This window comes from Balaenoptera acutorostrata, chromosome 3, assembly GCF_949987535.1.
Source record: "Balaenoptera acutorostrata chromosome 3, mBalAcu1.1, whole genome shotgun sequence".
NCBI lineage: Eukaryota > Metazoa > Chordata > Mammalia > Artiodactyla > Balaenopteridae > Balaenoptera > Balaenoptera acutorostrata.
This window is the reverse complement of record NC_080066.1, coordinates 126,471,311-126,615,489: the sequence shown is the minus strand read 5'-3', so window position 1 is coordinate 126,615,489 and position 144,179 is coordinate 126,471,311. Positions and strand designations below refer to the sequence as shown.

Sequence of the window (144,179 nt, the reverse complement as noted above, 5' to 3'; positions counted from 1 at the left end):
ATTATATATTACAATGTAATAATAATAGAAATAAAGTACACAATAAATGTAATGCGCTTGAATCATCCTGAAACCATGCCCGCACCCCGTCCGTGGAAAAAGTGTCTTCCACCAAACCAGTCTCTGATACCAAAAAGGTTGGGGACCGCTGCTCTAGTATGTATGCTTCATGAAAGCAGAGATCTTTGTTTTATTCACTGATGTGTTCCAAGCAGCTAGAACAGTGAGTGGTACATGGTAGGTGCTCTGTACATCTGTTCCATTTTTTCTGTTTCCCTGCTATTTCTTCTTAATTCTCAGCTTACACGTGGCCAAATATGGCTACTTCAGCTCCCAACTTAAGCTTTCAGTGACTAAAGCGGTTTATTAGTTCACAATTACACATTTTTTTTAAGAAGAAATCTGATTGCTACTACTCATCTCATCGCTTTAAGTCACAAGTTATGGAACCCTAGATTAACCCCTCAGTTGTGGAGGGGAAGGGGCGGGTGCAATGTCTTGTATTCCACTACCCATTCAGAAATTTCTAAGGAGGTATGGTTAGGTCAGGAAGTGTCCTGCATCTCTAATACAAAACTAATTATATATGATAACATTCTTTTCAGTAATTATTCAGTAGCATTATTTTTGGTGGAAAAAAAGAAACTAAATATCCATTAATTTATATTCATATATTAAAAGTGATGAGACAGTCTATATTTATTCACATGAAAATACATTTATCACATACAGATTTTTGAAGGATATCATAAAGTAGAACCAAGAGTAAGATTTTATTTCTATATATTATGCACAGAAAATTCTGGAAGGGTATTGACCAAAATGTTACAGTGGTTAGTTTTGGGTGGTGGGATTATAAATTAGTTTCATTTTCTCTTTTAATGCTTTTGTGTATTTATGGGTTTTTTTTATAATAAACGTTTTTCTTTTATTACAACAATAGAATAAAGCCACTTACATTATGTAGAAGGAGATAGAAGAATAAACTCTATTGAAAAAAGACTCAGTTACCAAAGAAGCCATCCCTAGATAGAAAATAATGACTATCTAGTAGTAACATAAGAATTAAATAAGTTAATCATATAATATATGAGCTTTAACAATGGTAAAATTGCAATGGCTTGAAATCTATCAGTATGTTCAAATTCATGAGTTCAATAAAATTTGAAAAATTGGTCACCTTCAGATAATGATAGGAACCTAACTCATTATCTTGAAAACTAGTAGGTAAAGACACAGCAGCAAACATTATCTAGCTTTTGCTATATGAACTGCACCACTAGGTAATCAAATGGGAGATGAGGCGAAATGTCTCTTTATGAAAGTATTCCAATTAATAATGAAAAAGCAATGATAAAATTAGAAAATACCATTTATAACTACCAATGAATGACTGATATAGGCATTAAATATCAATGGTTGCTCAAAATTACAAAAAGAGAGAAAATTAGACATGCACCTCCTATAATTATTCCAAATACTATGTATAGTCTTGACAAAGGAATCAAGCCTCCATCAGATTCACCCTCTGGATTTAGCAGCCAATGTGTTAGAAATATCCATAACTAAGACACATGTTGAACTGTACCAAAAGGATAGGATCATTAAAATCCATAAAATTTTAATATGGCAAATTCCATGTATCAAATTTTCCAAGTTTTTTAACAGATACATCATAAGGAAATGAAAGGGATGGAAGAGGAACATAGAGATTTTAAAAAGAAAATCATGTCAAATTTTTTAAAATGTAAACTAATCTAGAGTGTCTAGGGATACATATTTGAGTGGCTAAAACTATCAAAAGAAAAATGCAAGGAAGTCATTACTATAAAAGTCAGGATAACAGCAGGAGGGAGAGGGTTATAATAGAACAATATTATTTGTCCTAATAGGACAAATAGAAGGGACTTCTCAGGTCACTGGGAAGGTTCTATTTCTTGACCTGTGTGATGCTTACCTTATAATTCATTATGCCATACATTTGATTTGGGTAATTTTCTGTATCTGTGTTTTATTTTGCAATAAACATGGTTTAAAGAGTAAAAAGAGTTGACATAAATAGGATTCAATAAAGTTCAACGTCCCTTTTTTAGGAGAAGAAGCTCCAGTTGGGTAAAAGTGAAAGGCAGGAAACTCTGAGACAACAAGATGTTACAAGGAGGGTGGAAAATAAATATTGATAAAATGCCATATGGGGAAGTTAAATGTGGTTCGAAAAACTTCCCCAATCTCACAATTTTGTTTTGCCCAACTCATACCTCTTTTCAGAATCTATTGGGCTATCCACGGTCACATGGGGGCCTAAGAGTGAAATGATCCTTCCCAGCCTGACTCTACAAGATAGTTTCTCAGACTATTATATTTTCTAGATTCCAGATGTAATTATGCTTTAGTAAAAATTAAAATGCCAATAATATTGGAGATACATGTTAACTGGATCATCACTCATTGGTTTCCAAAGCAGCAACGTTATCCATAATTTCTAACAAAGGAAATCAGCACATCTCATATTCTAAGCTAGATAAAACCATCTTGAGAATCTTAAGACAATAAAATTGTCCCTTGATACCCAAAGGAGATTGGTTCCAGGACCCCCACAGATACCAAAATCCATGGATGCTCAAGTCCCTTATATAAAATGGTGTAATATTTGTTTGTAACCTACGCATATCCTCCTGTATACTTTAAATCACCTCTAGATTACTTAAAATACTTAATACAATGCAAATGCTACATAAATAGTTGCCACTGTGTAGATCAAGTTCAAGTTTTGCATTTTGGAAATTTCTGGAGTTTTTTCAAATATTTTCAATTAGTGGTTGGTTGAATCCACAGATGTGGAACTCGCAGATACAAAGGGCCAACTGTATTTCCAAGTTGCACACAAACCAACTAAACTGTAAATCATATGTCCTGAGTTTCCAAGACCCCAAATTGATCTCTTTTGTTTCATCTCCTCTTTTCCGATCTCAACTTTTTTTCTTCTTTTTACACTCTTTTCTATCCTCCCTTGACCACCACCCCAAACCTGGATGCCAACCAAAAAAGATACTGAAATGGAGGTGCGGGTGCAGAGCAGGAACACATGGCAGGTTGATGAGCAGAAGTGTGGCACAAATAAAAGTATATTTTAGAAATATTATCTTTCTAAATTTGTGAAGGGTGTATTGAGGAAGGAAGGAGGCAAGGAGGCAGATGCATGGGGAGACCAATGCAGAGGATAGTCCAAACTGAGCCAAAGACTTGGTTTCCTAAAACTAGACATGATCAGGATGGACTCAGCTACTATACAGACCCATATTTCTAAAATATTATGACACAGATGAAGCCATTAGAGAGAAAGAAGGTCCCTTTCAATCCAACATATGCTAACATAATGGATGTTTGACCTGCTCTGCCCAGCTTTCCCAGGCAGGAGAGACATCTCTGTGAACGACACATTGTACCCTGAAAGGATATATAATGTTAAACATTTAACACTAAAACTAATATTTCTTAAATGATTCAGAATCTCTTCAATATGTAGCAATAACTAAAACTCATTACTATAAAAATCAATTATCACTACTTGTGTGACTTACAGAAATGCTATTTGAGACTCTAGTAAAGAGAATTCTGAATAAACAACTGTACACTAAAAATGCTTTAGTGGGTTTCCTTTTTTCATCTTTCCTCCTTTTTCTCCAGTCAAAATTAAAACACTTATTGAGAATATAAGTCTTCCAAAGCAAGTAAAATGACACTAAAAAAGCCTAACAACATTTTCAAAATCTAGGACACATGCTGTTTTTTAAATATATTAGACCATATATAAATATATTGAGCACACTAATAAATGCCCCTTTCAAAAGCTCTTAACTCACAAGGACTTTAAATCACTGTTCAGAAAATAAAGGACTATTGAGAATTTGAAAATAAGCATAATTCAGCCCTCTCCAAGTTATTCTGCATTTTTTCAAGGTTAGTTGTTCTTATGAAACATATATAAATATGCATATCTTGTCTCTGAGTCAGACTCATTTCAATGTCCTGAAGCAAAAGGAAATAGGAAAGTCATAAGAGACTTTCAGATACCAGAGCCTGAATGAAACTTGAATACCTTCCATAAGCTTGTGTCATTAAGTGTTTTAATAGTTTTTCAATGCATGGGCTGCATTTATATCTGGCTGCAAGGCATTTATATTGGCTCAAGGCTTGGCAACGGCTGAGCAAGCTGTTTTCAGTGGGCATTACGGTTAATCCACATCTATGCAAAAGCTGAATCCCACTGGCTTACAGAAACAAAGTGGTTTTATATGGAAGACCAAACAAGTATAATCCTGTTTTTCCTGCTATACTGATAGGACAGAATTCAACTGGCTGACTATTATTTGGGACAAATTTTTCTTTACAAATCTACTTTTGAGTTCATGACAATATTCAGTCACCCCAACAAAAGTATAGCATGGAAATAAAGGACCAAAAAGTTACTTTTCAGACCTAAGGAAACTTTACACAACTAATTACCATTTAGAGGGTCATCCTATTCAGGAAAGACGTGGGCTTATTAATTCAAATTTCTCCTCTAATTCCAGTGTTTTTTTATTATTGAGTTAGCAGTCACTGAGATTAAAATTAAGAAGTTCCTTTTCCCCATATTTTAATAAGCTAAATGATTTTTAAATTTATTGTTTTGAAGCCAGATTTCCTAAACTACTAAGAAAAACAAAAAGGCAGAGCGAGAGAAGAAAGTATTATGAAAACGCTTCTAACAGTGACGTGGAAGATATGCCAAATTCAAAAGCCTTATCAAATAAGATAAAGCAAAGACATTGTTTGCCCATTGAGAATTTTAAGTATGCAGACACTAGGTCCTATCTTTGTTTAAAGTACTGCTGTTTAGTCTTCTCACATTCCATGTTGAAAATTGCTATAATATCTAAGAGATCTATGCTACACACAGATTAGTAAAGAGGATACCAACAGGATAATTATGTATTATGTACTTACTGCATGTAAGTCATTTCAGCTGCAATTTCCAAGTCAAGGAATGCAATAAAAATATGCTTCTGATGATTTGATATGTTATCAGACTACCCTCAGGACTTGCCCTTATACTAATGTGGCAGAAACACTAGTGCAGCCCAGAACATTATATGTCCAAAGCACACATTGCTTCCTTTTTTGTGTAGAATACTAGTATTTGGCATCTAATACTCTGATATTATAACCAACATGTAATACAGGATGGAATATCTTCAACTGCTAACTGCAAATAAGAGACTGAATGGCAGTCTTGGAAATTCTGCTGGAATAGTCAAGTTTGATGATTTAAGTTGAGCCCATTGTTCCCCTCTCAGTGTTTCTGTTCTCAAAAAGTATAACAGAAGTTTTAGCTGAACATGAGTCTTTCACACTAACTGAATTCAACAATATTTATACTATACACAATGCCCTGTGCTAGGCACTATGAAATATTTAAAATAAAACATATTCTTTAAAAGCTAGAATGGGAGCCCTGAATGTACTCAACCAGAAGGCAAATAAAAGATTTAGCTTAAGTTCTTTTCAGTGAACTGTGATATAGCAAATTAAAGAATTCATAATCTGATGAGTCTAAAATCTCATCACTTCTTTACATTTTCCATTTATAAATAAAAAAGTAATCGCCAAATAAAAAGTGGAGAGAAGTAGCTACTGTATGTGCTAAATTGGATAAATTCTTCAAACCACCATTATTCAGCTATGCAAGGGGGTGGAGTCAAGATGGTGGTGTGGGGAGATGCCAAGTTAGCATCTCCCCACAGCTAGGGCGCCTGTCGGCCGCTGGTGGAGGACCCTGACACCCAAGGAGATGTGAGGAACCCCCAAGTGAACTGGTAGGACATGGGGGGACTGAAGGAAGAGGAGAAGTGGAGGCCAGACAGGATCGGTGCACCGAGGCCAGGGAGATCAGGAGAGGCAGGCAGCGGAGGGGCCCTCCGGGAGGAGTGGGAGAGGAGCTTGGAGGGCAATTGCCCCACCCACTCGAGCCCGGGGAGCCTGCTAAATAAGCTCCCAGGCCAGTCCCCTGCCCTCCAAGGCCCTCCCCTCCCCCAGCCACATTGGTCCTGAGGGCATAGGAAGGAGGCTGAGGGGAGAAAGGGAGAGGCAGGCAGGATGGGCCCTCCAGGACCAGAGGAGCAGGAGAGGAGAGGAGGGAATTTGCCCTGCCCATTCGAGCCCAGGAAGCCTGCTGGGCTCCCAGGTGAGATCCCCTCCCACCCCGAGACCTGGGGTGGGGGGCTTGCTTGACCGCATCTGTTCCTTTGAGCCTAAGTTCCATCCCCCACAGCTCCCAGGGCCTTTTCCAGCCCTGTGGGTCCTAAGCATAGGCCCTGCCCACCACCCAAACCTCACCCTTGCTTAGGACCCGCCCTCCACAGCCAAGGCCTTTCTGTCTTTTTTTTTTCTTTTTCCCCTTCTCCTCTTTTTTACTATTTGGGTACTACAGTACCTTCCAGTTGTTGATTCATCCATATTTTTATTATTTATTCTTTCTAACATATCTGTTAGTTTCCTCATCTAACTTTATTTTTTACTTTGTTATTGTTCTCTCTTTTTTTTCTTTTTTTTTTTTTGCCACCCCACATGGCTTCTGGGATCTTGGTTCGTAAGCCAGGGATCAGGCTGAAGCTCCTGTGGTGGGAGCTCCTAGTCCAAACCACTGGACTAACAATGAACCTCAGACCCCAGGGAATATTCATTGGAGTGAGGTTTCCCAGAGGTCCTCATTTCAGCACCAAGACCCAGTTCTACACAACAGCCTACAAACTCCAGTGTTGGAAGCCTCAGGCCAAACAACCAGTAAGACAGGAACACAATCCCACTCATTAAAAAAAAAAAAAAAAAAAAAAGAGACAGCAAAAAAATATGTCACAGGTGAAGGAGCAAGGTAAAAAGCTACAAGACCAATTAAATGAAGAGGAAAAAGGCAATCTAACTGAAAAAGAATTCAGAGTAATGATAGTAAAGATGATCCAGAATCTCGGAAATAGAATGGAAGCATGGATTGAGAAAATATAAGAAATGTTTAACAAAGATCTAGAAGAACTAAAGAACAATCAAACAGAGATGAACAACACAATAACTAAAATGAAAAATACACTAGAAGGAATCAATAACAGAATAACTGAGGCAGAAGAACGAATAAGTGAGCTGGAAGAAAAAATAGTGGAAATAACTACCAAGGAGCAGAATAAACAATAAATAATGAAAAGATAGAAGACAATCTCAGAGACCTCTGGGACAACACTAAACACACCAACATTCGAATTATAGGGATCCTAGAAGAAAAAGAGAAAAAAGAAAGGGTCTGAGAAAATATTTCAAGAGATTATAGTCAGAAACTTCCCTAACATGGGAAAGGAAATAGTCACCCAAGTCCAGGAAGCACAGAGAATCCCATACAGGATAAACCCTAGGAAAAACACACCAAGACACATATTAATCAAACTAACAAAAATTAAATTCAAAGAAAAAATAAAAGCAGCAAGGGAAAAACAAAAAGTAACATACAAAGAAATCCCCCTAACGTTATCAGCTGATTTTTCAGTAGAAACTCTGCAGGCCAGAAGGGAGTGGCAGGATATACTTAAAGTGATGAAAGAGAAAAACCTACAACCAAGATTACTCTACCCAGCAAGGATCTCATTCAGATTTGACAGAGAAATCTAAAGCTTTTCAGACAAGCAAAAGCTAAGAGAATTCAGCACCACCAAACCACCTTTACAACAAATGCTAAAGAAACTTCTCTAGAGGGGAAACACAAGAGAAGAAAAAGACCCACAACACATTCCCAAAACAATTAAGAAAATGGTAATACGAACATACATATCGATAATAACCTTGAATGTAAATGGATTACATGCCCCAACCAAAAGAAACACACTGGCTGAATGGATACAAAAACAAGACCCATATATATGCTGTCTACAAGAGACCCACTTAAGACCTAGGGACACATACAGACTGACAGTGAAGGGATGGAAAAAGATATTCTATGCAAATGGAAATCAAAAGAAAGCTGGAGTAGAAATACTCGTATCAGATAAAATAGACTTATAAAGACTGTTATAAGAGATAAGAGAGACTCTACATAATGATCAAAAGATCAATCCAAGAAGAAGATATAACAATTATAAGTGTTTATGCACCCAACATAGGAGTACCTTAATACATAAGGCAAATGCTAAAAACCATGAAAGGGGAACTTGACAATTACACAATAATAGTAGGGGACTTTAACATGCCACTTACACCAATGGACAGATCATCCAAACAGAAAATAAATAAGGAAACACAAGCTTTAAATGACACAATAGAGAAGATAGATTTAATTGATATTTATAGAACATTCCACTCAAAAGTGGAAGAACACACTTTCTACTCAAGTGCAAAAGGAACATTCTCCAGGATAGATCACATCTTGGGTCACAAATCAAGCCTTGGAAAAAAAAATTTTTTAACATCTTTATTGGAGTATAATTGCTTTACAATGTGTGTTAGTTTCTGCTTTATAACAAATATACATATATCTCCATATCTCTTCCCTCTTGCATCTCCCTCCCTTTCCCACCCCTCTAGGTGGTCACAAAGCACCGAGTTGATCTCCCTGTGCTATGTGGCTGCTTCCCACTAGCTATCTATTTTACATTTGGTAGTGTATATATGTCCATGTCACTCTCTCACTTGGTCCCAGCTTACCCTTCCCCCTCCCCATGTCCTCAAGTCCATTCTCTAGTAGGTTTGCGTCTTTATTCCCGTCTTGCCCCTAGGTTATTCATGACCTATTTTTTTTTTTTTAGATTCTATATATGTGTGCTAGCATATGGTATTTGTTTTTCTCTTTCTGACTTACTTCACTCTGTATGACAGACTCTAGGTCCATCCACCTCACTACAAATAACTCAATTTCATTTCTTTTTATGGCTGAGTAATATTCCATTGTATATATGTGCCACATCTTCTTTATCCATTCATCTGTTGATGGACACTTAGGTTGCTTCCATGTCCTGGCTATTGTAAATAGAGCTGCAATGAACATTGTGGTACATGACTCTTTTTGAATTATGGTTTTCTCAGGGTATATGCACAGTAGTGGGATTGCTGGGTCGTATGGTAATTCTATTTGTAGTTTTTTAAGGAACCTCCATACTGTTCTCCATAGTAAGCCTCGGAAAATTTACGAAAATTGAAATCATATCAAGCACTTTTTCTGACCATATCACTATGAGATTGGAAATCAATTACAGGAAAAAAACTGTAAAAAACACAAATGCATGGAGGCTAAACATGGCGCTACTAAATAACCAAGAGATCACTGAAGAAGTCAAAGAGGAAATCAAAAAATACCTAGAAACAAATGACAATGAAAACACAACAATGCAAAACCTATCAGACACAGCAAAAGCAGTTCTAAGACGGAGTTTATAGTAATTCAATCTCACCTGAAGACACAAGAAAAATCTCAAATAAACAATCTAACCCTACACCTAAAGCAACTAGAGAAAGAAGAACAAAGAAAACCCAAAGTCAGTAGAAGGAAAGAAATCATAAAAATCAGAGCAGAAATAAATGAAATGGAAATGAAGAAAACAATAGCAAAGATCAGTAAAACTAAAAGCTGGTTTTTTGAGAAGATAAACAAAATTGACAAACCCTTAGCCAGACTCATCAAGAAAAAAAGGTAGAGGATGCAAATCAATAGTTAGAAATGAAAAAGGAGAAATCACAACTGACACCTCAGAAATACAAAGGATTATAAGAGACTACTACAAACAACTATATGCCAATAAAATGGACAACCATGAAGAAATGGACAAATTCTTGGAAAGGTACAATTTTCCAAGACTGAACAAGGAAGAATTAGGAAATATAAACAGATCTATCACAACTAATAATATTGAAACTGTAATTAAAAATCTTCCAGCAGGGCTTCACTGGTGGCGCAGTGGTTGAGAGTCTGCCTGCTAATGCAGGGGATGTGGGTTCTAGCCCTGGTCTGGGAAGATCCCATATGCCGCAGAGCAACTAGGCCCGTGAGCCACAACTACTGAGCCTGTGCGTCTGGAGCCTGTGCTCCACGACAAGAGAGGCTGCGATAGTGAGAGGCCCATGCACCGCGATGAAGAGTGGCCCCCGCTTGCCACAACTAGAGAAAGCCCTTGCACAGAAATGAAGACCCAACACAGCCAAAAATAAATAAATTAATTAATTAAAATGAATAATGCTTTAAAAAAAAAAATCTTCCAGCAAACAAAAGTCCATGACCAGATGGCTTCACAGATGAATTCTATCAAACATTTAGAGAAGAACTAACACCGATCCTTCTCAAACTTTTCCAAAAAATTGCAGAGGGAGAATTCCCAAATTCATTCTATGAAGCCACCATCACCCTAATACCAAAACCAGAAAAAGATATCTCAGGAAAAGAAAATTATAGACCAGTATCACTGATGAACATAGATGCAAAAATTCTAACAAAATACTAGCAAACAGAATCCAACAACACATTAAAAGGATCATACACCATGATCAAGTGGGATTTATCTGAGGGATGCAAGGATCCTTCAATATACGCAAATCAATCAATGTGATACACCATATTAACAAACTGAAGAATAAAAACCATATGATCATCTCAATAGATGCAGAAAAAGTTTCGACAAAATTCAACACCCATTTATGATAAAAAGTCTCCAGAAAGTGCGCATAGAGGGAACATACCTCAATATAATAAAGGCCATATATGACAAACCCACAGCCAACATCGTTCTCAATGGTGAAATACTGAAAGCATTTCCACTAAGATCAGGAACAAGACAAGGATGTCCACTCTTGCCGCTCTTATTCAACATAATTTTGGAAGTCCTAGCCACAGCAATCAGAGAAGAAAAAGAAATAAAAGGAATCCAAATTGGAAAAGAAGAAGTAAAACTGTCACTGTTTGCAGATGATATGACACTATACATAGAAAATCCTAAAGATGCTACCAGTAAACTACTAGAGCTAAACAATGAATTTGGTAACGTTGCAGGATGCATAATTAATGCACAGAAATCTCTGGCATTCCTATACACCAACAATGAAAAATCAGAAAGAGAAGTTAAGGAAACACTCCCATTCACCACTGTAACAAAAAGAATAAAATACCTAGGAATAAACCTGTCTAAGAAGGGAAAAGACTTGTACTCAGAAAACTATAAAACACTGATGAAAGAAATCAAAGAAGACATAAACAGAGAAATATATCATGTTCTTGGATTGGAAGAATCAATATTGTGAAAATGACTATACTACCCAAAGCAATCTTCAGATTCAATGCAATCCCTATCAAGCTACGAATGTCATTCTTCACAGAATTATAGCAAAAATTTTTTTACAATTTGTATGGAAACACAAAAGACCCTGAATAGCCAAAGCAATCTTAAGAAAGAAAAATGGAGTTGGAGGAATCAGGCTGCCTGACTTCAAACTAAACCACAAAGCTACAGTAATCAAGACAGTATGGTACTGGCACAAAAACAGAAATATAGATCAATGGAACAGGATAGAAAGCCCAGAGATAAACCCACACACGTATGGTCACCTAATTTACGACAAAAGAGGCAAGAACATACAATGGAGAAAAGACAGCCTCTTCAATAAGTGGTGCTGGGAAAAGTGGACAGCCACAGGTAAAGGAATGAAATTAGAACACTACCTAACGCCATACACAAAAATAAACTCAAGATGGATTACAGACCTAAATGTAAGACCAGACACTATAAAACTCTTAGAGGAAAAACATTCTTTGAAATAAATGACAGCAAGATCTTTTTTGACCCACCTACTACAGTAATGGAAATAAAAACAAAAACGAACAAATAGGACTTAATTAAACTTAAAAGCTTTTGCACAGCAAAGGAAACCATAAACAAGACAAAAGACAACCCTCAGAATGGGAGAAAATATTCGCAAATGAAACAACAGACAAAGGATTAATCTCCAAAATATACAAACAGATCATGGAGCTCAATATCAAAAAAACAAACAATCCAATTAAAAAATGGGCAGAAGACCTAAATAGACATTTCACCAAGGAAGACATACAGGTGGCCAAGAGGCACATGAAAAGATGCTCAACATCATTAATTATTAGAGAAATGCAAATCCAAACTACAATGAGGTATCACCTCATACCAGTCAGAATGGCCATTACTAAAAAATCCAGAAACAATAAATGCTGGAGAGGGTGTAGTGAAAAGGGAACCCTCCTACACTGTTGGTGGGAATGTAAATTGATACAGTCACTATGGAAAACAGTATGTAGGTTCCTTAGAAAACTAAAAATAGAACTACCATATGGCCCAGCAATCCCACTACTGGACATATTCCCTGAGAAAACCATAATTCAAAAAGAGTCATGTACCGCAATGTTCATTGCATCACTATTTATGATAGCCAGGACATGGAAGCAACCTGTGTCCATCGAAAGATGAATGGATAAAGAAGATGTGGCACATATATACAATGGAATATTACTCAGCCATAAAAAGAAATGAAATTGAGTTATTTGTAGTGAGGTTGACGTACCTAGAGTCTGTCATACAGAGTGAAGTAAGTCAGAAAGAGAAAAACAAATACCGTATACTAATGCTTATATATGGAATCTAAAAAAAAAAAAAAGGTACTGATGAACCTAGTTGCAGGTCAGGAGCAAAGATGCAGACATAGAGAATGGATTTGAAGACACAAAGTGGGAGGGGGAAGCTGGGGCAAAGTGAGAGTAGCATCGACATATATACACTACCGGATGTAAAATAGTTAGCTAGTGGGAAGCAGCAGCATAGCACCAGGAGAACAACTCGGTGCTTTTCAACAATCTAAAGGGGTGGGATAAGGAGGATGGGAGGAGGCTCAAGAGGGAGGGGATATGGGGACATATGTATACATATGGTTGATTCACTTTTGTGTACAACAGAAACTAACACAGTATTGTGAAGCAATTATACTCCAGTAAAGATCTATTAAAATATATATATATATATTGTACAGCACAGAGAAATACAGCCATTATTTTGTAATAACTTCAAATGGAGTGTAATTGAGTATAATGTATAAAAACATTGAATCACTATGTTGTACACCTGAAACTAATATAATATTGAAAACAAACTATACTTCAATTAAAAAAAATAAAATTAAAGGTTAAAAAAAAATAGCTATGCAAACATATACTCTTAGCTCTGCTAATAATTTCCGAGGCATGGAACATTGAATTTTTATGCAATAAATGTCTGATGCATGAAAAAAAAAACCCACCATTATTTAGAAGTATAAAGAAGACTCACTTCATGAAATGTCTAAACCTGTTGGTAAGTCACTGGGTCCATTTGATATTTTTAAGTCTAAACAAAATGTTTTTTGAATCTTTGTCTTAAGTCTCAACAATAGATGTGAACCATAGTACATGTATGGTAGATTCTTTTAATTAGAAATTATTGTCATAGTTAAAAGCATCTATATCAAATGGAAATATTAGTGTGACTCTATCCCACAGGCCCTGTAAATTATTAGGAATAAGAATTTGGCAAAAGCCAAAGGATACAAATTAGAGGCAAAGATCTGTTCAACTCATGATTTTCTCAACCGAGCAAGGAATGTTAGACATGCAGGTCTTGTGCACTTCCACTGAACAATCTTTGTATTCAGTGGGATGCTGACACAGACAACAGAGCTATACCTTTGAATTTAAATCAATCAGAAGAAAATATTACACCCTCAAAGTTGATTTTTCCCATTGTGTTCTGTCAAAAATACTCAGCTGTATTCAGCTATATTTAGCTATATCCTATACCAGTAATGCTATATACTAATGACTGCTATTCCTTGAAAATCATAAAATATTTGTCTACCAGAGCTTAGCCATATAGAACAAGACTGTTTCTTCTGTGTAATTTTCCATCAATACCAGTTGCACTGTATGATTGAAATTCTACGAATTTCAGTCTTTCCACAAGTGCATCATTAAGACAACCTCTAGGGACTTAAATAGCTCAAGATTGTTAATGGAATAAGAAAATTCTTATAACAAAAATAACCAAAAAATGTTATTCCATATCTATGGACTGGGTATCTGCCTAGATCTCTAACCATCTCTTTGCATACTTAATTTTAAAATTTAAGTCATTCCTATAAATTTTAAGCACTCCAGTTTCAGCATAGGAACACAAAAACAGAGGTTACCAATAGCTTTGAGTACATGGTTTAGCAACTACATTAAACGTGAGCACTTCTCCATCCTTAGAAACAAACCTAAAGTCTGGCAAGAGAAAGAAATCTAGAAACCCAACCATGATGAATTGCTTCCACTCTTTAGGCAAGAGTATTAATTGTGGAACATTGGATTGACTCATCGTCTTGCCGAGGAGATTTCATTTTACTTTTGTCAAAGGGAGGAGATCATTTCATCTACAGGGACAAAACAGTTAATTTTTTAGACTTTTATTAAAGAGACATCCAACTGACCTCCCCCAAGGTGGATACAGTAGACTGGTGAGACTATTTCTTGGTGTAGACAAGTACATTAGCCATTAAATTATTTTTCATATAAATTGAAGGCATATGTACTCTTTTTCAGTCCTCTCATGGAGACAGTCTGAATGTACTTTATGCTATTTACATCAGGAATAGTCATTTGGGCAGAAGCATCTTTTTGCAAAGACACTATCAGGTTCAAAAATTACAACGAAAAATTCATGAAAATTTTCCTGTTTCAAGATGATGCTGAAGTGGCATCTCAATAATTAAAGAATTTCTTCACTGATCCAAAAAAAGGAAACAAGGTTCTTATTTCAAGTTTAAACCAAATATTGTAAAAACCTAACCTAACTAGTAAATAGAGTAACAAAAAGAGAAACACCTTTTGAGTAGCCTAGGAAGGGCTAAAAGAAATGACTAAATGAAAATTTAATAAATTTATCAATATTATAAAAGCAAACTCTCATTTTAGTAATGAAAGCCATAAAATAAGTATATTAAAATAATACAAAATTTAATTGCTTTTTTGAGTTTGGAAGAACTTTAAATTTAAGAGCATACTGACACACAAATAGCATCTTTTTTCAGCTATGTATAGAACAAATAAAACAATTTCTGGAATGTTATTTTACAATCGTTAATATAAATGAACAGAACACAATTAAGGTGGATGATTGATTTTGGAATCTGACACACTGACAATTTCTTTTCATGCAAAAAAAAATTGTTTAAAAAAACAGATTCCATCATAAAGAAAATTCATCTAATCTAGAATTTTCATAATCATTTTAAAATTAAGAAATTAAACTCATATATAAAGTAAATACAATATGGACTTGAAAACAAGTTTACTATTAACCACAAAAGTAATAACCAATCTTTGACAATTCCAATCACTTGTGGCTTCTTATAATTCTAACTAGCAAGCACTTGAACATAAGTAATCTATGATAGAACAATAACAATTATGTTACCCAAGAGCTTACTTTTAAAAATTAACAAAAAGCACCAGTATTATCTTATTAAAGGTGATCAGAAACAAGCTTTTATACCTCTAACTTTGTGAATGCAACATGGTTTGGAATTACTCTGATAAAAATCAAATTTGCCCAAAGGCATGCTTAATCTAAACATGAAATGTCTCAAAGCTGAACAACTGTAAGGTGAGCCAAAAATAAAGTAACTCAGGATAGAGAGTAGCCTACTTCTCTCCTTAAAGTAAAGAGACTGGGGAAAATCTAATTACTGATCTGTTTCAACTCTGAGATTTTATCTTTAATCCACTAGAAGTTAAAAGACAATGCATCAAAACTGTATGCCTGTAGGGGAAAATGTTGCTATGGAAAACCACCTGGTTTCACATCCATATATTTAAAAGTTCACTTTTATTCTTTTTTCTCTTTTTTGATCCTCTGAGACTTGCTACACTAGAGACTTATGAGTACTATTTCATTACAGTGACTTTTAAAAATCACATATAATAGACACTTGGATAAAATACATTTAATGACTTTACAATTAAGCAAGATGATTGTTTGGAGGACAGATTTTTCTCTGTAAGTACAAGAAAGAAAGAGGATAGGCAGGAGGAAATATTCAGATAAAAATAATAGCTAAAAATAAGAGAAAAAAAAGGCATAAATAAGATATATCTGTAGGCTTTTCCCTCACTATTTCTCTAGCTTTATCAGCCATTTCTGCCCAAAGTATGTCCTGCATTCCCTGACACAGGATTATTGGCCATTTCCTCAACTGTGCTTTCCTACCTCTGCACCTCTGCCCATCTCTAGAGATTTAAATGTCATCCGTGCTCAGAACAGCAGAAATTCCATTTCACTAATCTCAACAGTGCCCTTAAGCCCCAAACACACACTCAACCAAATGTTCTCTCTTTTCCTGAACCTTTTAGCCTTTTATTTCTTCCTTTGTCATAAAACCTTTAACCTATTATGGTGTGTACTATAGTTATGTATATATTTGTCATACTCCTGCACCCAGGGACTGCAGTCTCCTAGAAAGCAGGGATCAATGGTCATGGTCATTTTTGTATCTCCTACAGTGCCCAGCACAGTGCCTTTCCCATAGTGGTTAGTGAATAAATATTTATTAATTAATATACTCAGTTTTGTTTTCAATGACCCTTTACTATTATTTTTACAATCAACAAAAATTGGGGCTTCCCTGTTGGCACAGTGGTTAAGAATCCACTTGCCAATGCAGGGGACACGGGTTTGATCCCTGGTCCGGGAAGATCTCACATGCCACGGAGCAGCTAAACCCGCGAGCCACAACTACTGAGCTCACATGCCACAACTACTGAAGCCCATGCACCTAGAGCCCGTGCTCCGCAACAGGAGAAGCCACCTCAATGAGAAGCCCCCGCAGCAAAACAAAGAGTAGCCCCTGCTCACCACAACTAGAGAAAGTCCCCATGCAGCAATGAAGACCCAATGCAGCCAAAAATAAATAAAATAAAATAAAAAATAATTATAAAAAAGAATAGAGTATAAGATATTTACCCAATGTAATCTCCTTTCAAAAAAAATCAACAAAAATTGTTCATTGTATGCATTTTGTGCTTTCTTTATATCTTCTGTTTAGACCCACTGCATAAAAGGACTTGTGAACTCTTAGTCACTTTCTTTTTTTTTTTTTAATTAATTTATTAATTTATTTATTTTTGGCTGTGTTGGGTCTTCGTTTCTGTGCGAGGGCTTTCTCTAGTTGCGGCAAGCGGGGGCCACTCTTCATCGCGGTGCGCTGGCCTCTCACTATCGCGGCCTCTCTTGTTGCAGAGCACAGGCTCCAGACGCGCAGGCTCAGTAATTGTGGCTCACGGGCCCAGGTGCTCCGCGGCATGTGGGATCCTCCCAGACCAGGGCTCGAACCCGTGTCCCCTGCATTGACAGGCGGATTCTCAACCACTGCGCCACCAGGGAAGCCCCTCTTAGTCACTTTCTCTAAAAAAATAAAACCCTTTTCCCTTCTCCATCTTCAGGGATCATCAGCACCTTGTCAATAGTCCACCAGTGATGTAAATATAATTCTACCTTTTAGAGATTAAAGGCTGTGAAAGCTATTTTGCAGACATTTTCTCCATAACTTAATAGTAATTTTCTTGTTGGTCAGGGGGAGTGAGAAGAATGCCTAGCCTACAACCAACCATTCCCACCACTGCTCTTACTGAACTGTGAAACCTGCTCTGACATTAAAGTAAATGGTGTAGATGAATAGTCAGGAATTGGGGATGGTATGTGAACTAAAAGAATTCTTGTCAAAATCTACTTTCCTCCAATAAAAGCACACTAGAAATTTTAGAATTGTTGTTGATGGAACTTTACTATGGCTACATTTGGACATTACTACATTGTACTAACATTGTGCATCGTCTAACAAAGTACTCTTGAGCAGATATGTAAGCTGCATGGGGAAAGCCAAGAACTGGGAAGTCCCCAGTACTACATAATTAGCCCTTTTTTTTGTACATAAAAATCTCAATGGAAGAAAATCATTGTTTACCTAAACCACAAAGTCCTTGAGAACCAGGACAATGTCTTTAATCTGTTTGTCTCTTCCAGGACCCAGCAGAATATCTGGTACTTCCAAGGACCAGTGAATAATCACTGAATGAATGACTGAGTGAATGATTAGTGCTATTTTACTACACGCCCTGGATATTTTATGATTCCTAATCCCTTAGGACTATTAACAAATACTTATGTTCAGATTTTTAATTTGTCTGGTTTCTTAGTTCGTTCAGGCTGCTATAACAACATACCACAGTCTGGGTGGCTTATAAACAACAAATATTTATTTCTCACAGTTCTAGAGGCTGGAAAGTCCAAGATCAAAGTGCCAGAATGGTCACTTTTTGGTGAGGGACCTCTTTCTGGCTTATCTGGCAACTACTTGCAGTGTCCTCACATGGCGGACACTCTAAGGATCTCTCGGGAGACTCTTTCATAAGGCACTAATTTCATTTATGAGGGCTCTGCCCTCATGACCTAAGCAGTTCCCAAAGGCTCCACCTCCTAATATCATCATCTTTGGGGGTTAGGATTTCCATATATGAATTTTGGGGGGAAACTTAACATTCAGACCATAGCACCTGGGATTCCCTCAAGAGCTGAGTTTTCTCAGGGTTACAGGGTTTTAGCCAATAGATGGAAGTGGAAAAGTTGATACTTACTGATCACTTTTAGACTAAATTATAACATTCTAGTAAGTCATTATCTCCACCTACAGGTTCTCCGGCTTCCAGGTAAAGTGGCACCAGAGTAGATCTAATAGGGAAACTAAATTGTAGTCAAGTTCCCACCTTCCCAACTTGTGGACTGGTCTACAAAGCTTATAAGTCCCTAGAATTAGCCTAGACGTAAAAGATTCAGACTGAGGTCAATTCTTCATTCACTCCTACCCCCACTGTGATCCTAATAAGCATCACCTAGCATTACACCTGGCTTCATATCTCTCCCTGTGCAATGCTGGACCATCTGGCATTCCTTTCAGGATGCCTATTTTAGTTTCCCTTCAGAAATCTACATTACTGCAGTAGCAAGATTTTTAAACAGAATGATGTTTCTACAGAATGAGTCTCTCAGAGTAAGAAAGTGAATATATAAGTTATGTAATTTAATAGCTCCCTTCCAAGGAAGGTAAAAGTATATTAATCATCGTTGGATTCACCAGATTCATAAGGCATCAGCAAAATTAAAATTTTATAAAGAAAATGTGAAAATATGGTGCTCATTACCTGAGAAAAGGTTTCTACAATCTGTAAAACTTTTAGATAGCAATCTTTTTAATTAACTTATTTCTGAATGGACTACTCCATAATGCTTATGGCAAATACTTCAAAGGCATCCCAGTAGTTACTAAGTTAATTTATTTTTGTTTTTTCTATTCTTACTAATTATCTCTATGACTAGCTTCACCTAATTTAAAGTTGTCACTAGAAAATCACATGGTTATCATTAGTAGTAGACATAAAGTCTATAGTCCAAGAACAAAATAAAAGTGATCTCCTGTTTTTCTCGTATGGACACCAAGGGGGGAAAGTGGCGGGGGGAGTGGTGGTGGTGGTGGGATGAACTGGGAGATTGGGATTGACATATATACACTAATATGTATAAAATAGATAACTAATAAGAACCTGCTGTATAAAAAAATAAGTAAAATAAAGTTCAAAATTTCAAAAAGAAAAAAGAAGTGATCTCCTGTTTTTCTGTATATATATTTGAAAGTCAAATGTTGGAAAGTTGAATCTACATGGTTCCAAGGTGGTTTCATTCCCAAAGAATAAAAAACAATATAATGTCTTAACAGTATAAGAAGATGTAAGAATATTATTATATATCATATAATTATAATAATAGGGCAGTACTACTTTTCCCAGGTCCAAAGAACATGGTGACAAGAACCTTTGCAGGCCTGTGAGGTTGTCAGAAATTGGTGACAGGTGAAAGGAATGCCAGGAGTCCCACTGAGCTACAGAAGTCTGATCCAGGCTTTTCCACTTCCCATGGACCTAGTATGATTTTACATGGGTATTAAAGCTGTCCCTGGTCCTTAAACCCCTGCCAGCAGGTATCAGTATGTACTGGAAGCAAGATAAAAGGAGTCTGTCTCCACTACCACAGTACAGTAGATTTGCTCCATCACTCTCCACCAGCAGCTTGGGGCCTCCACAATCCTGAGCCTGCAATTAGGAGTGAGTGGAGGAGGAAGTGGGATGCAGAGAGCAGTACATGGAAAGTAAGTTAGGCTGGGTAAAAAAATCACAATGTGAGTATACAGGATCCAAGCCACTGGTGCCCCAAGAGGCCCTACAGTTCATAGAGTAAGAAAGATTTGGGTACAACTGAGGAAGATTTGGAAATGGCTAAAAAAATCTTGTATTTACTACCGCACTGAAATCAGGCCCCTTTCCCTAGGGCCAGGATCAGACTATATCACAGATGGTATCTTGAAATTACACTTCATCAAAACTATAAGTAAGATACAACCCAGTGAATGAAAAACTATCTACATGTGGACTGTATATTGTATGAATGTGTGGGTTGTGTAAAAAATGAACGTTGAAGACACATAATATAAACCATGCACTTCCTCAACCATCATTCCTTCATTCATTGTTTTTATGAGTTTCTAACATGGGCAAGGCATTTTTTGAAGAACTGAAGATTGAGCAGTGAATAAAACAGATGATGAAAATGCCTATATGGTTGCCATTAAAGAGTATCTTTTAATGCTTACTTTTAAAATCGGAAAGAATGTAAACAGTAATAGAACTCACTCTTTTCCCTCTTCTCTAAGAACTATCTTTCTTTCTCCATTTCATCCATGAATCCTTCCTGACTATATTTAGCCAGAAATCTCTAACTTTTCTGGGATCTAATAAACTTGTACTTTGTATCTCTTATTCCACTCTTAGGATACGCTTCTTCATTTTTGTTTTTCACTTTCTTTTACATGGGTCTAATAAACACTGTAACACCAAGACTTATAATTTATTCCATAACCTAAACCCCAAGTATAGATTGGCACAAAGTAGGAGAGCCATAAACCTTGACTAGTGATAACAAAGTATAAAGCAAATTAAAAGTAAAACAATGATATTTTCAAAAGATAAATGTCCTGTGATTCAGGATACACTGGCACAAATTTCTTGGTCTTCAACTAGGTCTTATCATATATGAGATAATTAAGGGTCATTACATGTGATCCTAATACAAGTCTATCAGATCACTGACAGAAGAAAATATTCAGTATGTAAATAGGACTGGAAAATATGGCCCCTTTCCAAAAAAGAAGATAATAAAGAGCACTTCAAACAGAATGATGTTAATTTATTAAAAGGTTTTGTCTTCAGTGACAGTGCTATGTACAGTTTAGTAAACCAGGAATTAAGAGAGCTAGTTCTAGTCTTAATTCTGCTACCAACTGATGGAAGCAGCAATCCACCTTGATGCCTTGAGCATCTCTCCACATTCTTGCCAGGTGTGCCAAAATTGAAAGGCCCTAATGGCCCAGTTTTATCAGGATCACGTTTGAGCAAGCAGCCTTGAAACATGAGGTAATACCTTTCTCCAGACAAAAAGTATGCTTGTTTCTTCTTACTATAAAAGCAGTGACTTCTTCCCCAAGCCCCAAGCTCAGTGTTCCTCTCCAATAATGCAGCCGACTGCATGTGCCGGCATCCACCTAGACCTACTTGCACGGGTCTTAGGGGACACAGGGAACCAACTCAAGTGAATATGAAACTCTGGCCATGTGAGTAATAAAGTCCTTTGTCTCTGATGCAGGAGTATTGTGTATTCTACCAACATCTCTGAAGCAGTAGAACACAAGCTTGTTAGCTTGCAAGTAGGGTAAAATTTTAGACTTTTCACAGTTCCTGATAGTAACTAGTTGGGTAACTTTTGATAAGTCACTTAGTCACTCTAAGACTCTCCCTCCCCACCTTTTAAATAAGGAATTTGAATTAGATTATCTCTCATGTTGCTTCCAAAAGTAAATGTTTATGATTCCCCTGGCCCCTGAGGAGGAAGTAGCTTAGAAGAAGATGTAGTCTTCTCTCTACTTTTCTCTACCACCTCCATCTTTAAAGATAAAAACAAAATATTTTATAAAATGCTGTTTATAAGTATTTCATCTCAGGGAGATTAGGCAAAAAGAAGAGCAAGTATCATACTCCATATGGAGAACTTTTTCTTTAATACTGATATAATAAAGATATACTCTTAGGAAAGGAGAAATATGTTTTGATCTTTAAGATATTATGATTGGGATCATAAAATCAGTGATAATATAGTATTTTTCAGTAATATTTTTAATTCCTAAATATCCTTTATTTCTCTATGTTGGGCTAATATTAAGTAAGAACCTCTCTGAATTTACTCCGCAGAAATATTTACTACTAAGCAAATACCTCTCTGCTTCTTCTTCCCACCTCCCTTACATTTATGAGCCAACAGATAGCTTCCTCTTTCCCTTCTGAACAAACCATGAGGTTATATACTGAAACAGTGACATTATAAAATGAAGGAGACTTGTTCAGCCTGGGTCTGTTAGAAACTACATTGTACAGGGCCTTCTGTTTTGTTGGACATCTAATATGAACAAGAAATAAACCAGTGTTATGTTAAGCCACTTATAGTTCAGAGTAAATTTATTAACATAGCATAGTCTAGCCTATCTAATGATTGCAGAATTCATGCCAGGAGTGGGGTGCTGCCATAACAAAAACCTAACACAAGTCACTGGTTTAGTGGTCACATAGCAGGAGGCAAGGAAACTGATATCAGAGGCTGAAAAGATGGTCATCCTTGTTATGCAATGTCAAATTATTTGGTAAATAGTTACATGGCATAACCTAGAAAGCAGACACCTGAATATTGAACTGACAGCTCAAAGGGAAGAGGTTGGAAAAAAAGAAACAGTGTGTATGTTGGTAATTTTTGGTTGAGTCTGGTATATAAATACCAGAAAAAGATATGAATCTCAGAAAAGAATTTACTGATTGTAAACAGAAATGAAAAAGAAAAGAGTATGTCAAAAAATTCATGGTCCAGTAAGTTGTACAACCCAATTGTTTTTAAAACCTAAGCTATAAATGATGAGATTAAAAATTGAGCAGATAATGCCCAATAAAAAAAGTGTCAATGGATTAAAATGCTTCAGGGGAAATATCCAATTAAGGGTGTGCCTTATCTATTATTCTAGATGGATTCAATGTATCCATTATTAAGTAAGAAAGAGAAAGAAAGTATGAATGAGATGAGTGTGTGAGAGAAGAAACACAAAGAGATATAGCAGATCTGAGAACTGTCTCAAATATAACTGTTGGTTTAGTTACTAGATTATATAACTGACCTGATTCAAACAAAAGCCTATTAAGTTTTCGAGAGAATTGACTACCAAGGAAAACTGCAAGCTTGTGACTATTTGAGAAACAAAATGACTCAGGCTCCCAAACTTCAAGGAACAGGAATTAGGTTTCAAAAGCTCTACACCCTCCAAAAAGGTAATATTATTCAATGCCTGCTTCAGAAGTGACCAAAGAAGATAAAGAAGAACCTCACAAGGGGCATAGTCAGGGCCAGTGAGAACATGGACAAAGAAGTTCTTCCAGGAGAGCCAAGTCTAGTCAGGGAACATTCTTCCACCCCAGGGTAGGGTTAGAGGCCCCCCTCCCCCAGTGTCCACCACTGGGATTTCAGAATTGCTACAGACCGGTGACTGCCATGCCTTCCATTTTTCCTATTTCTAAATGGAGGTGCTGATTGTAGTTATCCTGTCCATGTTCTACTACTTCAGCTCAGGTTTCTGGGAGGAAGATAACTTGTCTTTAATTCATAGGACCTACACTAAGAGCAGCACATTCAGACCTGTCATAGAGACTGATGTGTATCATTCTAATTTTTGAGCTTAATGCAATAAATTGATGGAACTTCATCTTTTTAAGGAGAAATTCTATGTATAAAAAGAACAGAGAAGAGAATATTAATGACCAAAAGGGAATATTCTGTCAGAGATGTTTGTTGCTCACCAAGTATCCATGTGTCTCTCAGGTAACAGCCCCATTATAGTTACTTAGGAAGAGACTAGTTCTGACCAACGAACTGTGGGCAGAAGGATGTGTGTCACTTCTAAGTCAAAGCTTTTAAAAGCCAACGCACAATCCTCCAGCTTGCTCCTTCCCTGCTGGAATAATTATGCAACCAACCACAATTTGAAATGGGAGTATCACAAGTGATGGTAGCTCAGCCAGGGTGAATCCCTGAGCAACTATATGGAGAGAACCCCACACCATCACCACTGACCTTCACTGGACATGAAATGTGAGCAAGAAAAAAGGTCTTTGTTTTATTAAACCACTGATATTTGGGGCTTAATTCATTACTTCAGTTTACCCTAATATGTCCTAACTTATATCCTTCCATGGGGTAGAAGGATCAGTGAGAAGAAAGAGTGGTAACAGACAAGGTCTATGGTAATCAGCTTATTTCTAACACCATGTGAGGAAGAGATTCCGGAGAACTAAACCTGTCACCTTGGTCTCAGTAGCACAGGAAGCAGCGTAATGGACCAAGGGAAGCCATTAACACTGCATCCATCATCAGACACATAATCTCACCCAAAAGAGAAAACACTGAGAAGTGAGAGAATGTCACCTCACAGAACCAATGGTAGAGGAAAAGGATGGGAACATTAATGCCTTCTTTACTGACCCAGCAAACAACACTAATTGGTTTTCTTTTGTTGTTGTTGTTTTGTTTGTTTGTTTTTAGTATCTGTTATTTAGAATGTCTAATTCCATCAGCTATGAGGATAGACCAGATAGGATTTGACAAAGCTAGTCCAGAAGCTTGTCTACAGCAAAGTCCCAAAGGGACACTTTGAAGCTCATCTTTTAACAGGTCATTAAAAATGTGTTCTAGCAAAGAAGGAAAGTTAATAGGCAAGAATGAATTCTCAAAATAGTATTTATGATTTTGGTATCTAAATACTTCCTATGGTAGAGATAGGGAAATGTCATTAGAGAAAATAATTTAAAAATTATTAGAAAAGGTGTTTGTTTATAGCTAAACTAAACTAAAATAATTTGTTTAAAACAAAGTTGGGAAAATGTAAATGTCTTTTTGTTATTATTTAAATAGAAAAGTTTCCATTTGTTATTCCTTTGGTGAATTGATCCTATTTTTCCCAGGTTTGGCCTTTTTATAACACATTGGAGAAAATTATATGTTGTGGATCAATTATCAGTGAAGGCTGAACAGAGACTGCTAAAATTCAATCTTTCTTATTTTCTCTAAATATTATCCTAGAAGGCTGTAAAATCAGTTACTAATGCATTCTCTTCTTCACAGAAAAAAAAGAAGAGAAAATAATTCTGAATTTTGGTATATATTTTTTTAATCTGACAAGATGTCAATTTTTGAAAGAACTTTGGTAGATAACAAAATTTTGCCAAAAGATAGACTTTTCTAATTCCTTTATGTCTCCCTTTTGTTGAAGGCTTTTTTTTGTTTGGCATTAAGGAACATGGCCAGAGTCCACAGCAGCAAATTTATTAGCATCACTGATTAAACTAAAAGGATTGTGCACTTCCCAGACAGCAGAGAGTATTTGATAAAACATTTCAATCTAGTAAATAATCAGTCATAATAGCTGCCCTTAAATTAGTCCTTGAAACTTTAGCTATAATTTTGAAATTGTAGTAGACAATATTTTTGGGGAGTTTAAGTTTTTGTGTTCAGATTTACATGTTTCCCAAGCAACAACTTCCAAATAGAAGGGAAATATGATAAACTTTGCAGACCCTGAGTGACATAATTTAGTGCTTGTTTTTTGACCAAGCTTAAAATAGGAGATGGAAAGTCCAAATAGAACAATCCTCCAGCTTGCTCCTTCCCTGCTGGAATAATCATGCAACCAACCACAATTTGAAATGGAAGTATCACAAGTGATTGTATCTCAGGCAGGGTGAATCCCTGAGCAACGATATGGAGAGAACCCCACACCTTCACCACTGACCTTCTTCTGTTCATTGCTAGCTAACCTTTCTTCCCCATAAAATTATCTCAGATAATCTTCCTCCCAAAATTCTGACCACTTTGACCATTCAACTTTTGTTGGGCTGTTATCAAGTACCTCTATCTACAGGGCTTTACTCATCACATTGGCGAACACAAGAAGGAAGGAAGGAAGGGAGGGAAGAAGGAAGGAGGGGAAAAGGAAGGAAGAAAGAAAGGGGAAAAGGTGTCCAATCCTTCAGCTGATTAAGGCTTCACTGTCTGACAAAAATTTAATTTGAGCCATTAACATGAGGCACATGTGTAATTTAAGCTTTCTAATAGCTACATTTAAAAAGTAAAAAAAGGTGAAGTTAATTTTAATATCATATTTTATTTTATTTAGACTGTTACCAAAAATATTATATCTTAACATGTAATCAATATAAAAATTACTGCAATTTTTTTTCATTTTCATACTAAAATTATTGAATTTCTGTGTGTATTTTATGCTTAGAGCACACCTCAGTTTGGACAACCCACATTTCAAGTGGTCAATAGCCACTGTGACTATCAGCCAACATATTGAACAACATACACCTAAAAGAAGAGTGGGTGGGGGGAAAAAAAGAAAGGAAGAAAGATTAAAATGCACACATATGATATAAAACATTCTCACACAGATACATTAAATATTTGCGAAAAGTGAACATGATCAGTCAAGAAATACATGTAGGCATTAAGTGGTACCTCAAGCATAGTCTATTTCTTCAATTTAAATATTGCTCTTCCTCAGAGTATTGCCATTACGCACTTAAAAATATACACTGGTATCCCTTACACTAAGTTCCTGAATGCTGAGATTAATAAATAGGAAGCTAACTTAATTTTCAATTCTGAAGTATCAAATGTAAAGTTTTGAAATGGATCGTGTTGGTTATCCTCATCTCCTGTTGAGTTATTACTCCACTCTCATAAAATTATCGATACAGTATTTAAAAAAATACATTTTACAAAAGAAAAACTAAGGCAATATTCTAGGAATTCTAAGTATAAATTCAGGGCACACACAGGGCAAGGAGGGCTAAGAAGACAGTGCAGAACAGTCAGAAAGGAGAAATATTCCAGAGCACAGATGATAAACGTTTTCAGAAAAAGTAAACTTCTAAGCAAAAACAGTAATTCTTAACAGTCAAGTGAATCAGAGTTTGCTAAACTATTGGTGGGTGCCTAGAACTATATAATAATATTGTTGCATAGATATCATAAAAGACATTTGTCCCTGCCTTTGAAGGTACTGCAAAATATCGGGTTGGCCAAAAGGTTTGTTCGGTTTCTTCCATAAGATGGCTCTAGTAGCACTTAGCTGTCTTTAACTTCATTTGGAACAATTTTGTTAGATTGTATTGTGACAGCTGTCATATCAGTGTGCATTTTTTAAAAAAGTTACCAAATTGGTGAATTTTTATGTAGCCATTTTAATATTGAAGAAAATACCCAACATTTTCGGCATATTATGCTTTATTATTTGAAGAAAGGTAAAAATGCAACGGAAACAAACACAAAAAAAGATTTGTGCAGTGTATGGAGAAGGTGCTGTGACTGATCGAGCATGTCAAAAGTGGTTTGCAAAGTTTCGTGCTGGAGATTTCTCACTGGACGATGCTCCACAGTCAGGTAGACCAGTTGAAGTTGATAACGATCAAATCGAGACATTAATTTAGAACAATCAACCTTATACCACGTGGGAGATAGCCAACATACTCAAAATATCCAAATCAAGCATTAAAAATCATTTGCACCATCTTGGTTATATTAATTGCTTTGACTGGGTTCTACGTAAGTTAAGCGAAAAAAAACCTTGACTGTATTTCTGCATGCGATTCTCTACCTAAATGTAATGAAAACGGTCCGTTTTTAAAACAAATTGTGAGGGGCATGAAAAGTGGATACTGTACAATAATGTGGAACGGAAGAGACTGTGGGGCAAGCAAAATGAACCACCACCAACCACACCAAAGGCCAGTCTTCATCCAAAGGTGATGTTGTGTATATGGTGGGATTGGAAGGGAGCCCTCTACTATGAGCTCCTTCTGGAAAACCAAATGATTAATTCCAAAAAGTACTACTCCCAATTAGACCAACTGAAAGCAGCATTTGATGAAAAGCATTAGGAATTAGCCAACAGAAAATGTATAATCTTCCATCAGGATAACACAAAACCATGTTTCTTTGATGACCAGGCAAAAACTGTTACAGCTTGGCTGGGAAGTTCTGATTCATCTGCAGTGTTCACCAGACATTGCGCATTTGGACTTCCATTTATTTTGGTCTTTACAAAAACCTCTTAATGGAAAACAATTTCAACTCCCTGGAGGACTGTAAAAGGCATCTGAAACAGTTCTTTGCTCAAAAAGATAAAAACTTTTGGGAAGATAGAATTATGAAATTACCTAAAAAATGGCAGAAGGTAGTGGTGAATACGTTGTTCAATAAAGTTCTTGGTGAAAATGAAAAATGTGTCTTTTATTTTTACTTAAAAACCGAAGGGGGACTTCCCTGGTGGTGCAGTGGTTAAGGATCTGCCTCTCAATGCAGGGGACACGGGTTCAAGCCCTGGTCCGGGAAGATCCCACATGCCGAGAAGCACCACAACTACTGAAGTCCACTCGCCTAGAGACTGTGCTCTGCAACGAGAAGCCACCGCAATGAAAAGTCCATGCACCACAACGAAGAGTAGCCCCCCTTCGCTGCAACTAGAGAAAGCCCGCACGCAGCAACAAAAACCCAACACAGCCAAAAAATAAATAAAAATTTTAAAAAAGAATTAAAAACCCACGTGCTGGGACTCAAACCCAGACTAAATCCAGATTGGGACTTGAACCTACGTGGTCAGGACTTGAACCCAGCCAGAACCCTGATTGGGACTTGAACTCACGCAGCCAGGCCTCGAACCCAGACAAAACTCACAGTGTTCCAACTGAGATCACACACCTGGTTTCAGGACTTAATGAAGCTCAGGTTCTTGATGTCTCATTGCAGAAAGAATTCAGTGAGAGACAAAGTGATAGGTAAGAAATGGATTTATTTAGAGAGAAACACACTCTACAGACAGAGTATGGGCCATCTCAAAAGGTGAGAAAGGCACCCGGGTATGGGGTTGTCAGTTTTTATAGGGGTGGGTAATTTCATAGGCTAATGAATGGGAGGAGTATTCCAGCTATTTCAGGAAGGGGTGGGGATTTCCAGGAATTGGGCCACCACCCACTTTTTGATCCTTATGGTCGGGCTTAGAACTGTCATGGCGCCTGTGGGTGTGTCATTTAGCTTGCTGATGTGTTACAGTGAGTGTATACTGAGGCTCAAGGTCTAGTGGAAGTTAACTTGTCTGCCATCTTGGACCCATTTGGTTCTAATCAGTTTATGTCATGTCAGGTGGGCTATGTCATCCTTTCAAAGGTTGTGCCCTGCCCCCTTCCCTCCTGTTTCATTCCCCCCTCAGAGATTTTACTCGCATATTCTAATGGGAAGCAGAAGGGCGAAAGTCCATCTTCTGTAACTGCTTCAAGGCTGAATAGGGGTGTCAACCTTGCCTGTCAGGGAGTAAAAATCTCTGGATGCCTGATCTAGGGGCCCCAGGGTCAGGACAGTTCCTTGTTTTAAGTCAGTATGACTGGAATCCTCGCATAGCCATCATCTTGGTGTGGAACTGTTGTAACTGCTTCCATAGCCTTTCTATGAATCTCCTTGATGATGAAGCACTTTTTGTAACAGCATAAGAGTACAAAAATATCTATAAATGACAAAAGACTTAAAAGGCATGGTTAAACATCTGATTACAGTGTAATCAATAAAGAAACTTGGTGGGAAGGGGGCAGGGGCACAACCTTTGAAAGAATGATATAGCCTGAGGATATGACATAAACTGGTAAGAACCAAATGGGTCCAAGATGGTAGACAAGTTGACTTCCACTAGACCTTGAGCCTCAGTATACGCTCACTGTAACACATCAGCAAGCTAAATGACACACCCACAGGCGCCATGACAGTTCTAAGCCCGACCATAAGGATCAAAAAGTGGGCGGTGGCCCAATTCCTGGAAATCCCCACCCCTTCCTGAAATAGCTGGAATACTCCTCCCATTCATTAGCCTATGAAATTACCCACCCCTATAAAAACTGACAACCCCATACCCGGGTGCCTTTCTCACCTTCTGAGATGGCCCATACTCTGTCTGTAGAGTGTGTTTCTCTCTAAATAAATCCATTTCTTACCTATCACTTTGTCTCTCACTGAATCCTTTCTGCAATGAGACATCAAGAACCTGAGCTTCATTAAGTCCTGAAACCAGGTGTGTGATCTCAGTTGGAACACTGTGGATTTTGGCCATGTTCGAGTCCCAGCCGTGTGGGTTCAAGTCCTAGTCAGGGTTTTGGCCGGGTTTGAGTCCCAGCTGTGTGGGTTCAAGTCCCAATCAGGGTTCTGGCTGGGTTCAAGTCCTGTCCGCGTGGGCTCAAGTCCCAGTCAGGGTTTTGGCGGGGTTCGAGTCCCGGTCACGTGGGTTCAAGTCCCAATCTGAGGTGCACGGTTTCATAAGAGATAGAGGGCATTTAAAGACGTGAATTCAGAAGGAAGACACTCCAGGAAGGGGAGCTTATATACCAAGACAAGCCCTCAAATACTAGTAATTATTTCATGTAGGTCAGTTTTGGTCTTCCTACTTAAATTATAATTTTGCTCAGTGCTATCTGGTAAACTTAACATGATTCCCAACGATTCTAGCAAGAATTGTTACAGGCATAATTATTTACCGAGATCTTGGGAGGCAATTTGTGAACACTTAGAAAAGGAGATGGTAATCACTGGAACCCAGCATGTGACACAAAGAAAAAGATAAGTCAAGTAACCTCATCCTATGTAAGTAAGTCTAGGAGTCTAATAAAAGGAAGACTATAAGCAAGTGCATATTAGTCTCCATAAGACATTTAATAAAATTCTCTTTTGTGATATTTTTCTGAAGAAGACAGGGAAATATGCTCTAGATGACCTGTATATTATACTCTTCTCTTAAGCTGGAGAAGAGAAAAATGACCCTAAAAACATCTATGAAAGAGCAGAGGAATAGGGATATACACAGAAAACACAAAGATTAATTTTTGAGATGTCTCTCTTACCTTCATTATATAATTGATTCATTACAGAAAAATTAGATAATCATAATGATATTACTCATTTAAAAATCCCACAAAAATAATCATAATCTTATCACCCACAAAAATCACTTTTAACATTTGTGCATATATCTTTAAAGAATTTTATCTGTGTGTGTGTGTGTATCAATAACATTAGAAAATATGAATCAAGCTATTTATAAGCTGCTTCTTTTACTTGATATTTGTGGTAGATCATGAACATGGCCATAAATTATTTGTAGCTCTATCCATCAAGAGGTAGAGTCTATTTCCTCATATCATGGATCTGGTCTGGTCTTGTGACCTGCTTTTACCCATAAAATGTTACAGAAGTGACACTGTGTAAGTTCAGGAGCATCAGAGAACTGAGGCACCGCGGTCGATTACATGAACTACCATTCAAGTGACTGAGGCCATCTTGGGCTCTCCAGGACCAGTTAAGCCATCAAACAAACACAGCTGTATAAGTGATCTGAAATAAGACAAGCAGAACCACCCAGATTGCTAAGTCACAGTACCAGGAGAAATAAACTGTTTTTGTTTTAAGCCACTAAGTTTTGGGGAGATTTATTATGCAGCAAGAGAAAATTGAAACAACCTTATAAAAGGAACATTATCCCCTATCAGTAGATATACTTATGGAGTAATTTAATGGCATTATAATATCCCATCACATGAGCATTTCAAAACTTACTTAGCCAATTCATTATGGACATTTAAGCCATTATAACTTCCAGATTTTATAAGCTACTCTCCTTTTTCCACACAAAATGTCTTAAGCCTTATAGTTTCATATAATTATTTCCCTAGGATAAATTTGTAGAAGTGTGATTATTTAGGCAAAACATTAGCAGGGTTTTGATGTGTACTGCTAAATAGTGTGGAGCGATTTTAAAGTGTCATTCACAAATGATGTGGTTGGCAGGAAAAAAAAAAGATAAATAACCTTAAGAGATGACTTCAAAGGACTTGACAACAGTATTCACATACTGAAGAACTATATCTTATAAGAACATTTGATTACATAGAGTCTCTATAAATCTAAGAGGTAATAATTTGGTTCAATATATGAAAATAATGTAACCAATATAGCTGTTAAAGAAAATGAACTTATTTGAAACATGAAGCCCTTATTACTACAAGCATTTAGGTAGAAATTAGTACTTGCCTTCAGAGGTATCATAATGATATTATGTACCAGATCCCTCCCTGCCCCCCAGGTATCCAATGCCAGGGTCAGACAGTGATGAACCTCATCTAAACATAAGTCATGCTTTCAGATTGACAGACTAAAATCCCATTCAATTTAATACTCAGTCATCCTAAGACCACCTGCATCTTTGCAGGATTCCTCTAGAATCAATGCCAGAATTTGACACAAGCTTCAATGAGGCCTTTTCAAGAAGAGCATCTCACCTAGACGAGAAGTATAAGGAAATTAACACTTATGAAGGGCCGTATATATACAGTTTCATGTTAAGACAGGATAAGATATGAAGTTTATACATTTTTTCTTCTTGGCATCCCTTTTTCATTTTCTTTTAGTAATATCTCTCTCCCTCTCTCTCTCTGTCTCTCTCTCTCTCATAAATGCATGTATTCACACATACACACACACTGACACACACACCCCTACTGATACTACCCACTCCCTTTAAGATCGCTCCTCCCAGACTTCCCTGGTGGCGCAGTGGTTAAGATCTGCCTGCCAATGCAGGGGACATGGGTTCGAGCCCTGGTCCAGGAAGATCCCACATGTCACGGAGCAACTAAGCCCGTGCGCCACAACTACTGAGCCTGCCCTCCAGAGCCCACGAGCCACAACTACTGAGCCCGTGTGCCGCAACTACTGAGCCTGTGTGCTCTAGAGCCTGTACTCCACAACAAGAGAAGCTACCGCAGTGAGAAACCCACACACTGCAGAGTAACCCCCGCTCTCCACAACTAGAGAAAGTCCGCATGCAGCAACAAAGACCCAACACAGCCAAAAATAAAATAAATATCTTTATAAAAAGAAAAAAAAGATCACTCCTCCCTGGTGTCACGTGGATTTGATGGAATTGCTGATCATAATGCCCTGTCCCCATGTCACAGAAATGAAATGAGGCCCAGCCTGGCCAATCATAGGAGCCCATCTCCTTGGACACCGTGACTGGTCGCAGGTAAGTAGGTGACCCATCTCACATCAGCCAGAGTTCTTTCCTAAAATTTCTTTAAATTTAAGTGGGAAATGATGAATTTTCCCAAGTCCTCTGTGTTAATAGGCTAGGATATGCCAGGCTTGGAGCCATACTGTCACCTATTAATAAAGTTCATTTATTGAAAAGGAGAGTAAGGTCAAAATTGAAGAAAAGCAGAGAAGATAGATGAAAAGAGAGAATCCTAGTAGCAATCAAATCTCCAGTTGTAGCCTACCAGAACTTTCCCAATTCATACCCCTTTTCCCTCAACTCTGCGATCTACCCCAGTATTTTTCAAATAAATCCCCTGGTTGAAATAAAGTTGCTTTGAATTTTTTGCTTTCCACCAAGTATCTTAATTAATCCAATCCTTTGCTGATTTAATTAATTATAACTACTGGGTAAACACCAGATGGAATATTTGCTGTTAATAATCAACAATCTTTGACACATTAGGGATACTTGCTTGATCTAAGGTATGGAATTCAAACATAACCCACTGGCACTTGGAAAACTTCTTTTAGCATTGTAGTGATAGTGTCTACCTTCTGGTAAATATTTGTTAGTCTCATGATTACTACAATCTTGGCAAAATTCCCAAAGATACAGACTCAGACTCAGCAAGATCCAGCTGGAAATGGGTTTGGCCCATAACTGCCCTGCACATTCTATTCTGGCAGTTCCCAGATGCTGGTGAAGCGAACTTTTGCCACCTTAAACCACGTTCTTCCTCTTTCCCCTTATATTTTATAGCTATTGCTCCTCCATTGCTCCTGTCTCCCTGTTCTGTTTTCAGATCAGGGGTTGTCAGCTAGTGAATTTTAGGCTTTAGTTATGGGTATGGGTGGGAGGTGGTGGGGAAGGGAAAGCTGGGCCATTTTGCTGTATCTCACAGTTTTAAAAGGCAGCATTATGCTTGGTCATAGAACAATCAGCATGTTTCACAGTAGGTGTTAGTAACTACATATTCCCTAAAATTTACAACCCTTGGTTAATGAGACTGACAGCCCACAGTACAGTTTAAATAGAGAAATAATATTCTAGACAATGAGTCTTTCTTGGTACTCAGGATTTACAGCCCCCAAAGGCAGTGAAGTTGAGATCTAGTTTAGATCTCCTAAAACAGACCTACCCAGTCTAGTCATAGTCAACTACAAACTGCTAAGGTTCTGAAAAAATAATCAGGGATCAGAAAACGAAACAGTGAGAGTGATCTTTATTTTATTCCTGTTCCCTCAGAAGCCAAAACTGTGTCCTAAAGTAGCAGCTGAGTTAAATCAGCAGGGAAGATTGAGTAGAGGTCACATTAGAAACAAACAAGGTGATATGAAGTGAAGTATATGTGTGTGACCTTCCTTTGCAATCAAATATCTGAGAAGTAAATTTATTTGCAAATGGAAAAGTTTATTTCCTTTTGAAGGACATGAACCATTTAGATCTTTACTCCACTTACTGGCAAGCTCTAAGGAACAAAATAGATAGCTCACTAAGATACTACCTGATACATAACACTATGGGGAGTCATGACTCCTCATCCAATTCTCAGACCTAAGATAATTTACATACCTACAGCCCCTTGAATTGTAGGGGAGGCGATAACTTGAGGAAGGTCCCTCATATTGCCACTGTGGTCCAGTTGTCAGAATGGGAACTTACAGGAATAGAGGGACAAAAAGAAGTTTGACTTAAGTCCACCTCATTATTGGCCAGTGACACTCTAAGCCTACCATGCTATTAGCCATTAGCTACCTGACCCTTGGAAAACTACTACCACCACCACCACTACTACTACTAATATTAATAATAATCACTAACACTTGAGTACTTGTGATGTGTCAGACATTGTTATAAATACTCTACATGAATTTACTTATTTAATACAGCAAACTTGTACCATCATTATCCCCATTTTACAGATAAAGAAACTATGACACAAATCAGTTAAGTAACTTGCCCAGGGTCACAAAGCTAGTAAGTATCAAATCCTAGATTCACAGCTGGAGATTCTGGTTTGAATCCATACTCTTGTTACACTGCTGTGCTTCTTCTACAGGTTATTACCATAGAACCAAGGGGAAGCCCCTGGAGCTTCTTCTTCCTACCAAGATGTAAGTCAGAGCCATAGAACTTCTAAAGGAATCATGGGGGACTTTAGGAGTAGTGGAGGAAGCAATCACAAAAGCATCTGTAACTTCATGACTAGTTACAGACATGAAGTTGAAATGTGTTTTTTCCTTCAATAATATAGCTCATGTATTTATGTATGTATGTAAATACATATGCACACATATGCAAAAGTTAATAAATATAAAATAGTCAATAAATGCTAATTTATTAATAGTTTATTAAATAATAATCAATAAATATAAAGTTATACAAGTAATTTTATATGTATAATTTCTCTTTTTTTTCTTTCCCCTGTTACTTTATGTAGAGTTATTTGGGGTATGTAACTTTACAGCTTAGTCGATAGATTGCAGAACATCAAGAAAGAATCACAACAGAACTAAAGGGAAGTTGATTATAAGCCACACCCTGAAGCTGCATGTGGATGGAATTGTGAAGCACTGAGTAGGAAGTAAACTTGTATTTAGGTGTATGAAGAAAAGTTATTTTATGTTATTTGTTTTATGTTCCTTTTTTTAGATATGTAAATAAGTCTCTTTCAATGAAATCCTAGCTTTCCATGATTCCATTGATTTGATGAGCTTCTGGAGACTCAAAATTAAATATCTTTATGTTTAACCAGAATTGGTTTCCATTTCTTGCAACTGAAAAACTTAAGTGCACACATTTATTCTGTGTCTGTGTGTTTAATGAAGGGGATGTAAGCCCATTTATGAGTCTTGGAAAAGTTGCCAGGAGAAAGAGAATTGTTATAAAAATAGAGAAGAGAAAGAACAAAAATTAATGAAGTGATAATAGAGAAGATTAAGAGAGAAAGAGAAAAATAAGAGAATCTTAGTGGATTTATTAAGTCAAAAATCTCTGTTGGACACCAACTATATATCACAGGGGGTCGGGGTGGGGCGGTGGTTAAAAGGCCATTCCTTCAAATACTTTAGTTTGGAAGGGTGAAGACTCACTTATGAAGATATAAGAACAATTGTTGGAGGCAAAAATAGGTTATGTGAAGTGTGATGGAAGCCAAGGAAAGAGAAATATGCAAGAAAAAAATAGAGGAAGAGAAGAAAGGGGCATCTCCTTTGATACCCAATATATCCAGGTATTTTTAAGGCATAACAGTATAGAATGTGGCAGACAGTTGAGAAGAATCAGGATTGAGTAAAGAACATTGTTGAGTAATTAGGGAATAAAAAGGCCATGGGAACATTAACACTAATAAGAGAAATAAAATGAGAATAAAATTAGAAAATTAAAAGAATTCACACTTCTCAGTAAATACAAACCAAATCAACTACTAAAAGTTATAGTTAAGAGCTGAAGCAGAATTCAAATCAATTGGAACTGCCACTTCCAGAAATAAAATAAAAGTCAAAAAGAGATGAAACAAAGGATCCCAGCACCAGTGAACATACAGCATGAAATTATAGTGGATCCAGCAATAGTCAGAAGCTCTGAGAACAGAAACAGAAAATGAGGCTCACTCAGGTGTGGGAGTTGGCAAAACAGGAGCAACGGAAGGCCGAGAGGGCAAAGGATTTGAAGGTGGATGCGATGCTCCATTGGTATGTATTTGTGGAAAAGTGTTTGCTGTAAGAAGCACAATTTTACCTTACTTAATAGTACAAGCATGAAAATAAGCACAGCCCCTTACTTAAAGAAAGAAAGAAAGGAAGAAAGAAAGAAAGAAAGGAAGGAAGGAAGGAAGGAAGGAAGGAAGGAAGAAAGAAAGAAAGAAAGAAAAAAAGAAAGAAAAATCCAGGCAAATTTATTAAAATATTTACTATTCTTATAAAGTATTAAGAATCTGTACAGGGCAATGTGATAGTCACTGTATAAAGTGAGTTTTGCCAACTAGAATCAAAATCATCATATGATTTTGTATCTGTACAGTAATTTACAGATACTGTAAATTACTGTTAATTCTTGTTCTGGATGCTCATTCCAGATGTTTACTTTGTGGAAATTTCATCAACAAATTGTATATTTATGATTGGAGAAATCTTTTGCATATATTTGTATTCTCCAATTAAACAAAAATTATTTTTTTTAAATCTCCACAGAAAATACAACTGCTTGAAACTTTAACTATAGTTGATGGGTTTTTTCCTGATTTACATAGTCATCACCAGAAATCTTTCATACATTAGTCTGAAATTGGACCAAGACAGTTTCTACCCAACAGAATTTCCTAACGACTAGAATTCTCAAGCAGAGCAATTGGCCTGGAAGAATAAAGATGATTAAAGTAAAAAGTGTCATTAAAATTAGGTTGGAATTAGACACAAAGACTTGTACATTTTTAATCTTTAATGAATAGCTATTTGGTGCAAGTAATAGACAGTATAGGAGGTTACAGAGATGAAGAAAGCACAGCATTTGCTCTAGTGTCCTCACATTCTAGCAGAGGAACAAAAGAAATAATTACAAATGTATTTGATTTTCATAAAATTACTGTTCATCCCCAATGATAGACCATGAACTCCCTTAGAGCAGGGATTGTGCGTTTTCCTAAATGCCTGATATAGGTTCAGCAATGTGGTAGAAAATAGTTATGGACTAAATGAATAAGAAAATAGATGAATAAATGGATGGATGAAAGATAGATGGTTGAGATTCACAATGCTTTGAGAGTTCAATATAGAAAATACATTCAGTTATCTGGGATGGGTGGTGGTAGATGATCATGGAATTTTTTTCTTTTTTAAGTCTTAAGAATACAGATATTATTTAATTTAGAATAACACAAAAGCATTGTAAGCCATATAATAATAAAGAAAAATGATCTTAACAGCTATACAAGAGGTTATGGTTTAACAAAAAGAATACAAATGAAATCACTTATTTTTTTGAGCAATAATATTATTTTGAGAAGAAACAATTAGATGTGAAAGATACCAAAAATCAACTGTGTCATGAATAGCAATTGGGAAAATTTTATTTATAAATGGATAAAGTGGAATGAAGTTTTATTACTTGCATATATAAGTATCATACAGAACAAATAGTCATAGAAAAAATGTCATTTTTAAAAGATCATGCTGGAGAGGGTGTGGAGAAAAGGGAACACTCTTGCACTGTTGGTGGGAATGTAAATTGATACAGCCACTATGGAGAACAGTATGGAGCTTCCTTAAAAAACTAAAAATAGAACTACCATATGACCCAGCAATCCCACTCCTGGACATATATCCTGAGAAAACCATAATTCACAAAGGGTCATGTACCACAGTGTTCATTGCAGCTCTATTTACAATAGCCAGGACATGGAAGCAACCTAAGTGTCCATCAACAGATGAATGGATAAACAAGATGTGGCACATATATACAATGGAATATTACTCAGCCATAAAAAGAAACGAAATTGAGTTATTTGTAGTGAGGTGGATGGACCTAGAGTCTGTCATACAGAGTGAAGTAAGTCAGAAAGAGAAAAACAAATACCGTATGCTAACGCATATATATGGAATCTAAAAAGAAAAAAAAAGAAAAAAATGGTTCTGAAGAACCTGGGGCCGGACAGGAATAAAGACGCAGACGTAGAGAATGGACTTGAGGACACTGTGAGGGGGAAGGGTAAGTTGAGTCCCTGGTGATGCAGTGGTTAAGAATCCGCCTGCCAAGGCAGGGGACACAGGGTCGAGCCCTGGTCCGGGAAGATCCCACATGCCACAGAGCAATGAAGCCCGTGCACCACAACTACTGAGCCTGCGCTCTAGAGCCTGTGCTCCACAACAAGAGAAGCCACTGCAATGAGAAGCCCGCACACCATAACAAAGAGCAGCCCCCACTCACCACAACTAGAGGAAGCCCAAGTGCAGCAACAAAGACCCAACGCAGACAAAAATTAATTAATTAATTAATTTAAAAAAAATGTGAACAACACAGAAAAGTTGAAAGTGAAATTCCTCTACAGTAACACTATCACTGAAGTTTATTTAGTATTAGTTATTTGATGTATGTTTTTCTGGATTTTTCCTATGGGCATACATAAACCCACATACAATTATGTACATATATTTCTTAATAAAAATTAGATTTTATTATAAAAAATAAAAAATAAAAGATCATGGAAGTTTTAAGTAAAGAATGCCATTTTAGACATATTGTAGAGAAGTTTGGTTTTGTCTGTTTTTGTTTCCTTTTGTTTTTGTCAATGACAGTGTGTTTTGTTAGCGTCTCAGGTTTCCCCAACCAAGCAGGCTGACTAAGAAAAGTTTGTACAGTCAACAACCCAACAATCGTTGACCCCAGAAGACAGACTAATCGAAGTGATCTTTTTTTCACAATTTTTTTTTCTTGTGATGAGAACTTTTAAGATCTACTCTCTCAGCAATTTTCAAATATACAATACAGTGTTGTTAACTATAGTCACTATGCTGAACATTACATCCTTAGAACTTATTTATCTTGTAACGGGAAGTTTGTACCTTTTGACCACCTTCACACATTTCTCCTACCTGCCCCCGCCAACCCCTGCCTCTGGCAACCACCAATCTGTTCTCTCTTTCTATGAGTTCAGGTGTTTTTAGATTCCATATGTAAGTGAGATCATACAGTATTTGTCTTTTTTGTCTGGCTTATTTCATTTAGCATAATGTTCTCAAGGTCCACCCATATTGTCACAAATAGCAGCATTTCCTTCTCTTTTATGGCTGAATAGTATTCCATTTATATATAGAGAGAGAGATAGATATATAGACATATAGATATATCACATTTTCTTTATCTCTTCATCTGTTAATGGACATGGGTCATTTTCACGTCTTGGCTATTGCAAATATATGTTCACCCTGCAATGAACATCAGGGTGCAGACATCTCTTCAAGATAGTGATTTCATTTCCTTTAGATAAAAACCAAGCAGTGGAATTGCTGAATCATATGGTAGTTCTATTTTTAATTTTTTGAGGAATCTCCATACTGTTTTCCACAGTGGCTATACCAATTTACATTCCCACCAGTATACAAGGGTTCCCTTTTCTAGAGAAATTTGACAGGTTAAGTTTCATTTTTTCATTTGAGGACTATAAACAATAGTTGAGAAGCAAGAAAATGCTTTTTAATTAAGCAGTACAAGTAGAATGCATGTGTGCTTATTATATGCATGTGGGGCTTATTTACTGCCTTCTAGTTTTTTATTTTTATGGATACATATATAATAAATACATATGATGTATGTATGCATATATGTATGTGTGTGCACGCATGTGTGTATCTGTGTATTTGAGATAGTTCATCTGTATCTTTTCTGTAGTTGCAAGTTGATGAACTATACACATCCACAATATTATCAAACTATTATAAGACATCATTCAAAAAGCATTTTTTTAGAGTGCTTGGCTCTTTATGAAGCTTAAACCCTGACTTTTTGAGCTATGAAGAGTGGATTTTAGTGGACTGATGGAAAAGTGCTGAAATGGATATATTGAAGGTCATTTTTACAGTGAACTTTTGGGGAAATGGAAACCCCAGGGAAAGCGAAGCAAAGACATATTGAAGGAAAGACGGCAGAGAAGACAGAAGCTGTGCATGTTCCAGCCGATGAATCTGAGCAGATCAATAGGCTTCTTGAAAATCTTTTAAAGCAGTTTCATGGATCTGGCAACTTCCGCAAGATGGCAGTCCTCTGAGAAAACTCCTGTTTGGGTTAGGCTATTGAATTTGTGAGAGCAACAAAGGAGAACTTACCCATGAGAGAATCAGGCTGCATTAGTGAGTGTATGACGGTTGTTAACTATATTACATATGGGCTAAAACATTCTCATTCTCATTGTAAAGTGGAAAGGCTCATATGATATTGTGTTCATTCAAAGGCATTGAGCTTTTTAGCCTTTTTCAGTGTCAGTCTTAGAGTCTATAACTACTATGTGCCTACAGAGTTGAAAAGACTTCCTGAGTGATTTCTGATTGGGTGACCTCTGAAGTTCTTGGTGGACAGGAGCGTAAGTGGTGACTTCCTAACTCTATTCATACTTCCCTATGCAGCACAATTGTCCTTTATGTTCACTTTACATTCAGAAAAGTAGCATTCTTCTGAGGAAGTAGAAGAGCTTTGGTGTTTACTGTTCTGTTTTAATTACTTTCAAGTGGCCTGAATCTCATCAGATTCTTTGTTGAAACAGGCAACGTTTGACCAGTTTGATGCATTTGGACAATACCCCTTGAAAGCAGCTTTTGATTCTGATACAGATGCTTGTAGAATCTAATATAAAATTCAGCATAAAGATTAGTTCTGTTTCCACCAAAACATATATGCTGCTAGAAATCGGGGATAATGTTTATCTTTTTCTCATTATTATTTTTATCCACTTGAATCTCTATAAAGGGACTTAACACTACTTTGTCAGTATTTTTCCCCTACTATTCTGAGTAAGTTAGTATTATCCACATTTAAACAGACAAAATGATCAATGGAAATCTTTTTTTTTTTTTCAAATTAGGTACCATAGTAATGTGTCCTTGTAAACATGTTGAAAAAAAATTCACCATTCAACGCAACTCTATTAAAGAGTCATATCCCTTCCAGTAACCATCTACTGTAGTAAAATAAAATCATCAGGCTCTTATTAGTATGAGAATAACTTTCCCTAGGTAGGAAAAGAAACAGTTATTTCCAAGGCTTTGGGGACTGGCATTTTCAGAGTTCGTAGTGTGAATCTGGAGAGATAATACTATGATCTTCAGAGAGTATGTAAGTTCTGTAAAATGTGTTCAATGCCATGGTCTATTTTTTTTTTAAATGGCGTAAGTTTTTTTTTTAATATTTTATTTATTATTATTTATTTTTGGCTGTGTTGGGTCTTCGTTTCCGTGCGAGGGCTTTCTCTAGTTGCGGCAAGCGGGGGCCACTCTTCATCGCGATGTGCGGGCCTCTCACTATCGCGGCCTCCCTTGTTGAGGAGCACAGGCTCCAGACGCGCAGGCTCAGTAGTTGTGGCTCACGGGCCTAGTTGCTCCGCGGCATGTGGGATCTTCCCAGACCAGGGCTCGAACCCGTGTACCCTGCATTGGCAGGCAGACTCTCAACCACTGCGCCACCAGGGAAGCCCGCCATGGTCTATTTGATGAGAGTGATTTAAATAGTTGTCTTTCTCAATGCTTTTATTTTGTTACAGATCAGAACTTGGTCAAGGTCTTGGGTTCAAGGCTTTCACAAGCCTGTTAGCTTTGCTTTTCTTCTATGTCAAAGGTTGCCCTAGAAAACCAGTTAACTGTTGTCAACGCTTGCTTTTGGCCTTAAAAGTGATGAGAAAGGAGTGTGTGTGGCTCAGTGCAAATAACTCATTGATCCTTGAAAATCAATCTAAATAGCATATTTTACTGATAATAACAGTATTCAAACATGGAGCATGTTTAAATATTTTATAAATTATAAAAAGTAAACTTTTGCTTATTTGCCTATTTTTTGTTAAGATTTTCAGTATTTGACAATAGAGTTTGGTTCCACCCTGCTCCCACACCTAACAGAGATAAGCAAAATTTTCAGTTAAGAGTCCTGGATCAGAACTGAGAGAAGTGAATTTCTCCTTTATTTGTAAAACTCGGTAAGATATTAGGGGAATCCTCTCTTTGTGACATTAGTCTTTCCAGCACTATCTAAGGTGTTTGCCAGAGCTTATTTTGTAGTGAGAGTATATAAACCTGAGGTACAGCAAAATCCAATTATATTTTTGTCATCTCTTCGGTATGCCCAAACATTTTCCATTTTATTGCCTTCCTCTTTTCTTCCCTTTTGGCACCTTACACCTCATGTGTGAACTATCCTCCACCCCAAAGCCAGATTGCCTGAGATCCTCCATTGTGGTCTTGGATAGACACCAACTCTCATCAGATAAACTCCACATCCTGTAACTAACTGTTTTCTAGAATCCTCCTTCCTGATTAAAATTATCTGTCATGGATCCCATCCCTTAAATATCCTACTAAAGGTAAATGGATGTTAATACATGCTCCTCCTACATTATATATTTGTATTTTTGTAAGTCTACCACTCAAAAACTATAAGTGTGAGTGCTTCATATTTTGGTAGGCTATGATGGAAGGTGTTTGGATCAAACTCACCCTTCGATTCTGTCAAAGAAAAATTGCACCTATTGCAGTTAAATAGGCAAGGAAGACTTTATTCAAGATTATTGCAATAGGGGAGAGAGATTATTTCAATAGGAGAGAAACACTGAACTCAACTCTGAATACAACGGGGCAGCTGGGGATTTATAGCCAAAGGGCAGGGTGAGGGAGTCTTTGGATAGAAAATTACTAAGAGGAACTTGATTAGATATCAAGGGTGTGGGGAGAAGAACTTGATTAAATATCAAAGGTGGAGGGATATCAAGGGTGGAAGGATTCTCACTAAACTGGATTAGCAGGATCCCTGGTGAAACTGGATTCAACCAGATTCTTTGCTAAAACTGGGCTCAGGCAGCCAAGGACAGGATCCAGTCAAAAAGAGGGCTCAAAGGAGCCTGAATAAAGTTTGGTCAAGGGGGGAATCCTTGTCAGTTCATAAGTATTAAATAGCCCTCTCAAATACTTGAGGGCACATCTTATCAGACAGGTATGTGAAAGTCCCATTACATCAAAGCTCAAGGTCTCACAGCATGCCTAGAGTAAAGCCTGGCTTATACACCTGCTCTTCTCATTCCCTAGCCTGAGTTTCAGTCATCTAATGCCAACTGTCCAGATATATCATTGCAATCAGCAATGGCAACAGTAGATGAACCTCCTCTAGTATCTCTCTCTCAAACTATAAGTCAGCCCTATTGCCAATCTCCATTTCCAACTTGTATTCTAACTGTATCAAGAAAGTAACTTGTAAACTTGGGTTTGCTAAAATAAAAGTAACAATCATTGTATCTAACATTTTTGAATGTCTGGGGACTTCCCTGGGGGTCCAGTCGTTAAGACTCCGCGCTCCCAGTGTAGGGGGCCTGGGTTCAATCTCTGGTCAGGGAACTAGATCCCGCATGCTGCAACTAAATAGAACCCGCATGCCCCAACGAAGATCTCGCACGCAGCAACGAAGATCCCGCAAGCTGCAACTAAGACCCAGTGCAGTCAAATAAATAATGTAAATAAATATTTTTTAAAAAAATAGTCTGTCTTATGATTAGTGAACAGTAATTACTCATTGAATTAATTGTTTTTTCCTTTTTCCTTTTCAAAGTTCTCAGTGTTTCAGAGAGATTTTTTTAGTCTATCTGAATAGTGATTATTATGCATTATCTAGGCATTAATGAAAACCTGAAATTCATTATGCATACTCAGTTTTTAGAGGAGGGTGCAAGGTATGAAAAGACGTAAAACACATGCAAAAGGGACTGGTAGGAATAAAGAATAAGAAAATAAAAGTGTTTCTCTGAGATTTGGGAATAAGAATGGTGATGTGAAAGATGGAAGAATAAAGGAAACCCAGAGATAGTAAAGACATTAGTCCTCAAAAGTGCTTTCACCTTAAGATACAGCTTACCTCTTCTGAAGATTAGGTTTAAGGAAAATTCTTGTTATTTTTGATTCCCTCAATTTTAAAATTATAGGGTCTTGAGAACAAAACAAACTTACTTTCATGTATTTCTCAGTTCAAGGAAAGAGTCTGATATATGTGTTCGTGAAGTACTCTGTGTTTTCCATGGAAAGTGCTTTATCTTTCAACTATATTATGTCATACTACATGGAATGAATACCAACAGCATGAATATGTTTTCATCAGGCAGGTGACACACTCTCATATTTAAAAGAAGAATCATAAAACATGGGGTTTTTTTAAAAGTAAAAGGATATATTACACTACTATGGAAAATAGTATGGAGATTCCTCAAAAAATTAAGACTAGAGCTACCACATGACCCAGCTAGTCTACTTCTAGGTATTTATCCAAAGGACAAGAAAACATGAATGAGGAAATATATGAAGACATATATGTTCATTGCAGCATTATTTACAGTAGCCAAGATACGGAAACAACTGAAGTGTCCATCAATGGATGAATGGATAAAGTAGAGGTGGTATATATATATATAATATATAATTTATATATATATATGTACATACCTATATATGTATATATGTACCATATATTATATTATATAAAATATAGTGCTATAATTAAAATATATTATATATAATGGAATACTATAATATATATAGATAATGGAATACTACCGTGCCATAAAAAAGAATGAAATCCTGGGCTTCCCTGGTGGCGCAGTGGTTGAGAATCTGCCTGCTAATGCAGGAGACACGGGTTCGAGCCCTGGTCTGGGAAGATCCCACATGCCACGGAGCAGCTGGGCCCGTGAGCCACAGCTGCTGAGCCTGCGCGTCTGGAGCCTGTGCCCCGCAACGGGAGGGGCCGCGATAGTGAAAGGCCCGCGCACCGCGATGAAGAGCGGTCCCCGCACCGCGATGAAGAGTGGCCCCCACTTGCCGCAACTAGAGAAAGCCCTCGCACGAACCGAAGACCCAGCACAGCCAAAAATAAATAAATAAATAAATAAATAAATAAATAAATAAATAAATAAATAAAATTAAAAAAAAAAAAAAAAAAAGAATGAAATCCTGCTATTTACAACATGGATGGACCTTGAGTGAAAATAAGTGAAATAAATCAGTCAGAGGAAGACCAATACCATATCATTTTACTCATATGTGGAATCTAAAAACAAAACTAAAACAACCGATAAACAAAATAAAACAAAAACAAACTCATAGATACAGAAAAGAGATTAGTGGTTATCAGAGGGAAAGGGGTAGAGAGTGGGGGAAATGGGTGAAGGAGTTCAACTGTATGGCAACAGATGGTAACTAGACGTGTGGCGGTGATCACTGTAGTATATACAGAGGTTGACTGCAATGCTGTACACTTGAAACTTGTGTAATAAAAAAAGAACATAGTACATCAAGTTCTAGGTTTGCAGGATATCACAAGTGAAAAGCCAAAAAGTATTCATCATCAGAGGAATTCCAAAAATCTATGAAAGTTTGCATAATCAGAATGTATTTTAATAAGTACTACATCATTTTAATATAGTGTCATTCATTTCAAATTACTTAATTATACCCCAAAATATTTAGCTGCACTACTTCTTCCCAGTCAGCTACAGGGAGGATGGGGGAAGTTGGCCAGAAATTGCAAAGTGGAACTAAAAAACAACATGTGTCAAAGAGAGGCTATTTAGAATTCAAACTGTTGGTGAAATTGGAGTTGGCAGTTATAATTATGGGTGGAATTTCTGTGAAAAGAATGTAATTATCCAAACTGGATTTTAACCAGCACACCTGAGCACTTCAAAATAAATATATTTTTCATACCATCAATAAATACCTCCTTTGTCCCATTTCTCAGTGGAAAGATACCTGTTCCTGGGGCAGGTTGAGTTCCCCGGGGTTTTGCTTCAGTTCTGGCTCAGTGGAAAAAGTGCCACCTACTGAACTGCCAATCTCCTTCCTGTGGAGATCTTTGATCAAGCAAAGAAAACCATTATTAGGTATTTGATGGTTCTTATTTGCATTTGATATCTTAGAAGTCTCTGTTCAAATACTTTTCATTAGGTAAGTCAAAAGTTTAAGTTCAAAACTGCATCAAGGACACAACTAAGAAGCACTGATGTCAGTTGGCCTGGGTTGGAGGTAGTCTGGGAATCAGTTTGCCTCTTGTATCTCAATCAAGAAAATATTCCTCCAATTATAAGAAACAGGTTAGAATTCCCTTCCACCATGGCAACTGGGGCAGAATACTCAAAGGTAGAATGTTGAGGAACACTGAAACCTGAGGTTAGACAGCAAAGAGACAGTGCCAAGCAGAAGACAGTCATTCCTCACAATAGTACATGAAGCAGACAGGTAGCATCCTTTTGAGCATTTTGGAGGAAACAAAGCTTTCCTTTGGACATAACTTTTATTAAAACCTGTGGATTGAGCACTTTCATATAAAACAAAACCAAAAAAAAATGCAGTAATTTAGTAATATGGACTCCAATACCCTAAAGCCACATCTTTATGGAGAAGCCTAATATATAGTAATTAAGTTCATAGTCCCTGCTCTCCCCCTTGTATGGTATGAGACTAATTTTCCTCTTTTGTTAAACAGAAATATTAATAACTGGAGCCATTCAATAGGGTTGTGAGCATTAAATGAGTTAACACCTGTAAAACACTTGAAACAATGCTAGTCTCATGGTGAACACTGTTTATTACCTAAAAAGGAATAATCTTTTCCAAGAAGCTCAATGTACAGTCAAAAAAGGGTTACCAGAAATTGTAGTCCATAAGAAGAGAAATTCAGACCTGAGAGAACAGAAATAATTGCCTTGGTCAACCCTATATAAAACTTTATCAGTTCTCTAATGATATGGAAGTCAATATAAAAATCCCTCTGTTACATAAAATTACACTTTAGTTATGTATAGTAGAAGTATATATATATTTTTCAGTTTTATTGAGATGTAATAACATATAACATATTAGTTTAAGGTGTACAGCATAATGATTATAATCATTATGTTGTGTGTGTGTACATATATATATACATACATATATATACACACATACACAAATGATCCAAATGATCACCACAATAAGTTTAGTTAACATACATCACCTCACATGGTTACACATCTTTTTTTCATGTAATGAGAACTTTTAAGATCTACTCTCTTAGCAACTCTCAAATATACAATACAGTATTAACTACAGTCACTATGCTGTACATTAACATCCCCAGAACTTATCTCATAATTGGAAGTTTATGACTTTTGACCACCTTCACCCATTTTCCCTACCCACAAACTTCCTCCACTGTCAATCTGTTCTATGTTACTATGAGTTTGGTTTTTTTTTAGATGCCACATGTAAGTGAAATCGTACAAAATTTGTCTTTCTCTAACTTATTTACTGAGCATAATGCCCTCAAGGTCTATCCCTGTTATTACAAATAGCAGAATTTCCTTATTTTTAATGGCTAAATAATATTCCATTTATATATACACCATATTTTATTTATCTATTCATCTGTCAATGGTTACTTAGGTTGTTCCCATGTCTTTGCTATTTTAGATAAGACAATGAAAATGGGGGTGCAAATATCTCTTCGAGATAGTAATTTTGTTTCCTTCAGATAAATACCCAGCAGTGGAATTGCTGGATCATACGGTAGTTCTATTTTTAATTTTTTGAGGAACCTCCATACTGTTTTCCATAGTGGCTGCATCAATTCACATTCCCACCAACAGTGCACAGGGGTTTCCTTTCCTCCACATCTTTGCAAACACTTGTTATCTCTTATCTATTTGATTGCAGCCATTCTAACAGGTGTGAGGTAATATCTTATTGTGGTTTTGATTTGCATTTCCCTAAGGGTTAGTGATATTGAGTACCTTTTCCTATACCTGTTGGCCTTTTGAACGTCTTCTTTGGAAAATGTCTATTCAGTTCCTCTGTTCATGTTTTAATTAGATTGTTTGTATTTTTGCTATTGAGTTGTATGAGTTCTTTGTATATATGGATATTAACCCCTTATCAGATATACAATTTACAAATATTTTCTCTCATTCAGTAGCTTGCCTTTTCATTTTGTTGGTTTCTTTTGCTGTGCAGAGGTTTTATAGTTTGATGTAGTCCCATTTGTTTACTTTTGCTTTTGTTCCTTTGCATTTGGTGTCAAATCCAAAAAGTCAGTGTCAAGACCAATGTCATGTAGCTTCTGCCTTATGTTTTCTTATAGGAGATTTACAGTTTCAAATCTTATGTTTAAGTATTTAATCCATTTTGAGTTGATTTTTGCATACGATTTAAGATAAGGGACCAATTTCATTCTTTTGTATGTAGAGATCCAATTTTCCTAGCACCGTCTGTTGAAGAGACTATTCTTTCTCCACTGTGTATTCTTGACACCCTTGTCAAAGATAGGTTGACAATATGCATGAGTTAATTTCTGAACTCACTATTCTGTTCTATGGTTCTAGATGTCTGTCTCAATAGCAGTACCATACCTTTTTGATTATTTTAACTTTGTAATATATCTTGAAATCAGGATATGTGATGCCTGGTTCTTCTTTCTTGAGATTGTTTTGGCTATTCAGGATCCTTTGCGGTTTCATATGAATTTTAGGACTTTTTATATTTCTATTTTTTTAAATGCCATTGGGAAGTTGATATGGATTTCATTGAATCTGTAGATCACTATGGGTAGTAAGGACTTTTGTACAATATTGTCTTTAATTCATGAATATGGATATCTTTCTATTTATTTGTGTCTTCTTTAATTTCTTCCATCAATATTTTGTAGTTTTCAGTGTACAAGTTGTTCACATCCTTGGTTAAGTTTATTCTTAAGTATTCTTGAGAGACTCTCAAACTTTCATACTAGTTCAAACCACTGTCTTAGTTCTTAGTGGCACACAGTTGTCTACAGTACGCTGGGTCCCATCAGCACTCTAAGACAGGCATGGCAAAAGTCAGTCCCTCAGGCAGCCTCCAGAAAACCTGGAACTTTAGACATGAAGTCCGATGCTCTCCCTCCCCAGAGAGAAGCTGGAATTGGGGTTTTCTAACTCACTCATTCTGCACAGAGTCAGGAGGAAAGACTATGGTGATTTCTCATGTGCTAGTTCAAACTATCCTCTCTGTTCTCACTGGCCAACAGGCATCTAAAATATGCCAGGTCCTGCCAGTGCTCTGAGACAGGTGAGACATATGCCAATACCGTGGGCCATCCCTGGAAAAACTGGGACACTGGAAACATGATCTAACTCTCCATTCCCAGGGAAAAGCTGGGAGGTGAGGATTTCCTTCTGATCATGTGGTGCTGTGCTAGAGGCAGAGAGTATGGTGAGAAGGTGTCTTGCGTTTTCCTATTGGCTTCTATGTTATTGGTTTCACACTCACCTGGGATGCAGGAGTCTCTCAACTAGTTTCTGAATATCTCACATAGGGTATTAGTCCATACATTATTAATGAATTGGTGTGTCCATGGGGAGGAGAGTCCAGAGCTTTCTATTCTGTCACCTTCTGACATCATCTCTCTTGAAACATTATTATTAACTATCCTTATATTATTCTGATTTCTTTGGATTTTACCTAATGTTCTCTTTCTGTTCTAGGATCCCATTCAGGATACCCACATTACATCTAGTTGTCATGTCTCCTTAGGCTGCTCTTGGCTGTGACAGTTTTTCAGATTTTCCTGGTTTTTGATAACCTTGACAGTTTTGAGGAGTGCTGGTCAGGCATTTTATAAACATCCCTCAACTGAGATTTGTCTGATATTTTTCTCATGATTAAACTGGGGTTATGAGTTTTGTGAAGAAGAAAACAGAGGTAAAGTTCCATTGTCATCAAATCATATCAAAAGTACATACAATTAACATGACATCATTGCTGATGTTAACATTGATCATTTTGCTGAGGTAATAGTTGTCAGGTTTCTCCACTATGAAGTTAATCTTTCTTCTCCTTTCCATAGTGTATTCTTTGGAAGGAAGTCACTTTCCATAGCCCATATTTAAAGAATGGGGACTTATGCTCCATACCCTTGAGGGCATAACACCCAAATTATGTGTAATTCTTTTGCATGGGAGATTTGACTATTCTCCACTTATTTGGTTATTCTATTTATATCAGTATAAACTCATGAATATTTATTTTATACTTTAGATCATAATCCAATATTACTTTATTTTGTTACTTTAATTGTTCCAGGTTTGACAATTGGGAGCTCTTTCAGTTGACTCCCTTCTCCTTTTAACATACCTTATCACTGTGGGGTTGTTTTTCATTTGGGGGGAAATTTTTTTAGCATTTCCTTACTTTTTGGCACTATAAGATCCAGGTTCATCTTGTATATTTCCTGTCCCAGTAAAAAAGTCAGCCATTTCTCTAAGTCGCTTGGGGTGTTTGTTTTTTTTTTTTAATCGTACAATGGTATTAGAAACCAAGATCTCGGTGCTAGGTATGCTCATTGCTACTGTGTCTCATTGTTTCTAGGCTCTCTCAGCTGAAGGAACAAGAAATATATGCGTGTATGCTAACTTTGGATCCATAAATCAAGTTGGGAGGAACTGACATCTTAACAATATTGAGTCTCCCAATCCATGATTTTGGAATAGACTATTTCTCCATTTATTTGAATTTTCTTTTATTTCTTTCATCAGTTTTATAGTTTTCTGTATACACATCCTGTACATATCATTAGATATAGACCTACATATATTTTGGGTGCTATTATAAATGATATTTTCTATATTTCAAATTCTGATTGTTCATTGTTGGTATGTAAGAAAGAAATTGGCCTTTGTATATTAACCTTGTATACTGCCCCCACACTTTTATGCATTCTATCTCCAGGAACACCACCAGTTTCTCACAGTGAGGAGCCAAGAATGTGTCTTTGGCAGGAGGAGGGGAAAAGCATCCATTTCTAAATATAGCAAAGGCCTGTTCTCTAGTGAAAAAGTCATTACTAGAGTCTTATCTCACATAGGCAAAAGGGCAATACCCAACTCCAGCCCCTTCTAGCCTTCCTGTCCCACCTAAGTTGGGGAGAAAATGAACGATAAAACACTTGTGAAGGTCTCCCCAGAGATACAGGTCCACTAAAAGACTAAGATTTGATCATAAGATTGTAGAATGATTTCCCTCCACCACTCCTAACCAGCACATCAACAGTATAATAACAGAGGATTAGAGCTGAAAGAACTGCAAGGTTCATACTCTAAGAAATAAAGAAAGACAACAGAGCAGACAAAAGCAAGGATACTGGAGGAAATTGAAGCCTCTGACACCTACAGCTACAGCAGGCATTGAACACAGTTCAACTGCTAGCCAGATTAAGACAAAACCTCACACTAATGGCCAATTCACCTCGGTTCCTATTACCCAATATGCCATGTCCGGATTTCAATAAAAATTACAAGGCATCCTAAATGGCAGGAAAAAGAACAATTTGACCCAATTCAAAAGTGAGGGAGAAATAAAGATTTTCTCAAACAAAAACTGAGGGAATTCATAACAAGCAGATCTGCTCTGAAAGAAATGATGAAAGTTCTTCAGAAAGAAGGAAAATGCATAAGTCGGAAACTCAATCTGCATTTTTTAAAAAAGGAAAAGTATCAGAGAAAGAATAAATGAAGGTAAAATATTTTTTATTTTTATTACTCTTAATTGATCTAATAGATAAATATTTTTTCAAAGTAATACTAGTAACCTTGTACACAGCTATCTTCCTACACTTGCTTATTGGTTCCGGTTTTTTGATAGTTTGGAATTTTCTACATTTATTTGTTTTTTAAATTTTTTGGCGGCATTGGGTCTTCGTTGCTGCATGTGGGCTTTCCCTAGTTGCAGCGAGTGGTGGCTACTCTTCATTGCAGTGCATGGCCTTCTCATGGCAGTGGCTTTTCTAATTGCAGAGCACGGGCTCTAGGCATGTGGGCTTTAGTAGTTGCAGCACACGGGCTCTGTAGTTGTGGCACATGGGCCCTAGAGCACTTGGGCTTCAGTAGTTGCAGCACGTGGGCTCAGTAGTTGCAGTGCGTGGGCTCAGTAGTTGTGGCGTGTGGGCTCTAGGGCACACGGGCTTCAGTAGTTGTGGTGCACGGGCTTAGTAGTTGTGGCACATGGGCTTGGTTGCTCCACGGCACGTGAGATATTTCCAGACCAGGGATCAAACCCATGTCCCCTGCATTGGCAGGTGGATTCTTAACCACTGTGCCACCAGGGAAGTCTGGAATTTTCCACATTAAATAATCATATCATCTATGAATAACGATGGTTATATTCTTTTCTAATCTGTATACCTTTTATTTCTTTTTCTTATCTTATTGCAATAAGTAGGACTTCCAGTAAGACATTGAATAGGAGTGGTGAGCAAAGATGTCCTTGCCTTGTTCCTGATCTTAAAGAGAAAGCATCCACTCTCTCCAACAAGTATGATTTTTTTTTAAAGATTTATTTATTGACTGATTGATTGATTGCTATGTTGGGTCTTCATTTCTGTGCGAGGGCTTTCTCTAGTTGTGGCAAGCGGGGGCCACTCTTCATCGCGGTGCGCGGGCCTCTCACTGTCGCGGCCTCTCTTGTTGCGGAGCACAGGCTCCAGACACGCAGGCTCAGTAGTTGTGGCGCACGGGCCCAGTTGCTCCGCGGCATGTGGGATCCTCCCAGACCAGGGCTTGAACCCGTGTCCCCTGCATTGTCAGGCGGACTCTCAACCACTGCGCCACCAGGGAAGCCCAACAAGTATGATTTTTATGTAGATCTTCCAAAAACGTGTTTTATGAATTGGGAAGAATTGGGAAATTTCTTCTGAATTCTTAGTTTACTGAGGGTTTTTTTTTTCCTGAGGGTTTTTATCATGATCGGGTGTTGGATTTTGTCAACTGCTTTTGTTATGTCAATTTATATGATGGTTTATATTGACTAATTTTCAAGTGTTGAACCAGCTTGGCACATCTAGAATAAATGTCGCCTGGTCATGATAAATAATTTTTTTGTACATTGTTGAATTTGATTTACTAATATTTTGTTGAGGATTTTTTGTCTACATTCATAACAGATATTGATCTGTAGTTACAGTATTTTTAAAATAAACTTTAAGACATTTCTTTCAAGTACATTCTACATTCTAGAGCTAATCACTTCATACAAAGCTTAAGCTACAATCTTTCAACAGAGAATCCAATGAGCTATGGTATAGAGTGGAAGGCAAAGTGATCTAATTAGTATTACTTAGGGGATAGTCAAGCCCATATATTTACTCTTTAAATTAGCACTATGACAAAAAACCAAAGTTATTGCTGAGAAGATCTTCCATATAGAAGTCTACTGTTATTTCAGTATAATTCTCTAAAGAATAAAAAATAAAATTCATAGATCCAAAAGTAAAGACATTTTTAAAGCTCTTTTTTTAAATAAAAATATGTTTAGCTCTTTGAGATTCTTTTTTTTTGCAAGAGAACAATGATAACTAAAGTATACATTCCTTTTGAGACGATCTTTGGATAAGGGAAGGAGGTACAACAATCAAATAGAATCTTCAAACTGACGTTTGGAGAGGCACTTAATTTTTGTACTAAATCTTCATTGCCTGAATATATGTACATGCATATGTGTGTGTAACATATATATATCAGTAATAATAATATAATATATATAATATTATGTAATATTATATAAATATTTCAAGGTTTACTTATATGTGGTTTTCTGAAGATAAGTATATTCTAAATCAATCATGACAAGTTTTGTTAAATTTTTGTATGAATTGGTTAAATGTACTAAAATTTGATGCATTTTTATTTTGGTTCATAAACTGATGAGCTTATCATTAATTTTCCTAGAAAGCAATATTTGAGAGACGATGGCTACTTTAAGTAAAGTTCATCACATTTAGAAAAATCATATTTTTTAAACAAGGGCTGTAGTAAAATTAAAAGCATTGGTTGAAAAAATTAGCCATTCATTTTCAGAAACTGTCATTATTGTCACAGGTAAAACTAATCAAAATTCTTGAGAGGTAGCCAAGATAGAAGAGTAGGAAGACCCTGAACAGGAAGACCCTGAGCTCACCTCCTCCCACAGGCACACCAAAATTAAAACTATTTACATAGCAACTATTGAGGAGAAAGACCGGAATCTACCAGAAAAGATCTTCTACAACTAAGATATAAATAAGGAACCACAATGAGATGGGTAGGAGGGCCTGAGATGTATAGTATAGTATAGCATAGTATAGTATAATTAGTATAGTATAGTATAGTATATTATAGTATAGTATAGTATAGTGAAGACCCATACCCCTGGCTGGACAGCCTACAAATGGGAGAATAATTACAATTGCAGAGGTTTTCCCCAAGGGGTGAGGGGTCTGAGCCCCACATTGGGCTCCCCAGCCTAGGGCCCTGCACTGAGAAGACAAACCCCCAGAATGTCTGGCTTTGAAGGTCACCAGGGTTTACTTTTGGTAGAGCCAGAGGGCTATGGAAAATATAGATTCCACTCTTAAAGGGAGCACACAAAATCTCACACACTCTGAGACCCAGGGCAGAAGCAGTAATTTGAAAGGAGCCTGGGTCAGACTCATCTGTTGAGAGTCTCCTGGAGAAGCAGGAGGAAATTGGAGCTGACCCTGGGGACATAGACACTGATGGCAGCCATTTTGGGGCGCTCTTTCTACCACATGGACACTGGTACTGGCAAGCCCCATTTTGGAATCCTTCTTCTAGCTTATTAGTAATGATACCTGACCCCACCAATCAGGCTGTCAGCACCAGTACTGGGACACCTCGGGCCAAACAACTAGCTGGGCAGGGACACAGCCACACCCACTAGTACATGGGCTGTCTTAAGACCCCTTGAACCCACAGCCACCCCAGGACACAGCCCTGTCCACCAGAGGGCCCAGGACATCTCCCCACACATCAGTGCGCTGGTATAGCCCTGGGACCCCCAGGGCTCTGCAGCCAGAAACCCTGGGATCCAGCTCTGCCCACTAGTGCACCAGTACACCAATGCTGGGACCACCACAGCCACACAGACTGTTGTGTCAGGACCCAGCCCACCCACCAGTAGGCTGGCACCAGCTCCAGGACTCCCTGGGCCCCAGCCCTGCCAACCAGCAGGCTAACACTTACTCTGAGACATCTTGGGCCCCTGAGCCAGCCACCCCAGGATGCAGCCCACCTACCAGTGGGACCCCGTGGGCCTTGGCCCCACCCACCAGAGTGTGGACACCAGCTCTGGGAACCTGGGCCCTGCAGCCAGAGACCTCAGGACCTGGCTCTGCCCACTAGTGGGTCAGCACTAGGCCCAGGACCTGGCTGCACATACCAGTCATCAGGCACCAGCCCTAGGATCCTCTGGGCCCTGAACTGCCCACCAGCAGACAAACACCAGACCTAGGACCACTACAACCCTGCAATTTGTCATGTCAGGAACTAGCCAAACCACCAGCAGGCCTGCACCAGCCCCAGGACCCCCTGTGCCTGGGCCCTGCTCACCTCCAGGCCAACATCAGCTCTGGGACACCTTGAACCCCTAAGCCAGTAGCCCCAGGATCCAGCCCCACTCACCAGTGAGCCAGCACCAGCTTTGGGACACTCCAGAACTCACAGCCACCCATGTCAGGATTCAGCCCCACCCACCAGCAGGCCATCACAAGTCCCAAGACCCCCCAGGGCTCCAAAGCCATCTGCCTCAAGACACAAGCCCACCAACCAGCAGCTGGCAGTCTCCACACAAGGCAGGCACTGGCAACCAACCAGACTAGGGCCAGCCACGCCTAATAGACCACCCACAGTAGTCAGCCAACCACAACAGAAGAACCCATGAAGCCCACATAGGGGGCACTGCTAGAGCATATAGCTCTGGTGACCAGAGGGGAGTGTGTTGCTGGGATGCATAGTACATCTCTTACAAAATGTCACTTCTCCAAGATTGGAAACATAACAAATGTGCAAAATACATAGAAATGAAAACAGAAAAACAGGGAAAATGAGGTGACAAAGGAACATGTTCCAAACAAAGGAACAAGATAAAACTCCAAAAGAAGAAATAAGTAAAGTGGAAATAGGCAATCTAACCAATAAAGAGTAACAGGGTAATGACTGCAAAGATGTTCAAAAAACTTGGGAGAAGACTGAATGAACAGAATGAGAAGTTAGAAATTTTTAACACAGAGTTAGAAAATATAAAGAACAACCAAATAGAGATGAAAAATCCAATAACTTAAAAATTTATATGAAACCACAAAAGACCCTGAATTGCCAAAGCAATCCTGAGGAAAAATGAACAAAGCTGGAGGCATAACTCTCCCAGCAAACTATCAGAAAGAGAAATTAAGAAAATAATCCCATTTACAATCACATCAAAAAGAATAAAATACCTAGGAATAAATCTAACTAAGGAGGTAATAAACCTGTACTCAGAAAACTATAAGACACTAATGAAAGAAATCAAAGGTGACACAAACAGATGGAAAGATATACCAAGTTCATGGATTGGAAGAATTAGCATTGTTAAAATGTCCACACTACACAAAGCAATCTACAGATGTAATGCAATCCCTAACAAAATACCCATGACATTTTTCACAACTAGGACAAATAATCCTAAAATTTATATGGAACCACAAAATATCCTGATAGTCAAAACAATCTTGAGGAAAAAGAACAAAGCTGGAGGTATCACACTCCCTGACCTAAGACTATACCACAAAGCTACAGTCATCAAAACAACATTGTACTGGCACAAAAACAGACACGTAGATCAATGGAACAAAATAGAGAGCACAGAAATAAACCCATGCACTTATGGTCAGTTAATCCACAACAAAGGAGGCAAGAATATACAATGAAGAAAAGACAGTCTCTTCAATAAGTGGTGCTGGGAAAACTCAAAAGCTACATGTGAAAGAATACATTTAGAACATTTTCTCAAAATGTATAGAAAAATAAATTCAGAATTGATTAAAAACCTAAATGTAAGACCAAAACCCAAAAAACTCCTCGAAGAAAACATAGGCAGAACACTCTTTGACATAAATCTTGGCAATATTTTCATGGATCTGTCTCCTAAGGCAAAGGAATCAAAAGCAAAAATAAACAAATGGAACCTAATTAAACTTAAAAGCTTTTGCACAGCAAAGGAAACCATTGACAAAACAAAAAGACAACCTATAGAATGGGAGAAAATATTTGCAAATGAAATAACTGGCAAGGGGCTAAAATCCAAAATATATAAACAGCTTATATAGCTCAATATCAAAAAACAAAGAATCCAATCAAAAAATGGGCAGAAGACCTGAACAGACATTTTTCCAAAGAAGACATATGATGGCCAATAGGCACATGAAAAAATGCTCAACATTGTTAATCATCAAAGAATTACAGATCAAAACCACAGTGAGATATCACCTCACACCTGTCTGAATTGCTATCATCAAAAGGACCACAAATAATAAATGTTGGCGAGGAAGTGGAAAAAAGGGGACCCTTGTACACTGTTAGTGGGAATGTAAATTGGTGCAGCCACTGTGGAAAACAGTATGGAGGCTCCTTAAAAAACTAAAAATAGAACTACCATATGATCCTGCAATTCCACTCCTGCATATATATCTGAAAAAAAGTGAAAACACTAATTTGAAAAAAATACATGCACCCTAATATTCACAGCAGCATTGTTTACAATAGTCAAGATATAGAAGCAACCTAAGTGTCCATTGAGACATGAATGAATAAAGATACTATTGTGTATATATACAATGGAATATTATTCAGCAATAAAAAAGAATGAAATTTTGTCATTTGCAAAAACATGAATGAACCTAGAGGGTATTATTCTTAGTGAAATAAGTAAGACAGAGAAAGACAAATACTTTATGTTATCACTGATATACAAAATTTTTTAAATGACACAAATGAATGAATGTAACAAAAGAGGACCAGATTTACAGACTAGTGATTACTGGTGGGGAAAGGGATGGGGGTAGGGGCAAGATAAAGGTATGGAATTAAGAGGTGCAAACTACTATGTATAAAATAAATAAGCTATGAGGATATATGGTACACCACAGGGAATATAGCCTATATTTTATAATAATTTTAAGTGGAGTATAACTTATAAACATATTGAATCACTGTGTTGTATGCCTGAAACTAATATAGTCAAAAACTCTCAATTTTATTTATGATTTATATTGCCATTTTAGAGACTTGAACTGAACTTGGAAAGAAATATTTGGGGGATAGCTAGTTCCATATTTTATTTATTTATTTATTTATTTTGCAATTTATTTTATTTTTTTACACAGCAAATCCTTATTAGTCATCCATTTAATACACATCAGTGTACACATGTCAAAACCAATCACCCAATTCATCACACCATCACCCTCACCCTCCTGCCGCTTTCGCCCCTTGGTGACCATACATTTGTTCCCTACATCTGTGTCTCAATTTCTGCCCTGCAAACCAGTCCATCTGTACCATTTTTCTAGGTTCCACATATATGCGTTAATATATGATATTTGTTTTGCTCTTTCAAACTTACTTCACTCTGTATGACAGTCTCTAGATCCACCACGTCTATACATATGACCCAATTTCGTTCCTCTTTATGGCTGAGTAATATTCCATTGTATATATGTGCCACATCTTCTTTATCCATTCATCTGTTGATGGGCATTTAGTCTGCTTCCATAACCTGGCTATTCTAAATAGTGCTGCAATGAACATTGGGGTGCATGTGTCTTTTTGAATTATGGTTTCCTCTGGATATAGGCCCAGTAGTGGGATTGCTGGGTCGAATGGTAATTCTATTTTTAGTTTTTTAAGGAACCTCCATACTGTTCTCCATAATGGCTGTATCAATTTACATTCCCACCAACAGTGCAAGAGGGTTCCCTTTTCTCCACACCCTCTCCAGCATTTGCTGTTTGTAGATTTTCTGATGATGCCCATTCTAACTGGTGTGAGGTGATACCTCATTGTAGTTTTGATTTGCATTTCTCTAATAATTAGTGATGTTGAGAAGCTTTTCATGTGCTTCTTGGCCATCTGTATGTCTTTTTTTGGAGAAATGTCTGTTTAGGTCTTCTGCCCATTTTTGGATTGAGTTGTTTGTTTTTTTAATATTGAACTGCATGAGCTGTTTATATATTTTGGAGATTAATCCTTTGTCCATTGATTCATTTGCAAATATTTTCTCCCATTCTGAGGGTTGTCTTTTCGTCTTGTTTATGGTTTCCTTTGCTGTGCAAAAGCTTTGAAGTTTCATTAGGTCCCATTTGTTTATTTTTGTTTTTATTTCCATTACTCTCGGAGGTGGATCAAAAAAGATCTTGCTGTGATTTATGTCAAAGAGTGTTCTTCCTATGTTTTCTTCTAAGAGTTTTATAGTGTCCGGTCATACATTTAGGTCTCAAATCCATTTTGAGTTTATTTTGGTGTATGGTGTTAGGGAGTGTTCTAATTTCATTCTTTTACATGTAGCTGTCCAGTTTTCCCAGCACCACTTATTGAAGTGACGGTCTTTTCTCCATTGTATATCTTTGCCTCCTTTGTCATAGATTAGTTGACCATAGGTGTGTGGGTTTATCTCTGGGCTTTCTATCTTGTTCCATTCATCTATGTTTCTGTTTTTGTGCCAGTACCATATTGTCTTGATTACTGTAGCTTTGTAGTATAGTCTGAAGTCAGGGAGTCTGATTCTTCCAGCTCCATTTTTTTCCCTCAAGACTGCTTTGGCTATTCGGGGTCTTTTGTGCTCCATACAAATTTTAAGATTTTTTGTTCTAGTTCTGTAAAAAATGCCATTGGTAATTTGATAGGGATTGCATAGAATCTGTAGATTGCTTTGGGTAGTATAGTCATTTTCATAACACTGATTCTTCCAATCCAAGAACATGGTATATCTCTCCAACTGTTGGTATCATCTTTAATTTCCTTCATCAGTGTCTTATAGTTTTCTGCATACAGGTCTTTTGTCTCCCTAGGTAGGTTTATTCCTAGGTATTTTATTCTTTTTGTTGCAATGGTAAACGGGAGTGTTTCCTTAATTTCCCTTTCAGATTTTTCATCATTAGTGTAAAGGAATGCAAGAGATTTCTGTGCATTAATTTTGCATCCTGCAACTTTACCTAATTCATTGATTAGCTCTAGTAGTTTTCCGGTGGCATCTTTAGGATTTTCTATGTATAGTATCATGTCATCTGCAAACAGTGACAGTTTTACTTCTTCTTTTCCAATTTGGATTCCTTTTATTTCTTTTTCTTCTCTGATTGTCGTGGCGAGGACTTCCAAAACTATGTTGAATAATAGTGGTGAGAGTGGACATCCTTGCTTGTTCCTGATCTTAGAGGAAATGCTTTCAGGTTTTCACCGTTGAGAATGATGTTTGCTGTGGGTTAGTCGTATATAGCCTTTATTATGTTGAGGTAGGTTCCCTCTATGCCCACTTTCTGGAGAGTTTTTATCATAAATGGGTGTTGAATTTTTTCAAAAGCTTTTTCTGCATCTATTGAGATGACCATATGGTTTTTATTCTTCAATTTGTTAATATGGTGTATCACATTGATTGATTTACGTATATTGAAGAATCCTTGCATCCCTGGGATAAATCCCACTTGGTCATGGTGTATGATCCTTTTAATGTGCTGTTGGATTCTGTTTGCTAGTATTTTGTTGAGGATTTTTGCATCTATATCCATCAGTGATATTGGTCTGTAATTTTCTTTTTTTCTAGTATCTTTGCCTGGTTTTGGTATCAGGGTGATGGTGGCCTCATAGAATGAGTTTGGGAGTGTTCCTTCCTCTGCAATTTTTTGGAAGAGTTTGAGAAGGATGGGTGCTAGCCCTTCTCTAAATGTTTGATAGAAGTCACCTGTGAAGCCATCTGGTGCTGGACTTTTGTTTGCTGGAAGATTTTTAATCACAGTTTCAATTTCATCACTTGTGATTGGTCTGTTCGTATTTTCTATTTCTTCCTGGTTCAGTCTTGGAAGGTTATACCTTTCTAAGAATTTGTCCATTTCTTCCAGGTTGTCCATTTTATTGGCATAGAGTTGCTTGTAGTAGTCTCTTAGGATGCTTTGTATTTCTGCAGTGTCTGTTGTAACTTCTCCTTTTGCATTTCTAGTTTTATTGATTTGAGTCCTCTCCCTCTTTTTCTTGATGAGTCTGGCTAATGGTTTATCAATTTTGTTTATCTTCTCAAAGAACCAGCTTTTAGTTTTATTGATCTTTGCTATTGTTTTCTTTGTTTCTATTTCATCTATTTCTGCTCAGATCTTTATGATTTCTTTCCTTCTGCTAACTTTGGGTTTTGTTTCTTCTTCTTTCTCTAGTTCCTTTAGGTGTAAGGTTAGATTGTTTACTTGAGATTTTTCTTTTTTCTTTAGGTAGGCTTGTATAGCTATAAACTTCCCTCTTAGAACTGCTTTTGCTGCATCCCATAGGTTTTGGATCATTGTGTTTTCATTGTCATTTGTCTCTAGGTATTTTTTGATTTCCTCTTTGATTTCTTCAGTGATCTCTTGGCTATTTACTAACGTATTGTTTAGCCTCCATGTGTTTGTGTTTTTTACGTTTTTTCCCCTGTAATTCATGTCTAATCTCATAGCGTTGTTGTCAGAAAAGATGCTTGATATGATTTCAATTTTCTTAAATTTACTGTGGCTTGATTTGTGACCCAAGATAGGATCTATCCTGCAGAATGTTCCGTGTGCACTTGAGAAGAAAGTGTAATCTGCTGTTTCTGGATGGAATGTCCTAAAAATATCAATTAAATCTATCTGGTCTATTGTGTCATTTAAAGCTTCTGTTTCCTTATTTATTTTCATTTTGGATGATCTGTTCATTGGTGTAAGTGAGGTGTTAAAGTCTCCCACTATTATTGTGTTACTGTTGATTTCCTCTTTTATAGCTGTTAGCAGTTGCCTTATGTGTTGACATGCTCCTATGTTGGGTGCATATATATTTATAATTGTTATATCTTCTTCTTGGATTGATCCCTTGATCATTATGTAGTGTCCTTCCTTGTCTCTTGTAACATTCTTTATTTTAAAGTCTATTTTACCTGATATGAGTATTGCTACTCCAGCTTTCTTTTGATTTCCATTTGCATAGAATATCTTTTTCCATCCCCTCACTTTCAGTCTGTATGTGTCCCTAGATCTGAAGTGGTTCTCTTGTAGACAGCAAATTGATGGGTCTTGTTTTTGTATCCATTCAGCAAGCCTGTGTGTTTTGGTTGGAGCATTTAATCTATTCACGTTTAAGGTAATTATCGATATGTATGTTCCTATGACCATTTTCTTATTTGTTTTGGGTTTGTTTTTGTAGGTCCTTTTCTTCTCTTGTGTTTCCCACTTAGAGAAGTTCCTTTAGCATTTGTTGTAGAGCTGGTTTGGTGGTGCTTAATTCTCTTAGCTTTTGCTTGTCTGTAAAGTTTTTGATTTCTCCATCGAATCTGAATGAGATCCTTGGCGGGTAAAGTAATCTTGGTTGTAGGTTCTTCCCTTTCATCACTTTAAGTATATCATGTCACTCCCTTCTGGCTTGTAGAGTTCCTGCTGAGAAATCAGCTGGTAACCTTATGGGAGTTCCCTTGTATGTTATTTGTCATTTTTCCCTTGCTGCTTTCAATAATTTTTCTTTGTCTTTAATTTTTGCCAATTTGATTACTATGTGTCTCGGTGTGTTTCTCTTTGGGTTTATCCTGTATGGGACTCTCTGCACTTCCTGGACTTGGGTGGCTATTTCCTTTCCCATGTTAGGGAAGTTTTTGACTATAATCTCTTCAAATATTTTCTTGGGTCCTTTCTCTCTCTCTTCTCCTTCTGGGACCCCTATAATGTGAACGTTGTTGCGTTTTAATGTTGTCCCAGAGGTCTCTTAGGCTGTCTTCATTTCTTTTCATTCTTTTTTCTTTATTCTGTTCCACAGCAATGAATTCCACCATCCTGTCTTCCAGGTCACTTATCCGTTCTTCTGCCTCAGTTATTCTGCTATTGATTCCTTCTAGTGTAGTTTTTACTTCAGTTATTTTAGTGTTCATCTCTGTTTGTTTGTTCTTTAATTCTTCTAGGTCTTTGTTAAACATTTCTTGCATCTTCTCGATCTTTGCCTCTATTCTTTTCCGAGGTCTGGATCATCTTCACTATCATTATTCTGAATTCTTTTTCTGGAAAGTTGCCTATCTCCACTTCATTTAGTTATGTTTCTGGGGTTTTATCCTGTTCCTTCATCTGGTACATAGCCCTCTGCCTTTTCATCTTGTCTCTCTTTCTGTGAATGTGGTTTTTGTTCCACAGGCTGCAGGATTGTAGTTCTTCTTGCTTCTGCTGTCTGCCCTCTGGTGGATGAGGCTATCTAAGAGGCTTGTGCAAGTTTCCTGATGGGAGGGACTGGTGGTGGGTAGAGCTGACTGTTGCTCTGGTGGGCAGAGCTCAGTAAAACTTTTAGCTAGTTCCATATTAATGCATTTCCCTATCTAGGAGAAAAAAGAATATAAAAAATTGGACAAACTTGATGACCCTTGGCCCTCATAAATACATGCAACACAGGCTGAAAAAAGCATGCAACAGAGGCTGTATACTTATTATTTTAAGATTTTTAGTTGTTCTGTAGTGCCATATCCAAAGAAAGATAAGAATCCCAGAAACAAACTGGGCAATCGAGTCTCCTGATGATTTCTTTTTTTGTGTCTACAGCTTATTTATCATTATTACATCTTCAAACAGTAATTTTTTCTAATTGAGAGTGAGGCACTGAAAAGTCTTAAATCTCTGTCCATCCATCAAATATAAAATAAAGTTCAATTGTACTATGATTTTGTGTTTGAGAAGAAATAAATCCTCAACAGGCACATTATATCAATCTCTTTCTACAAAACACTTTCTTGGAAAGAGCTGAAATTCTTCTTGTCTTCTTTCTAATGGAATGGAAATGTGTAGGAATAGAAATCTGGCACTGGTGTCAGATCTAAAGGAAATCTCTGTAACAAAAATCGATAAGTTCAAAAGCCTACTTACAACGTTCAACGTTTTATAATGATTGAGATTCTCAAACGTTTTGATACCGTGTGCTTAAAGAAATGTTTTAGTAGTTTAAAGACTGTGAAACTTTATTGTAGCCACTGTAGATGAATTTTACAACTCCAATGAAGAAAAACTCACTCCACAAACCCTCCAGCAGTTTTATTAGACAGCTTTTTCAAATATACAATAGAATATTGAAACATAAAGTGTGCCAGGCATTTGATTTCAAATCAGTGTTTGGCAACAATGTTAAAGGTGTCTGCAATTCACAGCACAGATGCATAAGCAGTTAGAAGAGTAGTATTCCTAAAATGCTTTTTCCAATAATGTCAATACATTGTTTCTTTTTTCCCCTTCTATGAAAGCTGCCTTCTGCCTCTTTTTAGCCTCATGGTTTCCTTTTATGTCCATACAGAAAGACTGGATGCCAAGAGTAGAACTGACAACACCAAACCTCACATCTTTCATAGCACTTGAGAATAGCTTACTATTAAAAAGGAATGACTGCACTCCCAAATACATTTTTAGAGATGTATTGCCTGACACATCAGATACGTTCAGTTATAGAATGATTCTGGCTGCAATCTGTTCTTTTTTCTTTTACTTCTTTTTTTCCCTCTGTAGTGTCTCTCTTCCTTTTCAACATTTTCCTCTAGTTTCATTTTAGCATTTTCTCTTGAGTTCTCACCTTTACCCCTCTTTCCAGGTTTTACTTTATGGTTTTTCTATCTTGCTCTGCTGGAATTTTACCCAGTCACTCTTTGGCTGCATGTATGAGCACTTGGCAAACTAAATCTGACAAAACCCTGTAAATTGTTCATCATGGCACCTTGTGGACACATACCAAGTGGCGGGGGACCTAGGGAATGGAGGTTTTTTACATGTTAGTATGGAGGATTTGGAATGTTATCTTTGAGGATTAGTGATTCTACCTTTTTCATTTTAGCACTAGTCTCTGATACCTATTTAAGACAAATTCCATAAACTTCAAATGAAATTTCTAGGTCTTCTGTAATGAAGGCAGCTAGAAACAAGGAAGAAATAGTTTTGCTTATACGTAAGGTTTGAAATATGATAATGTATTGATAGACATACATACCACACATACAGTGGTGGGTGGTGAATGAAAAGAAGTTGTACTTATGAAAATGGTACACAAAAAGGCATATATCCAAAGTGGTCAGAGTAGAGTAGAAAATAACTATATAGATTTGTAACTCCTGGAAGAGGTGGTGAATTGAGACCTGAATCATAACAACAGAATTGGAATGGGAATTCCGACCATATGTATCAATAGTAGGTTAAAATTTTATTTGGGGGCTACTCAAAACAACAGAAAATTTCTTATGTTCCTCTAACTAGAACTTCTTAGTCACTAAAATAAATCTATTTTACTAGTCATGTCAGGGAATCCAAGTTCAAAACAAGATAAAAATACTGATTAATACTTAAATGTGACTTCTCTAGTGTCTTGACATCTGAAATTGTGTATCTTCAGGATGCATACCACTTAGCAATTTCCATACCTATTTCATCTATCTACTGTCTGCTACTTATTTTTTTTTTTTAATTATAAGGGTCTTTTTAAAAATTTTTATTTATTTATTTATTTATGGCTGTGTTGGGTCTTCATTTCTATGCGAGGGCTTTCTCTAGTTGCGGCAAGTGGGGGCCACTCTTCATCGCGGTGCATGGGCCTCTCATTATCGCAGCCTTCTCTTGTTGTGGAGCACAGGCTCCAGACACGCAGGCTCAGTAATTATGGCTCATGGGACTAGTTGCTCCGCGGCATGTGGGATCTTCCCAGACCAGGGCTCGAACCCGTGTCCCCTGCATTGGCAGGCAGATTCTCAACCACTGCAACACCAGGGAAGCCCTGCTACTTATTTTAATAAGTGAAAGGGGTAGGCAAGTGAATAAGAGGAATAAGGATCAGAAAAATACATTAAAAACTAGAAATTTAATAGCTCTTCTTTGTAGAGCACATAAAACAACCCACAGAACAATGAGAATAGTTTTTAATATATTAACCTTCCTTTAGCATGAGGTTTTATGCTGACAGCTCAACTAAACTAAACAACTAAATTAAATAAATACTGGTTTCTAAAGCAGCATATTAGGAGGAGTTATTTTTCAAGATTGCTTTAAAGATACCAAAGGTGATTGAGTAAAACATAACACTAAAACATCAAGTCAGTATTCTTATTAATATTTCATTCACCGTTTGTGGAAAAGAAATCAACATGTCCTAGTCAACATGTGTATACGCACCATGACACACCCACATGGAAGAACCTACTCTTTATGTCTAAGCAGGCATATTCCATGCAGTAGAGAAATGTATTAGGCAATTGTTTTCTAATTCACTAAAACAGTGCCCTCTTTGCTACAGCTATGACTACTAAGATTTTTGGATGTTTTAGAACTGAACTATTCTCAGCGTAGATGAGCCTGGTGCCACCTTGAATATTCACCAGTCAAGGGCTGGCACTTTTGCCATGAGAACTCACACATATGACTTGTTTCCATGGCAACCCATAAATTACAGATCCCAAAGTCAGCTGCAAGGGAAAGGGGGAAAAAAAAAAGGGACCCTCGCCCTAGTTCTTGGCAGAGTTATCCTGAGCATCTCTGAAGCCTTTTTGGTTTGGTTTCAAAACCAGCTCTGTCATAAGGGAGACAGTGAGGTCGTGCTTTGTCCTGCAGATTGGCATTTAGAACCAAGCTGTCTTCTTATAAGAATCTCAAAACTACGTTTGGGGAGGAAAGAAAGCATCTTCATAAGTTATGCTCCAGATAAGGGTTTCTTCATGAGCAGGACACCCCATCCTGCTGTTATCTTTTTAAAAATCTCTTCTGATGAACTGCAACTGCTTTAAGGAAGGCAGAAGCATCAGAATTCCAACTTTCTAATGCATAACTAATATGAACATAAAACAGTATTTGAATATTCAGATAAAGCCTAAGATTCATACTTATAATCATCTTTAATTTATTTTCGTATAAACAAATATATTTCTCAGCAAGACTGTCTACTTTGGCAGCAACCAGATGTTGAAACCAAAACAATTTATATGGGACCTCCTATAGGCAGGGCAGTGGGGAGCCTTCATGAACTAAGCACTTACCTATACCCTACACGTTATCACACTTAATCTTCATACCAGTTCTAGAGGGAGGGGTGGTTTCATTCCCATTTTCCAGTTGAGGAAACTGAGGCTCAGAGCTGGTAAGTAACTTGCTCAGATTATCCAGCTAATAAGTAGAAGAATCGGAATTCAAAGTAGAAGAATCAAGTTGAATGAGTCCACTCAACCTATAATCATCATTTTTAAATACGGAATTCAGAGGGAAAAGTACCACTTCCTCACTTTTTTTAAAATCTCTTTTGAAGTTAATTTCTATATTGAGATTTCGTTTACAATACACACATACTTTGCAATAAAAGATAACATAAGCAGATTAATATATCAAGCTATCCAGCTTATTAAGGGTTTTACTCATTTTTTTTAAAAAAAGGAAAGGAAATAAATGCAAGCATTTGCCATATAACAGGTCACTGTGCTTTTAGCATCAATTGAATTTCTGTGCACATAGTTCAAGGACATCATAGGGCCTAATATAGGGACTCTTCTTGATTTATACTTTATTTCCTGTAAAACAACATAGTACAATATGCCTTTTGTTTCAGATAAAAATCAGTTTGTATAAAAATCAGTTTGTACACTGACCTCCACCTGATGCTAACAAATTTTACAGATTTGCTTCAAATTTATACAGATTTTGAATTTGTCACCAAGTATGAAAAGCCTGGCTAAGACAGTCATTGTGTCATACTGGGTTTGTTTGGGTCCTGTGTTGACATCAGCCCTAAATAATCCTGAAAGCAGTGCTTTTGCAGATGTATCTGAGCTGGTCTCTGTTCTTAATTCATTTAAATGTCGACAAGCTGAGAATGTACTGAAAATTGAGCAATCAGATAGCTTTAGCTTTTTGTCCTTTTCAGGTGCTTTTCAAATTAAATTATATCTTACTTTAATTTTATATAGATGACTACATTCAGTTACCATAGAACAATTTAATTATACTTTGTTCCTGCCCAATTATTGACTTGAGACAAATCTTTAACTCATACTAATGATTGTATGTTACTAACGTTAGCAAAAGAAATTCTAAAAAGAAACCATTGCTTTCCTCTTTCTATATGATGGACTATTCCTTTCCTACTGCTTAAAATGCTTCTTTGAATTCCTACTGCATATACATAAAATTCAAATTCCCATTACAAACAAGACTTTTCACAGGCAGACTTCCCTTTCCCTTGCACTCTTCTATGAATCACAGGCTTTAAAGCCTGTTAGACCTGAATCCAAATCCTGTCTCTGCCACTTTCTGCCAACGTAAATTTGAGATATTTGGGGGTTTGTTTTTACTTTATCTGAGCTGAGATTCCTTTTGTGAAAAATAGGGGTAATAATACTTGACTCGGAATTTTTGTAAGGAATAAATGTTAGAAAACATATAAAACATTGAGAACAGTGACTGGCCATTCCTGCCAGCGCAGCATCCCATCTAGCCGTCCCCACCCCCAGTTCTTCCCCAAACTCCCCTCCACTCATCCTGTTCTCTAACCACACTGAACAACTTTCTTTCCTCGAGTAATAAATGCTTTTCTGCTCTCTACCTTGACACATGACATGCACACTGCCTGGAAGAGCCTTCTCTCCCTTCTTCTCACTGCACTGCTCCTTTGGTCATCAAGGTGGCATCTCCTTTATGATGGCTTCCTTGACCTCTCTCCACATGAGTTCAGAGTTTTTAGCTTGATTCTGAATTTATGCAGAATCTTTAAATACCTCTGTTATAGCTACGATATTGTATTACAATGGCATATTTACCTCCAGGCCTTTTCTATTCATCTGAGCCCCTCTAAGGCAGAGTTGCCATCTAAAGCATGTGTCCCTAGTACCTAGTGTTCAATATTTGTTGAATGAAAAAATCCTGTGCTCAAGAAACTCATGGCCACTATATCGCATTTCCTTTTCCATTCTTGTCTATCCACAGTTAAGGCAAAATTGTTCTCTTGCTCTGGGGGCTCGCATTCAGTAGGCACAAGACAAATGTCTGTCCATTAAATATAGTGGGAACAACAAGAATGGGTGTTGTTGGAGGGGAGAGATTGAGAATGGAGGGAAGGAGGAGGATTAAATGGACTTGAAAAGAGAAGGGAACATAGGAACACCACCTTCATTTATCATCTCCATTGTAATTTCACTTTCGAAAACTTGACAAGTGTGCAGCAAATGTATGCTGTGTCCTACAGAAAACAGATTTCTTTTTATCCTTTTAACTTTTTAAAACCACACTCTAGGAGGTGAAAATGCAATTGGGAGATGTGGTTTTGTGAAAATTATGAGATAGATAGTCTTAAAAAACCTTGGTGATGAAACACAGCGTAGGATAAGGTAGACAGTTTGCCTGAGATACAAGAACATCAAACTTTCTTCTTAAAAACAATAAGGTGAGTCCAGGGTTAAAATTAGTATGCATTCTGGAGGGACAGCTATATCATGAAATGTGTTTCCATGTCAAAAGTCTCTTCTATTCTGCTGACCCTGGCAGATGCTCAGGTTGATTGACTCCATCTCTATTACCAGTGGGGGAAAAAGCAGTGGTGACTGATGACTTTCTCAATATCCATCCTTTTAATTTAAAGAAGTAAGAAGGATTCCTTGAGATAAATGTTGAAGTAGGTATCATCTGTCTTTTTGACCTGATGTAATGTTCATTGTTTCTTAAGAATCTGAAGCCAAGGGAATAGAAAAAAAGCAGAACAAGTGTTCTTGAAAAACAGATTAAAAGTTTTGCTAATGTCTACTAATTTTGACATCTTGAAATTTCCTTAAATATATACAAAAGATAACAGTAGCTAAGATGGGAAAATTATGTAGATACATTAATGTGTAAGTGTGTTCAGTTATTTCTACTATCAACCACCAGGAGTATATTTGTAAGTTGGTTTTATGAGATCTAATACATGTTTTCTTCTTGAAATTGTCACACACACACAAAAAGCCTTAACCTTCTTATCTCTATTCTCTCCAATCCATCCTGTACAACAGATAAAACTTCATAAAATACAGGTCCAAAAATCCCATATGTCTGCTTAAAATTTAATCCCCAGAATGTAGGCTAACCTTAAAAACCACATAAAAACACTTCTAATTCAATTTTTCAGGTATTTTTTCTCACTTCTTCAAGTTCTGACCTGCACTTCAGACAAACCTGACTAGGCACTATGTTCTTGTACTTTAGAGAAAGTTCCCTGAATACTCTCAGCTGCCAATTTTCTTTTCTGCTCATTGACTTTTTAAAAATTCTCTGCAATCGTGTTTATTTTAAACAAGTTTAATTTTACAATTATTAAACTAATTCCCTATTGCATAGAAGTCAAATCATTTAGGTGATGGTAAAGTTCCCCTGGATTTCTCTTCCAATCCTCCTTCCCAGAGGGGCAATCAATATTAACATACCTCTTTATATGTATTGACATACATACATATAAAATATATAAATACATACATATGTAGATATATGGCTTTGTTTTGTGTATTTTCATGTTTATTTTACATAAGTAGGATCATAACCCAATACCATTTTAACTCTTTTTCTTACCCATTTTCTTATAGATCTTTTCATGTCAGTAATAGAAATCTGCTATAATATTCCAAGGGTGGATATGTCACGTTTTATTTAACAATCCACTCAATATGAATATTTGTATTATCTCTATTTTGTTTTGTTTTGTTTCATTTTATCCTATTTATTTATTTATTTATATTTTTGCCTGCGTTGGGTCTTTGTTGCTGTGCATGGGCTTTCTATAGCTGCAGTGAGCAGGGGCTACTCTTCTTTGCAGTGTGCAGGCTTTTCATCATGGTGGCTTCTCATGTTGCAGAGCACAAGCTGTAGGTGCACGGGCTTCAGTAGTTGTGGCGTGCAGGCTTCGGTAGTTGTGGCTCACAGGCTTCTCCTATTTTTTAAAGACTATTTTTTAAAGACTATTTTTTAGAGCAGTTTTAGGTTCACAGCAATACTGAGCAGAAGGTACAGAGTTATCCCATATGCTCACTGCCCCAACACGTGCATAGCCTCCCCCTTTATCAACATTCCACACCAGAGTGGTATGTGTTATAACTGATGAACCTATCATTGACACATCATTATTACCCAAAGTCCGTAGTCTACATTACATTTTACTCTCGGTGTTGTACATTCTACAGGTTTGGACAAATGTATAATGACATGTATCCTCCATTACAGTATCATATAGAATATTTTTACTGACATAAAAATGCTCTGTGTAGAGAATGAACTTATGTTTACCAGGGAGGAATGGTGGGGGTGGGGGTGATAGTTAGGGAGTTTGGGATTGACATGTACACACTGCTATATTTAAAATGGATAACCAACAAGGACCTACTGTACAGCACAGAGAACTCTGCTCAATATGCTGTAACAACCTAATTGGGAAAAGAATTTGAAAAAGAATAGATACATGTATAACTGAATCACTTTGTTGTACACCTGAAACTAACACAACATTGTTAATCAACTGTACTCCAATATAAAATAAAAAGTTAAAAAAAAAATCCTCTGTGGTCCATCTATTTATCCCTCCTTCACCCATCCTCCATTTTTACCACTGAAAAATGCTAAAAAAAAAAAAAAAAAAAGAAAAAGAAAAAAACTCAATGAACATGATTGTGCACTATTTTTCTTCTAGAATATTGTATTAGTCAGCTCAGACTGCCATAACAAAATACCATACACTTGGGCTTCCCTGGTGGCACAGTGGTTAAGAATCCACCTGCCAATGCAGGGGACACGGGTGCGAGTCCTGGTCTGGGAAGACCCCACATGCCGCGGAGCAACTAAGCCCATGGGCCACAACTACTGAGCCTGTGCTCTAGATCCCACGAGCCACAACTACTGAGCTCACGTGCCACAACTACTGAAGACCGTGTGCCTAGAGCCTGTGCTCCACAAAAAAAAGAGAAGCCACCACAATGAGAAGCCTGCGCACCACAACGAAGGGTAGCCCCTGCTTGCCACAACTAGAGAAAGCCCACGTGCAGCAACAATGCAGCCAAAAATAAAATAAATTAAATAAATTTTAAAAATAAAAATTAAATAAATAAATAAAATAAAAATAAAAATACCTTACACTTAAATAAAATAAATTTATTTTATCACAGTTCAGGTGCCTGGAAGTCCAAGATCAGGGTACCAGCTTGATCAGGTTCTCACGAGAGCACTCTTCCTGGCTTGTAGACAACTGTCTTCTTGCTGTGCCCTTATATGACTTCATCTAATCCTAATTATTTCCGTTAAGTCCCCATCACATTGAGAATTAGAAACTCAACATATGAATTTTGAAGATACACAAACATTCAGTCCATGGCAGATATACACCGAGTCGGGGAGTTTCACGGTGGAAGATTCTACCAGGTTGTCTCCCAAAAGGACTGTACCAACTTACTGGAGCACCAAAATGCTTGAAACTACCCATTGCCCAACACTATTACTGTCACTGGATTTGTCATTCTTTCTTAGTTGTTCTCAATTTTTTGAGAAAAATTTGCTATTTCATTGTTTTAATTTAATTTGTATCCTCCAGCTATTACTGAGATTTTAAAAGATATTTTTTTAAGATTTTAATAGTTCATTGGCCATATGTATTTTCCTTTTGAATTACCTACTCATCTCCTTTGCTCACTGGGCTTTTGTTTTGTTTTGTTTGAAGGAGTTCTTCATATATTCTGAATGTTAATCCACTATAAACCATGGCAATGGTTTTTATCTGTTTTGTTCACTGCTAGATCCCTAGAGCCAAAAATGATACCTGACACATAATTTGTTTGTTTGTTTGTTTTATAAATTTATTTTATTTTATTTATTTATTTTTGGCTGTGCTGGGCCTTTGTTGCTGCGCACGGGCTTTCTATAGTTGCAGTGAGCGGGGGCTACTCTTTGTTGCGGTGAGCAGGCTTCTCATTGTGGTGGCTTCTCCTGTTGCAGAGCACCACCTCTAGGCCCACGGGCTTCAGTTGCTGTGGCACACAGGCTCAGTAGTTGTAGCTCACAGACTCTAGAGCGCAGGCTCAGTAGTTGTGGCACACGGGCTTAGTTGCTCCATGGCATGTGAGATCCTCCCAGACCAGGGATCAAACCTGTGTCACCTGCATTGGCAGGCGGATTCTTTACCACTGCGCCACCAGGGAAACCGCTGACACATAATTTGTGCTCAATAAATGTTTACTGGAAATATGAATAAGAAAATAAATGAATAAACATTTTCCAGTGTACTGCCTGTCTTGACTTTATAGGGTCTAATTTTAACAAAAGTTTTAAATTTTGATATTATCACATTTATCAGTCGCTACTACTAAATATTCTACATTTTGTGTCTTTTCACCATTTCAAGTAAAGGTTATTAACAGATTCTCCAATATTCCCCTCTAATTCTACACTCTTTTTACCTACTCTATTAATTTTTACTCAATATAATCCACTTTCTTTACTAATGGTATCTGTAGTCTGAATAAAATAGTTAAGTGTACTAATACAAATATTAATTAAGAAATTGATTAAATGTAACATCATGGGATGAATCTTTATAGAAAATCACATTACAGACACACTGAAATTTTGTTTTACTGCTGAAGGACTTAAAATAAAATCCGATTGCGTTTTATCTTGAGATATTGTCTTCCTGAAGCACATTCAAACATGGAGTGGTATACAAGATTATGTTTCTGTAATAGTAACCTTTGATAGTCACAGCAATCTCAAGAAAAAGGCTCTAGGAAGTGTGTTTTGGAAGACAGCACACTATTTCCATTTGTATTCAATTTATTATTTAAAATTAAATTACATATACGTCGGGCCCACAATAAAATATTCTAAATAAGATAGAGAATGTCAACACCACTATTTCTTTGCATGCATGCTAAGCAAAACTCACAGAAGCAAACCCTAGGACATGATGTCAAGCAAAGCCTTCAGAAACTTAGCAACAGTATATGTTTGGAAAATAAAAAGTAAGATGTGCACACCAAAGTTACCTTGGGAGCTAAAACAGAAAAGCCTCCTGTGAATGTTCCTTATCACAGCAATATTCTCTGGAAAGGATGGATGGTCATATCTGTCTTTTTGACCATGTTCCCACTCCTGAGTAGTAGCACTGTCAACACATAATATGAAAACCATCAGTATACAGTGACAGTGTTTGCACACCAGGTGGTGAGAAACCCTATGACCTGAGGAAGAAAAAACAAAGATCAGGGAGTAATATCTTGGACTGAGGTGAGATGTATGACAAACCATGGAAGAAAGGAGATAGAAATATAAAGTAATCTAAATAGGACAGAAGAGAGAACTGATCATTTAAGGAACCGAGACGATACATCCATGTTTATTTAAATAAGAGCAAAAGAATCATTATATTATTTATCATTGGTCTTTGCATACAAATATGGTTGTTGCAGATTATATTACCCATGTATAGTCATCCACTGGAAAGGTCAGCACATAACTACGAAACTTTCTCCTGGTGAAAAATTATTTGTACAGCGCTTATCTTCTATGAGAAAAAATTATTAATCAATATAACCTGCTTAATACTTGTGGGAAATACGTTAGCAGATGAGGTCACTTCACAGAGCAGTAACTATGACACAGGGATGTAAAATTACTTCTCCAAGAAAACACTCTACATATAAGTATGGTTTACTTATAAATCATATGTAAGTCTACTTATTTAATTAAATTTACTAGCTGTTTGTTAGGCATCTATTGAGCATGGTTCTGGCAAGCCTATGTTGTAGATTTAGAAAATAAAACAAACGTTCTGCCCTTCACAGATTTAACACTGGTTAGTGACCCATGATCCACACACAGATGGCAGACACACACACCAAGTCAAACAAGCAAAGACAGTGAGCACTGAAGCGAGTGAGTTAGCCAGTAAAATATTAGCTCCACTAGTTTTAAAATCAAATCAGTCTCTAATTCAACTTTATAAACCTAAAGTATATAAGTTGGAATCATCTCCAATTGCTATAAAAACTTTAAAAAATGCACAGAAGTGTTATTTTGAAAAACGGAGAAATGAAATTCAACAAATATTGTTGCGCAACTACTGTGGTCGAGGAGCCAGATATAAAAAGGTAACTGGAAAATGGTTCCTGTTCCTAATGTGCTTTCAATCTAATGGTCTATTTGGGAGGGCTTTATAGGACTCAAGACACAGAGGGCCACAAGAAGGACATTAAATTCAACTTGAACAGCAGAGGTATCCAAAGAAAACTTTCTAACAGAGGGAGCAGCACAGGCAAAGACTCAGGATATGAATAGCACTTGGGTAACAGGTCTAAATGGTGCTGTGTCACAAGCAGAGGGGCAGGAGATGAAAACTAGGGAATTAGTCAAGGGCTTTATATGTCATATAGGAGAATTCAGAGTGTATGGAATAGTCCCTGGTCTATTTTCTCTGTGAAGCAAAACAGAGCTCCTTTAACATCCCATCTCCATCCACAAACATATCCAACCTTCATTGCCCTGGATGACTAAACCCCTTTGAGTTCCTGATCAGATTCTCTATTATTGTTTCCCTGGCCTTCATTGCTTACTTCTCTTTCTCTGGCTTCAGCTTTATTGATATCTTCCCCAAAGACTATAAATACACTCCCATCCTTAAAAATAAAAACAAACAAACAAACAAACACCCCACCACCTCTGGGGCTGCCTCTCTTCTCTCCTTTTCTTCATAACCAAGCCCAACAGGCTCTTCAAAAGAAGCTTCTACACACATTTTCTGTTCTCACTCCTCCAATGACATCTTATTTGATTTCTCTTCTGCATTTGACATTACTGATCACTCCTCTGATATTCTCTTGGCCACAATGTCCACGCCCATCCCAAAATATCTCATTGCTTTCTCCTTTCTTTCTTCAGCTATTCCATTTTAGTCTCCTTTGCTACTGTAGTCCCTTGAAGTACTACCATGCTCCATCCCTTACTAAAAGAAAACCTTCAGTGATAACACTTCCCCCTTAGTAATAATATTTCTCCCTTAAATTACAATTATCTTTCTTTTATCTCCAAACTTTGTTCTTATCAGACTAATCTATATTTGTCCCCACTTATTTTTCTCACTCTCTCTTTACTTCACCTCTCAGTTTGAAACCCCAACACTTGACTGATCTGTTCTCTGAATTGTCACAGATGTCCATCTAGCCAGGAAGTCCAATCACCTCTTCTCAGCAACTGTCTTGCTCAACCACTCTATAGCAGTCAAAGCTTTGTTCTTTTCTGAAACTTTCCCATTATTTGGATCCATGACACTCAGACTATCTCTTGATTCTCCCCTAACCACTTGAATTAATCCTCTTCTTCAACCTTTATCTAAAAGTTAACTATTGTCCCATGTTCAGATCTCTTGCCTATCTCCCTGGATAGCCCAGTATGGTACCTTAAGAACATTCCTCCAGACCAGGACACCAATCTATAATGGAGTGGTTGGCAGACATTTAATATTTGAATAATTTTTTCTTGAATTAGCCTTCAACCACACCTGGTAACTGACCTTTGCAGATGCTAGTTATCTTTCATTCTTTGCCAAGGGAAACAGGCAATGCCCATGAGAGTCCATAATTATTTCCCATTGCATAGCAAAGTTTAAACCCTTGGCCAAGCATTAGAAGCCCTCAACTCTGGGCCCCTATTATCTTTAAATCCAACTGTAGCTCCTTGCTATCCATTCACCACACAGACTGATTACAATCAACATAATTATTAAGAATTGAATGATGAAGCAGAAAACAGGATAGATTTGGCCTTGGTTCAAATGCAGCCTGTATCAATGGACATGTTAATTAGCTTGAGTATAGTGATTATTTAACAATGTATATGTATATTAAATCATCAAATTGTATACCTTAAACATATTTTTAACTGTCAATTATATTTCAATTAAAAAAATGTAGCCTGGGCTTCCCTGGTGGCGCAGTGGTTGAGAATCTGCCTGCCAATGCAGGGGACACGGGTTCGAGCCCTGGTCTGGGAAGATCCCACATGCCACGGAGCAACTGGGCCCGTGAGCCACAATTACTGAGCCTGCGCGTCTGGAGCCTGTGCTCCGCAACAAGAGAGGCCGCGATGGTGAGAGGCCCACGCACCGCGATGAAGAGTGGTCCCCACTTGCCACAACTAGAGAAAGCCCTCGCACAGAAACGAAGACCCAACACAGCCATAAATAAATAAATAAATAAATAAATAAACGTGAATTTCTTTAAAAAAAAAAAAAAAATGTAGCCTGTATCTCTTTAGCAAGTTAATTTTCCTAAGCCTAAATTTTCTTATATGTAAAATTGTAAGGATACTTAATTCTTAGTCTCTCAAAAGAATCAGAATTCTCTAATAGAATGATTGGTATAAAATACAAATATTCATAATAACATCTAACATTTATTTTTATAATTACAGTAATATTTATTACTATGGCCAGGTACTATGCATGTGCTAGCTCATTTAATCCCCTCAGAAACACTTTGAGGAAAGTATTCTTATCAACTTCATTTTACTGATGAGGAAACAAAGGCACAAAGAGGTTAAATAACCCAAGAGCACATAATTAGAAAGTTGTGATGGGCTGAATGTTTGCACCCCCCCTAAATTCATATATTGAAGCCTAATCCCCAATATGATGTATTTCAAGTTGGGGCCTTTGGGAGGTAATTAGGTCATAAGGGAGAGCCCTTATGAATGGAATTAGTGTCCTTATAAGAAAAGACATGAGAGACCTTGCTTCCTCTCTCTCTGCTCTCCATCACGTGAGGATAAAATGAGAAGGCGGCCATCTGCTAACCAGGAAACAGGTCCTCACTGGACACTGGATCTGCTGACACCTTGATCTTGGACTTCCCAGCCTCCAGAACTGTGAGAAATCAACGTTTGTTGTTTAAGCCACTCAGTCTATAGTATACCTGTTATAGAAACCTGAACTGACTAAGACAACAGTAGTATACAGTCATGTTTCAGAGCACCTAACAGAGAGCATAGAATATATCAGTCCCTGAATGAATCATTAAACGCAAAAAGAACACCATTCTCTACACACTGCTTCCCTCATCCAGTTCCCTTACTGAAAATTCTATCTTGTCTCTTCCTCACTTCATATTCAGCTGAAGGCAGGCCCTCCTTTCACAGTCCATCTCAAACCCACCTCAACACTCCTCCTTTACTCCAATAACTTCTTACTAGTAATTTGTCTATGACTTATGAAACTAATTTTATGCTAAGGTGTGAATGTTTGCATCCCCCCCAAGTTCATATATTGAAATCCTAACCCCTAAAAAAGATGGTATTAGGAGGTGGGCTTTTGGGAGGTGCTTAAGTCATAAGAGTGGAGCCCTCATGAGTAGGATTAATGCCTTATAAAAGAGGCTCCAGAGACATTTCTAGCCCCTTCCACCATGAGAGGACACAATGAGATGTCTGTGACCTAGAAGAGAGCCCTCACTCAACCATCTTGGCACCCTGATCACAGACTTCCAGCCTCCAGAACTCTGAGAAATAAATTTCTGTTGCTTATAAACTACCCAGTCAGTGATATTTTGTTACAACAGCATGAATGGACTAAGACACTCGTATCTTGTATATTTATGCATATGTCTTGAGAGATGTGAGAAGATGGAGATCATTTTCGTTTTGGTTTTTAATCCTGAACCCTCCAAAACAATCTGGCACAATGCATTACCTCAAACAAGTGTTCAATAAGTCTTTGTTGAATTAACCTTTAAGATGATCAGAATAAATCTACCAGGTTTTTTATACTTTGCAACTGGGAGAATGGGCCTGGAGCTCTGTAATATGATTTTGGTAGTAGTCCTCTTCCCTAGTCAAAAAGAGTATTCCATCAGATTTTACTGTCCATGTGAATGCATTCACTGAAAAGCAGATCTCCCAAAGGACTGGTTGAACCATGCTGGGGTTCAATCATGCCCAGATAAGTGACTACTTACTGTAAGACATCTACTTAGTTTCCCAGTACATATAAGCCTTTTCACTGTGCACAATGAACTAACAGCTGCTGAGCATAAAAATGTTCTTTATCTAAGAAACGCTAGTGCCATCTGCAGGAAAAGCTCAAGCAGCAGTTGTCTTTTTATTCACGTATTTCTCTTTAGTCCCATCAGAAGGCTTTGTCATAGTTTTACTTGATGAAAAACACTACAGGGCTCACCTCCTATCGAAGGTTTCCATCCATTCTTCTTAGTGGATGAAGCAGGTGCTTTTAAAACATAAGAAACCATAACACGGCTGAACTAGAGAAATTTTAGTGTTCAGAAAGGTCACTGGAATAAGATTTAAGAAACAAACAAAACCTGGGAAGTAGATGGAAGCCCTTTCCTATGCTAGCCTGAAGAGTGCTTTTGTTCTTGGCCATGCAAACTGAATCTTTATCAGAAGTTTCAATGTAGCTTCATTAGACTGAAATATCCAAAAGCAAGGGATTTGAGAAAATGCCATTTGTCTTATAACTGTTTTTTAAAGAGCATTTTATTCTGTAAGTTTGTCCTAACCTAAATTTACATGTGATTTCTGGTATGCACAATAGTCTTTTAGCCTTGTTTTTGCCTGTAGTTTTTCCTCCTCTTTTTGAAGCTCCAAGTACCCAAATTCTGGGTTCTATATAACACTTACCAAAAAATCCATTAACACTTACTTCTGGGTAGAACTACGTCTAATCCTAAACAGTTTTTAAAACAGATCACCCCTTGACCTAACTATAATCCAGTGGAAATACACACTATCAATTCCACAGCTAAAGTAACCATGTTTCAATTCTACAGCTAAAGTAACCATGTTTCAATTCTATCTCCAATAATTTTCTTATCCTCCAAAATAAGCAAGTCAATATCTCATTCAATATCTCAAGTCTGTGATCATAGTTAACAAGGAAAAAATATTGGAATAAGAAAAGCACTATTACAGCATGGATAGCAATGGTCAGGGAAACCACTTAACCAATAAATATTTTGGCACAAGACTTTGTAGGATTATAAACTCTCTTCTTCATTCAGTCCCCCAAATAGCACTGGGAATGAACCAATATTCTCAAGGAGCAATAAGCAAAAGGATCAAAATCACTGTGTAAAACAAAATCAGTAACACTGAAAAAAACGAAAGCAAACATTTTGTCCATGTGAGCACTAACATTAAAATCATCACAACAAGGTAGAAAGTAGATTCACAGAGAAGAAAAATATATATTGAGATAACACAGACTTCTAAAGGTAAACTTGTCATGATCTTCAAAAGCATAAATTAAAATATTGAATTAATGATTTATCACAAATAATTCACATCATTTCACTTGCTTAAATAAATTCGGTTTCCAAGCTCCGTATAAATTAAATAACAATTGGTGGTCATCTGTAGCTACATAACCATTCTAATAGAATCTACTTATCATAGCAAAAGCAAATTGCATACCTTTATACAGAAATAATCCAATAATACCACATTTCATTCTTTTATGATATTTGTTTTGTTTTACAATGGAAAAATACAATTGTGTGTCTCAGTCTAATGGTGTCCTCAAATGGTGATCTCTAAGGGGAAAGATTAGTGAAGTTCTATTGTGTGCAAAGCTTGCCAAATCCCCAACTGGGTGCAAGGTTAGCACAGTTTCCCAGTTTTTCTTCCTCATATTTTCTGCCACCCTTCTTAAAAGAGGTCTCTCAACTGGGCTTATACATCAAGAATGGTTACCACTGAACACAGACTAGAAAATCATTTCTAAGTGTTACTGGGAAATGCTGAAAGTTCTATCTTTCCAACAAGTCTCTCCCATCAGTCTGCCTGAAAATCTAACTGGAGGGCAGATGTCCAACAATTACCATGAGAAAACAATTTTAAAAATCAGAAATGCTACTTAACAATCACTGGTATTAACATCGTTATGTAGCTATGTGCAGAGCCCTGAAAACCAAGAAGATTGAATTGAAATGAACATCAAGCTTAAATGTATAATATAGGACAATAACCATGATCATATAGGTATTACTGATAATTGCTAGTATAAGCCTATATATTTCAGGTGTAATAATAAGAGGAATTGAGGACACGGGAAGGGGGGGAAGGGGAAGCTGGGACGAAGTGAGAGAGTGGCATGGACATATATACACTACCAAATGTAAAATAGATAGCTAGTGGGAAGCAGCCGCATAGCACAGGGAGATCAGCTCGGTGCTTTGTGACCACCTAGAGGGGTGGGATAGGGAGGGTGGGAGGGAGATGCAAGAGGGAGGGGATATGGGGATATATGTATGCGTATAACTGATTCACTTTATTATACAGCAGAAACGAACACAACATTGTAAAGCAATTATACTCCAATAAAGATGTAAAAAATAATAATAATAAGAGGAGTTACCCTATTTTATTTTATTTTTTCTCTCTTTTTTTCTGAGTTACTCTGTTTTAATAAAATGACTCACTAGATTGGTAGAAGGTAAGTGCAGTAGAAGTAAATTAATGAAGATAAACATTTTGGTAGAAATTTGTGGGAAGAAAGAAATAAAAAGTATTATGATGATATTGTAACATTCTTAAGCCAATTCTAGAATGTGCTACTGAGACAGGTCACAAAATAGGCACAGTCATGATGAGGACCTCAATTAGTTCTTGTCTCTCATTTAGTACAAACAAAACATATGACAGGTCTTCACAATTTGGGCACTGAGAAGATCAAGGAAACACCTAGGGACTTAAGACCAAAAAAGAATTGGTTAGTGAAGCAAAAGTGCTAAGAATCTTAGGATTCAGGCGCCCTGTCACTAGGAGGCTTACAATAACCAGCAAGGTAAAGGCTGAGCCAGATGGCTTGATATAAGTCGAGACTGTAGCAAGACAAGAATTTGAAAGTTTGGAGAAAAATTCATGATTCTATGACATGTAATCCTAAAAGGGAAAATAGAGGTTAAAGGGACTAGAGCCTCCACAAGATATAATTCTGATTATTCAATCACATATTGTCTTCATGAGGAGAGAAGAGAGTGAAGCAGAACAAAAAAAAAACAAAACATGATGGTCCAAGCAATTCATAGATTAGCTAAGACAATGGCATATGGTTTTAAAGGTGACATGCTGAAAATGTAAAGATTATACCAGAAATGGCAAGAAAGACATAACCACCAAGGGTGACTATGAGAACTGTAGAATGCTTTATTTAATACAGAGACAAGGAAAAACCCAAATTTATAAAATATGTAAATAAACCCTGGCTGAAATGAGTATGAGAGTCCCAACACCCTATTCACTTCCATCACCATGTGCCCGAAAGGGCTCTTGGAGCACTGTCTGAAACCATACTCTTCAATCAATGTCCAAGTTGCTCTGTACGTATAAAAAAACCTGTCTTATTCCATTCCCTGCCTACCTCTCCAACTCCATCTCTCACTCCTTAGGCACACACGTGTGCACATACACACACACATCACCACACTATCATGCTGTTTTCTGCCTTTGTGCAAGCTGCACCTCTGCTAGAAACATTTTCTTCCCGAAGAACTTATTCAAGACCCAGCTCCGATATCATGTGCCCAGCAAACTCTCCCTATCCCTTCTCCTCCAGGAGAGGTGAGTGAGATTAAAAGATATAAGTCCACTGCCATTGCTTCTCACTGCCCCAGAGCACAGCTACAAAAGACATATTAGGCCCCATCCAAAAGAAGCTGTCCACTGCTCCACAGATGCCTTTTCTGGGCTGAATTCCTGCCAAAGCCCCATAACGTCTCACATGTGAGCATCATAGTCACAGCACTCTGGATTCACAGGAACCCCCTTACACCAAGCTTGTCTGTATGCTGGGGGCAATGATGTTCAAAGTGCGGTCTCTGAACCAGCAACAGCGGCATCACCCAGGAACTGATTGAAAATGAAAATTCTCAGACATCACCCTAAACCTATTGAACCAGGAACTCTAGACGTGGGGGCTCAAAACATCTGTGTTTACCAACCCCTCCAGCAGTTTCTGACGCATGCCAAACTTTGAGAACCACCGTGCTTGAGTAACTGGTTATGGTCACAAACACATTATATAAAAACCAGTCCTCCTTCACACATCTTTAGTCCTTTGTGTCAGGCCTGACTCAAGGCCGTTTCATTTCTTCAGCTCAATTTCCTGCCCTTGCCACTGGACACTGACTGAGGCTACCCTGACAGTCTCCAATTCCAAATTCTAGGGAGAAGGGATGAGAAAAGTGTCTAATGCAAACTATTCCATCTTATTCCCTGGGACCATCATTCTCAAACCTGGGATTACAGGGAAAAGCATCTTGATGAGCCACCCCCGCCCCCAAAATTTATTGCAATCTAATCCTGGAACAGGGCCTGCAAATGTCCCCCAAACTTGTATAGAAGACCAGGCAAGTAATCCTACCACAATGAAAATTCAGGCAAAATTATACCCTCAAACAAATTTTCCTTTTGCAATGGAAGTACATGATCCCTGCTTATCCCCCAACTCTAGGAAAGCTTTGATTTGGGTGAAAACAGACAAGCCCAGGGGTCTGAGTCTATAGGTAAACTCTCTTTTTCCTACACATTTACCCACAAATACTATCAGCAACAAGTTAGTGATAATGGGATTATTTAATCTTGTCAAACAATTTGTAAATATTTAGATATTTTCCCCTTTCCCTTATGTTTCCAGAGACACGAATGTTCTACACACATTGAATAATCAATGTATTGCATAATTTCCTAATAGTAATAACATAGTCAATATACAACTCATAAAGGAAACTGAAAAATACTTTATTACTCAAATGTAAAGAGAGAAAAACACAAGCATTTGATTATTACTTTCTCCAGACCCCATTAGCTAGATAGATATACAAAACAGAAATTACATAACAATATTCATTTGTTTTTCAAAATTTCCATAGAGGTTATACATTTTATATATAAGGGTATACATGTTATAGCTACCAAAATAGTCAATAACCTTCATGTAAAATTTAGCAAATGATAAATTTCCTTTAAGCAGAAATTTTAAAGTATATTGCATGATGTTAGTAACTGCTAATGGTGATAAAACCTTATGGCTACTGGTAAGGATTTTAAGCATCAACTGTATACATAGTTAGGTTATCCATCAAGCGAACCAATATGCAATTCAGTTGAAACCCTACTGCACTAAGCTCTCCCAGAACCATGCTACTATTGATATTTTGCGGCTGTTGGCCCTCTTCAAAGTAACAAATGAAGCTGGTTGCTTTAAGAATTTACTTTATTTCTTTATGTGACCATTAGGGTAATTATAAACCATAATAAGCAAATATAAGTTTGTTTTCTTATTTGTAAAAACAATACTGCATTCACTTGTTAAATGAGAGCAATTTAGAGATTTAAAAAAAAAAACTAAAGTCAATTTAAGAAATCATGGGAATGAAGAATGGTAATGTACCACTAAATGAAATTGAAAAATAATAAACAAAGTTCATTCTAATCAGTAATTTCCATTTCCTTCTTCATCAAAACTTTTGCCAAGGCAGTTAATAATGAACAAAATTAATTAACTGCATTCTTTCTTCTAGCATATATGAAATGGTCAAAGGGTAGAAGCAGGAAAGAGAAGGACGTGGGATCTGGAAACTTCAAACCAGACCATAAGCAGTGATTCATAGTTGTTTACAAGTGGTGCTTGAGTTTTCATTATCACTGAAGTTCTATAAAACAGACCTCTGTTTAAAATATCCCATAGCACTGAATGCTTTTTGTCATAGAGTAATAAACTGAAAGAGCATGTACTTTGGAGACAGACAGATCTATATATAAATTCCTACTGTGTGACCTTGTGCAATTCCTACTGTGTGACCTTGGGCAATTCACTCAGTGTCTCTGAACATCATCATATTTACAAACTGTGCTCTCCTCACAGGGACGGGTGCAAGGATGACATTAAATGAGACAAGTAAAGTACCTCATGTGGCATCTGGCACCTAATAGGCATTCAATAATGATAAGTGTTCATGTAATTTTGAATAAAATATTTAAATGATACTTTCCATTCATACCTACTCTTTCATATTCCACTCCCAATCACATGCATAAGTAAAAAAGATTTGAAGCTCTTTCATCTCTGTAATCTAGATTAATTGTAAAACAGAAACATCCACAGAAGCTAATGTGCTGTGTCTTCAGCAAGGATGATTGGGATAATGGCTTTACTAGTCTTACCTTCTTATTTTCCTTACAATTTTGCTAATGGTCTCTTAATAGTTATTAGAAAATTTCAAAAGACAGGTTTTAAAAGTGAGGCAGTTCCTGTTGAAATAAACCTAGCTATTCAGAACAATTAATTTTTTATAGCAGCCTAGTAACAGCAGGAAATCTCTGCCAAGCTACTTGAAAACCAGGCAGGAAGTTAGCAGGTAAGTGCTCCTTTTAGGTCACCAGTAAATACAGGTGTTTTGAGTTTCTGGAAGCTTTGTTCTCAGAGGAAAAAACATTTCAGTGAATCTGAGAAAGCAGATGTAGAGAATGGACTTGAGGACATGGGGAGGGAGAAGGGTAAGCTGGGACGAAGTGAGAGAGCGGCATGGACTTATATATACTACCAAATGTAAAATAGATAGCTTAGTGGGAAGCAGCCACATAGCACAGGGAGATCAGCACGGTGCTTTGTGACTACCTAGAGGGGTGGGATAGGGAGGGTGGGAGGGAGACGCAAGAGGGAGGAGATATGGGAACATATGTATATATATAGCTGATTCACTTTGTTATAAAGCAGAAACTAACACACCACTGTAAAGCAATTATACTCCAATAAAGATGTTAAAAAAAAAATCTAACAAATAAATTTAAGACTACACACACTAGCTAGATGATCTTGGGGAATTTATGTGACCCTTCTAAATTTCATGTTCCTCATCTATTAAATCGGTGGAAATAATAGCACCTATTTCATAGGATTACTGTGATGATTAATTGAGCTAATAATATAAAGTTCTTAGCACCATGCCTGAAATATAATAGGGCTCAATAAATGGTGGCTGCCATTACTGTATGGCAGTTATATTGGCATAGACAGAACACCTAAATTAACCGTGACCTAAATAAGAAAAATAATTTATTTTTCTTTCACATAAAAGAAGTCTGGAGATAGGAAGCCCAGGGCTCCTCCTACTTTTTGTTCCATTATCCTAGCAATTACTGTCCATCCTCAAGGGCATTTAATGGTCCAAAATGACTGCTGATGCTCCAGCCATCATAATATTTCCAACTTCCTGGAGATAAAAATAGAGGAAGTGGAGGAAAAGCTCATCCCAGCTATCTGCTCACTTTTAAGGCTCCTTTTCATTCTGTCAAAAATTTCCATCCAACTTCTATTTGCATCTCACTAGGAAGAACTGAGTCGAGTCTTGGTACATAGGGAGGATAGGAAATATAGTATTTTAGGTGTACAATAAAAATTAGGGTTCTATAAATATGAAATGGAAATGTGGATTTGGGTGGGAAACCAGCAGACTCTGCCACAACATGCAACATTGCTTCTCATCTATCACTCCAGTCTCTCATTGCCTTTACTAAATCTACCATCTCTTTCTTTTACCTGGAATAAATACTAAAGTACAGACAGTTTTTTCTCTGGTATTTTCCCTCCAAAAGTCCCTTTATTAGTCATCATTTCTATAAGGGGTAGCTCAAAAATTTAAATCTCTAGCCTTGCCTTAAGTCAGAAGTCAGCTGGAAGTTTCAAGCCTCTTGCAACTAGATAAGATTTGTTCAAATCCTTAATCTACTTTTTTTTTTTTAATTTAATTAATTTATTTATTTATGTCTGTGTTGGGTCTTCGTTTCTGTGCGAGGGCTTTCTCTAGTTGTGGCAAGCGGGGGCCACTCTTCATCGCGGTGCACGGGCCTCTCACCATCGCGGCCTCTCTTGTTGCGGAGCACAGGCTCCAGACGCGCAAGCTCAGTAATTGTGGCCCACGGGCCCAGGTGCTCCGCGGCATGTGGGATCTTCCCAGACCAGGGCTCGAACCCGTGTCCCCTGCATTGGCAGGCAGACTCTCAACCACTGCGCCACCAGGGAAGCCCCCTTAATCTACTTTTAAGACCCAAAGCCTTCCCCAAGTTCTGCCAACTTCCCTGGTTTTCATTCTCCCGATTATGTTTGATTTCAAGCTCCTGCTACCATGAATATACTGTCTTCTATATGCCAACCCAGTTATAACACACAGACCTTTTCTAGAATAAAAAAGATAGATAGACAGAGACACACTCCTACAATACATTTGTGAGTAAAGTAGGCTTGATTAAATTAAAGGCTGGATTAAATAGGCTTGATTAAATATGAAGCAGAAACAGAAACATGGCAAGAATTTCAAAGGTAATATTTGACATTCACCTTCTTAAAATGTCCTTTATCCACTCCACAATGGGAAACCTTCATTGGTCATGTCGCCATACAGCCCCTTTCCTTGTACCTTTTCTTTCTACTCATCTCTGCCCCTTTCATCTCAGGAAAAAAAATAAAGTCCTCCCATTTCCTCACTTGGGTTATTGCAATAGCCTCCTAACTGGTCTCTCTACTTCTACTTTGCCTTCCTGCTGTCCATTTTCAACACAGCAGCCAGAGGGATCCTTTGAAAATGGGTCAGTTTGTGTCACTCCTCTGCTCAGAATCTTTCAATAGCTTCCCATCACACTCAGCAGAAAAGCCAAAGTCCTTATAATGTGTCCTACGTGACCTGGGCCCCCTAGTAACTCTCAGCCTTGTTTACCAGCTCCCACCACAGAAGCTCCTCCTTCTTGCTGTTCTGGAACACTCCTGCCTCAGAGCCTTTTTTTCCTTCTGTCTAGAACGCTCTTCTCCTAGTTATCTACAAGGCTTACCCCCCCGCCACCCTCCTTCAGCTCAGTGAAAACTTCCCAGACACCATTTTTATAATAGCAACCCTTTACTTCTGAATTACCCATCAACCTTCCCTGCTTTGTTTTTTCTCCATAGCACTTATACCTTCTGACAATCTATATAACTTGCTCATTTATCTGTTTACTATCTTTCTCTACTCACTAGAATGTAAATCTCATGAGGGAGGGGTTGTTGTCTGTTTTGATTGCTGTTCTATCTTCACAATATCTGACATGTCCTAAGTGCTCAGTAAATATTTGTTGAGTAAATAATAAAAAAAAAATTTCTCTTCAGAGTATCTTAGCTATCATTTGTATTGCTTAGGCCTCTGCAGACATCCTTCCATACATCAATTGGCTTATTATTTTTCCAAATCAAAATATTTCCTTCCTAAAAGGAATGCTTTGCCAACTATTAAGAAAACAACCTTCCTACATCATTAAACCAAGTTCCATATCTTTGTCGTGGCCATGGAGGAGAGCTGCTCAGATTTTCCTTCAAGTAAGTACCTGCTACAGGGAGTACAGTTGGCTGACAGCCTCCATCTTCAAAATCCATCACAGCATTCATACCCACACCAAGGCCTTATCTCGCTGGCTGCACCCTATCAATGACCAAACACAGAGGGCATACTGGAGCTGGGTCATACGTGCTCAACACAGGACACTGATGGACAATCTCTGCTCTGGGGTCCCCAGTGGCCTGGCCAACGCATGCTCAGAACTTCACTGTAGTCTGAGGCCCTCCTTACCCAACCCTCCTCCTTTCCCCATCTCTTTTCACAGGTGTCACACCTGCATCTGTAGGTTCCCTGTGGATTCCTGTTCCCACCCTGTTTATCTTTCACAGGTTTTTCACTAATGTCTCTTGTACTTCAAATTCTTTCTTGGTGACTGCTTCTCAGAAGACCCAGCCTAACACAGTCTTCTAGTATTTTCCCTTGGATATACTACAGTCAGCTCAAATTCACTGTGTTCAAAACCAAACTCAAGAGACTCTTGCAAAACTTGGCCCAGGACATTGTGGATCAAGTCAGAGCCATTTTGGGGATTGAGACTGGTTGTGAGGAGGGGAAAATGGCACTGAAACCACCTCTTGGGACCGAGCATAGCACTTCCTCCAGGCCAGAGCACCTCTGCTAGGAGTGAATTACTCAGATGATTGAATTGCTCAGATATGAAGAACATCTAGGTTTTGGACAAAAGGTTCCAGGTATTGAGGTGGTCATTTTTAGAATATAATGTTCTTAAATAATTTTGACTCTAAAGTTTCCTAAAATAATATTGGAAAATTAAAAGACCAAGTTTGGATAATTTTGACATGAAGTTTATTAAAATATAATAAAATACTATAAATTTAAAAATTTTTTAAAAGACCCAGACATTTCTTCCATTTTTAGATTCAAAACAGGTTATATAAGCAGTGAAGTATTTAAGCTAGCGGAATTTTTGCTCTCTTCCCTATTGTTGATATTTTTCAGCCAGAGCTGTTAGATATTTTTGAGCTGTGTACTGAGTAAACAGCTTCAAATTGCTGTTTAAATATTGTTGAAGTTTCATGATAGACATTTGTATCTTTATTAAAAGTTATAGAAATTTCTGATGCTAGCTTATTCCACGTCACAATGGGACAACTCTTCTAAATAAAGACATATATTTATTTAAGATGTTGCCATTTCATAGGATCATGGTATTACCAAGATAGCTACATGTCTCTATGATGATTCTGAGTGTTCTTTCCTTCAGATACGAAATTTTCTTTTGATTTTTACTTTTTAGCTCCATAATTTCATCTGTATAAAATACGTCAACTTCTGCAAATACATGGAACAATATAGAGACCGGTTTCAGAAGACACTATAACCTTAAATACAAGGAACTTGGCTAATTTAGGAGGTTACCATATAAAAACTTTTAACAGAAGTACAGTAGCTGACTCAAAATAACTCTATGTCAAATAGCTATTTGTTAAGTATCTCCAAAAAAACCTGTTTCAAAGGAAACAAAAATTTTAAAAACAAACTGGAAAACAAAAGTTTCGAAGAAAAAATCTAACACCTTTCTGTGCAGTCCTGTTAGGTTTTGGACTTACCAAGAGGTATTGAAATCTGTTTTTACAGAGCCAGAGAGACTTCACCCAAAATGGCAGAGCTCTAGCCTGGGTTAATTTTTCTTCTCTATCACCAAAAAAATTATCATTATTGAATTTTGAGAAGCATGATGAAAACTTTTCATCGACAGAAAATTGTTTTGATTTGAATCATAGATGACAAAATTCTTCAAATGCCTTTGACCCTAGTATTGGATATCCTAATGGAGGTAACACTGTAAGGCAAGAAAAATTGGATAGAGTATGCAAGGAATAAATGGTATTGAAAGCATAAATCATCAAAATGGAAACTGCCTTAGTCTGCTCAGGATGCTATAACAAAACACCATGGACTGGGTGGCTTAAACAACAGACATTAATTTCTCACAGTTCTGCAGGCTGGGAAGTCCAAGATCAAGGGGCCAGTATAGTCACATTCCTGGTCAGAGCTCTCTTCTTGCCTTACCTATAGCTGTCTTCTTGCTATGTCCTCCCATGGCCAGGGGAGGGTGGGGGGGATGGGGAGGGCGTGGAGCAAGCTCTATGATCTCTTCTTATAAAGGAACTAATCCCATCACAGAGACCCCACCCTCATGACCTCACCTACACTTAATCACCTCCCTAAGGCCCCACCTCCAAATACCATATGAATTTGAGGGGAACACAAACATTCAGCCCATAACAGATACTATGGTGGAAGTTCCTGGTCTTGTAGCAGTACTTTCCCAGGACTCCATAGAACTAATGTCCCTGACAGTGAAACTGGGAGTAGGGGAAATGCAAGAGAGAATGTAGACAATTTGAGGCTGAAAATTTTTTATCTTTAACTCCTGAATATGAGAGATAACTAAATCAGAATCAGTCTTTTGCTGCAGGTATATGGGGCCTACATGCCCAAACACACGAATACCCAATCAAAAAAAAAATGTCTACTAAGCTTCTTTCTTAGAATAGTCTCCAAAACCTATATCTAGGGTATTAAGAATGCTGGTCATTGAGGAAGATAATATAAAATACTGGCAGATATCTGGATTCCCAGGAGTAGGAAATTTTTAGTCACAGTAAGTTAATGACAAGACTGCGCCAAATGGTATGATGGCTTAGTCCTTAAACATGCTGCTCCTCCTGTAAAAATTCACTGGGGAAAAGCCAAACTAAAGCAACTGAAGTTGGAACTTCTTTCACTCCTAAATCCACCTATGATATTGGCAATTTTAACACTCTCAAATCAACTGCCAAGAATGTTAGTGCAAAAAAATTAGTAAAAGAATATAATCACTCAAATCCTTCTTCACTTGTTGACAAAATTAATCAATAGCCTCATCTATCCCAACTGATTTGAATGGGCACTGACAACAAGTGTGAGTTCTTGAAAACACTGAAAAGGGACAGAGTGGAAAAGGAATGTGAAGATGGAAGTCGAGTTGGCCCTGACTTTGCATAATAGCAATAATATTCTCCAGAAAGGGATTTCAACCAAAACTTTGATGAAAATTATATTCCTCAAGATAATGGCAATGCTGCTCTGGCTTCCCAACAAATCAGTCTTTCCATAACTGATGTGAATACATAGATGGCATTTGGAGCAGTGCTTAGTACACAGTAAACCCTTGATAATGTTAAGTATTATGTAATATAACAGGAAATTTGACTTCTGTCAGCTCTAGGCTTACAATAAATGTAGACTTACTTTGCATCAGTCATAGCTCAATATTTGGGCATGTTCAGCTAGTTACTCACAGCTATCAGTGTAAGTACCAGGTTCTGGAATTTACATTCCAGTGACAAGATAAGATATAAGATAAGCACTCAAAATTATAATGTTCATGCCAAATAATAAAAAAAAAATTAAATTGTAGGGTACAAACCAAATGCTCATCAAATTTGAGGACAGAAGGATGTCAAAGAAGGTCTAGAATTCAGGATTTCTTGGAGAATGTAGACTGACTTCACAGAAAAAATTCTTTTTGTGAAGAAACTCTTTTGTGAAGGTAGAATGTGGATGGGAGCAGATATTACATTTGAAAAAAAAAACCAATGTGCTCAGACTTTTTTACAGGTTAGTCTTATTTTTTAAAAGCATATTGGTTACTTTTTAATCCCTTTTGAGCAATGAAATCAGATTAATGTAAGGCAAGTGCTCAGTAATACAGTAATGTAAAGTATATTTTAATCAAGAATTGGTTTAGAAAACCAAACATTTGTTACATCCTTCCTATATATTCTCAATTTCTACAACTGACTCAATGTAAATTGAATTTTTGAGTTTTGTGGGATTGTAGAATATTCCAAATATTTAAAAAACATGAGAAGAATAGTCAAGATTTCTTAGGTCACTCAGGCAAATTACTGCCACATGTCATATCTTGCAGCAAATTTATTCACATGTTACCTTGTGCTCTCTGTGGTCTGCCCTCAATAGGACGCATCTATAAAATAGATGCTCTTAAAAACCAAAAACCTAACATGCATCATGGCCCTACTCCCTTGTCTATAAGAGCATAGGTGCAGCCTTGATTACTTACACAGAGTGCCAATAAAAGTGGATTGTAGACAAAACCAGAACGCCTTCCCTGGGCTTCTTCAAGAGCGCTCACCACTGTCTGAACCCCAGGAATCAGGAAATGGGATGAGAATGAGCAGAAGGAGAACAGCATAAATGGAAAGTTAGATTCATGAGAGAAAAAAAAAAAAAAACAGTTAAAGATAATGAGGAAAAACATATTTGGGTTTCTCTCTTAATTTCCCTTTCTTTCTGAAAAGCTGAGGAATCTTGTTAGGAATAACTTGCTAACAAGAATCACTTTATATTGAAGAATTAAGTGATGCTGATAAAATATGCAACTTTTTGTCAAATCTATAAACAATGTTTAAATATGTGTTATCTTTTTAAAAGATGAGATGATTATGTCAGCAAAAGCAGTGTGTCAAGAGAGGCTGTGACATAGAAGAAAACATTGGTCTTACAATGAGGTTTTGGCTGGTGTCCTGCTTTCCACTCTGCTGGCTAAGTGATTTCAGCCTCGACTTCCTCATGTGTGAAATGGGAACGATAACATTGTCACTCATCTCACAGGTTATTGAAGGACTCTAATAGGTTGAACAGCGATCCCAAAAGGATATATCCTTGTCCTAACCCCTGGTACCTGTGAATGTGACCTTATTTGAAAATAGCAGATGTGATTAAATTAAGAATCTCTAGATTAAATCATCCTGGATTCAAGGTGGGTCCTAAATCTAATACAAGTGTTGTTATAAGAGACAGAAATGGAGAAGACACAGAGACACAGAGGTGAAAGCCATGGGAAGATTAAGGCAGAGTGGAGTTATGCAGCTACTAGCCAAGGAGGGCAAAGAATTGCCAGCAGTCACCAGAAGCTAGGAAAGAGGCATGGAACAGATTCTCCCTCAGAGCCTTCAGAAGGAAGTGAAATCTTGCCAACACCTTAATTTCAGAATTTTGGCATCCAGAAGTGTCAGAGAATAAATTTTTGTTGTTTTAAGCCACCTAGTTTGTGGTAATTTGTTAAAGCAGCCCTAGAAAAATGAATACAGATCCAAATGAAATATTACATACGAAAGCAGGCATAACAACTGCTGACAGCAGTCACTCAGTTTTTCACTAAAATTTATTTTAATCTCTTTTGAAAGACTTAGAAATATTTTTGGAGTACAGTGATGAAATTTGTGCTTTCGCTGGGGGTAGGCATCTTCCACTGCATCTTATATAAAGAGTGCAACCACTTCAAGAACTTCATTTAGTTTCAAGCAACAGATTCAACTCAGGCTAGTGCAAACAAAAAAGTAAAAAACCTACTAAATTAGAGGGTGGGAAGTTTTCTTTATATTTCAATACAATTTTATTCAGGGACACTGAAATTTGAATTTCATATAATTTTTATGTCACAAAACACTCCTCTTTTCATTTTCTCTTTTTTTTCTTTTTGAATTTTTTTATTGAAGTGTAGTGGATTTACAATATTATATTAGCTTAGGTGTACAACATAGAGATTCAATAATTTTATAGATTATACTCCATTTAATGTTATTACAAAATAATGGCTATATATCCCTGTGCTGTGCAACATATCCTTGTTCTTATTTATGTTATACATAGTAGCTTGTACCTCTTAATCCCTTAATCCTATTTTGCCCCTCCCCCTTTCCCTCTCCCCACTGGTAACCACTAGTTTGTTCTCTATATCTGTGAGTCTGTTTCTGTTTTGTTATATACATTTGTTTGTTTTATTTTTTAGTAGAGGGTGGGAGTTTTGAAGTGAGGTTAGAAAGGTATCTCTGAGACTCAGAGGAAGGGTTGAATAATCCGGATTCAGACTCATTAGCAGGTGTTTCTGGATTTTAACCACCAAATCAGAAGTTATTTGGTTCTTTATCCTGGACTGAGACATACTGTTTCAGCAGTATTTTCCTTTTAGAAAAACTGAAAATTGAGGTCCAAATAATCAACCTTCAGGGGAAAGAATCTCAACTGTCAGTGTTCTTTGCAAGAATTCAAAGCTTTCCTGAAAAATAACTTGACACTTACAGATAGAGATTTGTAACTCTTAGATTTCAATAGAACAAGAAGCAATCCCTTCATCCCAAACCCTTAAAACTGAGCACACTGTTGTTGTTGTTTCCTTTTCATCTCCTTTGAAAAAAGAAGCATGGTTTGAATGTTTAGACTCATTTGAATGAAATGCAACCATTCAAAATGACTTTTGAATTCTAAGACACACCTAACTGGCTGCAGTCTTAGGATATACATCTCTTAGATAAACTACTTACTTTAAACGCCTGTTTGAGGAAATTATCACGTCTAACTTATTTTGAGATGCAGCCAGAAACAGGACATTTTTCAACAATATATTCTATTTGCCTTTGCAATTTGCTCTCTGCTCCATTCAAAATTCTTACTAAGAGATGAGTTCGTGCAACTGATAGGTTTCCTGCTCTAGAGATTCAAGTGAAAATAAAACTTAGACCACAAGTGAAATCAATTTGATGGATTCCTTCAAACTAAAGTTAAACCTAGCAATCTTTATTTGGAAAACATTGGCCTATGTAGGAATAAAAAAACTAGGCTTACAAATATAGGTTGGGAAATAAGACATTTACTGAAAACCCAAAATATATAAGAAAAAGTGTAGAAAAGATTCATTCTATAAGGTTTAGAAAATTTGTTTAAATAGAAGAGCTTCTTAATATTATGCAGATAAGTTTCTTATAATCCCCTAGAATTAGAATCATTAATATTTAAATTTTTACATCCACAAGTTAATAGATATACAGAAACAAAATGACATATACAGACATATACAGAAACAAAATGACCTCTGCTTTCTAGATGCTATTGTCATAAATTAGCACAACACACCCCTCATATACAGTCGCTTTCCTTTACCCAGTTCCTAACACAAAACTATTGTTTGTGGATGTTAATGATCCCATATACTAATTGATATTTTTTAGTTGCAAATAACAGAGACTCAACTCAAACTGGACTAAATCTTTTCCTCTTCCAGCACTCCTTTACAATGGCTTCATTTTATGAAGACTCTCCCTCCACATGAAAGCAAAGATGGCTCTTAAATACCCCTGGCTTACGTAATTTTAGGAGAGGGTGCCTCCTTCCCAGTAGTGCTAGAAAAAATAGCAAGAGGAGAAATTATTTTGGTCCTGAGCCCATCAATAAACCAATAAGTCAAGCTAAAGGGATGGATACTCTGGCAAGTCTGAGTCATAGGCCATTCCCTGGGACAGTGGGTGAGATCAGCTCCATGAGCTATACATGGAAGAAAGGTGTTTTTGAAAGGAAAAGAGGACTTTTCATCCAAGGAAAAGGCAGAAGAATGGTTGCTGGATTTATCAGTTAGAGTCCCAACAGGAAACAAATGGAACACTCAAATTAGGATAATTCAAGAAAATTTATTTTTGAAGGGACAAATTACAAAGGTATAAATGGGGTATAGAGAAGCCACAAGAGATAGTCTAGTAACTTAGAAGAGCTGTCTAAAGGGATAAGGAAAAGGAGCAGTTACTAAAACCAAAAAGCAAAGAGTCCTGTAGGAGAAAGCACCTTGAAAGGAGCAAAAAAATAAACCCTCTCTCCCTCCAATCTCCTCCCAGGGCTCCTCATTGACTCAACTCAACCAAGAGCCAAAGGGAATAGGAGCCCATTGATATAAGCCTTAAAAGTCAGGGGCAGGGCACACGGTAGGGTAGGTAAGGGCAGAGAATGAATTTGGAGGGGCAAATGGAAAATATGCAACACACTGAGCAAGCAGAATGAATGTATATTATATACCACAATTTCTGGATGCTTGTCCTTTCAGTCAACAAACAACAGTTGAGTCCCTCGATATACAAGACACATTTCTAAGCAGGGAAAACACAAAAATGAATGAGACACAGTCCCTGCTCTTAAGAAGTTCACAGTCAAGAAAAAGGAGACTGCTACTTCTTTTTTTAAGTGTGATGAACACATTATACCTCCAAGAGTTTAATTCTGGAACAGTTTTCCAGTGATTTTTTTTTATATTCTTCCCTGTAGATTTTGACAAGCAAATTCCATATAGGAAATTACCTAACACTCACCTAATGGAGACCATAAATGATCACAGACACACAGCTCTTATTTTGTTGTTGTTGATGATTTTTAGAGCAATCAAGTATTCTTTAGCTCTAAGAAAAGGAACAAGTACACAGTACAGAAGGAGCACAGAGAAAAGAACTATTTTTAATAGTGCATTAAGGGAAGGAGGTACTGGGGAGGACTGCCATAGAAGAAGTGACCTTTCAATTGAATCTTTACAGATAAGTAGGCAAACAAGCAGGTAAATCAAGAGACAAAGAGAGGAGTAACATTCTAGACAGAGAGAAAGAACATTATCAGGAAAGGCATGAAGTTTACTATAATATACTATATTAAAGCAGATGTACAAAATCCAATATGACTAGAAATTGTATGGGCTACTGGGGCTACTACTTGAATGAAAAAGCCAGAAAATGTTGCTCTGTGTGTGTGTATGTGTGTATCACTTTTTAAAATTGAGAATGGATAATGTGCCTTACATTTCTTTTCTATACCCCCACACACTCCAGGGTTGTGAATAACGGTGCTTAATAAAAAATTGTTGGAGTAAATTTATGTTTTATTTTCTTCAGCGATAAGTACATATTCTTGATTGGTTGATTTTTTAATACAATTCAAATTAACATTATTTTCAAGAAAATACCAAGCAGAGGTTTAAGAAGAATAAGAATTATGTATGTTCCCAGTATTATTTTAGAACTCACTAGCCAACTAGACAATAAATTCCTCTAAAATAAAACTATTCAACTATAACATTGGAATAATAATATTTAATGAGAGGTTATTTACAAATAAAGGAAATCATACCAAAAGACTGAAGATTCACAGTGAAATAAGTTGGTTTTGGGGATTGTTTTTTCTTTTACATCTGGGAAGAAGTTTAAAAGAATAATTTCTGTAAAATCATTCAGTCACCATTTATAATAAAGAAAAATTTTAAATCTCAAATTACATTAGAAGTAGAATAAAATGAATCATGAAATATGTAGAATATTTTTACAGAATTCCAAGCTTAAACAAAGACTAAATAATATTAACATCTTGAGTAAAAAAATTTACCTTGCCCATTAACAATACTTGAAAAAGAACTTTTAATGATAAGAATAGAATTAAGCAGTCATGGGTGTTAGTCTCCCTCCTGTCTGTCTGTCTCTCAGGGTAAGTTCAAAATTTGTTTTTAACTATCTGTAGAAACTCCAAGGGACATGAGGGAAAGGTATAGGGAAAAGTTTAATGCAGATGGGTACAGAAGAAATGGAATCTAATTCTAGTGGCTGAATACTGTGGTGCCAAGAAACCAGTTACCAGAATGTTCTGACAAGCTCGCCACTGAGACTTTATGCAGCAGTGCAGTTTTAAATGTACAAAAACCATCCTAGGACTCAGAATACCTGGAGCCTAATTTTAGGTCTGTCATCAACTTAGTTTCCTTGAATAATAAGTCCCTCGACTTTGAACAAATATCTCAAACTTGCTGAGCCTAGATATATCTTTACCTCTAACAGGAGGATGTTGAATCAAACCATCTCTAAGTTTCCTTCCAAAGCCTTCTGTTTGCATGACTGATTATTCTTCTCAACACCTGAACTAAACTCCCTTACCATTCCACCAAGAGCACAAGTTATCTCCGAGTTTCAAGGTCCTCAAAATCTTGATCTCTGCCCCAATAAAAAACCTAGGTTAGTTTAATTAAAAGTTTAAAAAAAAAAACCTGGTTTAGTCCTCCAATCTGGAGTACCCCAATATTCTGTGGGGAAGCCTCCTATGTCTCTTATGAAGGCAAATGGACTAAGAAACCCACACTTGAACAATATTCCTAGGCTATCTTGAGATAGAAACAGAAATGAAAAACCTAATACCAAAGAAGACACTCTAAAACCAGCCTTGACTCCATTAGTACAAGGTTGAGGTTTGAAATTACTGAATACTAGAACTTAGTATTTGCCAAATGGTTGCTAGAAAAAAAAGTCATTAGGATCCTATAAAAACCAGCCCTCACTACACTATCCTAGTCATTATACTTCATCCTTAGCAAGTCAATTATCAGACTGAACAATAAAACCACTTAAGAGTTATCTCCATACTGCTTTCCATAGTGGCTGCACCAATTTACATTCCTACCAACAGCGCACAAGGGTTCCCTTTTCTCCACATTCTCACCAGCACTTGTTATTTGTTGGCTTTTTGATAACAGCCATTCTGACAAGTATGAGGTTATATCCCACTGTGATTTTGATGTGCATTTCCCTGATGACTAGTGCTTTTGAGCATCTTTTCATGCACCTGTTGGCCATCTATATGTCTTCTTTGGAAAAATGTTTATTCAGGTTCTCTACCCATTTTTTAATTCGGTCCTTCGTTTTTTTGATGTTGAGTTGTATGGGTTCTTTGAATATGTTGAATATTAACTCCTTGTCAGATATAATGTTTGCAAATATCTTCTCCCATTCAGTAGGTGGCCTTTTTGTTTGGTTGATACTTTCCTTCACTGCAGAACAGTTTTTAGTTTGATGCAGTCCCATTAGTTTATTTTTGCTTTTGTTTCCTTTGCCTGAGGAGACAGTATAGAGATTCCTCAAAAAATTAAAAATAGAACAACCATACAATCCAGCAATTTCACTTCTGGGTATTTAATCCAAAGAAAACAAAAACACTAATTTGAAAAGTTATATGCACCCCTATGTTCATTGCAGCATCATTTGCAATAGCCAAGATATGGAAGCAACCTAAGTGCCCTTCAACAGATAAATGGATGTGGTATATACATATATACAATGGAATATCACTCAGCCATATACAATTTAAAAAAAATGAAATCTTGACATTTGCGACAACATGAATGGACCTAGAGGGTATTATGCTAAGTGAAATAAGTCAGACAGGGAAAGACAAATACTATATTACTTCATTTGAATACGGAATCTGAAAACCAAAACAAGTGAATGAACATAACTGAACAGAAACAGAGACATAGACACAGAGAATAAACAAGTGGTTGCCTGAGGGGAGAGGGGTGATGGGAGGAAAGAAATACATGAGGGAGATTAAGGGATACAAAATTTCAGTTACAAAATAAATGAGTCACAGGTATGAAATGCACAGTATGAGGAATATAGTCAATAATTATATATTATCTTTTATGGTGACAGATGACAACTAGATTTATATTGGTGATCATTTTGAAATGTATAGAAATAACCAATCATTGTGCTGTTAACCAAGAATTAACATAGTGTTGTAGGTCAATTATACTTCAAAAACAAACAACAAACAAACAAACTCATAGAAAGAGATCAGATCCACGAGTAAGACAGGCAAGGAATGGGGGGAGGAGGAACTGGATGAAGGTAGTCAAAAGGTACAAACTTCCAGTTATAAGATAAGTAAGTACTAGGGATGCAACGAACAACATGATAAACATAATTAAAACTGCTGTACGTTATATACGAAAGTTGTTAAGAGAGTAAATCCTAAGTGGTTTCATCACAAGGAAAAAATATGTTTTTTCTACTTTTCGACTATTGCATCTATATAAAATGATGAATGTTCACTAAACTTATTGTGGTAACCAATTCATGATGTATGTAAGTCAAATCATTATGCTGTATACCTTAAAATTACAGTGTTGTATGTCAATTATATCTCAATAAAACTGGAAGAAAAATAAAACAACAAAAAAACAAGAGTTAATGTCAACAGCCTCCACCTTATACATTCCAGAACTACTGACTTGAGGGAAGTCATTACAATTTGATATTTAATTTAAAATATTTATATATGAGAGAAGCAGAATTCATATGAAATTAAAGGAAAGACTAGATTTAAGCAGAGTAGAATAGATTACATGAAAAGTAAAGATGACACTTGGTACTAAGAAGTAACACAGGATACTCAAATGGGTGCTTCTCATATTTTTCTTCTGATAATGACAGTGAACAGTGAATGTATTCCCCAAGCCCTTTACAAGGAAGAACTCTCTTTGAAATCACATTCTTTCTCTTAAAATAAATTTTTGTAAATTTTATATTCTACAACCAAATACTCTGAGAAAACAGGGCATGTGTGTCCTGTGCCCTGGTATCCCTATAGTGGTTATATAGGTGCAAGAAGGACAGAACTAAAGTACACAAATAAGAATTATGAAAAATATCTGATAAAATAGAAAACACAGAAGAGTCAATCTATAATTAATGTATTAGATTCAGACAATATGGCTGATCTGTAAGTCACAGTCTGGTAGGGATATCATAATGTCCCTAGGAGCCTTTCCTTCATCTCTAGATTAAGATAGGAAATGCTATGGTATATTCTGATAAATCCCAGTAATTACCTTGTCATAAAACTCATCATACGTAACTATTATCATTTATGTGATTTTCTCCCTTCTCCATGAGTAGGCTTTATAAAGGCAGGTATGTCTGTCTTATTTACCACTGTATTCCCAGTGTCTAATGCAATGACTATAAACAACTGCTTTCAGTGAATCCCCGAGCCCTTGCTAGCCCACCCTTGCTAGTCCTGTGCTAGGACTTTAATAATATATCAAAAAGGAAATAATCCATAATATTTACATTAGGGACAATAAGAATGATTTTTTTCCTTTGCCCTAATACTACAGATTTTTTTTTTTAAGTTTGAGGAAAAATTTACAAAAATTTGAAAGGGACAGAGTTCATATCACAAAAGAGTAAAAAGCAAGACACTTTTCCCTTCAAAACAAAAGAAGAATATTTCAAAACCTGGAACAATTTTTCAACAAAGTTCTTATGGATATAATGATCAAAACAAGAAAACATGGCAGTTAGAAGATGTAAAATATTTTTAAAAGATAAATAAATTTGAAAATGAAGAAAGCTAAAGATAAACATTATTTTATTAGATGACACAGCTTTGTTAATATGAGATTCGAACATTGAATTTCAGATGGATTTCAGACTATCAAGATAAAACAATGAAGAAAAGAAAGGGGATTGGAAACGTAAATCCAAGTAATTATTCTTTCTCAGTCTTCTTGGAAGAGTATATTATTTACTTGGGGACAATATAAAATACGAAATATTTTTTGAAATATATTTATGAAAGTAGTTATTTTAAAGTATATCAACGATGATATTAGAAATTTATGGCATTTCTGAGCAAGGTGGAAAAGTACACAAATTTTATCTCTCCCTCAAAATGAAATAATATTAACAAATATTTCATTTAAAAAACACTGGAAAAGCAGGAAGAATGCCAGGAAAAGCAATAAGGGATTCCTGGAAAATGTATAATAGACAAGAATAAATTGATGGGGAAATCCAGCATTGCCAGAAACTCACACCTCACAAAAGAGACAAGCACCTTCCAAACAAGGAATTCTCCCAGCAGACTATAGAAATGATGCAAAGATCAGAGATATGAGGGTCTGGGGCTTAGGAAAGGAAAGAGCTGTGGAGATTCTACCAGGTAATTACTGAAAAGCAGAATATTTGCATCTAATTCCATTTGTCCCCAAGATAATGTTCTAAATAAACTCTGAAGAGGGAGTTCTAACTAAAGATACATTTTGATTGGCCATTAAGGCCAGAAAAGTGGCCAGTATCCTTATAGCTGCTAAAATAAACAGGAAGCCTTCATGTTCAAAAAAAAAAGAGTTACTTGCCCATGCCACCTGGCCACATCCCCTCCCACCCACACATCAGAGATACAACTCTATAATGAAGATAGAATTCATTGTCTTACAAACAATTCCTCACCAGGCAAACAGGGCTAAAGAAACATAGTCATGGAACAACTGGAACTCTCATGTAATACTAATAATGGAAGTGTTGATTGGCACATCCACTTTGGAACCAATTTGGTGAGAACTATACATCCCTTCTCTCTTCTAATCTGTCCTCCACACTGTTTAAAGAATTGTCTTCCTATCAAAAATGTTTTAGAAAAGAAAAGAAAGGAAAACTGAACTTTCACATCCAGTAATGATAGTTGAATCAGATCAAATCTCCCACTTAGGCCAATTAGAAAAATTTGCTAAAATATAAAATGTATAAAATTATCTACTTGAATGCATGGAGTGTAACATTACAGTGAAGAATTACGTAGGCAAGATCTATGACAGATATATCTTAAAAAAGTAAGCCCATCTTTGTGGTTTTTGCCATTTTGTGAGCATTTGCCATTTCCAGAAGACATAGATGAGAGGTTAAGCAGTACTTTTGAAAACCTCAAGTTGGAAGACAGAATCCATGCAGGGGTGGAGCCTTAGTAAAGCCCCCACAGTTCGCTTTAGAAACGCTAAAGGGAATGGAGTGAGTCAGAAGTAATATAATTATTGCACAAACTGTAGTCCAACTTTCAGTCATTTGTATGGCCCCAAGAAAAACAATTACTAAATATTCATATTGCTACTTCACCCAGGAACTTTGGCAGAATTAAATAGAGTCTTCTCTGAAGGAAGATACCATCATAGGCCTTAAATTTTTTACAAACAATTTTTCCAATACAATGGCAAACAATAAAAAATAAATAAATAAACTGGCAAATGAGAAGATCAAGACAGCATGGACAAGAATAAGTAGAATCAACAGACCATAAAAACAGGATTACTAAAACTATAGATATTTAAATGATCAGATATAGATTTTAAAATAACTATTCTCATCAAATAAATAAAAGATTAAATTCAAATTTTAAGCAAAGAATTAAAAACCATAAAAATGGCATAATCTTGAAAGAAAATCAAATAGAAATTTTAACATTGCAAAATACAACAACTGAAATTAAAATCTTTGTGAATGGGTTTAAAAACAGATGAGACACTGGTGAAGTGAGAATTTATTAACTGGAAGATATGCCAGAATATTCATAATGAAGCACAGAGAAAAAACATGAAAATATGGAAGAGGGAGTAAAGAGAGAAGACATCATGACAAGTTATATATTATAATTAATTGTAGGACCATGAGAAAAGGATAAAGAAAATAGAGTAGAATCAATATTTGAAAAGATGATGGCTACGAACTTCCTAAAACAGTTAAATATATCAATCCACAGATACAAGAATCCATATAATCCCAATCGCAAAAAAAAATGAAAGAAATTCACACCTTGGTATGTCATACTAAAATAACAGAAAAACAAAGAAAAATAAAAAGTCTCAAGAACAGCAACAGTAAAGAAACAGATAATCTTCAAATGACTTTATGCTAACTGCTCAACAGAAAAGACAGGGGAAATCCAGAAGACAATGGAAGATGCCTTCAAAGTACTAAAAAAAATAGTTGCCACCTTAAAATTCTCCACCTAGTGAAAATAACCTTTAGTAGTGAAGGTAAAGAAGCCATTTTCAGGAAAGCAAAAACTGAAAGACTTTATCCCCAGCAAATATATACTGAAAGAAATACCAAAGAGTGTTTGTTTTTCAGGCAGAAGAAAAATTATCCCAGATGAATGTGAAAAGATGTAAGAGAGAATGAAATACATAAATACATGGTTAAATATAAATCAATATTCATTGGAAAACAACAATTATGTCTCATGAGGTTAAAATATAGATAGAATTTAAAATTCAATAACAGCACATAGTTGAAGAAGTAAAGTCAACAAGTTCTAAAGTGCATGCCTTGTCTGGGAAGAAGGTAAAAGTAAAATTTAATATTAGACTTTGATAAGTAAAGGATGAAAACAGCAATCTACATTATACCTCTAAAAGAAGAGTAAAAGTAATCTAGGGAAAAAAATAAACTAGTAACAATTCCTCAATCCAAAAGAAGGCAAGAGGAGAGGAGAGCAACCATTGAATAGGCAAGAGAAATAGAAAGTGCCAAATCAGATGATTAAGTCCCAATATACCACAAATTACAATAAATGTAAATGGAGAAAATACATAAACTTCACCTAAAAGTCAGTTATTGACAGACTTAACAGTATGCTACTTATAAGAGATATTTCTAAAACATTAAAAAGACAAATGAGTTAAAAACAAAAGAATGGAAAGTTTATGTCATACAAATGGCAACCAAAAGAAAACTAGTATGGTTATACTAACAAAGACAAAATTGATTTTAAGGTAAAAATCATTGATAGAGATGTAAAAGGTACTTCACAGTGATCAAAGTTTTGATCCACCAGTTGGCTATAACAAGTCTAAATGTGTAACGCCCAGTAATAAAGGAACAGAAAAGAAACTTTTGAACTGACACCATCACTACACCAAAATAAAAGCTAGAACGAAAAAATATAGAAAGGGCAATTTAATCTCTTATGAAGAGTTCCCTGGGTTTCATTGGTTTTGGCCAGAGATATTAAAGAGTGCTGTTTATTAAGACACTAGTGCAGTGTCACTTGAATGTCTAATAGCCCAGCACAATAAAATGTAAAAAACAATCTAACATTGATTTATTTATCAATGATTGATTGACTGATTGATAAAAGTCTATCATAGAAGTTCTTGCTATATATCTGACACTGTTCCAAGTGCTTTACAAACTCTGTAAGTTGGATACTATTATTGATTCCAATAATAGAAACAATGTATCCACTTACAATAATAGGAAACACAGAAATGATTAAAAAGCTTTCCTAAGATCACATAGCCAGTAAGTGGTAGAACCTGTATCTCAGCCCAGGCACTTCGGCTCCAGATTCCAGAATCTTAACAATTCACTAATGACTAAGTGCCCACTCCTTGCCGGGCACTAGGCTAGACTCTTTTATAACTCACAACAATCCTTATAAGGCAGGCATTATTAGCATTTCTGTGTTTCACAGACAAGAAATAAATTAATCAAGGTACCATTTGCCTGTGATCATTCCAGTAGTGAATGGTAGAATTGGCTTGGATTCTAAGTTCACGTCTGTATGACTGCAAGGGCTACACTCATTCCACTATTCCAGACCCGAAGTTTTGGGGGGAGAGAATTCTCTATGGCAGGGAACAAGTTAATTGTCTGCCAGTTAATAAACACTCATGAGCAGTTACTCTGTGTCACACGCAGCACCAAGGAAGCATTTCCAGAATATTTCCAAATGGTGATTTTAATCCTTACAGTTTAATAAAAATTGGGATACCAGGGCTTTTGAAAATATCCATTCTGAGGGAGAATATCCATTCTGTTCTGCTGATGGGAAATAATCCCTGCTCTCTAACAATGAGGTGCAGTAGCAGGAGTGTAGAGAATGTGAGATGTAGTCAAGATTGGCAGGTTGGAGCCCAGATCTAGGTTTGAGTCCTGTCCCCTTTGCTTACTCGTTAGGTTTACCTGCCCTCTTTTACCAAACTGGGACAAATTAGAATCTATCTCATTAAACAGCTATAAGGATCAAGTAAGTAATCTTTGAAAGGGGTTTCAGGATAATATAATGTTCTTTGCATGTTTAGTATATATAAAGGGATTAACATAGTGTTTTGCATATAATAAGTACCCAGTATATATTAATAATTATTACCATTATCATTATCATCACTAATGACCAAACATCAGTATCAACATGGGCAATATTAAAAGTTCAGGCTCGGGAATTCCCTGGTGGTCGAGTAGGTAAGACTCTGTGCTCCCAATGCAGGGGGCTGGGGTTTGATCCCTGGTTGAGGAACTAGATTTGCATGCATGCTGCAACTAAGAAGTCCGCATGCAGCCACTAAAAGATCCCGCATGCCACAAGTAAGACTGGCACAGCCTTATTTACTTAATTAATTTTTTATTTAAAAAATAAAAGTTCAGGCTCATGCCAAAGAGGCATTAAAATGGAACTACATAATGGGAGTATGTCTTTAAGGACCACCATAGAGAATGTGAGTGGCCAGAAAATCTGTCCAAGAAAGAAATCTAATTGGGTGAAGTGCTCGATGACAAAGACTCTTTTGGTATAACTTTAGGTAAAAGGGGGAAAAAACAAAGATTCAATTACGACTTTTTTTTATTCTCTTCTTTAAGAGAGTCTTTGAAGCTCAGGCAAATCTCAATCTAGGCCTTACATGGTGTTAATGAGGCTACTGAAGCTAGAAGTTTAGGAAGAGCCAGAGGGGCTTCTAAGATTTACATTGGGCAGAACTGATAGAAGCCGCCAGGAAAAAAAAAAGGCAGAACAAACAAACAAAAAAACTAGAATGGATCCTGAAGGTGAGAGATGGGACATGAAAAATTCAAGATTCTCAGAAAATTAGTTTGAGAAAGATTTGTATCAAGGGGAGATGTTTACAGAAAATGAATTTGAGATATTTTCATGACAGTAGCCATAAAGGTGAGATATAATATTAATTGCTGCAATGTATAGACCCTTACTATGTGCCAGGCACAATTCTAAGGGCATATATATTAACGTTTTTAGTCACCATAGCAAGACTATGAGAAAGGTAGAAGTAAATTACACAAAGGGTTTACATTACAACTCATAAGTATATAAAAAGAGAGATGGGGAAAGCAGGACCCAAGAAGTTATAAAGGGCATTTACTTGGATGTTATTTTTTAAATTGCTAAATATTTAAATTTTCCTCTTATTATAATCTTCCTGTAAAAGAAGTTTCTTGGAATGCTACTAAAAGTGAGCCACACATGCCTGTTACATATGCATCACATCAGTGGTTCTCAAACTTTGACATCTATCAGAATCACCTGGAGACCCTGGCAAAAATCCAGAGGTCTGGGCCCCATTCTACTTCAACAAGCCTGGTCCTCCCCAACTTTTATTAGCTTTCCAAGTGATTCTGAATTACACAAAAGTTTGAGAACCACTGGACTCCATAACATTTGCTGTTGTCATTCACACCACTTCCTGTTAACCCCTAGATTATCAGGGGAAGTTCTGGTAAAGTCTGCTGACTCTCTACTGTCCAAAGGATAAAGCTCAAGCTCCTTTGGAGATATAGGACCTCTTAGAGTATAGGCCAGCCTAAGAATCCAGTCTCACTCCCCATAATTCCCACAATTTTCACTGTCTCCCCCAACCCATAGGAACAGATACTGCAGCCTCAATTACTATATTACTATTCCCCAGATTTAGCCAGTGCTATTGGATCTTGCTTTGCAAATATGATTCCCTCATCCTGGAAAAACTTTTTCCACTTCTCTGCCTAGAAAATCATATTAATCCTTCAAGACTGATCTGAAAATACCTTTCCTCTTTCCTAAACTTTTTTTTTTCCACTTTCTTGTAAGCTATAGACTTTGAGCGATAATGATGTGTCAGTGCTGGTTCATCAATTGTAACAAATGTGTGGGATGTTGATGGTGGAGGAGGTTGTGAGACTGTGGGGAAAGGGAGTATATGGGAACTCTGTACTTTCTGTTCAATTTTGCTGTGAAGCTAAAACTGCTCTAAAAAAAGAAAGCCTATAATTAATTAATTATGTCAATATGTTGGGTGTATGTATACAAATTACATCATCAGAGTTTATGGAATGCAAAATAGTACATACAGTGAAATTCATATACTGTATATAGTTACTTAGATATTAAAGTAAGAAAAAGAGAGTTTAATTTCATTTTTTATATTTTTCTTTACAGTTGTTGAATTTCACAGGAGGAAGAGAAATAAAAGGAAGAACATAGGGCAGAAGGAGGGGAGGAAGATGGGAAAGCAATTATGCCACTTTGCTATATATGAGAAATTCACGTCAAAACTCTAAGAACCACTTCTTCAAGGAACAGCTCTCAACCTCCATTTCATTGTTATTATGATGATAGGCTTGAAATACACTTTCTGAGAATGTTAGATTATTTTTGTCCATAAAGACTGCTGTAGTTTGGGCCTAACTAAAAAAAAAGTCAGCTTTCTCAAGCAAAGAAATACAAACTTCAATATTCATTTCAATCTGCTTACCTCATAGAAAGCACCCACTATCCATTATATGAATACAAACCAAGAAAATAGTTATAGGCTAGATTGAGTTGGCTCTAAAAATGCAATTGCAAAATTCACAATCTGCTCTGCAGGCCTTCAATTCTACTTATGTAACAATTCTACACACACAGCAGTTTTTCAGTATGTTCAGAGGCAATTAACAGAAATGTTACTAACTTGTGTGTTTGATAAATCTGTTTTAAAGATGTAAAAAAGCAGACAGTTTAACATTGTAAAGGTGAATCTTATCCAAGTTCAAACTACAGATAAGATGAATGTTAGAAAGTGGGTAAAAGAATATTTTACATCTTAATTTTCATTAATGTGCCATATTGGTATAAGTCATTTTCATTTTTGGTTTACTTTTTTCTCAAAGTAATACATATCTGATCCGTAGCATTTTTAAAACAATCATATGTCTCAAAAATCTATATAATATATGGTAGAGAGAGAATCCATAGATTTGTTTATTCCTGTTTTCCTCTCCTACTTGGAAGGAACAGGAGAAGCTATAATATTTCACAGAGGAATAGTAATATAAATGTGCACATATTTTAGGATATACACAAGAGGTGACTACATACTTCTTAACTTGCACCAAATGAGAGTCGCCAGAGTTTAAAATCATTTCTGTGCAGTGCAGAATTGAGGTAAAGCATTGGGGATTAGCACTTGCACTGACTTTTACCATAGGATTTCTAAACTAGCCATTTGCTTCAAAACACACAGTGACAAACAGATTGTCAAGCTTTCACTGTGTCCCTCTACAAGATTCTGGCCAACTATCTTGCTGACACAGCTGTCCCACCTGGGGCAAGGGGATGGAGCAGATGACCTCTCTACATGGACCTTCTTCACTCACAACTCTGCAAGCAAGCTAAAATAATGACAGAAAATGAGGGAAAGTCAAGATTGAAACTTTAATTAAATATATTAACTCATTAAAAAATATAAGCCAAAGCCATTTAACTCAAAATTGGTATTTTTAAGAATGAAATATTTAAAATTAGAAATATAAGACTGAATATTTTCTTTATTCACAGAGAAAATCAATCACATTGCTTCTTATACTACTCATATATTTTTTTAAAAAAACACAATGATTCAGGTTATCTGTCTGGGGACATGTCAAAATTAATGGCTTTAAAGAAAAATTATTTGGTCTTTGGAATAGACCCTGGAAGCATCTGCCTTAAATGATGCCATCTAGGGATACCACTGCATGGTCCACGCAGAGCTCTTTGCCTCCTCTCAAACCCATATCACTTGGCCCAAAATTTCCCCTATTAGTCTTTCCACCATAGATAACAGGTTTAAGCAACATGTTGATATTATGTTGATTACCTACAATGTGCCAAGCAATGTACCAAGTGCTGGTAATTCAAAAAGAATAGGATGTGGGGCCTCCCTGAAGTTGCTGAAAGTATGGTGGGAACAGATAAGTAAAAACAGTTCCGTGTGTAGGAAATCAGATTCAGGTGTGCAAAGACCCTTGACAGAGGACATGGTACTCTACAACAGAAGTCATGTCTAACGACCCAGTACAGTGTCAGGAAAAACACACAAGCTGGGTATTGACAATTAAACCAGAACAAGCAAGGCATTCTTGGTAGAAGGGGCAGGAAGCAAAAACAAAGAATATCAGGAGACAGCTGGTGCTCAGAGAGCCACCTGTGTGACTGGACTACAGGCCTAGTCATGGAAACATTATGAACTTCTCTTCTCCTGAGACTTTAGAGGGAGCTTAAGGCCCCCTGAAGGCCACCACTCAACAGAACAAGCAGAGGAAGGAGAGCCAGGTTACCTTGGTTTTAGTCCTCTCTGATAACACGCCAATATGCACAGTCCATGGACTTGGCTGACCTTTTCAGTGGAACTCAGGAGGGGTCTTAGCACAAGAAGGTTCAATGAAGAGAGCTGAGAACCTGCAGCTCCGGAGGCACCGAGCATTGGGTCACAGCAACATGAAACAGAGCCTGAGTGCCAATGGAATGGAGTGAGGCAGCACAGGGCCCTGGACAGTCAGGCAGCAGCACAGTAGGACCCGAGCCAACCAGGACAAGCAAGACAGAGTAAAAGGTGACTGGCCCTGTGATGCAGCATAGCTAGCCGCTGGGAACACAACAGCAACCAATCAGCAAAATAAAAATAAATAGTAAATCATAAAATAAAGACAGAAAAGACAGTTGCATTTGGGGTAATTTTATCTCCTTTCTCTTTTCCTCCCTCTGCCTCTTTCTCTTACTGCAAGAGAGAGGGAAAAAGAGAAGGAAAGAGAGAGAGAATCAGAATACACAACCCATTTGGAATCAGTGAATAATAATACATACATCACTCAAATAGAAAATTAAACATTTTTATGTCTGGGAAATTCTCAGCTAAATGAGGATTTGAGGACTCAATAAGTGAAGCCAGATATATCCACTGCTTGTGTCTTTTAGCACCACCTGTACCCTTTTGCTACATTTTCCTCTTTTCTTCTCTCCCCCTACTTGTGGCCCAAACCAACCTTTCCTTTTCTCTTGTCAATATTAAAAAATAAAAAGATGGGCAGGATTCAGGGAAAGAAGGATACAGATTAAGATGGAAAGAAGTATAGAGATCTATGAAGACAGTCTGGGTGGGAGGGAATAAGGACAAATGGAAAGGTTGAGAGAGGAAGAAAAAGGAGGAGCAGTAAAGAGGGAGAAGATGGCAAATAGTGCATCATGGTTTGTTTTCTTTTTAAATATTTTACAATTTTAAGAAATGAAAGTGAGAAAGATGAATTGAATAGGTCAGGATGCAATGATCAACAAATCTCACCTCTCCTCATTTTGCCTAAGTCTAAGTTCAAAGAAATCACAGCCCATTGTGGGATCAACACCTATATCCTTCAATCCTAAAGTAAGACCAAAAATGAGGATGGGGTATAAGTCTCCTTTATATATTAATCCTGAACAAAGACTGCATTCTTTGATTACTGAATTTAAGTCTGTGAAGTTAGCAAGGCATGGTCTGAAATTTTTTATTTCTTAAAATGTTCTAAGGGGCCCCTTAACTACAGTTTCCACAGGAAAGGAAGAGTTAGCATTTCAGCTGATCATTGTTAAGGTTCTGTCACCTCCCCAGGCTACAAGAGGGATCCCTTTCTTCTCCCTGGCTCATCCTACCAGACTCACACTGTACTCGAGCATGCACCTGAGCAGATACCAGGGAGTATAAGGTCTTTTTGCAGGGACCTTTCTCCCCAGCCCACCCCCATGCACTTCAGGGTTCAAGATGCAACTTGATTTGATAACTAAAATTTAGTTTGTGCTTACCTCATGCCAGGTACTCATTTCAGTGCACTGTGTACATTATCTCACTTAATCCTCATCATTGTCCCTTGAAATAGGTAATAATATTTATCCCTCTTGTATAAAGAGGGATAGAGCAAGGCTGTGCACGTGCACAAACACAAGTACACATTCAATTAGTGCACATGTACCTGTGCACATTACCTTACTTGACTACCGGGTCAAATGATCACAGATTCCTTTAGGGTCTACCTTCTTTATAACTCTATCCATACCCTTCCCTTCAACCCTAGTACCTCGCACTCTCTCACTTGAGTTTTTGCAACAGCCTATTCTCTGCCATAATTTCTAAATCCCCCTAGTTTATCCTCTACCCTAAGGCTAGAGCAATAAACAATACACAAATTCCAGACTTGTGCTGCCATTAAGTAGCTCCTGAGAGGAAGTAGGCATTCGACAAGTGATTGCTGCCATTTCACATACAAAGTTCATGAATTTCACTCATAAAATCACCAACTTCTCTTTATAATATAAATTGTGCAATTTAAACATGCAAACATTATCTTTCATTCCTTTGTCATTTTTGGTAAGAAACTACTGAAGATAAGCATCAACAAAAAAGGGAGTAAACCAAGAAAAAGAAAGATGTGGCATGCAAGAAATAGTGGATCCAACAAAAAATGACAAAGGGAAGTACGAGAATTTTGGTTATGCACCAAAGAGTAGGGAACAACCTGTTCAGATTATAACAGAAGGACAAAGGACTAGGAGGTGTAGGTCTGCGGGGAGAAAGAAAAAGAAATTGATGGATTATTTGACATATGAGTATCTAAAAAATTATCAATATAAAAGACAAAATTAATGATAGATAATACACAGAGAACAAAACAAAAAAAAGCAATTTCATACATGTGGAAAACACGTTATATGCAAAAGGAAACAATTATGATAAACATCTTGTCTCAGTAGTGAAAAATATTATATGTGGCTATTAAGTACTTGATAAGCTGCTAGTCAGGATTAAAATGTACTGTAATTATAAAATATACATTGGATTTTGAAGTCTTAGTATGAAAAAATAATGTATAATATCTCATTAATAATTTTATGTTGATTACATGTTGAAATGATAATATTTTGGATATATTGGATTAAATAAAATATCCTATTAAAATTAATTTATCAGGTTTCTTTCCAGTTTTGTAATGTGGCTGCTAGAAAATTTTAAATTTTATTTGTTGCTCACATTATATTTCTATTGGACGGTGCTACATTACATGGTTGTCAGTAGCATGAATTTGTCTTCTTTTCCTGTCACAGGTGAGACATAACTTTGAGTGTGAAGACTAGTCATAAGAAATCAGATTTCATCAGAGGTGGGGAATTAGAAGAGCCATTGTGTTCAAAGTGATAAACAGTCTGAACTGCCACCCAATCCTACAATCCAAACAGCTCTAACACCACTTCTGAGGACAGCCACCACTGATCATTTCATGGCCAGTCGTCTTGAACATATTTTGTCTCAGGAGGGCATGTGTCAGCACACTTTCATTAACTTGATGGTAATATTTAAATAGTTATACCTAAATAGTTAAAGATGGGCTATCACCAAAGCCCAATGAGACTGCCAACATGAGGATTCAGAAGATGCCTGGGTAAAAGGCTAGCTGACAAAGGGCTGCCAATGAATATTAAATTAAAATATTTAGCCTTCCCATTATTTTTCTGTCAAACTTAAGTCTGTGGACTAATTGGAATCTATACCAAAAATCAGCAAACTTTTAAAATCCTGGTTAATATAATGTCTTCACTGGCTTCAGTTTTTTGAAAGGTAGATAATCCCCACTCTCCCATGTGTAAATACTTCTATTTTCATCTTTTCCTCGAAAGCTTTATACATGTCATTCTTGTGCAACAGCCCAATTTAAATTCCAGCTCCTCATAATTTTTAGGCAATAAGCAAATTCTCATGATCTTCAGTGTTCGGCCAAAGAGAAGAAAAGGCAGCAAAAACAATGATTTCTTAGTTATTTTTTCAATCTTTACATAAGCAAGGCCCATAAAAATCTTATCAATAAATTTAATACAGCAGAAAGAATCTCTTCAGGTAGAGTAGTCAAGCAGGTAATATTTGACTTTTGGTGCGTATCTCAATTACTGGCCTCTGCCAGTGATTATTATTATTACTTACTACCAATAATTATAATTATTAATTATAATTAATAATATTTTAGGTCCTTGAATTGATGCCAACTTTCTCCACCTCAAGGCTTTTCCTTGAGGGCTCTTCCTCCCACTTAGCCCAACCTTCATCTGTAATTAATTTCACTTTTTTCCTTAAATGTCATTTACTCAGGAGAAAGTTTTCCTGGGTGCCCTCGTCTTCTCTGGACCACTCAAAACAAGGCTAGCTTCCTTATTATATGTTCTCATAAGCCTGTCATAATCGTATGTTAAATAACTAGTTTGAAACTGGTTATTTAGTATGTCTCTGCACCTGAATTAGTAGTTCCATGAGCATAAATGTCACTCCTGTCTCGATAAGCTCCTGTGTCTACTGCCCAGCATGGCACGTGGCTTACGGTCAATACTCTATACAAAGTCCTTCTTCACCTTTGTGCCTGCATACCTGCAGGAAGCACAGAAAGTATAAAAAATGGCAAATATTCCATTTGATTCCTACACTGGTATATGAGACATTTTACCACATCACTATCATCATTAAAAAAAGATTCTTAATTAAACTCAGTTAAAGGTAACTACATTATCACTGGGTAAGGCTGAGCAGTGCAGGAATTTGTATTTAATATTATTAGTTTGCAAATAAAATGCATTCATAATTGCATGTAATTACAAATATAACCAGACTGGTTAACTTTGCATCAGAAATTGAGTTAAATGTTTCATTGGCAAGTCTTATTCTTATGGTTGTTTGATCATCTCCAAGTAAATAAACCCAATGTTCTGGTACCCAGAGCTAGCATATTTCCCTCAGTCACCACTAAGGGCAAACTCGCATGAAGTTCAAGGAATGAATCAACCCATTAAGTGTTAAATAACTTTTCTAATTATTTTCACACTCAAAAATTTCAATCTTTCAGAATATAATCAACTAAGAGGAAAGAAAATGCTGCATGAAAAAAGCTAATTCAATCATAATGTACGATTGGAAAAGAAAATAAGTATCTCTCAGCTTGGAAAAATGATGGTGATAACTAAAATCAATCTATTTCATTATTTAATGCATTCCATTATAAGTTAGGTGTGTGTTACATTTACTTCTAGATAGAATAATTGATCTTTCTTGAATTTGAAATGTACTCACTCATTAAGAAAAAACTAATTAGCTAGTTTATTGAGCCTGTCAATAACTTTGCACATTAATATATTCTCCCTTAAAATTCCCTCACTTAATATCTCTCGCTAGTAAAAATACTCAGAAGTGTACATTTTTTCATTTAAAACGGCAGCCCACTTAACTTTATTGTTTAAAAAATTCAAACTGTATTAATTATATATACATTTGTAGTTCCTGAATATTTGATTATTAAGCATCATCTGATTATCCTTCTCTTTTTTTTTTTTTAAAGTTGCTCCCTTAGGTTTATATAATGAGGGTTTTTTTTTTAAATTAATTTATTTATTTATGGCTGTGTTGGGTCTTCGTTTCTGTGCGAGGGCTTTCTCTAGTTGTGGCAAGTGGGGGCCACTCTTCATCACGGTGCGCGGGCCTCTCACTATCGTGGCCTCTCTTGTTGCGGAGCACAGGCTCCAGACGCGCAGGCTCAGTAATTGTGGCTCAAGGGCCTAGTTGCTCCGTGGCATATGGGATCTTCCCAGACCAGAACTTGAACCCGTGTCCCCTGCACTGGCAGGCAGATTCTCAACCACTGCGCCACCAGGGAAACCCTGATTATCCTTCTCTTGAGCCTCTTTTCTGGCCACTCTCACTGAGAGAACACTCCACTCTCCAGGTACAATAACTTTTTCTCAGTTTCTTAAACATGGCATAATCCCTCTTACCTTGGGCCTTTGCCCCTTACTAGAAAGTTCTTCTATTCTATGCCTTGTTATTTCCTATTCCTTCTTCGGTTTCAGTTTGGCTCAGATGTCCCTTTGTTAAGGAAGCCATTTGTGCTCTTCAACTAAGTCATTATCCCAGGTTTTGTGCACTCAAGACTGCAAGCCTTCTCCTACAAAGTATGTAGGACTGTAAATTTTTAAATAATTATTAATGGTTGTTTAGCATCTATCTCCAAAGAATCACTCATGTAAAATTACTAATTAAGAATCACTAAATTAGGGCTTCCCTGGTGGTGCAGTGGTTAAGAATCCACCTGCCAACGCAGGGGACACAGGTTTGAGCTCTGGTCCAGGAAGATCCCACATGCCATGAAGCAACTAAGCCCATGAGCCACAACTACTGAGCCTGCGCTCTAGAGCCCACGAGCCACAACTACTGAAGCCCGTATGCCTAGAGCCCGTGCTCTGCAACAAGAGAAGCCACCTCAACGAGAAGCCTGCGCACTGCAACGAAGAGTACCTCTTGATCACCACAACTACAGAAAGCGCGCACGCAGCAATGAAGACTCAACACAGCCAAAAGTAGATAAATTAATTAAATAAATTTATTTTTAAAAATAATAATAATTTATTTTTTTAAAAAAAGAATCACTAAATTAAGATGCCATACCTTCTCCTGGAGTTACTCACCCTAGACTTTACAGAGAGGAGGTGCAAGTAACAAAGCCTAAATTGGAACACTGAGTTTCCAGATGAAATGTTTAACTTATATGTATAATACCCTATATAATGAAACCTAGCATTTCAAACTCTTTAGCTCTTTCAATGCACAGCTGATCTAAAACCATCAAGCAGGGCACCCCCAAATTCTCACAATAAGTCAAGTGTCCAGGCTAGTAGGCCACTGCTGCCCTCACCAATCCTCTGTCTCAACCCTTCTTGTTGCCCACCTTAGAGTGGACAAGAAGAACATGCTACCAGTTGGTCACCTAGTTACCCTCTGAGGAGGGAGATATTCCATCCTGCTTCAGAGAGCGTTTCTTTCTTTCTCTCCCAAATCTTCTTACTTCTATGCAAAGAGTGTTATGCTGCTCATTTGAGATAGTTCACACTCCAGCTCATCCTAAGAACAGCCACAGATGTTGATCAAGATCTCATAATGGGACCAAGAACAATACCTTCCCCCAAAATGGAGGAACAAAGTATATCTGACACAGGTATATTCGCCTGGAGTTACTCTGTCACTGGGTGGGAACTATGTAGTGAAAGCAATACCAAACAGAAATGAGGCCTTAAACTCTAGTTCTGATTATGCCATTAGCTATGAAAACTCAAATAAATCATTAACCTCCCTTTGCCTCTTCATCTCTTCTGAAAAGTAAAAGAGATGAGCTAAATGACTGTTTAGGCTTTTTCCAGGTTTGTGGTTCTACTTTAATTCTTAAAACTGAAATACAAACCAGTTGCTTCCTTAGTCCCTACACATTTAGCTAACACCAGTTTTTCAGCAGGCTTGTTATATCTGCAGTGTTACATTTAGCTTGTTTTTGGTGGCTTCATTTAACAGTGTAGCTTGTCAGGAACACTTGCATATTTACATTGTAATGGTCTTTTGGAGCAATTATGATATCAATAGAACTATTATGATTTCAATTCCACCATAACATCATATAGAATTAGCTTTAAAAGACAAAATTTTTATGAGACATACTCAAGCTACTGCACAAAGTAGCAGTTTTTCCAGATATAAAGGGTTGAGACTTTTAAAAACCATTTTGGTTTTATAAGACTAAGGAACATTGACAGACACCAGACTCTGGTGTCAGTGTAGGAAGAGTATGTCTACTTAAATGCGTTTACAGAAAAAAACATAACACATATAACATAGTCTACTTGGCTGCTCTACGACTGCAAAATGGTTTAGCCTATTCATGCTTCTTTGGGCCAAAATTATGAAGATCTAAAGCAAAAAATATACATGAAATTATCATATTCAACTAAATTAATATTAAGTGATGAAAACAATAGTCACAAATTGACATTTTAGATTTGTGAATAAATTTTTCTAAGACTGGATATCCTAAAATTCTAGCTCAAATACTCTTTCATAAGTTTTATGTCACAGAAAAAGAAGGTGTATGCGTGTGTGTGTGTGTGTGTGTCTGTATTCTATCTCTGTGATATGGTCTTTCTTGTACCAAGTCAGAGGAGTGAGTGGGGGGAGAAACAAGGATCTCTGAAATGGCAATGTTACTAAAGAAGAGATTATGGAGATATGGAAGGGAGAAATAAAGAGCTGGAGAGTTTTAGGGCATTTGCAGTGAAGAAGCTTGGAGATTTAGGAAACAGTCACTTGCTGAGAAATGGTGAGGAGTGGAAAATTTATCTGGACTTTATTACTGCAATCTCACTTTGGCGAGCTTCAAGAGACTAAGTGAATATTTTAAATTGCTTTTCAGAATATTTATCCATTGGTCTGGTTTTATTCTTGATGCTTAATATCTCAAGGGTAGGTCTTAAATCTGCTTAGATTTATCAGTTTTATGTTTATATTTTACAAAGTAATAAAAACCAGTTACTAAAAGGCTAAGAGTTCCATAATACAGTAAGTTTTTGGAGGGATGGTATTGTTCATCTCACCTCACATTCCCAGTTCTTAGCCAGGATAGGTGTTTAATAAACATTTATAGAAGATGGATGAATGAGTGGTTTCCAGATTCACACACACTAGAGAAGGAAATTATACAGATAATTTAAGCAAAATAAAAACTCCAATAATTTTTTCTCTATTATATCAAAGTTTAGATAAAATTTACTCTAGGTCTGAATTATTACAGATAATTTCCTCAATTCTTTATTTCACTTGTTATGACTTAAGTCAATGTTTCCATTAAATAATTTATGTGCAAAAGATTTGTTAGATGACAGAATTCACTCACAAATGATGACTTTGTCTATCAGTTGGCTTTAAATTCTTCTGCTTCAAACATACAGAATGGGTTAAGCTCAAGTCAAGCAGTAGGTCCCTGACAGAATCAAACAGCACAATTTTGTTTACATCTGATGCTGGTTTGCCCCTGAGTCACAGTAACTTTCTGCCAAAGACAGGGGACGTTTTTCATCTTTATCATAATTTCAGGAATTACTTCATGACTTGAAGTTAGTACTAAGTTAGTATTAAGCAGTCACTTAAAGGAAAGATATTCACCATGGCAACAATCTGACAAAGTGTAGGTTTCAAAGGTATAAACGCATAATTTATCCTACCTTCTACCACTTTACCCACATGATCAATACACACACACTCAGCCGAAATGCAAAGTAAGCAAACTTTACCTGTGATGTCCACCCTGGGTCAACCTTACCTTCACCTGTTCCTCCTACTTCTTCCTCAGAGACTTAGTGCCCTCTTTATTTGACTGTCTCCCCCACTTAGATGGCAACTCAAGAGAAACAGATACCAGTATTGATACATTCATCCCAGCTGAGGCTGTTAGCTAAGAGTAGTTTAATACACTTGGAATTATCAGAGGTTGTTTGTGTTGTAACCCAAGTAGTTATTCACCATGGGGATGATATGTTGGTAGCTGGGTTGCATTTTGACACTTTTAGGTCACATTATCCCTCTTTTACTTATATCCAGGATATTGTTATATATATATATACCCTACCTATCTCTCTGCTACCAACACAGTATGACAAGAAGTTATTCATTCATTTAAAATACCCAAGATATCTCAAGAGTAATCACGTACCTACCACAACCTCATAATTCAGAATGAGGGTAAGAACAATAAAAATTAGTGGTTTATTTTCTATTTTATGCTAAGTAATTGAAAGTTTACTAATCTCCAGTATGAATATAAATGTTGCTACATCAGGATGTGTTCTAACAAAAAATTGAAACTGATTTCTAGTCACATAGATTAATTATACATTAATATATGCCAAAATATTTGGAAACAATCTTGTCTTTTACTGTTTATTAATGATTTCCTTAAACTTTTATTTATATTATTAATTTGCTTGTTTATTCCAATTTTCACAGATAATCAAAAAAACAAACTTTGGCCTGGTTTCTGTCTGAATATTCCAAATTTTTTAAGCTCAAAATAATCTTTTTAGCAATTAATGTGCATTTTTTCCAGAGCAAAGTTTATGTCAAAAATGCTTATACTTTGAAACCAAAATGAAACGTCTTTTTTCCTTTTAGGTTTTACTGGAACTGCCTAATTTTACTACCATCTTAACAAGAGTTTAAATATTGATTTTTTTTTTTTTTTTTTTTTTGCATTCAAACTGAACTACAGCCATCCCAACTGTCCACTCCAAAAAGAAGGCCAAATGATAATGCAATTTCTAAGGGAATTGCACAGAGTCTGGGCAGGGAGGTCAGACTTTAAATAACCTTGTTAAAGTTTCTTTAATTTTCTCCTTGGCTTCCCTTACAGCTGTCAGATTGAGGGGAAGAAAAGTAGCTCTATGTTTACAAGATAATGGCCAAATTATTTGAGCTGCCCTGATAATTACATAGCTTGACATGTATTTTCATTTTTTATCTTGTAATATTACTTTTTATTCTGTTTGGGGTTTTTTTTTGTTTGTTTGTTTGTTTGTTTTCTGAAACCACAATCCTTTTAACTGGGATTGGGAATTAGAGTTTTCTTGCCAGACAAGTGACACGTATATCAAACTGATCAGGTCTTGACCTAGATCAGTGGTCCCCAACCCCCAGGCCATGGACTGGTAACGGTCCGTGGCCTGTTAGGAACCAGGCCGTCAGCAGGAGGTGAGTGGGGGGTGAGCAAGCAAAGCTTCATCTGTATTTACAGCCGCTCCCCATTGCTCGCATTACCGCCTGAGCTCTGCCTCCTGTCAGATCAGCCGCGTCACTAGATTCTCATAGGAGCACGAACCTTACTGTGAACTGCGCATGCGAGGGATCTAGGTTGCATGCTCCTTAGGAGAATCTAATGCCTGATGATCTGAGGTGGAGCTGAGGAGGTGATGCTAGTGCTGGGGAGCAGCTGCAAATACAGATCATCATTAGCAGAGAGGTTTGACTGCACAGAGACCATAATAAATCAACTGCTTGCAGACTCATATCAAAACCCTATCAGTGAGTGGCAAGTGAAAACAAGCTCAGGGCTCCCACTGCTTCTGCATTATGGTGCGTTGTATAATTATTTCATTATATATCACAATGTAATAATAATAGAAATAAAGTGCACAATAAATGTAATGCACTTGAATCATCCCAAAACCATCCCCCCACCCCCAGTCCATAGAAAAAGTGTCTTCCATGAAACCAGTCCCTGGGACCACTGACCTAGATGTCTACTTTGAAACCTTATTCCAGTAGACTTCTGAGAGCGTGGGTGATGATAGACAATCAAATCAAATCTTCTAGTCAAATTTCCTTCACTTAGAGTCCACTAACCCCTCCCCCCCACTATCTTACATTCAAGCCTATCCTTTTATCCCACAGCCATGAAGTAAAATTTTATTCAACTTGCAAATAAATTTTCCACTTTGCAAAATAGAAAGTAAACAGTACAGTGAGAAGGGTAGCTTTTGGATCCTCTGGCCAAATCCAGGCTTATTATAATGTCTTAACATTATAATTCACTGGGCCAACATCTCTACTAGGTGAAAAGTGTCTTTAAGTGCACCTAAAAATTCAATCTTACCATCTTTCCATCATTTGAACTGGACTAGTAATAGCAATCATTCACATATATATATATGTATATATATATATATATATATATATATACATATATATATATGTACGTTTACATTTATAGAGTGAGCCCTAGTGCCATTTCTGAAGGCCTTGTGAATATTCAGTTCCATAGCAATGTTCAGAAGTAATAGAATCATGTTGACGTATTAAATGAAACTCAAAATGCCAGATGAATTGCATAATTCCTCGTTAGTAACTTTTGCTACTCTAGTAAATATCCTTAACAGGAAGGTAAGTGAACCAGTAATGGCCTCCAGAACTAGGAAAGACAGGAGCAGAGAGATTTAACCTAAGGAAGTAATCTCAAAAGCAAAACATTTATTTTGAAGCAATAAGTTAAAGAAATTATTTTCATTGAAATAAATTACTAGAAATTAGCTATAATTTCAAAATAAAGTTCTCATTTTTAAAAAATGATGTGATTAAAATATACAATGGAGATAATCTCCAGTTTCTAGATTCTATGATCATGGATTCCTCAGTGTCAGATATCCCATATGACAGTATGATGAAATGATTTAAAGTAAAAAAGTTAAGTTTTTAATTTCTAAAATTATATATGCCCCTAAACAGGGTTATAGAGCATTTTTAATACATCACAACTATCAAGTTCCCAAAGCCAGTCATATTTCTATCAGTCTGATAGTCATTTGCATGATTAGCCTGATGCATGACTCAATACAGTAAACATATCACTCGACTTTTATTTAATTTCCACTCTAAAAACATAAATAAAGACTCAATATATACATATGCTATCTCTTGGAAGTTGAGTAAAACATTAAAAATCCACATTCAAAAACAGGATAGGATATGCTCTATGCTTCAGTGTTTGTACATTTCTAAGGAAATAATGTCCTGGCCCATTTTTTAATTTAAAATTAGCAAAGTACATGGTAATGAAAAGAAGGCATTTCTCCCTATTTCTCCCTCTTACACCTTTCATTAAGTAATTCTTCAGCTGATATTTTATATATATATATATCCTTTATATTAGTCCTTCAGAATAAGTGTTTTAATTCTTCCAGGAATTTTATAAAGTGAAAAACATACCTATTTCAACCTCCTCAAAAAGAACAACTTCTAAATATAATTATTTTCATGCATTTTGCTTATCATTTCGAAGTCACAATAGTAATGTTTGTAGATTCAAAGACATTCTCTTTTAAAAATGAAATGGAGGTTACCTTCAATTCCAGTTGCAAATTGCTGAGGAATTTAACTTTGTTTCATTAATATTCCCTCTTAAAAGTAATTCTAATTCACAGCAGAGGGCTAAGCTAAGGTCAGCAATTATGATGGCAGAGTAGCAGAGACTATTAATGACAGGCAATATTGCAGCTGCCTTAATGCCCAGTGACAGCAGTTCATGTCAGGCTGTTAAAGAGATCTAAAGGCAAACAGCCTGCAGCAAGCAGCTTTCTAAAATCATCTGCTTGAGCATTCTATTTCACAGTGCAAAGAACTTATGATGAAGATATGCACAGCCCTGAGGAATGGAGAAAACTTTTCCTGGCCAATAAATAAACAAATAAATAAAACCCTCAACTGAATTGCTATTCCGTTCACTGGGAGAGTATCTTTCTGAAGTGAAAGAGGATATTTGGGTATAAAATCAAGATAAGAAGATTAGGGGACTAAGAAGAGTTGGATAGAATCATGGTACCTGCGTCCACAGAGACAGTCTTTGCGTCTTTTCAGGAAGAGTCAAATGCATATTCAACTTAATACTATTCACCATGATTAGTACTGAGGGATCTGTTTAATACAAGAGACTACAACATTTCCCAGTATGCAAAAAGTGAAGCATCTTCATGTCATCTTTTTTTTGCACCTGTTTCCTCATCTGTCAGTGAAAACACTTCTTACCTTCCCAAAGTAAAAGTTAAAGCATTAAACAAATATCTGATATAGTAGCATTGCACTTTTCCCAAGTATCCTTAATCATTTATATAAACCATGAACTCAGAAATATTTCCTAAAATCCCCAAGTATAAGAAACAAGAAAAACAGTGAGAGAAACTAAAAATGAAACAATTGAAGTGATGTTGTATCTATCAATTTCACTAATCAGGAAAAAATAGTGATCACCCCCTGGCAGCTGGTAATCGTAGTTATTTAAAACCAAGTCCATCAGCAAAGCCACAAAGGATAGAAAAAGGAGGAGGTGGGGGGAGAGGATGAGGAGAAGAGAGAAGAAGAGAAAAAAGGAAAAAAGAAAATGAAAGAAGCAAAGGATGTGTAATAAAATCACAAGCTGAATGAAAATACAAACATAAAGCTGATGAGGTCAAGGTCTAGATTATCGTCCAGCCTTAGATTGTGGCCCTAACTTTGTCACCCAACACACAGGCATGTGTCCTAGATCACAGTGGCATGACTCAGCAAGAGAATGTGGATGGTCTAGTACACTGACTTTCCCAATTGTTTTGACCATGAACCAGAGTTTCTTGGTTGATTTTTATTGCCAGAATGAAACAAAGGTTTTACAAAACAACATTAAGCCTGACCAAATGTGATAGTCTCTAATATTATCTATCAGGTTGAATGTGTGAAATTGCCTTTTATTTGGTGAAAAATAGTAAAATATTGGCAATTTCAATTAATTCCAATAAACTGATATTTAAACTACTGTGTTTTTCCCTTTTAAAATGTTGTTCAAGATCCATTAAATTGGTTTCAAAAGTTACTAATGGGTCATAACTCATGGTTTGAGTCTAAGACACACCAGACAATTACTACGGCAAAATACTTTCAAATGGAGCAATCTGAATTCAGTATCAGCTTAAAAGACTAGGATGAGCCATATAATAAGGATGTTAAAAGGAATAGGGGGAGGATGAATATACAGGCAGAAAATAGGAAGTGCAGTCATAACATATCAAGTTTCATTCTAACTGCTAAGCCAAAATTCACGAAATTAGTGAAAGATCTTGAGCATCTAGCACATAGTAAGTATTCAGAACAAAGAGAGTTACAAAGGGGGTGATTGGTATTCTCTTCCTTTTATTGAACAAAGAGAGTCACAAAGGGGGTGATTGGTATTCTCTTCCTTTTCCCATGTGGCTTCTAAAACTAGTGGATCCCTAACTCTCATGTGCTTTAGATGCAGCATGTTAGCATGTTAACATAGACTATTGGGTCAAACAGGTACAACACAGTCCCAGGTCTCAAGAATACAAAAACATTCTTATGAGACAAAATATTTAAAAAAAGCTTAGTGCTTAGTTCCCAGGAGCCAACTGAGGTTGGTCCTGAAAACAGGCCTTTCTTGAGAATATGCAAGGTTTCATCAACCCAGGCCTGGGGAGTTAACTCTTTGCTGTCCACAGACTATAAAAAGTTACAGGTATATATTGTAAGCCTTACAGTAACCAATAAAATAATAAAAACAAAAGTAATCAATAAGCCTGTAATGGAGGTAGAATTAAATACTAAGGAATATTGAATAAAAATATAGATTGTATGGACACTACCCTAGACATAATGGGATTATCCCACATACTTTCTTCCTGTCAACCACCTACTCTCTTCATCCTCTTTCCTATTCAGCTTAGATTTCATTGCCTATTATCTTACTAATATCTTCACCTCAGCCCTTAGTCAATTTACTTCCTGAAAAAACTCCAACCCTGAATCAATTATTCCAACTATATACCTCCATGTTTAGACATAGCCAGCTGAAATCTGCTGGGGGAAAAAGTTACATAGCCATGCACATTAATACTATTTAAATGGATGCTCTTAAAAATAACCCTCAGCCTTTTTGGTAGCCATGAAAATGTGCCACTGAGTCTCCTGCTGTGAGAAGCATAACTGACTGATGTCTCTAGTTTCTGGGTTCTGAATCCACCACCATGTTTATGCCTAGGCCACACTTCCTAAGAGCTGCTCCCAGTCAATGAGTACACCAGGGATACTGATACAGGGACACTAACCCATTCCTGTGAGATGTGGCACACTTTTGGCATGCAGCTTTGGCATGAGGATTCTGCATCAGCCTGGCCAAAACTTTCTAAGAACTATGCTACAATCTAAGACTCTTCCTACCCGACTCTCCTTCCTTTCCTCTCCTGCGCAGTGGTTAGATCTGCACGTTGATCTGAAGACTCTCCCCATGTTCCTTGGCTCCCTTCTCATTTTTTCTTCACAAATATTTTTCCCCAATAAATATCTTATATTTCTAATCTCATTTTGGCATTTCCTTCTCAGAGGACCCAAAGTAACACAGCCTTCTTCCAAAATAATAATAGCTGACATTTGGTGAATATTGTTAATTACTTAAAACAGTGCCTGGCACATAGCAAGACTATATAAATGTTAAATAAAATAAATTAATAAGTTGATTTTTAAATATCCTACTTCATGATAAGTGTATTTGTAATAACTGAAGATATGATGTGTTTCGTGTAATTCTCAAACCACCATATTCAATAGTTATATTAGTATCCCTACTTTAGAATTGAAGAAAACTGAGTCTTAAGTGGTTTGCCCAACTTCATAAACTAATAAGTGACAGAGCCCACATTCAAACAAAGGTACTAATAATGTGATTTTAGCTCCTGTGCATTTAATCATTATGATTAATCCATCTCTTCCTTTCCACCATAGCCAAACTTCTCAAAATATTGTCTCTACTTCCTTACTATCCACTACCCATGAACCAACAAGTTGGTACTGCTCCAGCCACTCTATTAAAATTACTCTTCCCAAGACCAATGCCTCATTTTCCAATGCAATGTACATTTCTCAGCCTCTATCTAACTTGATCTTGCTGCAGCATTCAACAACATTGGGTACTCTTTTTCTTGAGATATTATCTTCCCTGGTTCAAGTGACTTTTATTCCCTGTTGCTCCTCTACCATCTAGGAGCAACCATCTGCTTCACTGACTTCTCAGCCTCGACATCTCTCTTGAATGTCAGTATTTCCTCAGATACCTGTCCAATACTCCCTTCCATGGCTTCAATCACTATCTTGTATTTATTCTTCCCATATCTATATATCCAGCCCAAATCTTGCTCTTGAGCTCAGACCCATATAAACAGGGGTGTCTACAGGATATTGCACTTCACTGAGCCATTGGTACTTCACACTTGGAGTGCACCAAAGGAAATCATCTCCTCAAAAACCTGCTGCAGCTCCAGCTAACTCCAATCTCATTAATTCATATTATCCTTATCACAGTTGCTTAATCCAGAAGTTGGGATATCATCTTTATTACCTTGCTCTCTTTCATCACCCAGACACAGTTACTATAAACCTCAAACTACCTTCCAAATTCATCTAATGCTCTCCATTTCCACTCTACTATCTTCAGTCATGTCACTGCCATCTCTTGACTGGATTATTGCAACAGATTGTTGGTATCCTGACTCTACTCTTGTCCCAATCCAATCTATTTACTAATCAGTTCTGATAGTGACTATTAATACATGCAAATATAATTATCAAATAATCAAATAAGTTGTGCTATATAAAGCCCATGCTGTCACTGATCTTTCCTTAGTTATCTCTTACCACTTTCCCACCTTACATTCTATATTCCAGCAATATTGAGTTGTCTTCAATCTCCTGAACTCATTGCACTCTCCTTTTCTGGAATTTTATGCATACTGTTCTCTCTGACTCAAAACACTCTTCTCCTTATTCATCCCCCACATTTCCCCTGGCTAAATTCTCCTCATCCTTTAGACCTTCACTTAGAAAATCTTTCTGGAAAGTTATACCTAACACCCAGACAGGAATTGTTCCCTAAGCACAATTTCCAAGATTTTCCCAGGAACTGTTCCCAATATTTCCCTAACATAATCACATTCTCTATTTTAATAATATTTCTTACTACCTTCCATATTGAATCACCATTCTAGAATGTCAAGAATCATCTCTTGGAACCTGGTACCTGGGACAATGTCTGGCATAGCACAAGTGCTTGATAAATATTTGTTGTGAAAATGAGGTACATGAATGTTTATTGAACATGTTTCCAAAATACAAAAATTAGAACTAGATAGGCAAATCACCAACAGAGGTCTTAAATTTTACTTTTAAAGCCACAGAAAAGAATTCAACATATCCTAAAAAGCATAAATTTTAATATTAGAATTTAACAAAGATAAGCTAAGTGCTCCTCACACTCCACTTCCCTTCCCTTGCAAATAATATCTGCTTAGAAATAATTTCAATCTTGCTAAACAACTGCTTCATAAAGGGGAAATCGAAGTGGAGATTATGAACTATCGGCTTTCCCACATAAAAACTTCAGTTTCGAATTTTTAATCATAAAAGACCCTAAAGGTAGGCATCAAATTCCAGTTCTTCCAAGAACATAAAAAGCTGAAAATGGTATCACTTCAAGCTAACAAATAAGAAAAATCCAGATAAACTAAAAATTCCATCAAAGAGCTGAAATCATACGTCAACCAAGTAGCCTAAAATCTAAGAGAAGATACACACAGACCTTCTCACCTTTGGAGAAAGATGGGAGTAACCATACAAAGCAGGTAAGAAAAAGTCAGATAAAATGTTAACAAATTCTTAAAGCCAAGTATGAGCTAGTGTGAGAGTAAAGAATCTCTAGTACCTACAGAAACAAGGGGAGTTTACACTAACTAATAGGACCTTTGTTTAAAACTCCATGGCATCGGAGTTGTGCAAGAAAACAGATAGAACCTCCCTCAGTGGTACAGACATACAGTTGGGGATTACCCAGTGATAAGGAAAAGGGGGAAAAGAAAAACAACCAACTCTCTGCCTCAACTCTTCTCTCAAAAGCCTTAATCCCCTGGGTAGGGGAAAACAAAGTCTATTGCCTTCAGGGCATAGACAAAAGCTCATTGTTGAGCATTCTTTCATGTGTTTGTTGGCAATCTGTATATCTTCTTTGGAGAAATGTCTATTTAGGTCTTCTGCCCATTTTTGGATTGGGTTGTTTGTTTTTTTGATATTGAGCTGCATGAGCTGCTTGTAAATTTTGGAGATTAATCCTTTGTCAGTTGCTTCATTTGCAAATATTTTCTCCTATTCTGAGGGCTGTCTTTTGGTCTTGTTTATGGTTTCCTTTGCTGTGCAAAAGCTTTTAAGTTTCATTAGGTCCCATTTGTTTATTTTTGTTTTTATTTCCATTTCTCTAGGAGCTGGGTCAAAAAGGATCTTGCTGTGATTTATGTCATAGAGTGTTCTGCCTATGTTTTCCTCTGAGAGTTTGATAGTGTCTGGCCTTACATTTAGGTCTTTAATCCATTTTGAGTTTATTTTTGTGTATGGTGTTAGGGAGTGTTCTAATTTCATACTTTTACATGTACCTGTCCAGTTTTCCCAGCACCACTTATTGAAGAGGCTGTCTTTTCTCCACTGTATATGCTTGCCTCCTTTATCAAAGATAAGGTGACCATATGTGCGTGGGTTTATCTCTGGGCTTTCTATCCTGTCCTATTGATCTATGTTTCTGTTTTTGTGCCAGTACCATACTGTCTTGATTACTGTAGCTTTGTAGTATAGTCTGAAGTCAGGGAGCCTGATTCCTCCAGCTCCATTTTTCGTTCTCAAGATTGCTTTGGCTATTCGGGGTCTTTTGTGTTTCCATACAAACTGTGAAATTTTTTGTTCTAGTTCTGTGAAAAATGCCAGTAATCATTAGAGAAATGCAAATCAAAACTACAATGAGATATCATCTCACACTGGTCAGAATGGCCATCATCAAAAAATCTAGAAACAATAAATGCTGGAGAGGGTGTGGAGAAAAGGGAACACTCTTGCACTGTTGGTGGGAATGTAAATTGATACAGCCACTATGGAGAACAGTATGGAGAGTTCCTTAAAAACCTAAAAGTAGAACTATCATATGAGTCAGCAATCCCATTACTGGGCACATACCCTGAGAAAACCATAATTCAAAAAGAGTCATGTACCAAAATGTTCATTGCAGCTCTATTTACAATAGCCAGGACATGAAAGCAACCTAAGTGTCCATCATCAGATGAATGGATAAAGAAGATGTGGCACATATATACAATGGAATATTACTCAGCCATAAAAAGAAACGAAATTGAGTTATTTGTAGTGAGGTGGATGGACCTAGAGTCTGTCATACAGAGTGAAGTAAGTCAGAAAGAGAAAAACAAATACAGTATGTTAACACATATATATGGAATCTAAGGGGAAAAAAAAAAAACGTCATGAAGAACCTAGGGGCAAGACGGGAATAAAGACATAGACCTATTAGAGAATGTACTTGAGGATATGGGGAGGGGGAAGGGTAAGATGTGACAAAGTGAGAGAGTGGCATGGACATATATAAACTACCAAATGTAAAATAGATAGCTAGTGGGAAGCAACCGCATAGCACAGGGAGATCAGCTCTGTGCTTTGTGACCACCTTGAGGGGTGGGATAGGGAGGGTGGGAGAGAGGGAGATGCAAGAGGGAAGAGATATGGGAACATATGTATATGTATAACTGATTCACTTTGTTATAAAGCAGAAACTAACACACGAGTGTAAAGCAATTATACTCCAATAAAGATGTTAAAAAAAAAAAAAAAAAAAAGCTCATTGTGGCTGGGGGAAGAATAGAAGGAAAAGCTTCTATGTTGGGGGAAGAAACAGGAAACAGTCCTGAACCAGGATCTTAAACTAATAGCAGTAGAGGTCACATACCACTGGGGCATACATTCTCCACAGGGTAAATATCTTCCCCAAAGGGGGCAACACTAGATTATTTGAAGGCAAAAAGAATCTAAAATAATAATTCATTGTGGCCTTCCAAAGGGCCAGAATATATAAAGACACATACAATATATTTCTGGTATTAAAATTTCATGAGTCAGAGAAAAAAAATGTATCTTAAAAGACTCCTTAGTAGATGGTATGATATGAAAAAAAAAAAAAAAAAGATTGAGAAACACTGCACTAGGTAAATGGAAGAGGACACTTTCTCCTGATTAAGTCCCTTAATATATACAAGGCAGAGTTAGAAGGAGGGGCAGGAGTGCTAAGAAAATCTCACCCCTAAGGCTCAACTCCAGTCCCTACTTTAAGTAAAAAATATTATTGGGGAAGTTTGAAGCCTGTGGTAAACTGAAGGTAATCATAACAACAATAAAACACAACTTCAGTTCAACTCCTGACTAGTTTGATTCAGTGTTCACACATGCTTCCTGAGAAGAGGCAAGCTCATTTCCAGATATAAATATTATTAACCTCAGTGTCTTTTACTCTATAGGTTGTCCAGTATTCAATCAATTATGAGACAATCAACAGAATCAGACTCAGAGATGACCTGGATGTTGGAACTGTCAGACATATAATTTAAAATAGACATGATTAACACATGAAAGGATATAGAGAAAAAAAGTTGTGAACAACTTGCATTCATAAATGGGAACTTTTAGCCAAGAGATAGAAATATAAGAAAGAATCAGGTGTGGCTAAGATGGCAAAGTAGGAAGACCCTGAACTTTCCTCCCACAAGCACACAAAAATTACAACCAATTACAAAGCAACTTCTATGAGAATGAACTGAAGACTAGCAGAAAAGATTTACCACAACTAAAGATATAAAAAAAGGATCCACAATGAAACAGTTAGGAGAGGAAGAGATGCAGTTTATAGTCAGGACCCTCAAGCCTGGATCAGTGACACGCAAATGGGAGGAAGATCACAATCTTAGAGGTCCTTCCCAAGGGTCAGGGAGTCCAAGGCCCACATTGGGGTTCCCAGCCTAGGAGTCCAGCACCAGGGAGATAAGCCCCCAAAATGTTTGGCTTTGAAATCCAGCAGGGTTTAAATTCGAGAGAGCCAGAGAGCTATAGGAAACAGAGACTCAGCTCACAAAGAGCACACACAAAATTTCATACACCCTGAGTCCCAGCACAGAGGCAGTAGTTTGAAAGAAGCCTGGGTCAGAAAAACATGCTGATTTTGGAGAATGTCCCAGAGAGGGAGGAGTCAACAGGAACTCACCCTGGGGATGGAGATAATGGCAGCACCCATTTTGGGGAACTCCTTCTATGGCAATAACAACAGCAGTGAAAAGTGCAATTTTGGAATTCTCCCACTAGCCTATCAGTGCCAGGGGCTTACCTACCCACCAGCAGGCTGATACAAGCCCCACAACCCTGAGTCATGCACCTAGTTAGAACTAGTTATGTAGTTATACTCATATAGTTATATAGTTTTAGAGTTATATAATTTATAGCTAGAAAGTTTCATATATATATAGTTATATATGAACCTCATGGTAATCATGAACCAAAAATCTATAATAGATATACACACAAGATGAGAAATGAATCCAAACATAACATTAAGATAGTCATCAAATCACAAGAGAAGAGAGCAAAAGAAGAAGAAAGGAACAAAGACCTACAAAAACAACCCTAGAAAAAGCATTTGATAAAATTCAATATCCATTTATGATGAAAACTCTCAACAAAGTAGTTATAGAGGGAACATACCTCAACATCGTACAGGACAAACCTACAGCCAACATCATACTCAACAGTGAAAAACTGAAAGCATTTCTAAGATCAGGAATAAGACAAGGATGCCCACACTTACCACTTTTATTCAACAAAGTATTGGAAGTCCTAGCCACAGCAATCAGACAAGAAAATGAAATAAAAGAAATACAAATTAGAAAGGAAGATGTAAAACTGTCACTGTTTGCAGATGACATGATACTATATATAGAAAGTCCTAAAGACACTACCAAAAAACTATTAGAATTAATAAATGAATTCAGTAAAGTTGAAGCATAAAAAATTAATATACAGAAACCTGTTGCATTCCTATACACTAATTACAAACTATCAGAAAGAGAAATTAAGAAAACAATCTCATTTATAACTGCATCAAAAGGACTAAAATACCTAGGAATTAGTCTAACCAATGAGGTAACAGTCTTATACTCTGAAAACTATAAGATATTGATGAAAGAATTTGAAGACAACACAAAGAAATGAAAAGATATAATGTGCTCATGAATTAGAGGAATTAATATTGTTAAAATGACCACACTACCCAAGACAATCTACAGACTAAATTCAACACCTATCAAAATGCCAATGGGAGTTTTCACAGAACTAGAATAATTCTAAAATATGTATGGAAACACAAAACACCCCAAAGAACAAAAGTAGTCTTGAGAAAGAAGAACAAAGTTGGATGTATCATGCTCTCTGATTTCAAACTGTACTACAGAGCTATAGTAATCCAATAGTATGGCACTGGTACAAAAGCAGAGACATAGATCAACAGAATGGAAGAGAGAGCCCAGAAATAAACCCATGCTTACATGGTCAATTATCTATAATAAAGAAGGAAATAGTATACAATGGGGAAAAGATAGCATCTTCAATAAACGGTGTTTGGAAAACTGAATGGCTACATGCAAAACAATGAAACTGGACTACTTTCTCACATGATATATAAAATTTAACTCAAAATGGACTAAGGACATAGATGTAAAACCTGAAATAATAAAACTCCTAGAAGAGAACAGAAATATATTTTTGGATCTGTCTCCACAGGAAAGGGAGACAAAAGCAAAAAGTAAGAAATGGGACTACATCAAAATAAAAGGCATTTTGCAGAGTGAAGGAAACTATCAACAAAACAAAGACAACCTACCACATGGGAGAAGATATTTGCAAATACATTCTGATAAGGGGTCAATATCCAAAATATATTAAGAGCTTATACAACTCAACAACAACAAAACAAACTTGATTAAGAAATGGACAGGGCTTCCCCGGTGGCACAGTGGTTAAGAATCCGCCTGCCAATACAGGGGACACAGGTTCAAGCCTTGGTCTGGGAAGATCCCACATGCCGTGGAGAAACTAAGCCTGTGCTCCACAACTACTGAGCCTTCACTCTAGAGCCTGCGAGGCACAACTACTGAAATCCGCATGCCTAGAGCCCATGCTCCGCAACAAAGAAGCCATCACAGTGAAGCACCCCAATGAAGAGTAGCCCCTGCTCAACACAACTAGAGAAAGCCCGCATGCAGCAAAAAAGACCCAACACAGCCAAAAATAAATAAATAAATAAATAAATAAATAAATAAATAAATAAATTTATTTTTTAAAAAAAGGTACAGAGGGGAATTCCCTGGCAGTCCAGTGGTTAGGATTTGGTGCTTTCACTGCTGTGGCCTAGCTTCAATCCCTGGTCAGGGAACTAAGATCCCACAAGCCACGCAGCACAGCCAAAAAAAAAAAAAAAAAAGGAAAAAAAAGAGACAGAGGACCTGAATAGATATTTTTCCAAAGGAGATACACAAATGGTCAACACACATATGAAAAGAAGTTCATCATCACTAATCACCAGGGAAATATAAATCAAAACCACAATGAGATACCACTTCACACCTGTCAGAATGACTACCATCAAAATGATAACAAATTACAGTTGTTGGCAAGGATGTGGACAATAGGGAACCCTCATGCATTGCTGGTGACACTATAAGTTGGTGTAGCCATTATGGAAAACGGTAAGGAGTTTTCCCCCCAAATTAAAACTGCCATATGATACAACAATTTCACTTCTGGCTATTTACCCAAAGAAAACAAAAACACTCATTCAAAAAGATATATGCACCCATTGTTCACTGCAGCATTATTTACAATAGTTAAGATATGAAAGAACCTAAGTGTCCACCAATAGATGAATAGATAAAGAAGATGGAGTATATACATACAGTAGAATGTTACCCATGAAAAAAATAAAATCTTGGCATTAGTGATAATATGGATGAACCTAGAGGGTATAAGGCTAAGTGAAATAAGTCAGACAGAGAAAGACAAATACCATATAATCTCACTTATATGTAGAATCTAAAAAACAACAAAAAAAGGAAAACTCACAGAGAACAAACTGTTAGTTGCCAGAAAAGAGGAGGTTTGTGCGGTGGGCAAAATAGGTGAAAAGGATTAAGAAGTACAAAACTCCAGTTAAAAAATAAATAAGCCATGGGGATGTAATACATAGCAAAAGGAATATGATCAATAATATTGCAATAACTTTGTATGAGGACAAGATGGTTACTAGATTTATCATGGTGATCATTTTATAATGTATTAAAACGTCAGGTCACTACATAGTATACCTGTAACTAAAATAATATTGTAGATGTTACAAAGAAAGAAAACTAAAGGCCAATATCACTGATGAACATAGATGCAAAAATCCTCAACAAAATACTAGCAAACAGAATCCAACAGCACATTAAAAGGATCATACACCATGATGAAGTGGGGTTTATCCCAGGAATGCAAGGATTCATCAGTATATGCAAATCAATCAATGTGATAAACCATATTAACAAAATGAAGGAGAAAAACCATATGATCATCTCAATAGATGCAGGAAAAGCTTTCAATAAAATTCAACACACATTTATGATAAAAACCCTCCAGGAAGTAGGCATAGAGGGAACTTACCTCAACATAATAAAGGCCATATATGACAAACCCACAGCAAACATCATTCTCAATGGTGAAAAACTGAAACCATTGCCTCTAAGATCAGGAACAAAACAAGGTTGTCCACTCTCACCATTATTATTCAACATAGTTTTGGAAGTTTTAGCCACAGCAATCAGAGAAGAAAAAGAAATATAAGGAATCCAAATCTGAAAAGAAGAAGTAAAGCTGTCACTGCTTGCAGATGACATGATATTATACATAGAGAATCCTAAAGATGCTGCCAGAAGACTACTAGAGCTAATCAATGAATTTGGTAATGTAGCATGATACAAAATTAATACACAGAAATCTCTTGCAATCCTATACAATAATGATGAAAAATCTGAAAGAGAAATTAAGGAAACACTCCCATTTACCATTGTAACAAAAAGAATAAAATACCTAGGATAAACCTACCTAAGGAGACAAAAGACCTGTACGCAGAAAACTATAAGACACTGATGAAAGAAGTTAAAGATGATACAAACAGATGGAGAGATATATCATGTTCTTGGATTGGAAGAATCAACATTGTGAAGATAACTATACTACCCAAAGCAATCTACAGATTCAGTGCAATCCCTATCCGACTACCAATGGCATTTTTCAAAGAACTGGAACAAAAAATTTCACAATTTGTATGGAAACACAAAAGACCCCGAATAGCCAAAGCAATCTTGAGAAAGAAAAACGGAGCTGGAGGAATCAGGCTCCCGGACTTCAGACTATACTACAAAGCTACAGTAATCAAGAGAGTTTGGTACTGGCACAAAAAGAGAAATATAGATCAATGGAAAAGGATAGAAAGCCCAGAGATAAACCCATGAACCTATGGTCACCTTATTTTTGGTAAAGGAGGCAAGAATATACAATGGAGAAAAGACAGCCTCTTCAATAAGTGGTGCTGGGAAAACTGGACAGCTACATATAAAAGAATGAAATTAGAATGCTCCCTAACACCATACACAAAAATAAACTCAAAATGGATTAAAGAACTAAATATAAGGCCAGACAGATAAAACTCTTAGAGGAAAACATAGGCAGAACACTCTTTGACATAAATCACAGCACGATCCTTTTTGACCCACTTCCTAGAGAAATGGAAATAAAAATAAACAAATGGGACCTAATGAAACTTAAAAGCTTTTGCACAGCAAAGGAAACCATACACAAGATGAAAAGACAATCCTCAGAATGAGAGAAAATATTTGCAAATGAAGCAACTGACACAGGATTAATCTCCAAAATTTACAAGCAGCACATGCAGCTCAATATCAAAAAAACAAACAACCCAATCCAAAAATGGTCAGAACCCTTAAATAGACATTTCTCCAAAGAAGATATACAGATTGCCAACAAACACATGAAACAATGCTCAACATCACTAATCATTAGAGAAATGCAAATCAAAACTACAATAAGCCATCACCTCACACCAGTCAGAATGGTCATCATCAAAAAATCTACAAACAATAAATGCTGGAGAGGGTGTGGAGAAAAGGGAACACTCTTGCACTGCTGGTGGGAATGTAAATTGATACAGCCACTATGGAGAACAGTATGGAGAGTTCCTTAAAAACCTAAAAGTAGAACTATCATATGAGTCAGCAATCCCATTACTGGGCACATACCCTGAGAAAACCATAATTCAAAAAGAGTCATGTACAACAATGTTCATTGCAGCTCTATTTACAATAACCAGGACATGGAAGCAACCTAAGTGTCCACTGACAGATGAATGGATAAAGAAGATATGGCACATATATGCAGTGGAATACTACTCTGCCATAAAAAGAAAGAAAATTGAGTTATTTGTAGCGAGGTGGATGGATGTAGGGCCTGTCATACAGAGTGAAGTCAGAAAGAGAAAAATACCATATGCTAACACATATATATGGAGTCTAAAAAAAAAAGTGGTTCTGAAGAACCTATGGGCAGGACAAGAATAAAGACATAGACGTAGACAATGGACTTGAGGACATGGGGAGGAGGAAGGATAACCTGGGACGAAGTGAGAGAGTGGCATGGACATATATAAACTACCAAATGTAAAATAGATAGCTAGTGGGAAGCAGCCGCATAGCACAGGGAGACCAGCTCAGTGCTTTGTGACGACCTAGAGGCCTGGGATAGGGAGAGTTGGAGGAAGACACAAGAGGGAGGGGATATTGGGATATATGTATACATATAGCTGATTCATTTTGTTATACAGCAGAAATTAACACAACATTGTAAAGCAATTATACTCCAATAAAGATGTTAAAAAAAAGAGTAATTTTTTAAAAATTAAATAAATGAATAAAATAATATTGTACATCACCTCTATTTCAATTCTAAAACTGAAAGAATCAAATAAAAATGCTAGAAATAGGGGCTTCCCTGGTGGCGCAGTGGTTGAGAATCTGCCTGCTAATGCAGGGGACACGGGTTCGAGCCCTGGTCTGGGAAGATCCCACATGCCGTGGAGCAACTAGGCCCGTGAACCACAACTACTGAGCCTGTGCATCTGGAGCCTGTGCTCCGCAACAGGAGAGGCCGCGATAGGGAGAGGCCCGCGCACCACGACGAAGAGTGGCCCCCGCTTGCCGCAACTAGAGAAAGCCCTCGCACAGAAACGAAGACCCAACACAGCCATAAATAATTAATAAATAAATAAATAAATAAATAAATAAATAAATGGAAAAAGATGGTTCAATTTTTTTAAAAAAATGTTAGAAATAGGAATAATGGTATCAAAAATAATCTCTTCAAAAGGCCTGTCAGTAGACTCAATACTGCTGAGGGAAAAAATTCATAATTTGGAGTTAAATCAATAGAAATTACCTAAACTGAAATGGGGGGGGTGGGGGCGAGAAAAGAATAGCAACAAAAAGAAACGATCATCTTAGAGCTACAGGAGACTATCTAAAAGTATAACCTACTTTTAAAGGGAACCCTAAAAGGTTAAGAGAAAGAAAATGGAACAGAAGAAATATTTGAAAAGATAATAGCTGAGAATGTTATAAAATAATGAAAGACACCAAATCACAGGTCCAAGAAGAATTCAAAAGCAAGATATATACAATCTTTTAAAACCTAGACATATCATATTCAAACTGCTGAAAACAAAGTTAAAGAGAATATGTTTTCCCAGGAAAAAAGACACATACATAAAGTGGAACTAAGCTAAGCATAACTGCTGACTTCTCATTTCAAACAATGTAAGCCAAAAGATAATATAATGATACCTTCAAAGTACTGAAATAAAAACTACTGACACAAAATTCTATATCCAGCCAAAGTATCTTTCAAAAGCAAAGGTAAAATAAAGAGTTTTTCAGACCAGCAAAAACTGAGAATACTCATGACCAGCAGATCTGTATGAGAAATGTTTTTAAAAGTTCTCTTGTAGGGGCTTCCCTGGTGGCGCAGTGGTTGAGAATCTGCCTGCCAATGCAGGGGACATGGGTTCGAGCCCTGGTCCGGGAGGATCCCACATGCCACGGAGCAACTGGGCCCGTGAGCCACGATTACTGAGCCTGCGCGTCTGGAGCCTGTGCTCTGCAACAAGAGAGGCCGCGATAGTGAGAGGCCCGCGCACCGCGATGAAGAGTGGCCCCCGCTTGCCGAAACTAGAGAAAGCCCTCACACAGAAACGAAGACACAACACAGCCAAAAAAAATAAATACATAAATAAATAAATTTAAAAAAAAAAAAAAAAAAAAAAAAAAAAAAAAAAGTTCTCTTGTAAAAGGAATATGATAACAAACAGGAATTTGAAGCTACTGAAATAAATGAAGAATTCCCAAACTCGTAAGAGGAAAGAAAATTTAAAAGGCATGTTTTCCAATCATTTTAAAAGATAATAGTTACTATTTTTGCTTTATATAAAGTATTTGGAGATTATAACACATGCAAACATGTATAAAAGTAAAATATATGACAACTATAGCACAAAAGGTAGAATGGCAGAATGGGAAGTACATAGTTCTAAGATTTTTACACTATATATGAAGTGATATAATATTTTATGATAAACTGTAAGTATTATAAGTTAACATTGTATGTTGTAAGCCCTAGGGTGTCCACTTAAAAACTAGAAATAAAGGTATAACAAGTCAATAATAGAGATAAAATGGAAACATAAAAAATGCTCAAACAATGCATAAGTAGGTAGCAAAAGAGGAATAAAATGAACAGGTAGAATAGAAAACAACTAACAAGTTCTTAGACATCACACCAAAAACACAACCCATGAAGGGAAAAGTTTTGCTCTGCAAAGGATGTGATTAAGGTAATGGAAAGACAAGCAACAGACTGGAAAATATACTTGCAAATTACATATCTAACAAAAAACTTACATCCAGAATATATAAAGAACTCTCAGAACTCAACAGTAAGAAAACAAGCAATCCAATTTTGAAAACTGACAAAAGATTTGAAAAAATAATTCACCAAAAAAATTATATGCAGATGGTAAATAAGCACATGAAAATATGTTCACCATCATTAGCTATCAGGAAAATACAAATTATAACCATGCTGAGATACCACTACACACTTATTAGAATTGCTAAAATAAAAACTATTAACAGTACCAAGGGCTGATGAGGGTGAAGAGAATTAGAATTCTCATGCATTGCTAGTGGGAATGTTAAATGGTACAGCCACTCTGGAAAACATTTTTGCAGTTTCTTATAAAGTTAACAAAGCATTTGCCATATGTCTAAAAATATTGCTCCTGGGTATTTACCTTAGAGAAATAAAAATTTATGTTAAAAACAACAACAAATAAAAGCATATGCCACTGTAATGCATATAGCAACTCTATTCATAACCACCAAAATCTGGAAACAACACAAATGTCCATCAACAGGTGAATGAATTTAAAAAAAGAAAAAAAAAACTGAATAAACTCAAAATGGATTTAAAGACCTACATGTAAAACCTGAAACCATAAAACTCCTAGAACATGGGTAGAACACTCTTTGACATAATTCTTAGCAATATTTTTTTAAGCTGTCCCCTACAGCAAAGAAAACAAAAGCAAAAATAAAAGGGACCTAATTAAACATTAAAGCTTTTGCATAGCAAAAGAAACCATTGACAAAACAAAAAGTCAACCTACTGAATGGGAGAAAATATTTGCAAATGATATGACAAATAAGGAGCTACTATCAAAATATATAAACAACTCATACTACTCAATATCAGAAAACAAATCACCTGATTAAAAAATGGACATAAGACCTGAATAGACATTTTTGCAAAGATATACAGATGGCCAATGAAAAGCTCAACATCACTAATAAGTAGAGAAATGCAAATCAAATCCACAATGAGATAGCACCTCACATCTGTCAAAATGGCTATCATCAAAAGTCTACAAATAACAAATGTTTGAGAGGACATGGAGAAAAGGGAACCCTGTGTACCCTTTTGTACACTGTTGGTGGGAATGTAAATTGATTCAGCCAGTAAAGAAAACAGTATGGCAGTTCCTCCAAAAACTAAAACTTGAACTACTATATGATGCAACAATTCCACTCCTGGGTATATATCTGAAGAAAATAAAAACACTAATTTGAAAAGATACACGTATGCAAATGTTTATACCAGCATTATTTACGATAGCCAAGATATGGAAACAAGCTAAGTGTCCATTAACATTGAATGAATAAAGAAGCTGTATGTGTGTGTGTATATATATATATATATATATATACACACACACACACACAGAATGGAATATTGCTCAGCCATTAAAAAAAAAAGAACGAAATTCTACCACTTGCAACAACATGGATGAATCTAGAGGGTATTATGCTTAGTGAAATAAGTCAGACAGAGAAAGACAAATACTGTATGTTATCACTTATGAGTGGAATATAAAAAATAGAACAAGAAAAATAAAACAAACAAAGGAATATAACATAACAGAAACAGATTCACAGATATAGAGAAAAAACTAGTGGTTAACAGTGGGGAGAGAAAAGAGGGGAGGGGCAAGATAGAGGTAGGGGATTAAGAGGTACAAACTACTATGTATAAAATAAGTAAGCTACAAGGATATATTGTACAGCACAGGGAATCTAGCCAATATTTCATAACTTTATTTTTTTCACATCTTTATTAGAATATAAATGCTTTACAATGTTGTGTTAGTTTCTGCTGTACAACAAAGTGAATCAGCTATACATATACATATATCTCCATATGCCCTCCCTCTTGAGCCTCCCTCCCACCCTCCCTATCCCATCCCTCTAGGTCGTCACAAAGCATCAAGTTGATCTCCTTGTGCTATACAGCAGCTTCCCACTAGCCATCCATTTTACATTTAGTAGTGTCTATATGTCAATGCTACTCTCTCACTTCATCCCAGCTTCCCCTTCCCCACCGTGCCCTCAAGTCCATCTTCTACATCTGCGTCTTTATTCCTGCCCTGCCACTAGGTTCATCAGTACCACTTTTTAAAATTCCATATATATGCATTAGCATATATTCTTTGTTTTTCTCTTTCTGACTTACTTCACTCTGTATGACACATTCTAGGTCCATTTATGTCACAACAAATAACTCAATTTCGTTCCCTTTTATGGCTGAGTAATATTCCATTGCCTATATGTGCCACATCTTCTTTATCCATTCATCTGTCGATGGACACGTAGGTTGCTTCCATGTCCTGGCTATTGTAAATAGTGCTGCAATGAACATTGTGGTACATGACTCTTTTTGAATTATGGTTTTCTCAGGGTATATGCCCAGTAGTGGCATTGCTGGGTCATATGGTAGTTCTATTTTTAGGTTTTTAAGGAACCTCCATACTGTTCTCCATAGTGGCTGTATCAATTTACATTCCCACCAACAGTGCAAGAGGGTTCCCTTTTCTCCACACCCTCTCCAGCATTTATTGTTTCTAGATATTTTGATGATGACCATTCTGACTGGTGTGAGGTGATATCGCATTGTAGTTTTGATTTGCATTTCTCTAATGATTAGTGATGTTGAGCATTGTTTCATGTGTTTGTTGGCAATCTGTATATCTTCTTTGGAGAAATGTCTATTTAGGTCTTTTGCCCATTTTTGGATTGGGTTGTTTGTTTTTTTGATATTGAGCTGCATGAGCTGCTTGTAAATTTTGGAGATTAATCCTTTGTCAGTTGCTTCATTGGCAAATATTTTATCCCATTGTGAGGGTTGTATTTTTGTCTTGTTTATGGTTTCCTTTGCTGTGCAAAAGCTTTTAAGTTTCATTAGGTCCCCATTGTTTACTTTTGTTTTTATTTCCATTTCTCCAGGAAGTGGGTCAAAAAGGATCTTGCTGTGATTTATGTCAAAGAGTGTTCTGCCTATGTTTTCCTCTAAGACTTTTATAGGGTCTGGCCTTATATTTAGGTCTTTAATCCATTTTGAGTTTATTTTTGTGTATGGTGTTAGGGTATGTTCTAATTTCATTTTTTTATGTGTATCTATCCATTTTTCCCAGCACCACTTATTGAAGAGACTGTCTTTTCTCCATTGTATATTCTTGCCTCATTTGTCAAAGATAAGGTGACCGTATGTGCACAGGTTTATCTCTGGGCTTTCTATCCTGTTCCATTGATCTATATTTCTGTTTCTGTGTCAGTACCATACTGTCTTGATTACTGTAGCTGTGTAGTATAGTCTGAAGTCAGGGAGCCTGATTCCTCCAGCTCCATTTTTCTTTCTCAAGATTGATTTGGCTATTCAGGGTCTTTTGTGTCTCCATACAAATTGTAAAATTTCTTGTCCTAGTTCTGTGAAAAATGCCATTGGTAATTTGAAAGGGATTGCATTGAACCTGTAGATTGCTTTGGGTAGTATAGTCATTTTCACAATATTGATTCTTCCCATACAGGAGCATGGTATATCTCTCCATCTGTTTATGTTATCTTTGATTTCTTTCATCAGCATTTTATAGTTTTCTGAGTACAGGTCTTTTGCCTCCTTAGGTAGGTTTACTCCTAGGTATTTTATTCTTTTGTTGCAATGGTAAATGGGATTGTTCCCTTAATTTCTCTTTCTGATCTTTCGTTGTTAGTGTATAGGAATGCAAGAGATGTCTATGCATTAAATTTGTATCC

The 144,179-nt window shown here is 36.8% G+C and overlaps 1 pseudogene; it reads left to right on the top strand.

Moving 5' to 3' along the window:
* The first annotated feature begins 37,026 nt into the window (after positions 1 to 37,026).
* On the top strand, positions 37,027 to 92,735 carry LOC114239212 (vasculin-like; annotated as a pseudogene).
* The last annotated feature ends 51,444 nt before the right edge of the window (positions 92,736 to 144,179 follow it).